The following is a 121896-nucleotide window of genomic DNA, read 5'->3' on the forward strand; positions in this document are numbered from 1 at the left end:
AGCAACCATCACAGACTGGAAGGGCTGCTTGATTCGCTCTCCGAGCAGCACAGCCATAAAGGAGCCTGTTTGGCTGCAGCTCGCTCTCAAACCTGTCACCAGTGCCAACACAACCATCTTGCCGTGGGACGCAGGCTGCTTTGGCGGCTGAACGGCAGATGTTCACGCTCACCAGCAGCATCCACCCAAGGAGCCGGCCGGGACCTCCTGAGCCTGGGCCGAGTTCCAGGCTGAGGTTGGAGCACTGCTACGAGTTGCTCACTGGAAACAGTAAGGGGTGAGGCCCATGGGGCATTTGCTGGGGGTGTAACTCAGGTCTGGTTGAAGGCGTCATCCCTGCGTGACAGTGACTCCATTTTACTTTGTTTACATGGCCTTTGATGGAGGAAGAGCAAGATCTGAATAAGGGTATAAAAATTTGAGCTTTAGGGGCAAGGTGCACAGTTCATGCTGCATTCTTAGGCACCCTAGTCTAGTTAGACCTGTCAGTGGTCTTGGCAGGTGGTCTAGAATTTTGTGTTATTGAGGGAATTAATGGCTAATTAAAAATTCTTTAGTCAGATTAGTACCAGATGTTTCATAAAGCACTGTTATAAACATCTGCCCAGCTGCCTTAGCAAAATCCAGTTTGATAATGCAGAGTCCTACTGGTCTCCAGTTTGAGAAAACATACTTGACAAAGTTTTCATTTTTGGATCAGGTTTTTGTAAATATTTAAAGATTTATTGGATTAATAGGTCTTTACAATAACTCCAGAAGCACTCTTCTACTTCTTGAATCCAAGTAGTGTCTTTTTATACACAGCAACAGCCTCTGAAGATGGATGGCAGCTCTTAGTTTGATTGTCAATTACGTGTTTATACTCTGTTTGATGGATAATTTTTTCATGGTGATTTACTCTTCCTCATAATTAGATGTAGCAACTAGAATATCTTATGTATTATGCTGGAATTTTCTTCTAATGATGCTGTAGCTGGATGGTCTCAGACACCTGTTCCACAGCAGAGCAAGCATGGGGAATTAACTTTCCACCACACCAGTCTCTTTCTTTCTTCTTCTTTTTTTCCTCTTTGAATCATTTTAGTCTCCTGGTATTGGGGAACTTCCAGTGGTTTCCCAGGATATTCCCTATGCCCAGTTGATGTTTGTTTCTCTTGTCTTTATCTAAGTTACTTCCTTGCAGATCTGATCAGCTGGCTTGCTGCCTTTTGCTGGGCAGCAGCATCCCTCCTCCTTTGTCTCAGAAAACCAGATGCTCTGCCACGTCCCTTTGGTACCCCAAGGAATGCTTTTTCATTTCACCGTCAATGCAAAAAAATGGCCAGAGATGGAAGAAACATACAGAGAACTGAACACCTGGCAACACTGGCAGCACTGCCCGCAGCCATGTATCCTCTTGTCCTTGGCCTCTTAAAAACAGCCTTCCCTGCTCTCTGTCGCAGAGCACGTACTGCAGGGAGGGTGAGAGCTCCCAGCCAGCGATTGCCGCTGGGACAGTGTTTGGTGTCAGGGTTGATATGCAGAAGAGAGGCATGGCTGTGCCTATTTTCCATGTACAGTTATTACACAAGTAAATTAACTGTAAGCACACATCTCCATAATGAACGCTTGTGTGTGAAAATGCCCGGTTTGCATGGGAAAGGTTGTAGTATTTGCACATACAAGTTAGGTGCACAATTTTGAGGTTTAAATGACTGAACGCACTGGTGTGCTTACAAATGCTTGCAGTCAGCATCTTCCAGCACAGGGGCAGAACCACAGGGAAGGAAGTCCAAACGCAGCCAGACTGGCGGTTCCCAAAGTCTCATCTCCTCCTTATCTCCAACACTATCAAAGTTGTGCTGCCTACATTTTGATGGGGTGCTCACAGGAAAGGGTTCTGTATCTGGTGGCGAGCTGGTAGTTTCTAACAGGCGGAGGGGTACGAGCTTCAGGTTACTTCCCACCATCTGGACTGCAGAAATGCTGAGCTGAGGCTGGGCAAGGACGCAGCGCGGCAAAGCCCCTCTGATGGGTAGCAGCTGGGCTGCACTGTCCTTTCTTCGCCTGGTGCAAAAGTGATACCCGTGTCCTCGCCGGGCCAGCTGGGGAGCAGGAGAGCCGTGCTGAGGAAGCAGCGACCTGCCCTGAAAGGCTGAAAGCCTGAGCAAGCAGCAGTGAATATAACATTTCATTGCTGCAGCTGCAAAACAAGGCAACTTCGGTAGATTTTTGTCACTGTGTGTAGAGCTGGTTGAAAGCTTTAGGAGGTGAGCCATGTTGTTCTTTGCCTGTGACATGACTTACTGGGTTCCTCTGGACGGGAAGATGTAGCATGTCCACATGTGTATGCATGTGCATTTTCTTCCCCTACCAGCTTCCCTTGGCTGAAGGAGAACCCAGATGCCCGTTTTGAAGAGCTGCAGTAATTTGGTTTTGTTAGTTTGTGTTCATTTTCAAGTTCTTTGTAAGAAAAAGAGCCCATAGGCTTCATTTCAAAGATGGAATCTGGAAGGCTTGCTCCTAGGTCTGGAGGCTGGCATTGGTAAAGGGGAGGTCCTGCCAGCTGCTGCGATGTCCTTCTGGCTCACCGATGGGCAGGGGAGTTCCCATGTCCCTGTGCTCACTGCCATTCCCCTCAGTTTTCTGTGATTATGCTGCAAATTCTGCATTCATATGCTTGAAATGTTTTATTACATGAAAAGGCTTGTTTGATTTGATTAGCACAGACTTACAAAAGCACCTGGAGAAAGTATCTTCCAACAGGGAAGCTGTTCTTGACAGGAGAACAGGATTAAACAGGCATTTAGAGAGTTAAACCCTGGTGTCTTTTGGAGGCATAGCTGGAACGGAGACCTTAGACCAACAGGATCTGCTGTACAAAGCCGCCTCAGCTGGGCCAAATGGTCTCCAATGGATTGGGAGTAAAACAAAGTACTTACAGTCTTCAGATTGAACGCGAGTAGGTCTCTTCAGGAGGTGACCAAAGAGGAATCAAAAACTTCTGGTTAGTCTTCGCCCGTGGCCCATGGGTCAGAGAGGGAGAGACAGAGAAAAATGAAAAAGGATTGTAGTCCCAATGCTGTGTTGAAAGGGGAACAGGGCGCTCTGGGCTGCCTGCCTAATCACGGGCTGTAACCTGCACGGCAAGTCTTTTCCCCTTCAGATCCTTCTGCCCGGCAGCCAGACATATTAGTTCTGGGACAGGTGACGTTGTGTAGGTTTGACATACCTCTTCTGTTGTCCTTGTAATGCTGCCAGCACCCTATGGTCATTCCCTGTCGATCGGGCTCATGTTCCTTTGGGGGACTGATAGCTCAAATATTCATTCTTTCTTTCTTGGGGGATGGGGTCGGGGAGAGGGAGGAAGAAGGGAGAGCTTAGAAAACAAAATTAGATCCTTAAGATAACAAAGGCTATACCAAAATGTCTAGGATTCACAGCAAAAAATTATGCTTCAGGTCAATTTTTATTTCTAGAAATCAACCTGTTGGTTCAATCCCAGATCAAAAGTACTCCTTTAAAGACTTGCTCTGTGCCTCGACCATCGCCATAAAAAAGTGATGTCGAAAGAGTGGTGGGTCTGGGTTTAAGCACAGCTCACTGTGTGCTTAGGTTTTAAGAAAAAAAGCTGTTCCATGAAGTCTAGTTTCCTGCAGGTGTGTTTTTCTGTTTCATCACCTCTGTAACCCCTATCTCCTCCATCTCTCTCTCAAAATCTCTTGCAGACAAGAAGGGGTCTGTGGGTGCTGCTTGATCAGCTGCCCCATGGCATCTCCACTGAGCTTTCTCACCTTCTCAGCCAGCTCCTTTGGGTCTTTCCCCACTGCGCAAACCAAGTGGGAACTAAATTATCTCAAAGATTTCAATCCTGCTTCTAAATCTGGATGAGAACGGCTGATGAATGAAGTGCTATTGGGGAGGAGCAGTGTTGCTGAGGACAGACAGACCGAGATGGAGGTCTGTTTCCCAAGGAAACTATGCTAAAAAAATAATGCAATTGTGCAAACGTGCCCACAAAGTTTAGTAACCATTTGCAGTCCCTGTGTACAGTGTGGTGTGGAGCGGAAAGTGCTGCTGCTCCTGTTTTGAGCTTGTGACTCTGACGAGGACTCTCTGTGTCCCACGGCATGTCACTGAATGGTGTGTCTCGGGTCCATCCCAGGTGAAAGCGAGAAAATGGGGCACGTTCCCTGATGGATGTCGGGCTCTTTGGGTTAACGCTGGCCTTGTGGAGGGGACTGCACAACGGGGCCTCAATCTTGGCTGAGGCTTTTGTGTTTCTGGAACACAAACAACAACTAACTTTCAGTTTATAATAATCTCAGTATGTATCTATTTACATAGCTGTTTAGTCCATAAATGTTTCTCATGAAGGCTCTTTCCAAAGCACGTAGAGTACATGAGGCTATTGCTGTGCTATTGCTGTCCATTTTTCCAGCTTCAAGGTTCCTTTCTGAAGCAGATATAAGCACCTGAATCCAAGCTGACTAGCAGTCCTGACAATATTTGGAGTTCTAAAAATGAGCACTAGGATTTTTGATATTGTTCCCATTTCTAACTGGCAACTAAGGGAAAGCTCTTGGTGTGGAGAGAATTAACAAAATGCATGGTTAAGTGATGGTCATGACTCGTGTTTTGCCAAGCAGAGACAGGTCAAATGATTTGGGTGGAAAACAAAACCCAGCTCCGATTGGCAACAGGCTCAGCACATCGATCCCCACCTCCTTGTCTCCTCTGTCACTCCGAGCATGTCCTTGGAGCACCTCGCAGCACAGCATGGAGTCGTGCCGGGTGGCCAGCCAGATCTTCGTGGAGAGGTGAGTGAATTACCAGCCTGCTTCCCTTGAGGGGGGTGAGAGGAGGTGGCCAAGGGGAGAGGAAAGTGAGCCCAGGGATGCTGAGGCCAGGGGTGCTGCTTTAAAGTATGCTCTCCGTGCCTCAGTTTCTCTTGCTATGAAAATAGAGTCTCTGAGGCCAATTAGTGAGGGTGTGCGGCTGGGAAAGGAGGGTGCTGGGGCTGGGTGCTTGGTGGGGAGGAGGGTGCCCGGGCCGAGCTGGCCGTGCCAGCCCTGCAGAGCAAGAACTGCCCTGGCAGTGGGGACAGTGGCCCTCGGCTGTGCCCAGCGCCGCGGGCGGGGCCGAGCACGGTGCGGGCAGGGCAGGGGCAGGGGCAGAGCCTGGTGCAGGGCAGCGCTCAGCCCGGTGCAGGCAAGGCAGGGGCAGAGCCCGGTGCGGGCAGGGCAGGGGCAGAGCTGAGCCCCGTGCGGGGCAGAGCCGATCCCGGTGCGGGCAGGGCAGGGGCAGAGCCGATCGCGGTGCGGGCAGGGCAGGGGCAGAGCCCGGTGCGGGGCAGAGCCGATCGCGGTGCGGGCAGGGCAGGGGCAGAGCCCGGTGCGGGGCAGAGCCGATCGCGGTGCGGGCAGGGCAGGGGCAGAGCCCGGTGCGGGGCAGAGCCGATCCCGGTGCGGGCAGGGCAGGGGCAGAGCCGATCGCGGTGCAGGCAGGGGCAGAGCCCGGTGCGGGGCAGAGCCGATCGCGGTGCGGGCAGGGCAGGGGCAGAGCCGATCGCGGTGCGGGGCAGAGCCGATCGCGGTGCGGGCAGGGCAGGGGCAGAGCCGATCGCGGTGCGGGGCAGAGCCGATCGCGGTGCGGGCAGGGCAGGGGCAGAGCCGAGCCCCGTGCGCGGGGCAGAGCCCGGTGCGGGCGCGGCGAGAGCGGAGCTGTCCGCGGCCGCCGGTGCTGAGCCGCGGTGGCTCCCGCCGCTCTCCCGCGGGCGCGGAACCTGCGCCCCCTCCGCCCCTCCCGCTGCCGCGGGAGCCCCGGCAAGTTTCTGGCGGCGCAGAGCGGAGCGGGCAGCGCCGGGGGCTCCTCCGGGAAAGGTAAGGGGGGGACCGACCGCGGGGGAGGCGGTGCCCCGGCATCCCCGGGAGGGACACGGTGCCCTCGGACATCCCCGGCCCTAGGTGTGGGGAGGACATGGTCCCCGTGGGTGTCACCAGGTGCAGGAGGGCAGGAAGCCGAGCTGTGTCCCCGGGGCTGTGAGACACGTTTCCCGGGGGTTGATGGAGGAGCAGGGCAGTGGTGTCCCGGGCTGGGCATGGGGACCGGCAGTGCCAGCCCTGGGTGACCTCTGCTCCCCGCCTGGGCAGCCTTGGGCACCGGTGTGAGTGTGTGAGGGACACATCTCACTGAGAGCTTTAGGGTGCGTGGGGTTGCACCCCCTCTCAAAGGGGCTTGCAAGAGTCCGGGGTGGCTAGCAGGGGGAGGCAGAAAGCTGACTTGTTCTGTCTGTAACCCATGGGGATGGGCAGCCCTGGCAGAGGAAAACTCTGTAATCTACAAAGTGGTTTTGGGTAGGGGACCGGGGACTCCCTTTCCGTATGCTGCAATCTGTCCTTCAGGTACTGATCAGTCACTCAGATATGCTCTTTTGCTCTCCTGTGACTTTTTAAGGCTTGCTTTATTTGCTAGGCAGGCAGCAGTGTCTAAGCTTCCCCTGTGCTAGGAATTGCAGAAATCGATTCTTGCTATTTACTATTGAAAGAGACTGGAGGTCAACTGAGTTTCCAGGCTCATCAGGTTTCCTCCTCCTCTCCAAGAAAGGCTCTGGCTTTCGTTGGCTGAAGAAAAGCAACTGTCCAAGTCTGGACAGGAAAAGGGCAAACCCAACAGTCACACAAAATAAAATGTATGTTTTTTCAGGTAGACAGTGCATGCAATCAGGCCAGTCCAGCCATGCTAGTGTTCTCTCAGGTGCCAGATACGGACATGGGATGTAGGCTTAGGTTTGATTCTTCCTGTGAACACAAGAATAGGGTCTGGGATGCAGAACACGAGGGTTTCCTGGTAATGTACCTGTGGTAGCAGCTGCTTGGAAAACTTCATCTCATTTCGAAGTCTGATTAAATTGAGGGGAAAGGAGCTTTCACAGTCTGTCTCTTCTCAGAACAGAGTCTGAGCAATGAAGCTTAAATCAAATTCGGCAGCAGCTTTGTATGCCCAAAGACTACGTGGCCAAGCAGTTTGATTTTAAGGGGCTGCGTTGTGCTGGCTGGGTAGCCCCAATGAGACATTCTTGTCTGAAGTCCCTCCCAGAGGAGTTACAGATTTAGCCTTGATTGAGCATAGTCACGTTTTTGAAATGTTTTTGAGCTGTAAGAAAACTCCAGCAGCTGTTTCTGTCAGAAATGAGTGTGGATGTGTTTAGCACCTGCACTGATGCTTCTGCAGCTTGTGGCCCCCCACTAAAGAGGGCAGCAGAGGGGGAGGCTTGTGCAAGCTTCCCTCTCTGTCGCAGGCTCACCTGAGGGAGCAGCGCAGAGAGAGGGAGGCCTTTGGGCAGGTTTCCAGCAGACAAGCAGAACCAGAACAGGTTTGTGAATTGGCAGGGAAGCAGGTTACTCGCTGTCTTGTTTCCACAAGGGTAAAGACCATGTAAGCACCTCCCGCAGCCAGGTGTGAAGAGGTCCCGGCATCCCCCTCACAGAGGAGCTCAGACAAGTGCACCCCCTTCTAATGCATCTGGGGGGAAAAGGCTTTACAAGCCCCCAGTGAAAGCAGCAGGGGAAAGTCAGAGATTTTTGCAACAGTTCTTGCACTGATCCTAGCTTCACTGGCCTGTACGCTGCACATAGCTACAGTAAGTTCACAGGATCTAGTTTATGATTTACTTTCAGACACAAAAATGATAGCTTTCCATATTTCTATAAAACTGATTTATTGTCCATGTGTCAGTGACATCAGCGTATCTATCAGTGCAGGAGATGCTTTTTTATCATCTTCTGTATTACGATGAGAGATGTGTGCTTTACAAATAGCTCAAGCACAACCATAAAAATAAGGCCTTATCCCAAGTAATATGTCAGGAATAGAAGTTCCTCTCCCCTGGATTATTGTTACTTTTTGCCAGCTTGATCTCACAGGACCCTTGTAGGTCCCCTGATGTATTGCAGGATGGAGACCTGCCAGGGATATGAAGGAAATAAAGTCCTGCAAGCTTTGCCAGTTCTCTCCTTCCTTTGCTGCGTGTGTGCACGCACGCTGAGGAGCAGGAACAATTCCTTCCAGACTGTTCATGCTGGGCCTTGCCCTGTCTCGTCACCAGTGCAGCTGTGTGACCACAGTCCCTCCTTTTTCCCAGGCTCCATGTTCTTAATACACGTATGCTTTGCTGAAGCATCTCGGAGAGGTGGTGTGCGTGCGCTGTGTTCAGCATGCCTGCTTCCAAGGGCTCTTGAGGAAGAATGAAATATGGCCTAGGGGAGAACTATGCATTATGAGAATTTCAAGAATGATTTGCTCAGCCCTAAATAAAGGTTGTTTCCAATTAGGTTAATGAAGGACGTCATTCTCATGGCCGGAGTCTGGTACAGGGAGGTATAAATCACCTGTCCCTGTACCATGGACACTCTTAACCCTCCAAAGAGCACAGCAGAGTAAAGGAGATTTTCACTGCTGTGAAGCAGTTAGTGTCCAGGGTGCTCTGTGGAGGAGATGAACCCAGCAGCCCCCTTTCACCACCAGCGCTGTGTCCTCCTGCCCACCCATAGTACATGGGGGGCTGCCAGTCTCCGGCACCTCGACATCCTCCTCTCCTGCTGGATTCTCCTCTGCACCAGCTTTTCTCCCGGGGTGAGTGACTCCCAGTCCCATTCCCGGGTGCCACCCTGCAGCCTGGGACATCACTCCAGCACTCTGACCCTTTGGCTTGTTCTCGCCCAGCTTGCACCGTTGCAGGGCTCTTGTCGCCAGAAACGGCAGCTCCCTTCCCTGTGGCCTGGTGTGTGCAGGGATGGTCAGAGCAACAGGCAACGCTGAAGGTACTTGTGTGGACAAGTGGTGTAAATCAGTGCCGCAGACAGAGCTAACCGGATAGTGTGTGCATTCATCCCAAAGGCATAGGCTCATAGCTTAGTGCCTGCATCCAAAATGTGCCTCGGGGAGCTCTGTCCATTTTTTAATCTGTTTGTGCTTAAGGGGAAAGAAAAGAGTCACTTTCTCAAGAAATTCTGAAGAGAAGGTTAGAAGCTGATGAATATGTAGCAAAACCTCCTCCTGCCTTCCCTTTCCACATCCACAGTGTCATACTGTGGGTCTAATAACTTGGTGGTTTTCTAATAAATTTAACCTTAGCATCCATTAAAATGCTTTGGCACACGAGGAAGGGGAGAGGTGGGCTCCTAAGGACATTCATCATAGAAAGCACATTGAGATTGGATTTTCGTTAGCTGTGAAATTAAATACTCTGAAGCAGCTTTTTCACCCCGACAATTACGAATATGCATCGGAGTGATGTTCTCACCCTGCCCCGTCTGCCCCTGCATGTGCTGGTGAGGAGGAAAGCCCCTTTCCTCACAAACCTTTTAGAGGGTGGGCTGAAAAAGGGAGAGGTTGGGCTCCAACCTTTTCTGCTTCCTTGTGATGGAGAAATCTCATCTGATAACTTTTCTGCACCATCCTGTCAGTACCGCCTGCTCCCTTCAGTTAAAGCCTTAGATCCCCTAGTTCTCTGTCTTGCAGCCGGCAGACTTTAGTCTTCCACTAAAGCCCAGATGTGCCATCACTGCTTTTTCTTCAGATAAAACGACTCACAAGGTTTTAAACAAAACCTGAACACAAGCCCCGTTTATTTTGCTATTCTTTATGAGTCACTGCGTAGTATGGCGAGGATTTGAGGCTAGGCGCAAGAGTTGCACAGAGCAGGTGAAGAAAGGTTGGGAAATGTTTCCCTTTTTCCTGCTAGGGATTTCCAGCACTTGTGTCCAACAAGTCGGGATTGTCAGTGAAAATCTCGTGGGAGAACCTAAGTGTCCACTGGACAGTCAATAAAGGGAGAGATTCAGCTTGAATCCTGGGTGCGAAAGCACTTGGAGCGCTTGCAAGGGGCTCACATCGCAGGGGCAGTACCAGGAATGTCCTTGTACTGAAATGATTGATCTTGTAAATGGAGAAAACAACCACCTCACACCCTCAGAGCCGCTGTGCTCACCTCCTCAATGATTTTGCAGCCTCTCTGCGGTCAAGCAGCGTGTACTCGATGCCCAGAGCTTGCGCTGGGGTGTAACTCACCGGAGGGCAGCGGCTGGGCTGGTTTCTGCGGGCTGCCCGTGCAGAGGGAGCACACCTCAGTCCCGGGGCCTGGGGCTGCCCAGCTCCCAGAACAGCTAACAACGGGTTTGCCGTTGGTTTAATAACTGCTGAAAGATGGGCTCAGCACAGAGCAGGGCGAGGAGGGACAGCTTAAAGCTGCCTTGCATCACCTCTGTGCTGGTGCCTCTGGGATTCATGCTCTCCGCTCAGGATTCCTGTTTATTCGATCCCCCAAGCTCCCAAGGAGCAAATGGGAAAGGCCACCCCAGCTGGACACCAGCACGTCCCAGTGCCTCGGCTGGGCAGGCAGGGAGGAGCTTCCCAGAGCTGCAGGGGCCATCATTCATCCCGAGGACACAGAGAGGGGACAGTCACCTTCAACATAAGCCTGTAAGTGAAAGCCTGCGAGCAGGTGGCGAGCCGAGCAAACTGAGTTACTCTGAGAAGCTTTTAGTGTGGTGCAAGTGCAAAAAGATCAGGCAGTGACTTGCTGTCTAGTGCAGGCTGAGGAATGGCGTGCAACTTCCCAAGTTCATATTTGCTGGGATAATTTCCTGCCTAAACCTTTTTCCCTCCAAGCAGAGCTCAAGGGGGATCTTGGCCTATTGCTGCTCAGACTCCAACCTTGCGTGCCCTGGTTATTATGTCGTGTAGACTTTTACAGCGGTGGCCAGGGAGTTTGCCCTCTGCCCAGAGCAGCTGGAGAGCCCAAGCGAGTGGGTGGAGGTTACAGTGACTCCTCCTCACCTTCTCATGAGCAGCGTCTGCTGCTGCGGGGCCGTGCTGACAGCGCTTGGTGCTCCGCGCTGCGACCAGGCGAGATGAGAGGGTAGGAGGGGTGTAAAGCAAGCACCTTGTGAATTATGTTTGCTAAGAAAAGCAAATTGATGCAGCTGAAGTATGTCATGCAAATGAGGACATTCAGATGTGTTGCAGTGGTTCAAGGCTACCCCAGTGCCAAAGTAGAACGGAGAGAGCAGCGTCCACCAGCCAGGAAAGCATAAGGAAAAGCAGATCAGGGGAGCGAGTACCTGCAAAGTGTGTGCTGGGCTGGCAAGGAGAAGTCCTCCAAGTCAAGTTTCTGCTCTGACACCAACATTATAGTATTTAAAGTAGGAAGCCTCTAAGATGCAAATGTTAATATTTTCCTCACATATTTTAGCAGGCAACTATTAAAAGGTAATGATTTTTTAAGGCTGAACATGAAAACCACTTGTATATAAATACAAGTAATGATGTATGAGAAGTTGCCGTACTGTATTTGAACGGTAACAAGACAGGGGACTTTTAATGTGTTCAAGGAGCAAACTAGCCGTGTGGCTGCCAGCCTGCTGGGCAATCACACTGCTTGGCATGTTTTCCCATAGGTGCTTGCGTATCAGACCCCCAGGGATGGCAGCCTCTTCCAAACCGGCAGATAACAGCTGGAGTTTAGCTCCTTGATAAAGCACGCGATGTTGTTAAATGAATGCTTTGCACAACAAAAGGCTGGAAAAATCCCAGGTGTGGTGGTCATTTCTCCCAAGTGAAAGATTGTGGCAGGAAGCTCTTTTGCACTGGGAAACCCAAACAGAAGAGGTTAGACCTCCTGGCTGTGCGTTTGCCTTCACGATGTCTACGCAGTGCCCCAGACCAGACGTCCCAGAGCCAGGCAGGAGGCTGGGGCATTTCAAACCAGTACAGTTTCTCTTTCTCATCACCAAAAGCCAATAAATGAGTTGGGGAAAGAGGCAAGCGTGCTGCACAGCTTCCTGAGCGCCTCTGTCAGTTTAGCAGGATGATGTAAGTTTAAAATCACATTTGTATCAAGCCCTCAAACCGGTAACCTGTGCAAAACATGTCTCAAGGATGTGGGAGTCTGCCAGCAGCACGAGGGCTTTGGCCATGTCTCCTAGAGTGAGTGAGCGAGCCAAAACCTGGCTCGCTGTTGCTCCTCCTGTCTTCAGGGCATGACACCTCTTTCTCTGCAGCACACACTTGCCAGGGCTGTTTTGCGCAGACCAATTCTCTTGCTTTCTGCCGTCTGTGTTCATAAGGGGAGCAGGAACCATCCAGGGAGGTCAACAGAGTGAATTGAGAACCATGGATGACCATTGCCGCTCCCATTAACTAAATTAACCAGCATCCCGCCTGGCCTGCAGAGGCAACTCCATCGTACTCATGGTATGTAGGCACCAACCATAAAAATATTTCATTGCTTAATAACAGATGCTTGAGATAGTCTCACTTGCTACTTTTCAGTGAGCCTATGTGAGCTGTAAACATCCCGTGGGTTGTGTGCCCACCTAACCCAAGAAAGCCACGAAGCAGGCCAGAGGAACCGTGGTCCGTTGGTATTGGGCTGTATGGGCCAGTAGCACAGAGAATGAAGAACTATTGGCAGGATCTCTTGGCAGTTTAACGCCAATTAGTGTCTTAAAATGCATTTACACTCAAAGCTAATTTACTCGTACTTCAGGTAATTAGCTCCATCTGTCTGAACGCAGCCTGGGATACGAGGGGGGCATTTTCACCTGGGTACAGATAGCAAGGGTAGTTGCTCTGTTTGTGAAGTCCATGTCAGCAAAACGCATGGAGAGAAAGACTCCGTCTCCCGCAGCGCTGGGCCCAAGCGAGGGCGGTTAGAGCTCGGACACGGATCTGTGCTGGGGATATTATTGTTATTCACCTCCTCCTTGTACGGCCAAATCCGTTCCCTGTTCCAGCTTGCAGCGTGGCCCCATGAAGACTAGGCTGTGGGGCAGGAATAAGCAGCCTGTCGCCACTTGTCAGCATTAACCTGTGCCGTGTCTGGCCCCAGCTGCCTCCCCCTCCCCAGTCCTGCTTTCCAGCAGGGCACTGGTTTCAGTTCTCCCGCAGCGTGCAGGTAGGGACCTTGGGGAAGGAGGCAGGAATATTGCATGCATTAAACATCTCAGCAAGCAAGCTAACAGCTATTGAAACTTATAATTAAACCATTATTTTCTCTCGCCCCCTCTCTTTTTTTTTTTTTTCCTTCACCTGAACAAAATATTTTTCCATTTATTTGTTATCAGCGAAGGGAGTGAATATACTGAAACACGTCTGCTGTTCTGCTCTACTACCCCCTATTAACTTCCTAAGCACTGGGGAACCTTTGGCTCAGCTGCATGAAATAACAGGGAAACTAATTAGGCCGATAAAACTCAATGATTGAGTCAGGCACCCCGAGAAAGGGAATGACTTTTTACTACTATTCTGGTTTTTTTTGTTAATACATGTGTTCACCCTCAAGTTCTCCACCGCCTGCACTGCTGGCAGCAGGGATCAGATTCGGTTACAGCTGGAGAAGGAAGGTCCCAGCCAGGAGCAGTGATGATCGGGGTGACAATTCCTTTCTGTCCCCAGCTTTGGGGTCTCCTGGGCCAGGGTTTGATGAACAGCTTGTTGCGGGTTCCCTTGTCTGCCTGGGCCCTTCTCAGCACACACTGTCCACGTCTCACAGCAGAGACAATTAATATGCTGCCGGGATGGCACCTGAACAGGTCTTGGCCGCATCGCAAAGAGAGTTTGGGCCAAGTCTCTCTGCTGGTGTGGACACGGGGACAGGCAGAGGGATGCGAAGGACGGGGCAAGCTGGGAGACTTTGCAGAACATGAAGCCTCCAGCTCCGAGCAGCCGGTCCCCGTGTCCAAACGCGCAGCGCCTGCTGCAGTCAGCACGTGGCCGAGACTGGCGAAGAAAATTTAGATCCAAAGGCTAATGCTAATCAGTAAAATCTGTGAGTTGAAGAAATGGTAATCAAGTGAGATTACCAGCCTGATCCTATTACGGGCCCCCTGCCCAGCCGGTTGGGTCAGTGCTGCCCGCAGCCTTAATGAAGCCACCTCCTGCAGCGGTGGGGCTGGGGGGGTGCACGCTGCTGGCTTGGTTGTAGCACCGTGCCAGGAGCGTGTTGCAGAGCTGTTTTCCCCGGGAACCGGGAAAGCTGAGCACTCCTTGATTAGCCAAAATTCGCTCTTGCTTGTGTTTGTATCTTGCTTTGCAGATGGGAAACGCGTCCAATGCCTCAGTGTTCATCTCCACCTTATCGGAGAGAGAAGACTTGATTTTTGGCACGCTCTATTTAGTCTTTGGTAAGGAAAGATGCCTGTTATATCTCTCCCCCTCCTGCGGGCAGCCCAGGTGCCGGCCTGCCAGAGATCTTCAGGCCTTTTGCAGTCACTGGTGCTTTCAGAAGTGTTCAGTCGTTGGCAGAATAATCAAACTGGTCCTTCTCACATTAGCCCTCCCCGCGTTACTCAAAAGGATGATTTGGCCAAAGCTTGATGACTGCATTCCCCTCTCAGGGGAACTCCAAGTACCAATTATGTTTTTAAATATTTGGAAGTGGAAGAACAACCTTTCAGGAATGTGCGTTAACTCCTACCGCAGCCACCCGATGTGGTGGGGACTCTCTGTTAGCATTGCCAGCTTCATGACTATCGAAGGTGATTTGGACCTCCAGCTGGCCCTTGCTTTCAGCAGACGTTGCTGGTGAATGTCCTGTGAGTTGGAGTTAGTGGCACCAGAAAGCCAACGGGCAAAACTGAGGGGCTGGGACGTGCTCTGAGCTGGCCTGGCCCTGCTCAGTATGGGCCAGAAGTGTTTGATGGGCAGAGAAAAACCTTCCAGTTTTCTGAGCCCTGAGCAAGTTGTCTGCTAAATGCTAGAAGGTTTCTCATTCCCAGGAGGATGGGGGACCCAAGGGATGCTCATGCCACTGGGACTGCCAGCAATCCTGTGGGTACCTACAGCTCCCAGGAGTTAGTAAAGATAATCAAACGTATTTAGTACAGATGTGAGACGAGCTCTGTGGGAGAAATACTTTCTGAGGCTGGGAATAAGGACAAGCATCTCAGTACTCTGCCCTCCAGCAACTCCAAAGCCCTGGATTTGACCAGGTCTTGCGTGGGAATCCTGTTACTGAGAGGAACTTCAGTGTTGGCCATTCAGTGGCTTTGGAAGCTGGTTCTTACCATGATATTTAATTTACAGCCTAATCCATTAGGGAGAAACTCTCATCCTACCCAACCTGCCCCAAGAGCAGCAAAGATTCCCCTTCTGAGGACACTGAAACCTCTTTCCAATGAAAACACAATTACATAATTAAAAAAAAAAAAAGAGAGAAAGCCCTTGTTATAAAATTTTAATCACCACTGTTGTTTTAAGTACACTAATAGCAAACAAAGAGCCTTCTTTTGTTTAGTCTGGATTTTTCTTGATCTTCATAATGCCTTTCTTCTTGTTTATTTTGTTACCATGATATTGGACAACACAGACTCACAGGAGTGACATTGCCAGAAAGAAATTAAAAAGGCGAAGGGGCCCAGCTCCTTGGCCTGACATCAGAAGAGCAATCGCACAAAGCTCCCGTTATTTATCTAGCTGGAAGGAAGTGCTCCCCTTGTTCCTTCCAGCTGGAAGAAGTGAGTCTGGCCAGATCCTGCACCCGGAGCCCATTGCAGTCTCATCCCATCACTGCCCTCCTACCAAGCGCCTCTGTAGGATCTCAGGAAGGGGAAGGGATCAAATTCAATGTAAAGCAGCTCCAGATGTGCTCACAGAGCTCTGCAGGTCCCGTGGGCTCCCCTGCTCAGCCTGCTCCAGAGAGGGAAGCCTGGAGCCCTTTCCACCCTCTGTAGACATCCCTGGTCGTTGCTTCCAAACATCTCAAGATGATCCTGGCTCCTTTCCCGTCTCTGTTAGACAGCACTGTTCCTCTGCCTTCTCCGCAGGCATCGTGTCCCTCTCTGGGAACTCGCTGCTCCTGCTGGTGGCCTATCAGAAGAGGTCCATGCTGAAGCCTGCCGAGTTCTTCATCGTCAACCTGGCCATCAGTGACCTGAGCATGACAGTGATACTCTTCCCCTTGGCCACCTCCTCCTTCTTTGCACACAGGTACCTTGTGTAAGTGGCTCTGTGCTGGCCAATGGCCCCGGATGCAGTTTGCAAACCTTGTCTTGAAATGGGGAGATTCCTGACAGGGGTCCCCGGAGACCCAAGGAATCAGTCTGGTGGCACTGGGGCACTGTGTAACCTCTGACATCCATCCCAGAGCAGGTTGCTTTGCTGTTCCCTGTCCCTCCAGTTTATCACATAGACTTGCTGTAAAAGGGGTTTGGTGGTGGGTTTCCGAGCCGGCACCCACATGGCACGGGCACTTCAGTGTGTGTCGGTGTGGATCAGGGCAGCTCCTGCACCCGTGGCTCCGTCTGTGCCTGTCACTGGGATGCTCAGGGAACAAACTAGGGGCAAGATGATGCCCATGCGTTCTTGGGCAATCAGGCACCGGTATCGGTGCAGCCCGTTGCAGCCACCCCACGCGTGGTTGGCTTTGCTTCTGGTGTGGGACCAGTGGCTGAGGCCCCACCACCCACTGCTGCTAGGAGAGCGGGCTGGGGAGCGCCCAGCCTTCCTGCAGAGCAGGGACCACGGAGAAAATTCCTGTCCAGCCGAGTGGCAGGGGCTGTCAGCCATCCGCCCCAGGCAGAGGGGAAGGGCTGGGTTTCCCTGCAGGCTTTCCCTTGCAGGTGGCTGTTCAACCAGGCGGTGTGCACCCTCTACGCCTTCTGCGGGGTCCTGTTCGGGCTGTGCAGCCTCACCAGCCTGACGGTGCTCAGCACGGTTTGCTGCCTGAAGGTCTGTTACCCAGCATATGGTAGGTGCTGGGATACGTTATCTGATCTGTACTTACACCCCTCCCTGTTAACATAACCCTTTTTTTTTTTTTTTTTTTTTTTAACGGGCCAGATCCACCTCTTCTGGGAAAGCTTTGCCCCAGGGTAACCTATTCCCAGTCAATACGCTGGTGCAGCAGACTCTGAAGGCTTTTATCCCCTGTGTATTCACTCCCCTCCACCATCGTGGGGCTCTGGAGCCCCAGCACCCCGTGCCCCTCTGCCCATGCCCTGTGCACGCATCTCAGCCATCCCCTGCTTCGCTCTGGGGCTCAGGAGCATCATCCAAAAAAGTGTCAAGGAGGTTGTCCCCCTTCTGTAGAAAAGTCCCAGCGGCTGTATCACAGCAGGCTGCAGGGTTTTGAACGTCCGTACGCAGGTTTGAGCTTAGACTAGAGCAGACTCTGCGTCTGGGAAGCCACAGGCTCTGGCAGCACAAGGAAGAGCTGTTTTCCCTTGTCCCTGGTGGGAGAGCCATAGGCCAAATGTATTTAATTCACTGAAATAATTAAAAGAGGAGGGCTGGGTTTGCAGTGTTATAGCTCAATTCTGTAGCCCTGTTTTCACCTGGACTTCCTCCACACAGCTAATGCGAATGTTTGCAGCTCTAAGCTTGGGCACCAGCTCTTTGTAGAGGGCATGGAGTGCAGGGAGCGCCTGAGGAAGTGAGGGGACCCAGGGATGTCCCCGACTCATCTACAGCTCCTCCTATTTGGCGTTGGATCTTAATTGCCTCAGCTCAGCTGCTCATTCTCCCATCTAGCATGTATCTTCAGAATAGATTTTGGGTTAAAGAACGCAAATGGAAATAAAATGGGAAATCAAAGATATTAGTTTGATTTGCAGACCAGCACCCCGGGGTGCATCCTCACTCCCTCTCCCGTGGCTCGCTGCCCGTCTGCCCCGAGCCCGCGGCTGCTGCCAGCCCCCAAGGTGCTTTGTCCCCAGCAGCTCACAGTGCGTCAAGGTCAATGCTGGAGCCGAGTCACCTTGGTTATGTGCCAGCAGAACACCTCAGGAGACCACTGAAAAGGTGGAAGGAAAGATAAAGATAAAAGTTGGCTCTTAAAAGGCAGCCCAGGTAGCGGTGGCTTTTCCCCGCGCAGGTTCTGCTTTCTAGATTAGCCGGCGCTTGGCAGCACGGCACCTTCAGCTTATCTCCCCGTGATGGCCCGGCCCATTTTCTGTGAGGAAATGGCTAATCTCAACGTACTTTTAATTGCTTAGTTTCAAAGGAAAATGTTACTCCTGTGTATGGCTGAAGATTTAGCACTTTATACTGAGGTCTTAGAAGATCAGAGAGTTTTAGATTTGATGGGGGATGGGACAAAAAGGGAAAAATCCATGTCCTCCAGTGTTTCAGTCTCCCAGAGAGGAAAAGGTCCTTCAAATGACAGTGTCTGGAATGGCTTTGAGCAGTCTTGGAGCCAACCCTCCCTGCCCCATGCTCGGGCAGCCTCCCTCATTCCCTCCCTCCCTCCCTCCCTCCTCCTCCCCTGGCTGCCCAGGGGTCTGTGGGTGCTGCTGTATCCCCGTGGGGCCGTGGGTGCGGTGTCCCCCATGCCACCAGCAGCCACACGACCTCCCACCAATTCCTCCTGTAGCTGAGAGAAGCCGATCCTCCTGCTTCCTGCGTGGGTTGGGGCAAACCCTTCCCTTTCTCGTGGCTCCTTGCCCTGGCCGCCCACCCAAGGGGACAGGAGGATGCCCGCGCATCCGGGGAGGCTGGGGAGAGTTGTCATGGCTCTGCCCACTCCGTGGCTGCAGCGCTGCCACGCTGTGCACAGCAGCTCCTGCCCTGCCCGGGCGGCCCCAGCCGTGTCCCAGCGCGGCTGGCCTTGTCCCCAGCGCTGGAGCTGCGGGCAGTTCGGGGTCACAGCCCCTCTCTCTGCTCCCCCTCGCCCACGGGAACCCATCCTCACCCCAATCCCTCCGCTGCAGGCAACAAGTTCTCGCCCTGCCACGCCGGAGTGCTGCTGCTGTGCGTCTGGGTGTATGCTCTGCTGTTCGCCACGGCCCCCCTGGCCGAGTGGGGCAGCTACGGCCCCGAGCCCTACGGGACAGCCTGCTGCATCACCTGGAAAGCCTCCAGCAGGGAGGCCACGCTCTACATCCTCGCCCTCTTCGTCTTCTGCTACCTTCTCCCCTGCCTCCTCATCCTCGTCTCCTACTCGCTGATCCTCTGGACGGTGCGGGTGTCCCGCAGAGCCGTCAGGCAGCACACGTCTCCCCAGCGCAGAGCCCACAGCGTGCACAGCCTGGTCATAAAGGTAGGGGAGGGCTCGGGAGGGTGCGGGGGCTCAGGGTGTCCCCAGCCCACCGCCCCAGGGCTGGCGAACATGGCAGACCCCTTCTGCCAGCCAGCGGTGTCTGCTGCTCCCGCTGAATTCTCCAGGTGTTTGTATCAGTGTGGGTAATAACACATTTCTCCTCATTTAAAGCCGTCAGGTGGGGGAGTTTTCATTTTAAATTACATTGGAAAAGATCATAAAAGGAGCTTGCATGAGTCATTGTTCCCCAGACTACAAGCTAATACTATAATTTACCAAGGATATGTCAAAAAAAAAAAAAAGTGGATACCCTTTAAAAAAAACAACAAACACAAAAGAAAACAGCTTGCAAGCCTGGCCTTGAAGGAAATGTTCGTGTCTGCTTGGAGGAGGGGGGGTCTGAGCATGGCCCGTTTCCAGAGGCTCTCGGTCGCTCTGCACCCCGGCTCACAGGTTGCCGGAGGGACCTGAGCACTGACAAAAGGCTGTTGGAGGCCGATGCCAGCCTGGTCCCAGCTGGGTCGCTGGGTGCTTCGTACCCGTCTGCCATGGCAATTCCCAGGTTTTCCAGGTGGGATGGGGTGTGAGTCACCGGCAGCGAGTGCAGGTTTACGCGCCCACGCTGGGACCTGATGTCTGACAGCCCGATGCTCCATGCGACGGGTCCAGAAGGCTGAGCAGCTTTCCCTGGGGATGTGACTGACTGTTCGGGGCCCCGTTGCACGTGGCAGTGGTTGTCAGCATCAGGCTGGGTTTTGGGGGGAGTCAGCAGCCCACGTGTGCCACAGGAGGCTCACGGCACCGCCATCTCCATCTCCTTCTCTTCCAGCTGAGCGTTGCAGTGTGCCTGGGGTTTCTGGCTGCCTGGACCCCTTACGCCATCGTTGCCCTGTGGGCAGTCCTCGGCGACGCCAGCCAGGTGCCAGCGCTGGCCTTCGTGCTGTCGGCCGTCTTTGCCAAGTCCTCCACTCTCTACAACCCCCTGGTGTACCTGCTCTTCAAGCCCAACTTCCAGAAGTTCCTCTCCAAAGACAAGGTGCTCCTCCAGGCCATCCGCACCCTCCTCTGCTGTGGCTGCCCGAGGGCCACACTCCAGCCCTTCCCGTCCCCAGGCTTCGGTGACCACCCTGGGGCTTGCAGAAACTGCAATGACACTTTTGAGTGTTTCAGTAACTACCCCAAGTGCTACAAACTCCCCCAGGCGCCCAGCAGCTCGCCCCGGCGCGCTCCCCTGGCTATCCTGGCCGATGGAGCTGCTTGCCAGCCGGGGCTGAAGAGGACGGTGCAGGTGATGGTGCTTGTCACACGGAAAAGGTCAGGCCTGGGCGCTGCCAATGTGGTGGGGGAAGCTCTGCCATCAGATATCATGAAGGACCTTCTCTGAGCCCATCCGTGCCCAGCTGTGTCCTACCAGCGCACTGAAAGACAAACCCAAGCACTGCTTTTCTCTCACCTACGTATCTGATGGGTTCCCAGCAAGTTCTGCAGATGAAGTGACATGAAAATTTAAGACCAACCTTGCCTCCCTCTCTACTTTGGCTCTTGTGGCTCTGCGCCTAGTATTTGCACTTGAACAAAAACAAAACAAAGAAAAAAACACCCAGTGCCTGAAATTCTGCCTAGGGTGCAAGTCCAGGGTGCGGTTTCTCCTGCAACTTGCTCTCTGGGCCCTTGGCCTTTGTTTTTCCATCCTGGTGCTCTGATGACCAAGTAGGAACTTGGTTGTTTTAAGAAACTGTGCCTGGCAGGGAGGGCTGGGGGCCAGGAGACCCTGAGAAGCATCCTACCTCCATCGCCAGCTCCTACAGCCCCCGCTGACCATGTCCTTTCCCATCGGGGAGCGGGACCGTGCCGCTCAGCTACCTCACTTGGGATTATGAAGCATCTTCGTATACCTCGAGAGAGACTACTCCTGCGCAGGCTGGGCTACCCCACTCCCGTGGTTTGAATGCAAACCCAGCCCCATCCTAGAGATCGAAATGGGAGCTTGTCTTTAGAGTACGGATTTGGGGTTAAAGTAATCCCAGTGTGAGCAACAGCAGTCCCAGGTCGTGCTTTCCAGGCAGGGAATGCAGCAGCGTCCCGCGGGCTTGTAGTCAGCATTTGGAGATCAGTGTGGTCAGTTCAGCCACGGGAGGAGTCTGGGAGGAAGAGGACCAAGAAGCTGTGAAAGGGCCCGGTGCAAAGCCGTCCATAGAAAAGTGCCCACGTTACCCGCTGTGGCAGGCGCAGGGCAGCCTTGCAGACGTCTCTCTCCAGTAACATGCAGTGAAGCTCACCTGGGGCGAGCTCGGGGGCTCCCCGTCCCACCCCCAGCGGCGAGCCGCTCGTGTGCCCAGCCTTGGGCACAGCGGGAGCTGGTTTTGCTTGGCAGGGGGTGGATAACATGGCCAGGGTGCTGAGAGAGCTTGGTTATGCCCCCCAAAATTAAGAGAGATGCATTCAAGGTGATGAGAAGAGTCAAGTAGCAGAGGTGGGAAACGTGCTGCCCTCCGGCACCCAGGTGGCCAGTTACTCCTGGGAGCGCCTGACGTTGTCACTGGTTAATGAACAAAACCACGCCACAACCCGTCGCCAGAGCTGCCGCATTCAGTCATGGACGTGCCGAATAGGAATAGTGAATGTTTTTCTGCCCCGAGTGCTGGGAAGCGGCCGCTGCCCCGATGCCGTGGCTGCTGGGCTCTGCCTGCCTGGGAGCCGGCCCCGAGCTCTGCCGCCTCCCTGCGCTCTCCAGATACAGAGACTGCTATTTTTAGCAGTCGCTCCCAGAACCGGGATGTATTGCTGCCTTTTCTTAGCGCAGTCTCTGCTGAGGACACAGAGCACTTGGCAGAAGAGGCGTTACCTGCAGGGGCGTGCAGGAATACGGGGGAGCTCTGGGGGGAGCAGGTGGCAGATGCTCTGGTCATTTCAGCTACAACCTTGGTACCGCTTGAACCCAGGCATGAAAAATACCGAGGCTTTTGGCCTTGGTGTTATGGCCCAATTCCAGCGCAGGTGTCGCGGGGGCTGGCGCGAGCTCCACGGTGGGGAAAGCGGCTGCTGCGTGCGGAGGCATCCGGCGAAGGGTCCTGCCCCTGCATTCCCTGCACGTGCCATCGTCACCGGCTGCTGCTGCGCCGCTCTGATCAGCGCACGACAGCATGGCAGTCATGGCACTCGCTTTTGTCCCTCGGTCATTTCCGCTTAGCCGCTTTACCCAGCGGATGGGAGAGGGTCACCGGTACCTCTGGGGTGCACTTGTGTCCTCCCCCGGATGGCTTTGCCCAGGTGTGATACCTGCAGGTGCAGACGGTTGGGGCAGGGCAGGGTTTGTGCACAACAGCCAAGTAATAACTGAAAGGCCACGCGGGGAGCGACATTCCTGCCTTCGCTCTCTCTTCCTGCTATGCAAAAAAACCCCCCCACCCAACCCAAAGATGTGCAATATTTGCAAGGTGCTGCAAAGGAGCAAAGAAAGATCAGGCCAGCCAGTGAAGAGCGAGGACAAAGCTTCCAATGTGGGTGCAGGTTTCTAGGAGGGTCGGTGACTGCCCGGCCTGGGGCACGGCTGCTCAGCCCCTTCCCACCCCGCAGCTCGTCCCGGGCACCCTGGCACACGAGGGAATCATGAGCACTCGGTGTCTCTGCAGACTAGTCATCGTGTTCTAGAAATTTTATGTTTTCCAAGTAAATTCACTCATGCAAAGCCGTCCTTCGCCTTTGGTTCGGTTGTGCGTTAGCGGCCGCGCCGCGGGGTAGATGGAGATACGGCCGCTGTGCGTGGGCAGGCGCGGCGCTGCGGGTGAGTGGTCGCAGAGGCACGGCCTGTTGGCTGGGAATGGGGGACAAGGAAACCTCTCCTTCCCCAGCAGCCGAGCCTTCCCCAGGCCGGGGGGAAACCAGTGACGGTGCCAGGACCGAGCTATGGCTCTACCTGCAGGAGAGGAGCCTCCAGAAGGGTGGCCAAGGGCTGATTTCCCACCGGAGGACACCAACACGAAGGGCTGCTGCCATCTCCTGGGGGCTTGCAGGGCATGGCCACCCTGGGATGCTCGGGGGCCAGGGACGTGACCCTGGCGGGACTGTGGTGGGCTCAGGGACATGGTGTGGTCCAGACACGGATGCAGCGTTGGGTCCCTGCTTTCCTTACCAGCCCCCCCGGCCTGCCGCTTTGTCCCCTGCTAGCTGAAAAATACCACGGTCCAGAAATCACCTAAAGGAGACAGGAAAAAAAAGAATCTGCAAATCCCGCAGGTCCTTTATTACTCCAGGAAAACCCCAGATCAGCATCTTCATCTTCAGTTCGGTGTGAGAATGCGTAACATCGAGAGCAGGTAATACTGAGTATGCTTTAATCCACATCCATAGGGACACTCCTGCAGCTGGGGGGTCCGGGCAGCGGCACAGCAGCCATTTAGCAAAATCTCAATCACTTTTAATTAACTGCGGCCAGGCCAAACAGCAGGTGCAGGGTCCCTCCCCAGGGCTGCCATAACCCCAGTACTCCTGCCTGCTGGGCTGGACCCCTCCCCTGGCGCAGGGCACAGCTGGTGCCGATTTAATCAGCGTCCCCAGCTGGGAATGGTGCCATCAGCTGCCACCAATTACTTGCAGATAAGAGCTGCCCCCCAGGGGTAGTTCCTGTGGTGGCTGCTGGTGGGTGAGCCTGGGGCTGCGAGGAGGATGGAGGATGCTTTGTCCCTTCAGGGCTGAGGTAGGGTCTGCACGGGCTGCCGCGGTTGGGCAGGGGTTGGGAGGTGGTTACTGGTTGCGAGAACCCATTTCTTTAGCTTTTTGGTGGTGCCACAGCCTGGCCCCCAGCTCCGGGCTGGGCGGGAGTGGGGGGCTGTGTTCTGTGTTGCTGCTTGGTGAGAGCCCGTCCTGGGGCAGGGGAGAAGCCAGGGCTGCCTTGGTGCGGGTTTGGTGCCTGGGCAGGGGCGCTGTGGTCGCTGCGATTCCCACTCGGTGCTGGCCGAGTGAGAGCACTCGCACCTTTTCCCAGTGGTGGCTTTATTTTCAAATAGTCATTGTATTCCAAGCTCAATCCCCCTTTTGAGGCTGGAGATGCTGAGGCAGGCGTGGACATGCATGCTCCATTGATCTATATGTAAATAACATACCAAAAGCCCAGCCTGAGCCAGAAAACCTGCAGCAAGAAATCCTCCTCCAGGAGAGAGGCTCCTTCCCGAAGGCGAGCTGGCAGAGGCCAGTTATGACCACCATAAGGCAGCTCCAAAAGGTAGTTGGCCCACTTTGGGATTATTTTCTGCCCAAAGCTCCCATGATTTCACATCCATCAGTGTCATAAAAGAAAAATGGGGAATAAGGCGACTGTTGAGGAAAGTCAGCGGAATTATAAATGTATGCGTAAGGTGGTCCTTGACACAGTGGTAGAAACTTCTTCCAGTGGCTCCAAACTATGGATGTTAATGTGTAGTTTGAGGAGAAATGAAGTCTTAACTCCAAGTTGTGACAAGTGTAGTGGGCACCTTCTGAAGTTTTAGTGCAGTTGCTGTTTTAAATAACCCCCCTCCCCCACCTCCAAGTGTTCCTCCAGCTTAATTGCTTCACCGTGAGTTCATTACTCCGGGCTGTGGTGGTTAATTGAATGTATCAAACCCTCCCAGCCCTGGCTCTGGGCGGTTGTGCTGCTGTTGGCCTCCCCACCAGCAGGCCTGGGAGCAGGACCAGCCTCCCCAGCAGCTCCACACTCTGGCAGGTCCCACACAAGCTCAGCCAGCTCCTGTTCAAATTTGAGGTGGGAATCACTAATGACAATCCCGTCAGCTCAAATGAGAGCTGCCCCCAGGCCGCACCACGGTTCCAAGCAATGGCCGGCCGCCCCTTTCATCCAGACCCTTCGTACCTCCAAAATCAGCGGTTGCACAAAGCTGATGGTGCACGTTCCCCTCTCGTGTCTGTGTTCTGGTTGTGTCACCTCCTGTGGCCTGGTTCTTCTCGAAGGCTGGGCAGCCCTCAGCTGCAGTCTGTGCCACTGGCCTTTAAGTGCAGCCCCTGCAGGCGGAAACCTCATCTCTGGTGGGTGACCTCCCCTACGGGCTGCACGCTCGCTGGGAAAAGGCGAGGGGCGTTCAACAAGCAAAGCTCAGAGCCCTGGCCTTTCCTTCCAAAGGTTAAGCTCCTGGAAAGGCAGATAATGACTATGGCTTTCTGTCCTTTTACGGCCGCTTTTAGATTAGGCTGGAGAAACAGCCCGTAGGTGCTTTAATGTTTAAAATAAATGAGTGTCTCTCAGTGTGGTTGAGTTAAAAATAGCGTCTTCATCATGATGAAACCAAGGCAGGGAAAGCTGGAGGTGTCTGCTGGTGTTCGGCTGGTGGGTCATGAGCAGGCTGGGGCTGGGGTCTGGCTCTCAGGTACCCAGGGCAACGATGGGGCTCGAAGGTAGCGCGGGTAGATGGGGGTGCTGGTGGACGAGAGGCTGAACATGAGCAGGCAACGTGCACTTGCAGCCCAGAAGGCCAACCACATCCTGGGCGGCATCAAAAGAAGCGTGGCCAGCAGGTCGAGGGAGGTGATTCTGCTCTGCTCTGGTGAGGTCCCACCTGGAGTACTGCGTCCAGCTCTGGAGTCCTCAGCACAAGAATGACACGGACCTGTTGGAATGGGTCCAGCGGAGGGCCATGAAGATGATCAGAGGGCTGGAGCACCTCTGCTATGAGGACAGGCTGAGAGAGTTGGGGTTGTTCATCCTGGAGAAGAGAAGGCTTCAAGGAGACCTTATAGTGGCCTTCCAGTACCTGAAGGGGGCCTACAGGAAGGATGGGGAGGGACTCTGGATCAGGGAGTGTAATGATAGGACAAGGGGCAACAGCCTCAAACTGAAGGAGGGTAGGTTTAGATTGGATATCAGGAAGAAATTCTGTACTGTGAGGGTGGTGAGACACTGGAACAGGTTTCCCAGGGAAGTTGTGGCTGCCCCATCCCTGGAGGTGTTCAAGGCCAGGCTGGATGAGGCTTTGAGCAGCCTGGTCTGGTGGGGAGTGTCCCTGCCCATGGCAGGGGTGTTGGAACTAGATGATCTTAAAGGTCCCTTCCAACCCGAACCATTCTGTGAGGTTGTACTTGACCAGGCTCTGGGCTACGGTCGCTTACCAGTGACTGCTGTGCAGCTGTCTCAGTGCCCAGAGACGTGTTGCAGTGGGGGACAGGAGTGGTGGTGGTATGTCCCCAGGAGGGATGTGCTGGAGTCCCATCATGTGCTCCACTGTGTGTTATGGGTGGGAGCTGGGGGCTCTCCTGGGTGACCGTCGGCTGGTCCCATGTGGCTGCCCTGCCCGGGCAGGGGTGGTTGGATGCCATCCCAAGCCCGGTGGCATGATGGCTGTGCTCGGTGCAGCCGTCCCGATGGCGGTGCGAGGGAGTGGGGCAGGCAGGGGCACCCCCTCCCTGCCTGGCACAGGGGTTGCTGTCAGGCTGGCCAGTCTGACTGTGGTTTTAGTAGCCACAAGAATCAGGCAGCTCAGAGGGGGCTTTGGACCAGTGGGGAGACTGAGGCACAGCGCAGGCCCTGAGCTGGCGGTGGTGAGGAGGCAGAGCGGGTTTGCTGCGCTCTTGGGCAGTGGGGTGAAACCTGGTAAAAGCCGCTGCCGTCCTGGGGAGGAGGCGGTGCAGGGTGTCCTGCCCGCTCTCCCACGGCATGGCCGTGCCAGCCTGCATCTGCTGGGTGATGTGGCTGGCCAGGGCACCTCCTGGCACAGCCTGCCGGGAGGGAAAGGGGGTCTGCTCCCTGCAGCCCCTGCCATGGGCTGGTCGTGTCACTTGGGGACCTTGCTCAGCCGTGCGCTGTCTGATGGGAGGGGAAATGCTGCTGGAAACACCTTTTTCTTGCTTTCTGTTGCATCCTGAATCGTGCAGGGCTGCTGAGCCTGGGGAAACGCCTGCTCTGTGCCAGCACCCCGGGGAGTTTCAGTGACTCCCCTCGCTCCTGGGCCAATGCCATCCCCGGGACAGAGATGGGGAACTGGGGCTGGGTTCAGCCCTGCCCGGCTGCGGGAGCTGCTGGGTGCCATTGCTGGCCCACACTGTGCGTGATGGGCTTTGCCTTCATCAGCCGAGGCGCCTTGTCACGGGCTAACGCAGGCTGCGGGACGGGCTGGAAGAGGGAAAAATAATGTCTGGGAGGCTCTGGGCTCCCCCTGCCTCTCCTTTGCTGTCAAGAGAAACAGCCACTGGGTTTGCAGCCCAGCAGGACTTTAGGGCCTCTGTAATCAGTAACATCTGCACTGTACTTCCTGGTGGCTCCATATGTAAGAGAGCAGAAAAAAAATAAGTTTACACTGGTACAAGTTTGCAGATGACACCAAGTTAGGATGGGGCTGTGAGTACTTGTGGAAGGAGGACTGGAGTCTCATATTGGCCTGATAAAATAGGAAATGATCTAAAGTATCTGCAAGGCAAGTCAATAAGGAGACAGATAATTTTTCTTTCCTAAGCATATTATTCTAAGTGAAGAAATCCGAACTGTGAAATGACTGTCATAGGAAAGTCAATGTATTGATAAATGAATATGAAAATTAGTCACTGAAATAATGGTAAAAACTTCTTCTATTTGCTCCAAAATAAGGAAGTTGGGGCATATTTTGAGGGAACAAAGCTGTCTTAACTCCAACTTTCGACAAATGTAATATTTTCTTAAGTTTTACAATGGTTGCTTTTAAATCAAACCATCCAAATTTTCTTCAATTTAATTGCTTTAAAGTGACTTCATTAGTTCTAGCTATATCAGTTAATTGCTTCATTTTAATGTGTAAAATTATTCCCAGCAAATGGCTCTCGTTAGATGTCGGAACGCTATCACTAATTGCCAGCAGAGGGCAGGAAACGACCAATTTGCCTTGATGGAAGTTACCAAAGGGCTGGTCTGCTTGTACCTCCCTCTATTTTCCAGATGACCTATTTCACCAGAATAACAATAGAAATTAGAGGCTATTTCATATTTCAGCACGACTATGGCATAACGCTATGGCCAGCGTAATAGCATCTGGATCAATGTTCACCTTCCAGTGACACGAGAAGGTCCCAGAGACCTTCCAGCCAGTTCCTGGCCCTAAAACGTTTGAGTCGAGCAACTGAGTAAAACAGATGGGTAAATAAAATGTAATTAGGTCTACGGTTCTCTAGAAGGGTGAAGGAAAAGCCTGATTTTTTTTTTACACAGATTGTCTCCTCAGGATAAAGCAAGCCCCGACTGCTTTCTGGTCAACACCAGAAGGCGCGTTCATGCCCTGCTGAGATTCCCACCAGCGCGTGGCTCAGCTCTGGGAGGCGCAGAGCAGCTCTTTGAGCTAAAAGGGAGGGGAACAGAGGGGAGAAAGGGGGTCCTGTATCAAGCTGTGTTATTTTGGAAAAACTGCTCAGACAACACAGGCTCAGGATTCTAAATACATTCTTGAACTTTTATTCCTCCCAGCAGGTAAGCAGTTGATTAAAAACCTTAGTAGCAAAACCAGACCAAAAATAGAAGTCTCACACTTTCAGAAACAAACATTTGCACTTGCATGTCAGATTTACGCGCAGAACTAAAATTCACATTTCAACAGTGAATATGCAAACGACTAATGAGGAATTTGGGCTGGCAGTGAGAGCAAACTGCTGCCTGGGTAACCATGGCAAATGTGCCACAAACACTGCCTGCCTGTTTAGGTGTATGCAGGTCTGAGCCACGGACCAGGCCATATAGAAAAAAAAAACAAAGTGAAATGATACTACTGATTTTGAAACAGTGTAAGCAGAAGAGAAAAATCATATTAACAAACAGGACAGCTTAATGAAAGCTGTTTGCCACCTCCCAACGGAGGCTGCTTCAGCAACGTGTACTATCAACCTTCTGTACCTGGATTAGATTTTGTAGACTCTTCTTCCTCATGTACACATTTGTTCGGCAAGTGAATGACATGCAAAATGCTGCTTTTGCTTCCACTAGAACTTAAAAATTCCCCTAGAGAATTCTGGAGTGTTAGGGACACTTCATGAATTAGGCAAAACAAAAGCTGCTGTTTTCTAAGATTTGAAGCCAAAGTGCCAGCAAGGAGCAACTGCCAGTTACAGAAACCCAACTGCAACTGGCTTTAGCCAAAGAAAAACACACATTAAAACTAGAATTTCAAATGCAGTTCTGATACAATTCCCCCCTCCCCAAACCATGCTATAATCAGTACTGTGGATTAGATACCTCAGTATAAAAAAAATAAAAATAAAAAAATCCCATAAAATAGAAATCAAGAACTTCTTAAATGACAAACCCACCAGTTCTCAGAGGTGCTTCCTTGTATGTGCAACATCTGCTTTTTGTCAAGGCGTGCATCTTCTCTGGATTCATAATGTGCAAATCCCATAAATTATAGATTTATTCCAGTCAAACTCCCTTACTAGTGCTGAAACAAATTCACAGTATAAACTGTCAAGACTCTCCATGCTGTGAATGAATATATATATTAAAAAAAAAAAAGTAAAGTGCAATTCATTCTGTTTTGCAGAGTCATACAATGGCTCTGTACTTCAGCATATGTTTACAGCAGATTTCGTAATAGGAAGAAGACCTCCCCCATTAAACAACGTCATCATTTCATGGCAGATGTTTCTGCTTTTCAATAGGCTGCATGGAATTTGCTATGCTGTAAAACCTGAACAAAAGGTTCTTCATTCAGCCCAGTGTCTGACGCTTACGGGTCTCCAGCGCTGACTAGTAGTATCAAGCACAGTAGATCTGCGGTTTTATACCTAAACACGTAGCACAAGACATGCCTGAAACATGAAAGTTCAACCTTAGCTTTCCAGCTTTTGTGCAGTCAGACTCCTGATACTTAAATCCTCTTTCTAATGATAAACTCGTTGCACTCCTGTCCCGGTCTGTTATAGCAGCTCTTGCTCATCATCTTCAGATCCTGAGGGTCCTTGTCGTACCTCTTCATACCACTTGTTTGTGAGGGTTTTCATCTGTATGCGCCCGTGATGCAAGTCCTAAGGCAAAAGCAAAGCAGAACAGTTTGTTAGTTAGCTACAACACTACTTGTGGGTTAGAGCAAAAGACAAAGACTATTTAACATATTCCTTAGGAAACAATCCGCTCCTGGTCTCTAAGCATGCAAAGCAATTCTGTTTCCTATGAGAAAATATTTGTGAAGTGTCCAATCAGTAATTATTTCCAGAGATGATATTTTTGATGACAGGTATTTTTACCTGTGTTTTCTAGACAGTCCTGCTCTGTGGGTTTCAACAACCCCAATGCTGTCTGGATGGGCTGGCTTTGAATCTCGCTCCTCCCTATGTGTTCCCAGGGACAGTGGGAAGCTTGTGGCCCGTTTTGGTGATTCACACACTTATTTTTCTAGCTTTTGGTTGCAATCTGGATGGCAGCCTGTGCTTTTGGCTACCAACTACAAGTCAGATGCTTACTCTGGTTTCTTGATTCCTTTTCGGTTTTGCAAAAAATGCCTTTAGCTTTTTGTGGGAAAGTGCTGAAAGCATTCTTTTGGGAAAAAAAACAAGAGGAAAAATAGTATGTTTGTGCAGGCTAGGAAGATGGAATGTGCACACTTGACACAAAATGGTCAACTCCACAGCAAAAATGCTTAATTCTATGGCAAACTGGAAAAACAGCCAAGGAGTCTTGGGTTTCTCGGGCATGGAGTGAAAATGGCATACTATTTGCACCTCTCGGAGCTGCTCAGTGTTAAGTTACACGTTCAGTCAGGTGTCGTTTTGCATTTACAGCTTCAAAGTATTGGTCTCCCACTGAAGAAGTCTTAAAAGTGAAGGCTGCAATTCTGGTGCATATTTCCAAGATAAAAACTGCACTCTGCAGAAGAACCGCAACTCCAGAATTCACAGGAGCGCGTGCAGTAAAAGGCAGTACTTTGTGTGATAGCACTTTAAAAACTTTGCGTGAGCAGCAGCAGCTTTTTCTAGCAACAGTAGTAACTAGTAACTCCTGATACTCTTCATGGTACTCTGCAAGATTAAAGGCAAGTCCAATAAATCCATACACCTTTTAAAGTTTAATTGTGGTAGCCCTGAGAGATGCTCATTTAATCCAACCTGCAATTTTACAGTGCAGCTTCTCATTACAGCTGCTCTACATATGCACAAGTAATATATTAGATGGCTCATGGTTCCTAATGTAGAAGCTGCATGGCTACGCTATGAGCCTTGAATGGTACAGAGTGAAGTGACAACCAACTCTACCACAGCTGCTTTTCTTCAAGAAAACAAGACTTACTTCTTGTGTGAGTCTTCTGGTGAAGAAAGGGTTCAAATACTTGGCATCAAACCACATAAAGCCTTTGAGGTCCTGGCGTTTTATGTACTGGGCTTCATATTCCTCCTCTGTGAGTTCTGATAAATGTTCCGATTCTATGGTATTTCCCTAGAAAGATCACAAATATTGGAATAACCTGAGAAATGTGGCAGTCATCCCCCCAGCTTGCTTCAGCCCCCTGCTCTGTGCTTTCCCTTCTCAGAACCAACTCCCATGCTGGAACAATATGGAAATTATCACCCCAGCCTACCAGGGCTTATGGCTGTATTAATCTGTCCAGCTGTTGATTCCTAGAGCCACTTAGCTTCCCTTTTCAGGCTGAAAGGTAGAAGACCTCAAATATTCCATATTTTGTATTGTTACTATTGCTAAGAACAGATTTCTAGTGCGCAGGTTTTCTCTTGTGAGCTGGCCAATGATTTTATCCAGCAAGCAACGCTAATGTTGTCTCACTGAAAACAAGCCCTGTATCAGAACACACCCTACCCCTGTGCTCTTCCGATACACACCTCTCTATGTAGACAGACTAAGATAATTCTGAAGATTGCCAGCTTTTTGAACCCTCGCACCAAGAGGAGCTGTTACTCAGATCCTACAGAACAACTACATGGATTGTTCGGTGGCTTGGGGAAAAACAGGCAAAAATTTAGGATACTTTGTCTTCCAGCCTTTTACATGTCAGGCTTCAGACTGGCTGTTAGTTTTCTTCAGTACTCTTGCTTAGGCAGAAATTGCTTTAAAATAAAACTCAGTCATAGGGGTGCTGTTGCTACCACCTGCTCATGGCCTTTGCTTTGACTTTTTCAAAATAATTCCCATCTGCCTTTTATGATTAATTCATGACTCACACTGTACTAGCTACTTTCCCTCTGTATATGACTCAATCCTCTATCATCTGCTTTATGCTTTTGCAGGGGTTACTTTAATTTGTATGGATTAATTTATAATTAATTGAGTTAAGAAGCTACTTCTCCTCCCTTTGTCCAAACACTTACTTTGTGTAAATACTAACCAAGCTCTGTCTTTGGGATGTTTTAAAATTAATGTTGCTTGGCTTTTTCCTACTACCTTAGCTTTTTCCATTACTTTCATTTTACTTTTTAGTAAAAAATAATATACTAGTCTTGGAAAATGTAAAAATGAAAAAAAAAAAAAAGGAAAAAGAAAATCAGTGATCCTCTGAATAAAAAAAAACCCAAACAAACCATCTTCTCTGTCTTGCTAAGATTAATGTCCTTCTTGTTCCTCTTGCGTGCTTTGGAGTCCTCAATGTCAATCAGTCTGATAAGGGGCATGGTTCCTCCTCCCAGCAGCAAAATTGTGAACAGTACTATGATGATTGTTGTTGTCCCAATGAGCTGCCGCTTCTCTATTGGTTCCAAGCCCAAATGGAGGCTGAGGGCATAGGGAATTGCACCTCGTAAACCTTGACATAGGGAACAGTAAATCAATGAGGAGTGAATCGACAGCAAGTCCTCAGCACCCTGATAACTCAACAGGAATTCTCCATCTTTAAAAGATTTTTACAGTCCTATACTATATCCATTTAGCTATCATTTGGTTACCACCCTAAAATGAATCTGAGCTCTTCAGCTACTGTTCTTCGAACTATGAAGTTGCTAACCCTAGAAAGCAAAGTAGACTCTTTGCAGAAAAGCTTTAGCGGGGATCACCACTGCATAGTCCTCTATCGCAAAGGGGAAAGAGAACAAATGTATTCCGCTTGGGTTTGAGAAGAGTGCAAGGGTTCAGTTGAGTTTTGTTCCACAGATGGAAAACCGGTTCTTTCCAGAGTAGCCCACGCTATGAAAAAGACAAAACATTTTTTCCAGTTCTCCATACTTTGAGCTTTAACTTACCGCTAAACCACATGATAAACATCATTTTGGGGGTGATTTTATGATCACGGAAAAAGTTGAGTAGGTAGGAAAGGGGGAAAATATTCACTGCTCTACCAAACAGAACAAGTACCTGAAAAACAGAAATAAAAGACCATTTGATGTGTTACATTCACACAGGCCCCAGCTGCATCTGGTTTGTACAGAACAAGTAATGTGAATATGCTCTTTTCACTCACAAGTCTCTGGAGTAGGTGTGCTGCTAAACGAACTTAAAAGAAATCTCTCAGCATAGGTCAGTGTGGAATTTAACTTTTTAAACATTTTGTCTGCTTAACTGAAACTAAACCAGACTTGTCACTGATGGAGACCAGACACTACTTTACTTATAATAAATAAATGAAACCCAAGAGGCATTCCAGAGAGACCAAGAATTACTTTGGGTAAAAGTTGTCCTCAGTTCAGTCAGTTCAGCTCCTTTAATCATTCCCTTGGCGCAGCAGCTAAGAGGCTAGAAGATATTTCTATTGTCTCCCCACGGACCAGTTCCTCAGAGTAAAGGGCCAGAAGCCAAACAAACAGCATGTAATCCCATTCCTCAACACTTCCCTGGGTACGGTTATAAAATGTAACACGCGTTGAAGCAACATTTTGAGAGGGGAAAAAAAAGTACTATTGATTTGGTGGCAAACAATTAACAAATACAGCAAAAACTTTAACTCAGAAAAGCCAAGCTTTTCACAATAGCGTTGCTTTCAAGCTCCACCACAAACAGACCTTGATAAGGTAAATATCCTAGAATTAGTCAGCAGGATCCTTGAAGGGCTGCGCTGTTTTCCTTTATGAATCACCCCAAAATTACACAATTTGCATTATGCCTTTGAGGGCAATGCTACATAGAAGGAAGTGTCACACCTTAGATATACATTAGATAAGGAAGTTGGGTATAATACAATGAGAGCAGCTCCCTGTGCTGATACCACTATCCATAAATTGTAGATAACAATTTTTCCCTTGAACCATGGACTAAAATGTGCTCGTATGCATTGATAGTATATATGAGAGAGACTCAAAAGCTGTGGAGAGATGAAATGGAGCAGAGTTTGATACTAGTTTGCACTGTAGTTTCTACGAGCTGCCCATTCACACGGATTCTTCTTATGAAGCTATGTAAGAATTCAATATTGTTTTTTGGTAAAATAATTTCTAGAATAAAGTGGCACATATAATAATCTCAGCATCTTTTGAGATTTATTTTAATAAATCTAGTAAGGTCAAAACAAGCAAGTTTCTTTTCCTTGTTTTTAACAATCTTTTATAGAAGGGTTTCAAAGTTAATAGCAAATTGGAATTCCTTAAAGAAGAGTGCTGAGAACAAGAAGAATAATTTCATGCTATTAGTGAGAGTTAGCTTTGCGCAATACATAAAAAATATAAAAGTATTTTCATAAAATCCTCTAAAACATAAGAACTATAAAATATTTTAACTGTAAGGTGTTTCCCCCCTCCCCAATACCAAACCCGCATCTAAACAAGTATGGAAGAAAGTAAATACCTACTATGCACCAGATGACAAAGGACATTTCAAACTTGTGAGGAAAACTAAAAATTGACAGGCCAAGAAATGCAAAAACACATGTTTCTGAAAAAAAAGAAAGCACACCTTAAAAAAACAATTCTATAAAACCTTTCCTACTCTTATAATAAGTTACTACATACGGCACATAAAATAATATTTCCTGACTTCTGAATGCACAAAATAGGCACAAATGCCATTATGCAAAAGGCCAGATTCTTCCACTCTCGCTGTCAGCAGACAGCACCCTAGTCTCAGTGCGCAGGCTTTTTCCAGCTGTAAATTACTGGTAAGTAAGAACAAAGCTAGCAAAACCTTGTTCTAAAGACTGAGCAATTTTTCACTTGAGGAATATAGGACAAGTTGCAGAACACAAGCTACAGGAGCGACTACTAATGACTTCTGTAGCTTTGAATCAGATTCTCTATAAAACTGACATGTCAGGCACAATCTCATATATTGCAAGTCGAATACTATTATAAAGTATTCAACTCATTCCATTCTTGTAAATGGCAGCAGTTCATTACTTTCTTCATAATAAAATGCTGCACTGTATGATCTAACAACCCTTGTATATTCTAATAACCTCTAGAAGTGATGTTTGCAAATCTGAAATGGTACCACCACTGCACAATGACTACAGTCATCCATTTTATTTCCACAGCACCTACACGTTACCGTCAGAGAATTGCACAGTCAAGATGTTTCAGCAGTTCGCTCCTGTCCTAGCAAGGTAGGTTGCTTATCATAAAGATGGTTGAAAACAGGATAGTTTTGGACAGACAGTAGCAATACCTGAGTTACTGCAGCAGAAGAAATTGTTTGGTCACGCTTTGGGTACTGGCTACTTACATTTGCATGTTCAAAACCTGCTGCAAACGTGTACGAAATTGCACAGCGTCTTAAATAACTCCTTTACAGTGGGTTGAATGAATATGTGTTTTTTTAGCATTTGTAATAGATTAAGGCCAAACCCTGGTGCTCAGGTAATGAGTGGTTAAGTTTAGTTTGCAGCAAGGCTACTCCCTGACCATGTTCCACATGCATCTTCCTGCAAATTCTACAGAACATATTCATGCCATCACCTAAAAAGCAGAAGCATGTCATTTCTTCAAAAGCTTGGCTTGTAAAAGGAAATGGAAAGGCTATGGGACTCTGAGCTGCTTGTATCACTACTGCCAAAAACTTTTCAATTTCTGAAGCTATTGTTTTTGCAAGTAGCTTTTTATATCCAAAAGCATTTTTAAAAGTACCACTAAAAATCCATCTCCTAAAACTAAAAATAGACCAGAGGAATGTAGGAGTCGGAGATCTGTATTCAGTTATCAATCTTGTGGCAAATCTTAGCAGGAGCCTGCAGGATGGGAGCGAGATTTACTGTATGTTTTATGCAGTATGGCAGGAAAGGTGACTTTTGACTGCCTTCCAGCCTCCACTATTAGGAACTCTTCTCTTAAAGACATGTACCACTGACATACAAACGGCTAGAAGAAAATCCACACTTCTGCCCCCATCAGAATCAGTAGTTCAGACAAATAAAATTTTACACTATTAATATTAGATATTAAAATAGTAAGTGGTACCTACCACACATGAAAGCAACTGTTCTCAGTGTCTGCTGCATTAAAATCTGTGTAACTGGGGACAAGTTATGGTGTGTATAGTGAGACATCACGATGCCAGAGAAGAGGATTGCCATGATACCTGTAGAGAAAAATGTGGCAGTCAACAGAAGAATAGCTTGCACTCTGCAAATATTTGTGTTTATAGCCCTTACTAACACAAAAGCTTATGAAGCAATAAGTGGGGTTTCTATTACCATTGTTACTCATACCAGTTTCATGCCACCGGTCATATTAAATACTAAGAGGTCCGGTATAGGTCACTGGCAAGCTAGAATAAATCCCTGTTATGTCACATTTTCCCATAAAAGTGAGGGAAATAAAAAGCCAAATCTTGCTTTTCACTCTCCTAACAGGTAGAGAGATGAGATCAAAAGAAGAATAAAAACAATCTGAGAATAGCAGGGCTAGGGAACTGTATGATTCCGTTCTCCCAGAAAGTGTGTCATTCTTTCCTATCTGCTGATCAGCCAGGCTCAACCACTCCACCAGAAGCAGAATGAGACCAACAGGGCATGGGTGTGAATCCACTCCAGTATGGCGCACTACGTCTAATACCATAAAAAAGTAAGAACGAATAGCACACACAGGTGTACCCCCAATTTTTTATCAACCTGAGAATCAGAAAAGCTATTGAGACTTGAGAATTCAGGGCAACAATTACTGTTGTAGGAATCATAGAACCATTTAGGTTGGAAAAGACCTTTAAGATCATGGAGTCCAACTGTAAGGAAGGTACAGCCTGATACATAGGGCCTGCAAGGAATGCTGCTGTGCAGAATGTCCCTTGCCTCCAGCAGAAAGGGTCACTAAACCATCTGCTGTAAGTTACTACAGAGATTAATCTCAGCTATCAACTATGGGAAAAGCCACCAACTTCTCCATTACAGAGTTCAGTTGCCCTAATGACATGCACGGCTTGGACAGAGGTACAGCAACTGATATCACAGGCCAGAACAGCTACCTCAGATTTCACTATATTTCACAAATCTTTGATTTGTGTTAGGGATTTTTTACATCTACCTTGCTTCCCAGCTCTTGGTTATTTATGGGAAGAATCTGAATTTCAACCTATTGCGCTAACTGCTCAAGACACATCACAGACGCTGTCAGTTGTTCAGTGTTCACAGGGAGCTGGGTATCTTAAAGGAAGTTTTAAGCATTTCCACGGCTGCTGCAAAGGATGTCATTTGAGATGATGGTTAGGATTGGGGAAGGATTTAGCAGTCCACTTGAAGAACAACTGAGTTATTTCCTTGTAAGTTATTTCCTTGTAAGTAACTGACCAAAACTGACAACATAACCCAGAAGGAATCAATTGCAATGCAGATCTTGAGAGGACAGGATGACATGTGGGAGTATGCCTGCTTTGCCCAAAACAAGGAAAGTTTAAAAGACTAGAAGTATTTGGCTGGAGCTACGAGCCCAGGAATGGCCCAGATGAACGTAACTGGAAGGATTAGAGTAGCAGAGCTACAGTCAAAAGAATCCTTTGTTTGAAACACGGAGGTGACCTGGCTAAGGTCATTCAAAGTTTGTATTTCTTGAGAAGTCATTCTTGAAGGCACTTGAACAAATTAGAGAGGTTGTCTTTACAAAAACAATGACAAAGAACCTCTACCATCCTGAGAGTAATTAACTAGGAATCTTACTATAAATTCTTTTTCATTGTATACCAACATAGAGATGTGTTGGTTACATCATGCAATGGCACTATAATTCTATAATATTTTATTATAATTTCATATTAATAAAGCAATATAATTAGAACTAGAACAGGCCACATGCTGAGACCCTCCAGAGTAATCTTCTCACAAGGCAAAACTTGTTTTTATGGCAATACAAGTATTTTAACATATCAAATTGCTTGCTCGGGTTTCATTCCCCTACATATGTGTTGGCCTGTACACACATAGAGTGTGTATCCACTTCTGGATGCAAGTGGGTAGACTGGAATGTTTGCATTAGGAGTATACATCTTGATTGTGTAACTACCATGATTATAGGCCACATAAAAAAAAATACAACTCCACTGACATCAGTGAAGGTATTCTGATAGACACTGCTACAGATCCATCCCAAAATATTCACATTAGCTTATACATACATTTTCAGAAAGTCTTATTTCATACCTGCAGCTCATTTACAAGAAATCTAGTCCTGCTACTACTCCTCACAAACATAACATAAACATACAAACATAAAGTTGTAGAGCAAATACATCTTTTAATGCACTTAAAAAAAAAAAGAAAAAAAAAAACCCCAAGGAGATTCCCTAGCTATTTGAATTATAGAGAGTGTTGCATCCCTTCCCACTTTTCTTTGAGAAATGAGACAGGAAGCCAATTGTCTTAAAAGACCAGTTCATAAACCACCTGACTATGCTGATAAAAAAATCACCAAAGGCCAGAGACATTGGGCATCCAGCAGAACTGGACCCTGTCTTTGTACTCGGTTCCACAGAATGATGGAAGAAGTTCACGTGTAAGCCTCTTCTTGTGGCCTTCAGCAAAAACTACCAGCTTCTCAGCTGATTTTCCCCAATGGCACTGAAGGACGGGCAGAAAAAATGGGTTCAGGGTAGCAGGGTGGATGTTACCTAAGTTAGCTGATGTGGCTGAGATCTACGGTGTGCAGCTGAATTGTTAGTTCTGTTAATTCTCCCCAGTCTAATTAACTGGGGAGAATACTAGCATTTATGTTAGCTACCAAATGCTTATGAAAACTGAAATTACCTTTTCTATACTTTTAGAACATGAAGTAGAGAATAAGCGTATCTTTAAAGTAAGTCAAGGTTAAAAGTAAGAGCACAGGTTAAACAAGAAAACCTGTAAAAAACCCAGGGGCCCTCTTAGACACAAAAAATACCTACTCCCTAAATTTATCAAAGAAACTTGCACATACTCATTTTGCTACTCACCTGAGAGCGAGATACCCTCTGCAAGTCCATAAGGAAGGTAAGCAAAGATAATCATCATCCCAAACTCTAGGGAGGGTGTCTTCCTTAAATCAATGTGTTTTAGCACGTATACAAGAAAACGTTATGGAAAAAGTAAATTAAAAAAAAATTAAATCTGTGTCATTCCATTATAAAACAATGATTATGCTTAATGCACTTATCTACTGAACAGCTAATAAAGTCTACACATTGGCCTTTGACTCAAGTATGGAAAGATTAATAATTTCTTATGAGTAGCTTCTCATAACAGCTTCTTATAGAAGCTACTGCTGATAGAAGTGTATCAGAATGGACAGACCTCGAGACAGAAAAGACCTGCTACTGATGTTCCTATACAGTACCGATAACAACATGCCAAATTGTTTGTTTGGATCTAGAAGGGCCATTTTCCTACATGTTCAGTCTTTGGAAACTGCTCCAAAACTGCAGAAAATTTCTGTAGAAAATCCACAGAGAATCATTAAATAGTAAAGGCTTTTCTAAAAATAGGGGAGAGCTATGAAACAGCAAATTAAAAGTAAGGTAGCTCTCATTTATGTTTTAACAAAAATAATGTCCTTTTGATACTCAAGATATTTAAAACTTACTTTACATTTTGTAGTCACGAACATGGACATTTGCCAAAGGCCACAAGTTCTGCTTTGCATCTCATGCACAGTTCTGCAGCACAGCTGCCCAGTACAAGTAGATTTTGCCTCGGACGTCGTTATTTGCCACACTAAGCATGCAAGCAATCTCTGTTCCATCACTAGAGTTCTAGTTACTTTCAAAGGGATATGACAGATTTGCAGTAATATTCACAGTGAGAAATATTCCTTCAATCGCATCCTTGCCTTAATGCTTAAAACACTCCACCTACCATCTTTGTTAAGATTCAGAGGATTAGCTGCCTGTGATGTGGAAGTTCAGATTCCTCCTGGCTCATGAACCAGCAGCAACTTTCAACTATATTTATCTGCTGGCAACTAATAAGAAATGCCCTTTGCTGCATTGAAATTTTGCATACTTAGGGTAAATCAAATACTTTGAGGCACAAATAATTTAGCAGGGGGAAAAGGTGCTTTTCTCTTTGTCTTAATATCACTTAGATACCAGTGAAAGCAGTGTTAAACATCTGTCTCCTTCTTTTGTTGTGACGTATGGAATAATTTAAAAGTTCATGGAATCAGGCTAATGAACCAAGAAAGGATATATGTCTATATTTAACCAAACACCCTGTTCTTGTTATTTACAAACAAAGTGCTTAACAGTACATCCCAGATGACATGAATAACTGTTGAACAAGACTAGTACAAAAGATTGCCTACAGTGAAGTCAGTATTAACATTAAACAAGCTCCAAAAAGTAACAAAGGTGTCCGACTTACAACAAACATCCTTCCTTATCTCAGCAGAGAAGCTTCTGGGTTGTTTAGCAACCAATTCACGGAAGTGGAGGAGGCAAAACATACCTCATTGTAAATCCAAATAGAACAGTATCTGTATTCAGCTGCCTGCACATGATACATAGGGACAAACGAGCTGGTCTGACTCAAAAGCCCTCAGGAAAAGCAGCTTTCTTTTTCTTTTTAATTAATAGTTTTATGCATGTAAAAAAAAGAGCCATATGCTTGTAAAAATGGATCAGTATTGAAATGAAATTAATATATTTTGAAATTACAAAACTATTACCATATTTTATAACACTCCAATGCACATAATATAAGCCACTATATGGCATTTCAGACCTTAATTATGTTCATAAAAATCTGATGCAACTTTTTAATACGCACACTAACATGAAAACAGAATGAGCATGAGAAAATCCTCAGCCAACAAAATAATATCTAATAAGAAATATCCCCTAAGAAATGCTGGATGGGAAAGAAAAATACTATTAGAATGTTGAAGTTAACCAATTTATACATGTGTTCACCACAATTAAAAAAGGATATTAATGCAGAAATAAGACCAGTAAGTGTGCCAAGTGCTGCAGAGCCAAAGAACATCTTAAGAAAGTATCCCAGTGCCTGTAGAAAGGTTTGCCATCCGCTTACATCTGACATATTTTCTCTTGTCAAACCTTCTGCTGTGCTAGATATAATTAAAAAAAGAAAAAAAAAGAAACAGTTATAAATTCTAAGCCTGGATCCAAAAATACCAAACATCTTTCGAGAACAACAACAAAAGAGACTTCCATTTCTTTGTTGCTGTCACTCTTAAAAGGCTTTCACTGTGATATATATAACAAGAGGAATGTCAAAAGATGTTAAATCAAGTCTTAGTGTAATCCCCAAAGGGAAACCTAATTCTGCTACAAATCTGGAAATCCAGCATTGCTCTTCTGAAGAACCCCCAGAATGGCGTAAATAGGCTATGATAATGCCCAGCATTACAAAACAATTTTCAAACTTTGAAAAGGAAAACACATTTTGCAGTGGTAAAAGCTCAAAGCATGAAAAAAAAGAGACAGATCATGTGATCCTCAGAGGAGAACAAATGAACAGGAAGACCTCTCATCAAATATTTAGGTGTGGATGAGAGACAAGATCACTGAAGAAAAACAAAGAAGCTCTTGGGAGGAAAGGGGAGAAATCTCTTTGAATTTCAGGAATGTGTTTCATAGTTCCATGCAAAGAAGACATGGATTTTAACTAGTGTTCCCGTTGACTGCCGTTAGCCTTCATGGTCTTCTATAAAAGAATCAAGACTGCATTAAAAGCAATTAGTTAATTGAAAACTGACTCTAACTTCACTACCTTCTTAGTGTATCTACTCCTATACATTCATAGTCACATTGTTTGACTTCAGAAATAACATGAAGATATATCTATATTTTTTTAAACTATTTCAGCCCCAAAGAATCATCATGGGCAAAGGATAAGGATATTGGATGTTCTTCTTTCCTGTGATAGCCCCAACATAAATATAACACTATTGCATGGATGTTGATGTATCCCCCTCGAATTGAAGTGCAACTCTGGGTATAAGCCAAAGATACAGGAGACACAACTGTGTATTTGGCAAGGTAAATATTTTTGTGGAAGCCTGAAAGGCCACATGTTGGTCTTCTGTTGTCAGGACCCTCATGTGGAAAGAGAGCTGGTAAAAGTATGGGCTTAGAAAGCAGTCAGTCATCTGGGATCAATGAGATGAGGCACTGGTAATAAGACATCCATTTATTGTCTTCTTCCCATGCAGTTTATGTTATGGATTGCTTTTAACAAAGAAGGATCATACAACATTCAGCTTTACACCAGAAATATATGACTTGTTCCAAATGGAGATGGAAGAATTACTGTATATCTGAGTAACTAATTAACAGAAAATAATGTGGTTGCTGTTGCCATAAACATGTATAGTTCAAATGCACTTACTTGGTCAAGACAATAGAGACTGCATCATTGAGAATGCTTTCTCCAAAAACCAACATATTAAGTACAGGATCCACGTTGAGGGCATTGAAAATGGCAATGGTAGCCACAGGGTCAACTGCAGATATCAAAGAGCCGAACGCAAAACTGGGAGAACACAAAACAAAAAAGAAAACTAGATGAAAGAAAAATATGTGCCTAGTAAACTTATATGAACTAGTAACAAAGACATTATGTATTATAGTTTCTAAACAGTGAAAAGTTATGCTCTCTTCTCATTCATAAGAACCTGAAGTGACAAAAAGGAAGTTTCTCTTTCATTTACTGATATACCAAAGAGAAAAGCTGTCGTCCAGCTGGAAGTGATGTTGGAGAAATACCTGCCTCCCAGCACTCAATAACAGTATCAATGTTTACTCCCAACTAAATAAGAAAAAAACAGAGGAACGGGAAACCAACTTTACAGAGACAGCCCAAACCATTCATGCATAGTGTTACCTGTTCAGGAGTACTTAGAGAGGAACATTTAAAGGGAACTGCTAAAACTTCATTACTTTGGAATCCAAAGATAGACAACAGAGAAGCAATGGGACTGCTCAGCTGTGTAAAATCAAACACTGGAACCAAGTAAGGAAGATTTCTGCCGTTCATGTGTGTTCTACTTTGTATGTTTCTTGCTTGCCACCCAACTTATTTAAGGATTTTAACAAAAAACTCCTGTATTTGCTGTACAATAAACAAACAAAAATCCCAAATAAACCAGGAACGAACTTTATTTAACGTTAGGATGGTGTACTCCTAAAAATAACTGACTAGATCCTGTGTCAAGTTCTGGAAAAATCTACATTATTGATACTGAAAAACTCATTCTGTCTTTTAAGAGAAGATTTGGACAAGGAAGTTATGCCCTTATTATATATATGAATACTACCAACTAATCAAAGTTTACATATTTTAACTTTAGGGTTGGTTAAAAAACCACCGTATCTTTCCTGTCTAGAACAATCACTGAGCATAGAATACTATTTGGAAATAAGGGTATAATAAACAGGGTTTAGAAGTGTTTGATCTATTTATTAGTTTCACATACCATGTGGCATCTAAGCAATCTAAACAATAACCAGAAGAGCTGGCCAATTACAGTGCATTTCCCATATACAGTTATCTTGAAGAATGCTTCATTTCATATACTACACCATTTCCCCAAGAGCTTACCTGTCTGTCATGTTGAGTTTATAAATTACATCAGCCTGAAAGAATAGGTAAAACATAAAAGAATCACAATCAACTGTGTTTTTCTGCTGTTTTTAAAAATGACACTATTCATCAAATCCTAAATTTACAGTAGCACCCGGTCTAACACTGCCCTCCAACAGTGATCTACTGATAAAATTCTAGTCACCCAAAATCAGCAAAGACCAGATGAAACTGGAACAGATACAGGTGAGTAGAGTAACTAAGGAATTCAAAGGAATGGAAATCTGAAAGGCAAAGAGGAAAGCATGGATTGTTTGGCCTACCAGAATAAAATCTGAGAGAAAATATAATTATCTATGTTTATATCTAATCAATGGGGAAACAACAAAGCAGGGAAGCGAAAAAAAATATTGACAGAAGAATAAGGAAGTTTAATACTGGAAATTAGAAGATGGCTCTAGAGAATACAGGTTTTGGACCAGCCTTCTGACAGGAAGACTGGTAAAGTAAAGAAGGAAGACTGGAAGTAAAAAAAAATATTAATACTCAAGTCTTAATTACTTTTAACAGGGAGCATGCTATATCTATGGAAGTGGTTCTCTAACATTGTCTCTGTGATAGCAAAGAACTGGACTCTGTGACTCAGAAATTCACTTTTGCTGTGTTTGTCTGCTCTTGAAAAATGGACTTTCAAAGAGCAAGTCAGATAAACTTAAGTGTTTCAAAGCAGTTACTCTTACCTGGCCCAGGAAATAAATTCCTCCACCTACAATGAAAGCTGATATTGCAGTGCCAAATACAGAAAACAGAGTGATGGAACCAATGTTCTGAAAAAAATTACCCTGGAATACAATAATAAAGAAGTAAATCAGTGAAAATGATCTGAGGGAAAACTCATGTTTAGGTTTGCATCTAAATTAGATTTTGATTCACAACTGGGTTTCCGATAATAAAGCTTCATTAGCTTGGTTACAGGTACCCCAGGACATACATCCACACCATCTGCCTAAAGAGCCTGCTCTCTTGAGGATGACAGCAAATCCCTCTGATACCCAGGACGTCAGTCTGGTACCCTAACAACAAGCCAATCCTCGGACCCACAGCTGTGTATTCACCAGCACTTTGACACATTCCCCACCGGGCAGAACTGTAAATGAATCCATCTCTTGTAGACAGGGCATGTGAAAAAAGGCTTGTAAACTTCCCAGTTGCTAGTCCATTTCTTAGGTTGTGGTTTTGTATGAAAAAATCTTCAGTGCTGATACCAATTCGTGATATTACTGTTGCCCAACTGCTCACCCCCTCTCCTGCAGCGCAGCTCAAGTAGAAAGGCAGCACACAGGGAGCACCAAAACCACTTCAGCCAGGACCGGCACTATGAGAAACGTCCACAGAAACACACGCTCCCAGGCAAGGGGTGAAAACCCTTGTAAACATTTTCCTCTTCTTTAGCTATGGAGTGACCCCACCTTTCCCACTCCTGATCCTACTCCTTCCCATTTTGCCTCCTTCACATCAGCCCTTGTACAGCTCTGATGAGGTAAGAAACCTCTCCAACCAAGGAGAACAACCCCCGCGCAGTACCTAAAGCCTTGCCAACACGCCGTTAACAGTGACAAGCTACATTCCCTGCATTCTGGGTTGAAGAGGCTTGAATTTTTCATTCTCAATTCCTTGATGATTAATATGATGGAATTTAATGCAATTATTCTAAACTTCATGAAGATAACTAAAAGCAGAATGTGTTCCAAACAAAACCTCACACATGTAAAATGGGTGTCTGGCAGGGGCTAACCTTGTGCAATGAATATCCAGATTCAAATATAATAGGTGGAAGCAAAAGCAGAAAAAACATATTCGGACGAAACATTTCTTCTTCCTGCAAAACAAAAATGAAGTATAATTTCAAGGATATCATCATATCATATTGAAATAACATCAAATCTTCCAAAAGGGAAATTATTTAAAAAAAAAAAAAACAAACAAAAACGTTGGAAAATGAAAATGGCATTAATCTTTTTCCCTTCTTATCACAAAATAAAAGGATGAAGAATAGTAAAATATTCCAGGGCTGCTACTTCTATTGTGGATTTTTTAATCCAGTGAAATAAAACTAGACATTACTTGTTTTAAGTTACCATCTCCAAATAAGCTGCACAGAACGCAGGTTACTTATGGCAAAGGAAAAGTCTTTCTGTTTCCAGAAAAAGTATTCCCATTTTATCTCACAGTCTCAAAACAAGGACTCTCAAGGAACGGTGATCTCTTGGCCACTGGTTTGAATATAATCTAGGTTAACTGTGGTGAACTACAGTTTCACTAAAAAACTCATCATTTGACAAGAAGAAATCAGGTTATCATCTTAGTACACCTGCAAGTGAACAGGCTCAAGATATGTATCACTGTTAAAGTCTGAGGCTTGATTCTTCTTACCAAATGTATTTTATGCCTGTAATTTAATGGTACTATTTTGATGGTTCCTTTTTACCACCAGAGTGATATAAATGAAACCTACTGTGAAGATGTTATTTTTTTGGTGACCTTACTCTTTGTCGCCTATCTCATCGCTTGGCTAACACTGCTTTATCGAGTTGTACCCCTAAACTGGCACCCTGTTTTTTTTCTGCTGGCAGACACTAAGCTCAGAAGGCAAATTAATGATGGCTGAATGTGCCCCTCTCTCTTTATCCATCAGGCTCCCTCCTGGTCCCCACAGTTCTGAATACAGCAGAACTTGTCACCTTTGGAAGCAGCGATTATTTGTTTAAATCCAGGTTAAACAGGTGATTGACTGTTCTCTTAAAACACCAGCTTTCAAAAAAGAAGTACTCATCTCTTTAAAGTCTCATTCCTGTCTGTACCAGCGATAATCATCTTAAAGGATTTGGGGGACTTAGAAAATAAAACTCATCCTTTATACGGAAATGCTCTAGTCCATTATTCTGCACGCACAATTCCGTGCATCGATGGCTAACACTATCTAGTTTCTGTCAATACAGTAACTGCACTAGAACAAAAACCCCACATACTTGATTAACTACACTGTTTAAAAGCCTCTGAAAGCAGAGCTGGACAGGGAGGTGAGAAATAATGAAAAGGAAGGACTGCATTTGTGTTGCAGTGAAGCAGAGACCAGGAGAGTAAAACATCAGGACTGTAATTATCAGCCATGCAAGCCAGCAAGAATCACCAGCAAGTACAAGGTCCACTGAAGACTTAGGAAGGCATGATTGCAAGAAATAACATTACAAAGTTCTTTGGGCAGGCATACGATTCAAGATTTGCTATATACACAGACATAGCCTGCAGTTGTATATTCTGGGGTTTTTTTTTTTCCATATCAGAGAAGCAAAAATTCCCTAAATTTAAAACCATTTAAAACCATTTTATAGAGCACATAATAATTATTGATTTGAACATTTCACATCTGAAATTATGACAGCCTATGTTAAAACCTAAGCTTTAATACAGTGAAAGTAACTTAAATAAGCAAATAATAATGTGATATCTGTGACCCTTTACCTTAGCTGATAACGTGACCAACCGGACACAGCATCCCCTGTGCCTCCCAAGATGTGACCAATGCTTACCAGAAATAAACTACATAATTCACTAGCTATGATCAATATTTCCTTTGTTTATAGAATCAGTGCTCAAATCAGAGCATACTTTAAGCTTGGGGTTTTTTTCCCCTACATATTTAATCTTCTTCAGATTATTTAACCAATAAGAAGCTACTTTAAAATGCTGATTTTGTGGCTGTTTAACTGACTTTCAATTTTAAGTCAAATCCAGTTGACACAAATTAGGAATGAAAAAACACTAAGCAGTGCACCACCCACTGTTTCTAATAAGCAAATATGTAAAAATGAAATATCACAGCATGACTCTTGAACTACGTAATTGCTTAAATGAATGCACACAGAATTAGTGTAGCTAGTTGACAAAAAAAAGAAGTACAATATGTAATTAAAAAGCTACATCTGATTGAAAATCTGTGCATTTTAATGTATTTCAACTAAGGGAGAAGAAAATAATATCTTCCTTTAGGGAAATAACTGCCAAGAAATATTAAGCTGCAAGCTAGGATTAAAATTCACTACTCAGAGCAAGATTTTCAGCTTGCTAATATAAATCCTGTTTAAAAGTGGCAATTCAAATCACCATGATTTCAATCAACTCACTGATTTAATCCTAATAAACTGTTTGATCCTATGAAACAAAAATCACAATATAAGTACTGCCAGATTTTAAATTAAAGCAGGAAGAGTGAAGAGTTCATTGCTTTGATGATGTGGATAAAGTGTAGGAGGCAAAATCCTTGTTTTGTTGTAGCCTTCACCTCTTGGAGACGCTTCTGCCAGGATTCTACCTCCCTAGGGAAGCCTCTGTAACTCCACACATGCACAGATAAGACCTCATAGCATCACACACTAATTCAGATTGGAGGGGACCTCTGGAGGTGTCTGATCCAAGCCCCTGCTTAAAGCAGGGCCAACTCAGAGCAACTTCAGCTGCTCAAGGCTTTATCCAGCCAAGTTTTAATATCTTTGTGGATGGAGATTCCCACAATCTCTCTGGTCACATGGTTTGGTGGCCACCACTGGTAACATTTTCTTCCTAATATGTAAGTCCATAAAGCACCAGGCAGCAGGACAAAGACAAGCTTCTGCACAGAAGCTTTGCCTGTATTTTCTGCTGTAAATAAAGCTTAAATCATGTTTCCATTGTCTCAGCCAGCGTGAAAAATGCTGCTGCTTGAGGCACACTGGCTTCAGCAGTTTTTCTACAAGCAGCAATGGAGTACCCAAGGAACATGCCATGCTGAATGGACTGCTTTGTGAACTGTCTGTTCTTAGCACCACAATTTGTTACAGTTTTAAGCATAAGTAAATAAAATAAGAGAGTCACATGACTTTTAGCACAGCTATTCTGGAGAAGTGCTGCTTTTTACCTCTGTGAAGTCAATGTTAACATCTTCAGGTAGAACCAGTGACTTTACAACCTATCAGAACACATATTTTTTTCTATGAAAACCTACAAAACTAACTCCAAAAGGAGGAAGAGGACTAAATACAGTCAAAAAGTATGCAAGACAAATAACTGAATATTTTTTACTGTAACTGATCCCAAAGATGCCCAGCAGCACTTCCTACCATGTATCTAACAGGAACAGGTTTGATACCATAGAAAGGATTACTCAGGGGAAAAAAAAAATCATGTAGAAAATGTCCAGCAGGATCAGGACCTCAAATTGGCTGTATTATCCTTAAAAGAACCCCAAACTTTGGCATCAGTATATAAGTTTTTCAAAATTACATCTAAAGAAACAAAAATTACAAACAGTCTTATTTTAAACATTTAAGGATTGCTCTACGATTAAAAAGTAATTGCTTCAAAAATACCTTCCAGTTGGCCAGCTTTTGAGCCTCTATGATTTTTATAAAAGCTCCCATAAGGATACCTAGGAGAGAATGAGATAACATTCTGAAATATTGACAAAACACACCACTGTTTCTGTTACCTGTTTATTGACTCTTCATCAACAAAGATTTAAAAGTGAAAACAAGGCAAAACATAAAGCAAAAAGTCTTTCATTCCTAAATCACAAAAACAGAAAGTGGTTTGGGGTCTGATATATGACAGTGTCCAATAAATTACACAATTACACAGCTTCCCTATGCAAAAGATTGTCACTTGGGATATCCAAATACTGAACACGCATAAATGATTCATAAAGGTAACAGGTTTAACTACTCAAAAACACTTCTCATCTAAGCTGCATTCAAATAAAATTCCACCTTTCTTGCTAAAGCATCAGGAAGTTATGAGTTAGATATCTGTGTGACAAAACAAAACTTTCATGTCACCTCAATGCTATTTGCAGTGTTAACACAGCTTAAGGGAAATCAATCTTCTCCACAGAAGTGAATTTTGTCCCAATGAAATCATAGCACTTACTGGCAATGAAGTAGGCAACAAATTCCAATCAGGGTGGAGACGCTGTCAGAACTACTTCCCAAATGAATAACACATCTTTTAAGTCATGTAGAAATACTAATTTGACTATAAAAGAATTTTATTAAGGGTCCTGCAAACTCAATGCTTAAAGGTTATCGTGCTTAAAGGTTATCCTCCTATACATCTTCAAATAGATAAGACACAAAACTCCAAACCAACAAGATTTCTTCTGTAAGTCATGAAGATAATTCATGAACTGTCATTAATTGCTTTCAAGGAGTTATGAGGAATTTGTCTTCACTCAGATTCCAGATCTGTGTTTCTGCATAGTTGTATTTTATTATTTACAGAATGGAGACTTCATAGTCAAACACTGGGATTTAGAAGTAACATACATTGAATGAAAGGAAAAAAGTGGCTAAGAAGCTTAAAGCATGCTTTTCTGTAACTCATGTGTTTTTATTCTCTCATGCTGTAGCTATCAAAAGAGTCTTACAAATAGCATCACATGGATTACTGCTGATGGATGTGTCATACACACAAAGCCAGGAGGCTTAAGCCTTAGCCTTCTTTCATACAAAAATATGTGAAGGCATTGGTCCCAGAGGACAGAAATAATTGTTCCATGAAATGGTTTACAGGGAAAGGAAGAGCAAAACGTTAATGAAGGAACATCAAAGGTCTGCTGTTCTTTGAAGGAGGATAGAATGCAGATACAGCCACTCACGTGCCATATAAACACAGGTCTCGGTACTAACAGTCAGGCTTTCCATTCTGGAATGGGCGCTGTGTCAGAAGCCAAGGACCAGAACATTTCTAATTTTTGCAGAGCAGCAACATTGTCTTCAGCTGGTACAGGCAGTACTTGTATCACTTAACAAGAAACTCACGTGAGGAAAAAACAAACCACAGCAACCAGAGCCTATACATCTGAAGGCACAGAATTCAGGAAGTGTACTTCCTGAACAAACTTTCATTATTTTATGAATGAGTATTGAGAGCCCTCACGTGAAACTGTGTTTAGAGGGAATGTAAAAGAAAAGAGAATCTCTTAACTCATTTCTGCTGAAGTGGAAGGGCTCCAGCACAACTTTGTGAAATTGGACCCCTGTGAGTAGGCCAACCATGGCCTGTGGGCTACAAGCTGGGCATCGCTATCCTACAAGCTCCAGAGGCTTAAGTAAAAGGCTGGTCTCAGTCTCTTTCAGAGGAAGAGCTAATCACAAGCTGACCCTAGCAACAGCATCATGGACAGACAAGGTCCTTTTATGATATAAAAAGTTAAATGAACAATACAAATGTAAGGCCACAGCAGAGGTTAAGGGAAAAGGATGAACCTGAATCATACAACTTACACCTTTACATAGCACGAGTTACTTCTAGCTGCATATTACACACAACAGTACTACTAATATAAGATTATGCTAAGCAAAGTCACGAAAGAGGGCTGCACAAAATAATGCATCACCAAGAGGGTTTAATAGCAGCAGAATCAAACTTTGATGCTGTTTTTTAAAACCTGTCCCACACATCCTTACAAACTACTCTTCTTATATGACTTGATTAACGAACGCAGTTTTTGTTCAACTGGTTCCATCTATTAAATCAGGTAGAACAGTTTTGTCAAAGGGCTAATTGGAAAGCTAAGGTTAATCTAAACCTCATTCTTTTGAAAATGCTATTGAATTTTCTTATTACAACCAACTTTTGTTTTTCCTGAGAATGTGTTAAAAGTCAGTAACAAATCAAAGAAGAATTTTTCTGGCAACCACTTTTACCACCAAAATTCCAGTAAATTTTAGGGACAAAGATCAAAATCCAGCCTTAGAGAATGCACTCCCATCCTGTCCACCAGCAGAGTAACATGCCCTAGAAATTGTAAACCAGAAGCTGCTGAGCAGCTTAGACAATGGGAGGAAAAACAGTCATGAAAATCATACTTATCTTCTCTGCTGCCATTTTTATTAGCCCTCAATAACTGCCTGAGAACATTTGCTTAATTTACAAGTCAAAATAGCACAAACTTCACTTCTGGCACTGAGAGCAAAACTGGATACCTGAAACTCAAGCTGCGCTCTTGCAGCTGTGTAGATCGTTACCAGTAAGAGGTTCACTGACCAGCAATTAGCTGGCAATTCCAATGATCATACAGATGCCACGTCCTGTCAACAGAACTGACAGTAGTTTAAATATGACTGAGTCAATAAACTAAATAAATAAGGCTTAAGTGACACAGGACATCTGTTAGCTGGGCTGCTACTACGTATAACACTCTCTTGACTTAGTGGAATTGCATTTGCTGGTATCATCCCATCTGGTTTGGGAGACAGACTACAGCTATATGTGGTTCACACCGAAAACCAAACTGTGCAAGTTTCCTATATGCCCTCTATGTGAAAATACAAGAGACGCAATGCTGCTCCTTCTTGCCCATCTTGAGTAGCAGTGACAGGCCCAGCACATGAACAAGCCTTTGTTGGGACTGACAGGAGCACTGAACATACCAGCACCACTAAGAGCCTTGTCCGGCTGCTGAGATGCCAAGAACAAGAAACAGAAAGAGAAGAATGTCTGTGCCTCTGCTGCTCTCTGCAAAGGCCGGCAGGAGCAGTGATGCAAGCTTGCCTAGCACAGCTCAGCACTGCCCAGTAGCTGGCTTGGGGCAGAATATAAGGAATGACAGTAAAGAAAATCCAAAACTATGCCAGCAAGAGCAATCAACATACTGCTGCATTTTAAATTGGGAATTATGCTTAAATTTAGCTACTTAAAAACAATGGTAACTAAACTGATTAGAAGCCAAATTAACACCTTTCACACAGATTTCTGTGTGCAAAGAAGACTGATACTGAAAGGATAGTAATGTCCTTTTGGAACCTTTCAAGACACTGGAAGATATACTACACAAGACATCTCACCTGTCCATGGCAATAATGTAAGGGAAGGAAAGAGAAGTGTGTCAATAGTGAATCAAACACTCCATGGTTTCTATGGGGATGACAGAGTAAGTCAGGATGATGTGCAGCAGTTCTGATCTTTCTATGTCCTACTACGGTAGGCAGAAGCATAAACGCACTGAGGTCTGATGGATGCTGCTCCTATAAAGATGAGGTGTGCATGCAATACCCAGGAAATCCATACCAGCACCATGACAGATTTCTTACAGGTCTATTTGTTTTTCAGCTGCATAGCAGTATCAGAACTCAAACAGGGCCTTGCAAGTGAACGTCTCTTTCAGCTTCAATACCTTCTACTATGCTAGCAATGTGATGTGGTCTGCATGAGAGTTATCTAAAAATTCAGGGAGTCATGCCTGCAGGAAAATATGTTTTTCTTTCTGCTAAGTAACGGCTCTAAGATTTTCTCAATCTAGCATCAAAGATGCAAGAAGATCCTTGTTTTCCAGAAAGCATAAGGTACTGACAAGCACCAGAAAGCTTACTTCCTCCCATTGAGAAACTGTGTGAAAATACAGTTAAGAAATATGAGAGAAGGTGGTACCAGCAAAGTCCAGGAGAAAGTAAAAAAATCTACCTGCTCAACAAGTATTACACTCCTGCATGCTACGTTAGGATTATAGCTAAGCATCTTTCTCTTTTTGTTGTATTTTTACAATGGCTGTCACTGAAAGTCTCACTAGTAATAGAAGCAAAAATGTGACAGATTCTTGTAAACAAGTAACAGAGACAGCTGAAAAACTGTTGCTGGCATTAGTTATACCGGGTTCTTTAAACATTATGTTAGACAGCATGTAGAGAAAAAAATAAATGTATTTGGCCTGATCTCCTCCCCATTTACAGCATACAAATAAATTAAATTATCCTAACATAAAACTACCAGCTTAGGAATACTCCAAATTTAATTCAAACTAAGTAAGCACTTGATCTTCATTAAAGGTGGCATTCTTACAGCTCAAGTCATAGGAAGAGCTCTTGTCATGGTACTACAGGGATAGTTAAGCATCTGGCCAACCGGGCAAGTTTTCAGGATACAATTACAGTCCCCAGCTAGATTAAAATCACATATACAGACATAATTCTACCAAAACTAATACAAACACATGTACCACTTCAAAGGGAAGGCCAGAGTCTCGCTGGCAGGGAGTGATACAGTATCTTGTCCTACAGTGCAGATGCAAAAAATAGAGGAAGCTGCCAAAGTACTTCATAGTCACATCCCTATCATTTTACTGGGCCAGTCTCTACATATACACTCATTTCTTGACTTCTTCCATTAATTTCATTCTATGAATTGGTTGTTTTCTTCACTGCACCCAATTTTCTGCATTTCTGGTGATGGTTAACACACATCAGAGCATTATTTCAAGTACAGACTACTGAGAGATTCTGAATTAATACAAATTCAATATAAAAATGTCATGGTTACTCACCCAAAGAAACAACAGCTACACTTTCTGGTAAAAAATGAAGACGGTATTTTATCAGTAAATGCACCAATATGATGCAGATAGCTGTGAAGGAAAAAATATAAATTGTAGATTTAGAACTGTTAGAAGAGAATAAAATAGGCTTTTAAGTACTATTTCTAAAACACACGCAGCAAAACTACTCCTAATGATTTAGTAGAAATACACTGTACTTTAATGCAGACTCAAACTGGTGTTTACTTTAAAATGCTGTAATAGAAACTGCAGCATTTCAGAAGCTGACTAACAAGCAACTCACACATTTGGCTGCCAACTGCCAGACTACAGGAGCAATAGCTTCATCGTGTATCCCAAGCAAAGTTTTTATTCACCTGTCAATCAGTATTACTGAGTTTCGTATCAATTTCCTGCCTGTTAAACATGAAAAATATGCATCCAGTAAAGACATCTGTGTTAAAAGCTATGGATCTGTCTTTGGGATACATCCATAAAGACATCCGGACAATACAGATTTCCAGCAAACTCCCATGCAAGCACAAACATGCTTTCTATTTAGCAGATCTAATCATCAGCTCCTTTCTACCAGCTTTTGACTACTTTCCTTTGGCAATAAACCAAAAAGCAACCATAGCCTAAGAAGTAACTCCCACCACTATAAATATTATGGCAGCCTGGTATATTCTTTAGCTGTTGGTCACCCATTCCTTGAGTGACACTGCTCAGTTTGTATCTGGCAGCATACCATCTGCTCCAGGCACTTCCACATATCAGGAGTATAACAATCAGGCAAGTGTTCTGGACAGGCTAAAAGAACATTTGAGTGTTCCCTTAAGGAAGAGCACAGTAAAAGCATATAACATAACAGAAGGGAATTCATGGATCACATGAACATGGCAGAATAGAGGCATGACTTTGAAAGTGAAGTGGTGTTTGAACAGATAAACAAGCCATAGAAATCTGAGGTCGGAGACCTACTCGTGCTACTTCAGGCACTTTAAATGTGGGGCTTGGCTTTGACACAACACAGTTCAGAATGGATCTGCTTCTGGGACTATTCCAGTTTAGAAAATGTTAAAGGCCATTTTACAGCTCGTGACATTCAGATTTAAGAGTATGGTATACACATGCATTTTCATTCTTCCTACACTCTTAAACCAGAGATTATGAATGGGAATAACTATGAACAATAAGCTTTTATACTGGCTTTACTTTGTTCAGGGAACTCCCCTGACCTGAGGGTGATGCTTTTAAGATCCATTAAGTTATCAGACTAGCATAAATAGGCTGGAACACAGCCAAAAAAAATCATAGCTCTGTTCTAGAGAATACAATTTTACCATGAATGGCACTTTTAAAATCCACGAGACACACATATTCAGAAATTGTATTTTAATCTTAGAAGTCTTTCAGTCTACTGCATTTTACTTTGGTCTCTTTTTTGTTTGTGTTCAAATCTTAATATGCCATTTAACTCTGGGAAAACATTAACCCTTTTTGAAGACAGACAGATACTTCAGAAATAAGCAGAAGCCTTCTACTTTTTGCTGCACTTAATAGTAGTTATTTATAGGAGACAAAATTTTATTTTTTTTTACACCCAAATGATTTGCTGAAGTTTCTGCATTGCTGTCAACTCTGTACCTATTATTTTCTCCATTTGCTACTGGAAAGAATAACTACTTAGAAGACTAGGTGGCCTGTCTTTCATAGAAAAGTCTCTCAGTGTAGCTTGCTTTGGAGGAACCAAGCACACAAAGGAGAACAGAAAAACCCTTAACCCTCCATGAAAGTTATGTTATTGTTACAGTTTTGACTACAGCATTGCTCTAAGCAATGAGAGATAACTACACTCTATTAAAGAAAGGTAACAGCCCAGACTTATAGAAAAGTTGAGCGTGCATCTGCCATTCAAAACACCTCTATGTGGCAATCCATATGTTATTATTGTACTCTTGTAGGAATGTTAGACAGTAAGAACAGACAGGAAGATACTGAACTCTAGTTCTTGTGCATGTAAATCTGACTGCCTTCTATTGGCTTATATAACGAAATATCTGACGGCTGTCCATAAGCACTAGAATTAGTTAAATTGATGTCTAGTACGCTCTCCTCAAAGACAGCTGCAAGCACTGTGGAGTATTCTGACAGTGTCTTTTTCATACATGAACACATGCCATGTGCTTGACAAAGAAGGCAAAGGCAATTAAACGTCGTGTTTGCACTTTGAGACCACAGTGCAAAAGTTTGTAATGGTCCTCAGCTTGGGAGGATCAGGCAGTTATATACTCAACTTTCTAAATCCCTGTGCCTGTACAATATTCAACTTCACAGAGAGAAAACCACAGGAGAAATAAAATGCTATGATTTTGAAAGCTGGCCTATGTCCTCAGATATGGCGTATGATTAACAGAGATTAAAAAACTTTCATCATTCACCTAATACAAGAAGACTAAAAAAAATTGTCATGCCACTAGATTGCTCCTCTTGCTGTGCTTGGACTCCAGTCTGAACTGGAAGGATAGGTTTAGCAGGTGTAGGTACCACCAGTTTGGTAGTAGCAGCCAGCGTAGTGTGGAGGGTGACATTGATGACTTCATAGGTGGCATTTGCAGACCTGTCAGGATAATATAATACGTGATTATACTGGATGGGAGCAGCGTGATAAAGACTTAGCCTTCTAAAGACATGCACACATGAAACCACCACCAGATCATGCTGAATTTGTACTAGTGACCAACATGTTACAGTTGCTTTTTAAACGTGTTCTCTGATTACAGAAAAATATGAAAGTTCAGATTCGTGGCGCTGATTATTGCTGAGTTCCTTCACACGCTGCAGACAACAAATACTCTGCACTGCAGCCTGGGATGCAGGTGAAAGCCTGACACAGAGAGGATGCACTAGCTCATTTAGCCTGTCGAGTGTAACAAACCCGCTGTGTCAGGCCAGCGGCACCCGCAGGGACTGCGCTTGCCAGCTCCCGCAGCCCTCCCTGCCGCGCAGGGTCGCTCCAGGGCCGGCCTCCCCCTCCCGTGGGCGGGATGTTCCCGGACCCGCTCCAGAAACAAATCAAAGAGAAGAGAACGCCGCTCCAGCCCAGGGGTAGGCACAGCCCCTCGGGCTGCCCCCGCTACACGGCGGGCCGGGCGGCCCCGCAGCTCTCAGCCGCCCCTCAGGCCCCCGGCGCCGCGCTGAGCGGAGAGGCCGGCAGCGAAGGGCTGGGGACGCTGCTCCCCGCCGCAGGCCCTCGCTGAGGTGAAAGGCGACCCCGCCGGGCACACGGCAGCGAGGCCCTGTCCCGGCAGCGAGGCCCTGTCCCGGCAGCGACGCCATCCCGCCAGCAGGGCCCGGGGGAGTGGGCCACCCGCTCCCGCCACCCGCGGCCCGCCCACCGCCACCGCCGCCGCACTCACTCCGCCATCGCGCCGACCGCCGACTCAAACCTCCCACCGCGGGGCCGCCCCGCACAGCCACTTCCGGGGCTCCTGGGCGACGCTCTAGCGAGCGCGTCCGCAGTCTCGATGGTCGGCCTGCGGGGAGGGTGGCGGAGGGGCGCGAGCGCGCATGCGCGCGGGGCCGTCGCCCTGCCAGCGGGCGCGTGATCGGGGGGGGACACTCGGGGGGGACACTGCGGGGGGAGGGGCTGTCACGTGAGCGCGGGGGCGGCTGCGCGCGCGCTGGGCCGCGAGCTGTCCTGGCGTTGCGTGGCGACGCCGCGCCGTCATGCGCGGGGGCTGCGGTGTGATGTCACCGTGCCCGCGCGGCGGCCGCCGTCGCCCCCTGTCCCCTGCCTGGCGTCGTGTCCCTCAGCCGCCATTGCCCCATGGTTCCGTGTTCCTCAGCCAGCACTGCCTGCCGCCGTGTCCCCCAGAGCCACCATCACCCAGGGGCTCCTTCTCCCTCAGCCATCATTGTCTGGCACCGTGTCCCTCAGCCGTCATCACCCCGCAGCTCCATGTCACTCAGCCGCCATCACCCCTTATCGCTCAGCACTGCCTGGTGCCATGTCCCTTGGCCGCCATTGTTCCATGGCTCCTTGTCCCTCAGTTGCTATGGCCTTATACCTTCTTCAGTTGCCGTTCTCTGGTGGCTCTCTCTGCTTCAGTTGCCATTGTCCGGCAGCTCCTTGTCCCTCAGCAGCAGTCACCCAGTGGCTCCTTGTCCCTTGGTCGTTGTTACCTGGCAGCTCCTTCTCTGACACTATTGCCTGTCTCCTTTCCCCTCAGCCACCATCACCCAGCAGCTCCTTGTCCCTCAGCTGCCATTGCCTGGTGGCTCTTTGTCCCTCAGCTGCCGTTGCCTGGTGGCTCTTTGTCCCTCAACTGCCATTGCCTGGTGGCTCTTTGTCCCTCAACTGCCATCACCCAAGCTCACAAGAAATCCCTTGTGCTTAAGCGGAGACGGAGGTCATGGTAGCACAGGGTTATTGTTTCAGAGGGTACGCTGGAAATCTGGGTATAATGACTGCAAAAGTGTGCTGGAGCATCATGTCAAAATATTCTGCGGTGCCTAAAATCACAAAATGGATCCTGACTTTTAAAATAAGACGTGTTCAACCTGCGGCTCCCCTAAGCCTTTCCGCTGTCTGAGCAGGCTCGGGAAAGCGCACAGCTGAGCCATGGTCAGCTTTTACTGCTCAGCCACAGAATGAGGATGTAGCCTTACAGCAAAAAGAGGCAAATGAGCAGTTAGCCAGTTAACACCAAGCTGAATCAGAAAGCCACTGCCTCAAAATCAGTGTCAAAATGCTCTTGAATTAAAATATCATCCAGTTGTCAGCCTTACCTGGTGCAAGTTGCAAATGCCCTCCTCTGGCACAGGCTGCTGCTGTGACTTGGGTCTCTTAAGCTCTCCCACAATCAGGTCTCACCTGGAAAATGGGGCTAATTAGCGCCTCCCAACTTACAGGGACAGTCATGGACATACATACACCCAGTCTCCCAAAGTCTGAGATGCAGGGTTGATGGCCACTATGGAAACAAATAGCATGACAGCGTCACATGCATTTCTGCTCAGTTCTGGTTTGACTTCCTTAGGAAAAAAAAAGGGATTTGTACAACTAGACGTATTAGTTTGTGTACCTCAGGTCATTTTAAAGGCCCTTTAGAATATCATCCATGCACTTTAATCAAAATGAAATTGTAGATTCATGGCACAGACACACTGATTCTCATGTTTACAGGAAAATGAAAGCCACGAACTCTAAAAAAACAGTGAGACTTAGGCAGCAGCTGTTCTTCTCTTTATGTCACAGGCGGGGCAGAGCTGGAGAACGAATGTCTGGTTTCACATAGTAAAACTGAACCCACACCTCCTTCTTTGTGCTCATCTTCTGATGTGGTTTTGTGGTGACCTACTTAGATAGTCTTACTATAGCTATAACTAAATATTTTTTTTTTTCCACACTGGCTAATTTCCGACAATCTGCAGTTTGCTAATCCCCATCTGCTTTAACTCACTCTCTCCATCCCAGTAGTGTTTGGGAGAGTTTAGAGCTCATTCATGGCTTCATTTTAGGCACATGTGAAGTGTCACACTTAAAGCTCACTGGTGCCAATGAAAACTGAGGATGGCTCTTCGCAAGGTGGTGCAAGCTGATTTCCAGACGTGATGGGCACATCTTACTCCATTTGGAATCAGGGGCGACTGTGGGCCTGCAGCGCATCAGAAGCTCAGGCTCTTCTGCACTTTGATCTCAGTTTTCACGATGCTCTGGAGTGGAAGTTACGAACAACACTTCATCCATAAATAATGAAGCTTGATCCAGAATGTGTTACACTTAAGCTGATGAAATACAGGAAGTTTCCTTGTGAATGCCGTCTTCGTTTTTTGTGCAAAAATTAAAATTCAAATTTTGCCAAGCCTTGGCCAATTTGAGTATTTCTGAAGTGCTCCAAATGTGCTGTGTCAAAGCACCAGAGGGGTGTGGAGGGTTGCATTGGTACGAACAGAGACTGGTGCAGGTCAGTCTAGGTGATTAGAAGCAGATGGTTGTTAAAAGGTGAGTTCTCAGTATTTCCCTTGACAACGTTTCTAAAAAGAAATTGGTCTTCTGCAAATTTGCATGTTTTTAGCTCATAATAACTTTGGGCATTTTTCTTTTACTTTTCTGGGAAGCCCAGTGAAAATACAAGAAGTTAAATTGAAAGGGGCTGAGGGAGAATGGGTGGGAATGTGGCAGAGAAGGACAGTGGGGCCACATGCATCTCGCCTCCGTGCAGTACGGCTTGTGCTGTGGGGCACACGACAAGAAGCAGCTCCCTGGCTGTGTAGCCCAGTCCTCCTTGCCCTGTCCGGCTAGAAATCAGAGAAAAAAATTGTTGAAAGGCACCTCTGGAGAGCTCCAGTCCAACCTCCTGCTCAAAGCAGGGCCAACTTCAAAGTTAGAGGAAGTTGCTCAGGGCCTTGTCCGGAGAAAATCTTAAAATCTCTAAGGCTGGAGAGTCCCCAGCTGCTCTGGGAGACCTGTCCCCGTGCTGCACCACTCTCAGGGTGAAGAACTTTCTCCCTCTTGTGCAGCTGGAAACCCCCTTGTTGCACTTCATAACTGGTGCCTCTTTTGTTGAGCAGCTCTGACAAGTCCACTCCTCCCTGTAGCCTCCTTACTCCCTACCTTGTAGCTGTGCTGATGCTGCTTTGGGTTAAGAGGAGCTGCATCTGTCTGCAAGGGCAAAGTTTCTTAAAAGCAAATCATCAAATGGTGGAAGATGTAGAGCCACTGGGGCAGTGTCGGTCAGGGAAAAGGGCATGGCTAGAGTCCCGTCTAATCTTCGCCTGTTGCAATGGGCTCTTGCAGTTGTCACCAGAGCGATGTTCAATGCTGTACCAGGCTGGTGCAGAATAAAGAAAATCTTAAAACAATCTTTCCTAGTCACTCGAGTTCTGCTTGGCGTGAAGAGTAGGTCATCTGGCCTAAGAACGAAAGCCAGAAATGTTAGCTGTTTTGCTTTCTCTTTGTTTTTTCCTTGCTCGTTTTGTTTTGGGGTTTTTTGGTTTTGGCCTTTGCCCGATTTTTTGGCTGTTTTTGTTCCTTAAATCTTTCAACTGGCATGATCAGGGAACTCCAGGCTTGTTTTGTTTTACTGGTCTTGTAGCTGTCATGTGCTTTTAATCATGAGAGATTGATGTAGAAAAGGGATGATGTAACTCTTCAGGATGTGAGCTGACCTTCTCCTCACTGTGCCTGCTGGCCCTGGCCAAAGGGGAACAACAGATGGGTGTTGGGGGCCATGGGAAGGGTTCCGGAAGGGTTGTGGAAAGAAGGAGGATTGAGCCAGGAAAGTAGAGGCCTGGGAACCTAGAGAAAAACAAACCCAGGACTGAACAAAAGTCAGGATCTGAAGGGGGGGGGGGGGGGGGGGGAGAAAAAAGGGAAAAGGTAGAAGGAGGACAAGGACTGCAGGGACCCCTATATGAGCAGGAAGCATCAGAGCGGCTGGAGGGATCAAGGGCTGCTGGGTGAGAGCAGGGAGCCCCAGAAGATGCAGTTGGTCAGCTACTGTGAACGGGCACTTTTCCACCGAAATGAAGTGTCATCCCTCAGAGTAGCGCACTACGGATGAAGTAACCACAGGTGATATCGAATTATAACGTCTAAAACGTTCTGCATGAAGAGATGGTGATTTTCATGTCTCATCTCTGACTCATCAGCAGGAAATTCCACTGCTTGCTTGACCTGTTGTTGCCACTGAGAAGGGGTAAGTCGGACTTACTGCCACTGAGATGACTACTGAACCAAACACCCGTCTAGCATCGCTGTACAGATGGTTTTTCAAGGACTTAGTTGCAATAGAAAGTAATCATTTTGGCAGGAGGCCTTTCAGCCTGCTTCTCACTTGCGGTTTTCTGATGCACAGCTACTGAGCATCTGCTGATTAATGTGTGCGCTGAATGTTGCTTTTAATAGATCCCAGGAATTTCACAGTTGTTTAAGCTCATCTAAGATGATGTGGCTGTAGGTAACATAGCATTTAGTTTTAATTCTTAAATTATACAGAGCAGCCTAAATAGATAGCTATGTTGAACACTGAGGGCAGGCACAGATGAGTAAGTGACCAGATGTAACCTTGTGCTGGAAACATAGGGGAGGGTGCTAATTTACAGGCACAGGACTTTGTTCTCTCGTGCAAGTGGAGGCTGTGGGCTCTGAAGAGCAAAGCCATGCCAAATTTACTGTAGGGAGTGGGTTTAGCAGTTCTGGCAGTCTTTGGTTTTGGACAGATCTGGGTTAGCTTTTTAGATTATCTATAAACACTGTGATCTCAGGCAGGTCAAACAGTCACCCTTGATTCAAGTCCTTCTGAAATAGCGAGTGCTGAACGTCCTCCTGCAGGTTGGGTAGTTAGGCAGCAGGAGGAGGCTGCCAGATGTGGTAGGGAAGGTGGAAGCACTTCACCTAGATTTACTGCAGAACTATCTTACAAGTATTTAAATATTCCAACCACCTTCATAGCTTGGCTTTATAGTACAAATCAAATATTTCCCAGGGCGTGGAGAGGGGTTCAGCTCTAAGCTCACTTGAAGCCAGATTCTGATTCTGGCGTGGAATATGGTATGGACCAAACAAGATGAGCCTGGGATTTCAAAGGCAGAATCAGCAATATGAACAATACCAAAATCAGCAGTGGCCTTAAAATGTCAGTATCTGTAGGCTGTGTGTGAGGGAATGCCTACGGCTATGGCACTGAAATGACAACAGGACACTCACTGCTTACAAAAGGCCTGCCTTTTGGGGGTTTCATCATCCCCCAAGATCGGCTCCATCATAGCTCCTGAAGATGTTGGCAGGCTGGGATGTGAATGCCGGGAAGCTGCACTGGCCTGAAAACAACCTCTGTGCAAAAAGATCATCTCCTCCCACTCCCTTCTCTCGATTTTCCTGTATTCCAGTATGAGGCTGAGAAAGAGAGAACTGGTTGTACTTTAAAAGCAAGGATGAACGATCTTTGTTATCAAACTCAGGACATTTATTTATTATACGGGAGAAGATTAAGCATGCCGCTAAGAAGGTTGGGAAAGAGTCATCCACGTAATTTGCTTGCTTTATTGCTTTTGGGCAGATCGTAAGGATTCTCATAGGCTGACTGATGAAATGCCTGAAAATTGTTTTAAACCCTTCAGTATATAGATTTGTTTTTATACCTTCCTAACGTGTCTTAGCATATATAATGTCTTATTCTTTTGTTCTCTAGATATATGCAGTAGACATATGCTTATGTGCATACATATACACGCACTTATACGTATAAATATAAACAAATATAGAGAGACAAATTCCAGGCACGAGTTCTCAGCAGATAAAGTCTCTCCTGTTGCTTTGGTATTTGTTGTTTGGAACTATAGGATGCTTGGTTTGTTTGCTTTTCATTTCATGTTTTGTCTGGTTTTGACATGCTAAATCCGGAGTTTATCCAGGAGGAAGCAGTGACAGAGGGAAACACATCATGTGGCTGTAGTCGGTGCCCAGCAAGATAAGCTGCTATAGCCAGGTGCCAAAGGTTGTGATCCACCTGCAATGCAAACAAATGGGATCAGCCCTTGCGAACAGGGACCCAAAGGGCAGCAGGAGGGAATATTCCCAAGGACACTGTTGTGTCACCTGCAGCCACAGTCAAGTGGCTGAATACATAGGCTGAGAAGACTGAACTCCTCCCTTGCCTTGGACATGGGGACCCCATGAGGAGTACCTTGTTGAGAAACGATGGCTGGCTTCTCCAGCCCTGTTTGCCCTTCAGGGAAACACAGCCCTCCTGACCCCAACCTCATTTCCTTATTTTTGGCACTAGATGCTTGTTCGTGCTGGCTTGTGCCCTGCCACGCACCAACAACCACTCTGCCGGGTAGACAGACACAGAGGACAGTCCTCATCCCCAGAGCTCACCAGCTTCCCGACAGACAGGCTCTGCTGGGTCAGTGATTCAAACATGATCAAGTGGGGACAGGAGGTGCTGTCCCAGAGACAGGACACACAGGAGTTGTCCTCCCTCGGTTTTGCTTTCGAACAGTGATTTTTTTTGCTCTGAGAACTCAGGCATTTTATGTGTTTCAGAGCTGGTGCTGTGCTTGTGTGCCATGACTCATCCGAGTCCGCTCTCACAGCAGTGTGTGATGGGCCTTCTGTCTCAAGACGTGACTCTCCCAGCGTAAATGGGTTATGCTTAGTGACAGGCTTCGTCAGGAGGCAGTTGCCATTTTACAAATGCCTAAATTGAAGCACAGAGAGGGTGGAGAAACGGCTCTGAAACAGACAGCAAGTCAACGGGTGAGCTGGGAAGCACATCTTGCAGGGTCCCCTGCCCTCTGAGCAGCACTTTATCTTGAGACCTGAAAAGGCTGGGGATATCTGCTCCCACTTTTTCACCCTAATCTCCCAGTAAACAGGTTTCTGTTTGTTTACTGGCACAGACAGCTCTCACTAACACCACTTACTTATCTGACCTTTCTGGCCACCACAGGCCACCAGACACATGGGCTGACTGCACCACGAGCTGGAGCCCAGCATGATGCAGCTCCGTGGTTGTGTCCTCTGCCAGGCCCAGGGATGCAGCCGCACTGTGTCATGCCAGCAGGTCCTGCAGGCCCTGGGTCTTCTTTCCGGCAGTGGCCTTTGAGTGCTTCTGCACAATCAGAAAATGAGGCGAGAGAAGGCAGTGATGACAAAGTACTGCCCTTTTCCATTTCTTCCTGAATGTCTTCCCCAAGTCAATCTAGTTTCTTCTTTAAATGGCTGTTTGATGCTTAATTTCAAACAAGCATTGCAAGTTCAAGCCTCCCGCACCCTGCCACAGGTGTGATTTCTGGAGTGTGTCTGTATATTTGGTGCACGTGTATCCATCCCAGAATTTGACAGCACTTTGTATGTGTGCACATGTAGAGGGGATGACAGGGAAAGAAGATGCTAGCAGTAGAAACCATCATTTGTAAATTAAGAAAAACAAACAAAATAACCAAGAATGGAAAAATCAATTATGGTCAGGCTAGAATTAGGATTTAAAAAAACAAAACACCCCCCCTTCGTCTACAAAAAGCCAGCAGAGGCCATAAGCAGACATCTCGAGAGACAAAGAACAGGGCAAGCAGATGCTGTCCTGCTCCCGCTAGCCTCTCCAGCTATTCTTCGGCATATTGAAATTGTGAAAACTTATAGTATCTGCAGCTTCCTCTGGCAGCCAGTCCCCTGTTTGCATTGGGCTGTGAGCAGAGCCGCCTCCTTTTCTGTTCTGGACTTGGCTGCCACCAGCTTCCTTGGATGCGGGTCCATGTGCTGGGGGGGACCATGAGTGTTGTGTCCGCCTTCGCCCTTGGTGGCCAGACAGCAGCTGCTTCCCGGACAGAAGCCATTCATCATATGGGAGGTGAAACCCGAATAACAGCTGCAGGAAGCTTGGCCTTGCCTGTCCCCTGCTTTCCTCCTTCCCACAGCAGTCCTTCACTGCCTGCCCCTCCGCCGGTGGTTGTTTTTAATGCTGAATACCATTTTGTTGAGGGCAGCGTTTAGGTATTCTCTGGGTTACATTCTTGTTGACATATAAATGAAAAGTTTTTCCTCCTTCCTTATTACAGAATACCCTGAAAGCCCTTCTGTCAGTGGGAATTAACAAATCCTTGTGACAACTCTGATAAACAGAGTTTTTTGTTAGTGGGATTTCAGTTACTGATACCAGCCCCCAATGAGTCCAAGTATCTGTTGTACTGTTGAGAAGCATTTGCTGTGACATGTCTACAAACAAGTGGCAATGGGAAGAGAGAACAACTGTACAAACAACTGCATTTCTCGCTCATGGCAGTAGCCTGGAGCTGCTGGGCACTCCCAGGACTTGTCGCCTCATGCTCGCACGAGCAGCCTGCTCTCGAGCTGCCTCCGAAACCTGCCAGCCCTTGCGGGAGGCAACGCAGGGCCCTTCCAAGAAGGATGCCGGTCTTCTCTGCCCTTTGCCAGTAATGGGATGGCACAGGCAACTGGGACACAGGGAGGTACCTCGGGTGGGCACTCCACAGTGTGATTTAATGACAATGTGCACACAGATGGCCCACCAGCTGGGTCTTCCCAGCCTCCAGCCTGCTCCTGCTCAGTAGCCCTGATGCTGCCAGAAGGATGGAGATCTCTGCCCAGTGCTGTTTAGCAGACCACTGGGAATCCAAGCGGTAGGACCTAGATTTTTTGGTGGGCTCTGTTACCCTGCCCACGGTGCCTCTGCTGGGAGAGAGAAGTTTCACAGGTGAAATGATGCAGGTGTCCAGCTCAGTATCCAGCAAAGTGGTAGCAGAGAGAAAAATAATAATCTGAATGTGCTGACTCCTGCTGACTCGTAGGCTGCACTTTCTCTCAGGTCCCTTTTCCATCAGAGGCAGCTGGTGGTGGTTTTTACGGGCATTCCTCTGAAGTGTCTTCCTAGAAGAATGTTCTGCTTCTTCTGTTATCTCTGTAATCCCTCATCAGGACAGCAATTGCTTTGTTGATAAAACACAGCTCCTGTTCACACCTACTCCACAAATCACTGCTGACGCAAAACAGGCAGCCCCATATCATAGAGGGGGGCATCCCTTCCCATGGCCCTCAGTCTGTCTTGGCCGGGATAGAGCAACATTGCTCCCGCAGCCTGTGGCAGAGATAAGGGGAGAAGTACAGATTTAAGAGAGGTAAAGTGAAAAAGCAACATAACAAAGATTTAACACTGGTAAAAGCAGTAACTATCTCATAAGAAAGATGGGATATATAACAAAAGAAACAGAAAGGATGAATGGAAGGAAACCTGCCTAGCCGTGGTGGGTTGGTAAGCACCCACCCAGTTGCTCGCTACCCTCCAGTGGGATGGGGGAGAAAATCAGAAAGACAAAAGTGAGGAAAAAAATAGTAGGTTGAGATAAAGACAGTTTAATAAGTGAAGCAAAGCTGCATGAGGAAGCAAAGCAAAATAAGGAATGCATTCACATTCCTAGGGAAGTGCATAGGGGTTACTTGGGAAGACAAACGTTATAACCTTGAACATCTCCCTTTCCTCCTCCTCCCCTGACCTTTTATTACTGAACACGATGTCCTATGGCACGGAATATCCCTTTGCTCACTGGGGATCAGCTGTCCCAGCTGTGTGTCCCCCCCCGAGCTTCTCACCCCCCCAGCCTCCTCGCTGCGGGGGCAGAGTGGGAAAAAGAAAAGGCCTTGACGCTGTGCTGATCCTGCTCAGCAAAAGGTAAAACACTGGGGTGTTATCAACAGTGGTTTAGTCATAAATCCAAAACACAGTACCCGAGCAGCGCTTCTGAAGAAACCCCGTTCCGCCCCAGCCAGACCCAGTCTGGCAGCGCTGGAGGAGGAGAGAGCCTGGTGAAAAAAGACCAAGAGCTGAGGGCGATGGAATTATTTATTTCCTTGGCAAGGTCATTCTCCTTGGATCCTCCCTTCTTTCCAAGAAGAGATCAGCTCTGGCAGCCTCCTTTCACCCCTGAAATGACTCTTCTGAGAGATCCATCCACTCCTCCTCTCTGCCGCATCCATCCGGCTATGGCACAGGGATTGAAGTGGGTGCCTTGCCCGTTGCTGTAATGCTGCTGCCCATGTTGCTCCCCGGCCATGGGGTGAGACGAAGCTTCCCCTGCTCTGAAAGCCAAGGGAAAGCCTGAGAGTCAGGCCTTCGGCTGATACTTACTCCAATTAATTTCAGGGACACTGCCAGAAAAATGGTTACGTGGTCTCAGAGTTTCAACTGGGATGTGTAAATCCCTCCCCTCCGTCCCAGCAAAGCGGTGCTGCCTCAAAGTGATCGATGCTGTTCTAAACCTAGAAATCTGCAGCGCTAGTGAAAACGTTAACAAAAAGCTGTTTGTTTAGTTTAAAATACCTTTACAAACGAAACAGCTTAAATCCAGGTCGTGTACAATGAATTGCACACTGTAAATTTTTTTTTTGCTGCTTTATCTGAGAAAAATATGCCCATGGCAAAGGCTTGTTGTTGTAACTAGGCACCGTTCTTAGCAATCTCGCCTGCTAGCTGCAGTCAGCTGTTGTGAATAACCAATGGAGGTTGCATAAGATGAGAAACTCTTCGAACCTGGCTGAAACCAGCTGTCACGCTGGTAATGCAGGGAGTACCTCTCTCCCCTGTGAATCATGGGATGGTGATTGTTTGGGGACACAAAGCAGTTGGGGCCAGCAGAACCATTAGGTCATCTAGGCTGGCCACCTCTGTGTCGCAGGCCACATAGTATCATCTGTCAAACCCTGTGGTGAACCTCATAGCTTGTGTTTCAGGAAGGTAGGATGTGTGGCTGACATAAAATTTCCAGAGAATTATGCTGCTTTAACTAGGTGACAGCAAGAAACAAAGAAACTATCACTTCCACTTTTGCTCTTACAAAATTCAGCCTGACTTTTAATGGGAATATTTCTGGCTGCAGTTATGTCATGTTGCCACTCAAGTTGTTCCTAACAAGCAAATATGAGCCCAGGTGTCTTGATTAAATTCCAGTTTAGGTGACTGTATTCTGCTTAGCTACAGTTTCCACCGTTTCTGTGCTAGCTGGTGGTGCTCTGCCATTCCTGCCCTGCCCTGCGTTTCGGGGACATTCTGCTCTCTTGGCTGCAGACCCTGGCGTGGGCTTGGGCTGAGATCTTGAGCTCCCTGAAAGAAACACCAGAGCAGGCTCAGCCTGATTGTGGATCACAGCCCTTGTTCAGAGGGATACACAGCACATGCAGAGCCACATATGCAAAACCAAACCAACCCCAAATTTGTCTGGCAGCACAAATGGTGCCCTGTTGCAGTATCCAGGTCGACACAAACAAGCCTGTCACACCACAAACGTGGTGTCCATCAGGACATGTTCTGCCTCTTTCATGGTCCACCCTGCCATCTTTCCCTGTGGGCGAACAGGACCGCTGCTGTCCTGTGTGGTGGACCAGGGCCTGTCTTTATGACTTTTCTGGGCAGATGGTTTATATACACTCCGCAAATCCATCGCGCTTGAAAGGTGCTGATCCATCACACACATCCAGCTGCCCAGCACCTCCACAACAAATCTGATACTTCCAGAAGGTGTTGGTCTTGCAGCACATTCGCTGTGTGACAGACAGAAAAACGCTGTGCTCTTTCTTCCTGATTTTTGCTGTGTGGCAGCACAACTAGGGCTGCCGTACAGCGCTGCCAACCAGCCTGCAAATCCCGGACTGCTTAAATAACTCCTCTCTTCTCCCCAGGTAAAACATCTAGGCTGAAAAAGAGCAAGTATCTGGGGAAATGCAGGCAGGCAGCAAGCTTGCCTAGAGGGATGGCTGCGGTTCCGAAATAAGTTGCTTCCAGGTGCCTTAGGATCCCTTGTGCTAAGGACATTAAATCAATACCTATTTCACTCCTATAGGCAGGGTCCTGCTTATGTCAACAGCTGATGCTTCAAAGCATTAAGTAATTACAAAAATGAACTGCCCTGTAGAGCGAGATATGTGGTGGATTGTCGTGACTGATGCTATGTAAACCTCCGAGGCCACTGGAGAGATACTTTGCCCTTGAATTCTGTGAAGAAAGAAGGACAAGGGATTTGTGCGTGGCACCTCCTGGCCTTGCGTGAAGGTCATCAAAGGGGTGGCTCTGGTGAGCGTTTTCCAGAATCTGAGCAGGCAGTATGTGAGCAGTCGTGCGGGTGCTGTGACATGCAGGTGTGTGCCCTGCCCTTGGTGGCAGCTCGGCTCTTTGACACTGGCCCGGACTGTTGAAATCACTCATTTACTTTCTTCTGCTCAGCAAGCCAAGCCAATGCCCCGGGAACAGGCAGTGCCGAGCCCTTGCCCTTGCTTCGCCCTGGACTTTGCTGCAGAGCGGGGAGTGCTGGGGGCCTGGAGCGGTTTGTGTTTATAGTTTGAAACCCCATATTTAAAGTCTTGCTCTTTTATCTGTTGCAAATAATCCTATATTCAAACCAACTGGCCCCGAGTTTCGCTTTCTGCTCCATTCTGGGGAATTTCTGGTTGTTAATTTTTCAGAGGCACCCAGTGAAGCTGAGTAATGCAGGGAAGCAGCCTCAGACTGCCTGAGCATGGAGGAAATTACACATTTGGTGTTCGAGAAAATGTATGCAAATAGCTTTTCCAAGGCGTTCTTATCACCATCCACATTGAAAGCAATTAAACCTCCCTCAGAGTGACACTTCCATGCAAAAAACATTATACAGCACGTCGCCAAACTCCAGCGCAGCCAAATAAATCATTGGAGGCAACGATTCTGGGCTCTGAACTGTTGTTCTCCAGATGAGGTATAAATCAGTTGCAGCAGCAAGAGCAGCAGCTGTTTTTAGAGCTGGTAAAGGTCTCTTCAGCTTGACTTCACCTTTTCTGCTCCGTCGTGCTCGCTTCTGCAAAGACTTCAGAGTCAGATATTTATAGAGCGAAAGCAGGAGTCCCACTGCAAGTGGAACAAAATCAAGCATGAGAGGAAATCATTAGGATTTCCTCAGAATAAAATAAATATAGTAAAGATGCAAATGCCCCTCCGGGGAAAAATAAAAGCATATGACACAAACGGTGCCAGTGCCAAAAGCAGGCGGTAATTAAGCTTAGAGGAGAGGGAACCCAAAAGGGTGGTGTGGATGGTTCTAGCGGATCGCTCTCATGGGCTGAGCTGCTTCCTAAGCCTTGATTCAGCAGAAGCCTAAGGCCTGCTGAAGCTGGTGACTTTGAAGCGGGTATTCGAGTGCTCTGTCTAATTGCAGGTTACGGGGAGGGGTAAGGGAGCATGGCCAAAGAGGGTGCCGCTCTCACCCGTTGCCATCACTGATGTGCAGCCCCACACGCAGTGTGTCGATGTTACCTGGCTTATGTCAGCACCGCATGGGTGCTCTGCACAGGAGGAGAAGACACAGAGTATGGTCCTGCCGCGTACCCACCATGCCGCAGCTGGAGCTCCCATGGAGCTGTGTGGTGACCATGACCAGGAGCTCTTCCCGCAGCTCTGTTACACCTTGTCTCAGCAAACATTTAGCCAGGAAGCAGGGATTGCTGTGGAGCAGGCAGCATGCAGGCAAGTGTGGGATAGCAGGGCCAGCTTTCCAGCCGTGTGGTTTTTCATGGGAACTTGGGTGACATGGGGACCTGAAAAACAAATGCCCAGGTTCCTGTTGGCTGTGGAGGGCAAAGCAAGCCTCCCCCCACTCAAGATAGCAGGAATCACATTGTGCAATATTCACTGAGCTGCTTCTGAGCGACAAACCCCAAAACAGAGCCTGACCTTGCTACGATTTTAAGAGAAATGAAAGGCTGCACATGTTTTAAGAAAGTCCTACAAGCCCTTTCCTTGTACATCAAAGGGCAATGACTACAGAGGCAACGCCTGGGTGGTCAAGAGGTTCAGCTCTTTGCCTTTCTAATTAAATATTTATTCCAGTTAATCAAAATCCAAGCTGGGAAGAAGGTTAAGATGGCTGGAAGCCTTTATACTTTACTCCAGCGAAATATCCACATATATTCACAGAATTAATTAGGATTCAGCTGTGTGGCTGGAAGTCCAAGGAGACATCCAGAATAGAGCCTTTTCCTTGGGTCACCTGGGTAGTTTGGCACTGGCAAGCGATTGAGTGAAATGGTTAAAACCCCCCCATAGTTATTGAAGGTAATGGGCATTTTTTGCTGCACCGCAGAAGAATTTATATTCTGTATTTGAAACACCGTATTTAATGTAGCTGTGGAAGATTCTTATTCACCACGCAACCATCTTCGCCGCTTGGGAATCCAATTAAGCTGTTGGCCTTTGTGAGTTAATTTTGCATTATGTAATTATGAGTTAATAGAAAGCAAATTCCTCTGAAATGTTCTTTTGTTCCTGGTTGTCCTTGTCCCCAGATTTCTGGAAGGCAGTCACATTTCTACATGGTGTGAAGCCCTGAAGTCTTTTTTACAGGTGGCTTCAATAGAGGCAGAATTTCATCCCACTTTCTTCCCTCCACTGTTGGTTTTGAAATCCAGCTGTGTGTCTGAATAGTCCAGATGTTTCTTTTCCATGCCTGTTACCTGGCAGGAGTTAGGCGGGGTTTCACCTCTGCCTGCACTGCCCTTTCATCTGGTTTTGCCCGATGTCCTTGCAGCCCTCGCAGACCAGGGAAGAGCAGCGCTCTTCCACACCATCCAAAAACAAGGCTGGCCCCAATGGAGAATTCCCTGGCATCCCCACCTTGACCTCCTGGTGTGCTGAAAATGGCCTGTTTATTTTCTGACTCTCAGGCAGTTTGGACTGTTTGGCAGTATTTTAGCCCAGCCACCATCATAACTTTTTGAGAGGAACTTTGTTAAGTGATATTTTAAAATCCGGATAAATTACTTACACTAAATTACACAACAGTTTTATTTCTTGTCTGCTGAAGTTCCATCCTTGGGAAATTTTGGGAAGTACAGCCTGATGTATTCCCTCGACAAAATATTTAGATCTCAAAGGCATTTTATGAGTCTTTGCGCAAGTCCACTTTGACTGGGATAGATCATCAGCCTTCAGAGGTGCGCTGACGCAAACAGAGGCAACAAAATCAGTTGAGTCTCTGCAAAGTGTCGTGACAAGCTTAATATTTTAGCCTGTTTTTCTATGACAGCCACCTTCCAAGTGAACATGGAGCTCTGCAAAATCATTTCTGACGATATTCCCTCCTTTTGGGAGCTATGACACATCTGTTGACTGTGGTAGAATGAGCCATCCCTATGGTTAGGCACGTGTACGGGTGCTATTAAGATCAGAGCCCTAATAGCCTTGTTAGAAAGTGTAGTGGGTGGCATAATCTGAGAACTGGTCTACAGCAATCCTGTTTGCAAGGAGCACCTTGCAGCGTTCGGTGGAGTTTTCCCATCTTAATAAACAAGTATCTCCCTTTGGTTTCCTTTCTGTTACTGCTGACACATCGATGTGAGATAAAATAGCAGCGCCCGTGGGTGGCAGTGGTCTAATACCTAGCCAAAAATGCCAGGGCCACTTAGGTGTGCTCTTATTGCCAAATTAAGTACACACCCTGTTGTGTCTTTCTGAAAACCTGCTGCATCAATAATTATGTCTATGATCTGGCACACAGCAAACGATATGCTGAGTGAGTATTTATTGCATACGCTGGGTCTGTGGGTGTACATGTAGAAAACATTTACATTCCTACTGTGCATGCATCCTTTGTGTCCTGTTCAAAGCTGGTGGTGACACTGTGTTGACTTTAAATGGAGCTGGAGCAAGCCCCATGTTGCAAAGAGACTTTTAGTAAAAAATAGAGGGAGCACATTGCTTTCACAAAGCCTAGAGCCGGTCAGCATCCAATCCACCCCAAGTCTTGGTCTCTCTCTGAGTGACACAGCTCAGGTTCCCACTTCACTCACAAACCGTCTGGCAGCAGAAACTCCAGGGGAGATCCAAAGCAGACAGCATTGCCGAGCAGCTGGAGGGCTGACACCGTGCGATGCTGACTGTCCTCACCTTTATACATGGAAGCATTTTCCTAATCACAGGATGGAATCTATTCTGGAAAGTCTCTACTGTTGGGGCTGAAGGTGCCAGAAGCTCCAGAGACCGTGACAAAGACTGCAAAATGCTAGCGAGGGATGTGACATCCTTGCTACAATCTGTCCTTCGCCGAAGTGGCAGATTATCCTCCCAGATTAGATAGTCTGCATTGAGTCTCTGAGTAAATTGACAACAAGAGATGTGCACTCAGAGTGGAGCAGCCCTTTAGTGATCTTTTCAAATCCCCAAACTGAGCCCAACCTGGCTGCCTGCTTCTGAGGTCAGCTCCTGTGTAAGGCTCTGCTGCAAACCCAGCCCTGCCTGCTCCCCGCTGGCCCGTCCAAGGTCTGAGACCTTGGGGCACTTCTTGGGCAGGTGGGTTTGCTCCTTGCAGGGTGTGAGGCAGCCCCTGGCTGCCCTCTCCCATGGCTGCTCCAGCGCCTTCGTGTCTGTGTGCAGGATCTGGCCTGGCAGACGTCTGCCCAGCCTGGCCGTGCCAGTGTTCATCAGGAGTGAGCAATGGTGGCTGACAGGTTGGTCTCCCACACACAGCACTTGAGCAACTATGTCGGTGCCACTGTGAATATGCAGCTCCGACCTCTCCAGACTGCGCATGGTGCAATAGTGTCCGTACCCTTCCTCTGAGCAGCGCAGTCGCGCCGGGGCACCCCCGAGCCATCAAAACAGAGCTCTCCCTGCAGTGATGCAGAATGCCTTTTATGTGGAGACATGCTCTAAGGGTGCAGCTACATCTTCTTGTCGGTGTAGGTGCACTGGCAGGACCTGTCCCTCCATTCCTGCTCATGGCCATGCACCAACAGACCTTACCTTCCCCTTCAGGCTGCTGGCAGAGCTGCTCAGACAAGCCCTCCTTAAAGTGTCTCAGGCACCATCAGTAGGTTAAGTTCTGCAGAAAGTGGGACTTCTTTTCCGCCCCAGGTTGGGAGGGCTGGAGTAGCTGGTGCAGGCTGGAACACAGCCAGTGGAGGACAGTGATGGGGCAGAGCCAGGCATGAGCCACCCGTGTGCTCCCTGCACCAGCCCTGCTTGGAAGTGCTCCCACCCCAAAGTCCTAACTGGGCACTGTGGAATGAGCCGAGACTTTTAAACCCCTCTTCCTCTCTCGTTTTATTTTATTGGAAGAGGGCGAAGTGAGGGAGAACATCTTTGGCTGATGTTTCATAGAATCATAGGATGACTTGGGTTGGAAGGGACCTTAAAGATCATCTTGTTCCAACCCCAATTATTGGGGTTTTTTAATCCCTTAGCTGGGATGCAACGGAGCGGCAGGGCAGGGAGAAGAGGGAAAGCGAGAGTGAGCAAAAAAAAAGGGGGGGGAAAGTGAAATGGGTTTAGTGGGGCTGAGCTGAGCCCTGGGAGCGAGGGAGAGGGGAGGTGAGTCAGAGCCAGGGCAGCGGGGCAGGCATGCCCTGGTGTGGCTCCAGGGCTTCCCTGACTTCACTGCTCTGTGACAGTCCCCATTGCGGCAGCCTGGGCCTGGGAGCGAGTTTCTGGGTGGCTCCTCCAGCTATGTCATTGCTAATTAAATATGTTCAAAAGGTTAGATTATTGGTTGCGACGATGTCTCACCTTTGACCATGTCTGCATCAAACAAATCATAAACCAACCGAGAAATCTTCTTGGGTTTCCTTGCCCAGGGCATTCTTTTAGGAGTTGGATGAAAGCTATTTTGTGAACAGCAAATCTCGCCGCCACTTGGCCATGCAGTTCTGCTGGAGTATTGTGGGCTCTCAGAAATTAATAGGGCTCAGGATTTAATTTATTTCAATTAAGGTGATGGTGGAGTGGCAATCCTGGAAAACAAGAACGAGTACCAGTTTCCTCATTCCTTAAGTTAACACAGCTCATGCAGCCTCTCTGGGGAAATCCCTGCTTTCCTCAGCCTCCTGGCTCTTGAGGATCCCCTGTCCTCGAGATCCTTCTGCACCTTGGCACATTAAGAAAGTGAATGCCTTACCTTTTAAAGAGAGATTTCCACTTTTCTACTAATCCCTGCTTTTTTTTACTTTACCTTCATTTTTATCTCCTCCCTACTCTGGGAATATATGTATCTAGCAGGACCGTATTTCTCTCCCATTTGTCGAGCGTGGGAACTGTTTTCTTTATTTGTCCTTACTGCATCCAGGCTGGAAGAGGGGCTAATCCTTCCCCAGATTAATGTGATACACAGTTGTACTGGGAGAACCCTTTATCCTAGTGTCTAGCCCCAGGCTGACGTGGGGCTGACGCTGGCCACCCCGCAGCCAGGCAGTTGCCATCGGGCTGGGCAGTCGGAAGTTTGGGTTGAGCAATGCCTCGTTCCCTGCCGGGGAGAGGCTCACCCCTGGGGTGCGGAGGCAGTCGGGGACACACCAGGCATGTCCTGGCAGATGGTCTGTCCCCGTTTCCCACTCCACGATTCCTGGAGGTGCCGCTGCCTGCTCTGCCCACCCTGGGTGGAGGCAGCCGGCCCCTGCCTACGCGCCTGGTCCACAGCCCGCCTTCCCTCCCTGGGCCTGGAGCCCAGGCTTGGTTTTCTGCTCTGTCTGTTGGTGGAGTAAGGAATTACCTCTCCCTCTGTCCTTGCCTGAACAAAGTCTGATTTCCACAGATCCTGCAATAATAAATGAGGCAAAAAACACAGCTCTATGGGTTGGACTGGGCCCCATCTGCTCTGCAGTTACTTCTCCTGGCTCCCTTGATGGGGATGGCATTTCTTCTCTCCCATTTTTTCATTTTCAGGCATCTCCATATCTCCTTCCAACTCCTCCTACACACAACGGAGGAACTGCCCACAAACATGTGCAAAACTACTTAATTACTCTTTAACCGACCAGGCTGCTGATTGCTGCCAGTGTTGATTATTGCATTGACCATGATGACTTCGCCCTCTCTCCACTTCCACCCATCTGTGCCCATCACCTCCTCTCAGGCTGCGCCTCCTCCCACGCAGTGTCTGGGGGCACCCAGCGCTTGTCCAAACAGACCCCTGCTGCCTGGTGGGCTAGGGGGGTCAGCCCTTGATCTCCTGGTGCCGGGTGTCCCAGGTCCATTACCAAGTGTTCCAGGAACGTGTCTGGGTGCCCTGGACCATTGAGTGTCTCTAGACCATTGCTGGGTGCCCTGAGCCCTTGCTGAGTGTCCTGGACTATTGCTGTGTGTCCCAGGACCACCAGTGGTGTCCCAGGACCATGGCTGTGTGCCCTAATGTCATTGACGGGTGTTTCAGGACCATCAGTGGGTGACCCAGGACCACGACCAGATGTCCTGAGGCCATTGCCCAGTGTCTGAAGGCCACCAGTGGTGCCCTAGATCCATGGCCAGGTGTCCCGAGGCCACTGCTGGGTGTACTGAAGCCATGGCTGGGTGTCCAGGGGCCATTGCCCTGTATCCCAGGCCCACCAGTGGCACCCCTGGTCCATGGCCAGGTGTCCTGGGGCCACTGCCCGGTGTCCCAGGCCCACCGGTGGTGCCCAGGCCCCCCAGCGGTGCCGCAGTGCCGCAACCGGCGGCCCCGGGAGCGTTGCGGGCGGTGCGGGGCGGTCCCTGCCGAGGACCCCCGGCTGCCGCAGCGGCAGGACCGGCGGCGGCGGCGGGAGTTTGCAGCCGGTCCCCTCGGCGCCCCGCCCCGCGCCTCCCGCCCCGCCCCGCCCCGCCCCGGCTCATTCATGCGGCGGCGCTGGGCGCGGGCGGCGGCTCGGAGCGGCCCCGGCGCGGCGCCTCCCGCCGGGCCTCGGCGCATGTGAGCGGCGGCGGCGGCGGTGCGGCGGCAGCGGCAGGGCGGCGGCGGCGGATCGGCCATGCGGTGGCCCCGCGGCCCCCGCGGCGCCTGGCGGCTGCTGCCCCGGCGCTCGCTGCTGGCCGCGCTCTTCCTCTTCTCCCTCTCCTCCTCCTTCCTCTACTTCGTCTATGTGGCGCCGGGCATCGGTAAGCGGCGGGGCCGAGGCCCGGGGTGCGGGAGAAGGGGGTGGGGGTACACCGTCTGCCGCTGGAAACGCTGAGTAATTCGCGCCCGGCCGGCCCGGGGGCCGCGGCATCCCCGAGCGGAGAGGATCGGCCCGGGCCCGGCGGCGCTCCGGCGGTCGGCGCCGGGCAGCGCGTCTCCGCCTCCCGCCGGCGCTGGAGAGAGCCCGCAGCCGGGGGATGGGGGCGCTTTCCCAGTGTGTGTGGGGGTACCCGGTGCACACCCGCGCCCCTCCGGGCCGGCATAGGCGGGGGCGCCGGTCCCGGCGGCGGGAGGTGCCGGCCGCGCTCCCCGCGGGGCTTCCCCGGGCTGGCGGGCCCGAGCGGTGCCGCTGCCAGCGGCGGGCAGGGGGACAGCGAGCCGCCCGCCTGCCTGCCGGAGAGTTTGTTTTGAAGAAGTGTTGTCCAAGTGTTTGTGGTCTGAACTCGCTCTCTGGCGGAAATCTTACTCTTTTTGTCAAGTGGGAAGATAAGTGTGTATTTTAGAAGGAGAGCATACTCGTCCCTGTCGTCTTCTTCATAGCGTGCTTCATAGGGGACTGGAGTAGCTGTGTGCCAAAATGGCTAGCACCTAGTGCCGGTGGGGCTGTGCGCCCATCTCCTGTGAGATACGGGGGAGCTTGTGTTGCGGAAAGCAGCTGTTGTCTTTGTGCAGTGTATCTATCTCATTTCTGCGAGGAGCCAAGGCTCTTGGTTTGGCCTTCAACCGAACTTTGACATCAATTAATTTTTATTTTTAAAAAATCCTCTCAAAAGAAATCTTGAGAATGGGAGTTTCTCCTTGAAATGTCATTGGTACTGCTCATGCCATCCGTAGCTTGGACATCCCAAGGAGACCTGTGTGTGCTTTTCAAGGTGACTTCTGCCGGTTTTTATTTACAGATGATGTCCCATGGCTGCTGCTGGGTTCTAGGAGCCTTTCATGGGACTAAGTAGGGGTTGGCTGGTATGTGAAGCCTGGCTCTTGGGGACTCGTGTCCTGGGCACAGCCCAAGTGAGGACATGCGTCCTGGGCCTCCCCACCATGCTCTTCCATGGCTTGATGGCCCAGGGCTTTGCTGTCCTGATGGGCTGGCTGGTGTCCTGCAGGCTGGCCTCGGAGCTCCTGAGCTGTTCTCTTGCATCCGTTGGAGGACAATTTCCTACTGGTGCTAACGGGTGGCACAGCCACTGCCTGCTCTCTCTATAAACACAGCCTGACTTGGTCCTGTTCACGTGCTGCCATGGGGACAGCAGTTGTTTTATCAGTTGCATCCAACAATCCTCTGCAGGGCAGGCGCATGGGACATCATCTCCAAGAGCCACGGCATGGCTGTAGATGGGCTTCCCTGGGCCTGAAGGCTGTACAGTTTCAGAAGGAAACTTGTCTTAAAAGGATGGGTTTGTTCCTTTTTTAGAGCTGTCTAGCTCATTTTGTGCCGCTTCTGCATGGTCACCAGTTCTAGAGGTGCTGGAGATGCTGTAGGGTATAATATGCTGTTTAAAACCAGCTCTCTGCCCAGGGGTCTTTCCCTATGTGGACTTTGTATAACATGGTCACATCCTGCCCTATGTTCTTGCTATCTGTGATGCTGGAAGAAGAGGCAGAGAGGTGAAGGTGGTCCCTGTCCCCACCCGCCCATGGATGTCAGTGATGTTCTGAGTCATCTCCCCATCAGGTGACAGAAGATCTGCTTCCTTTTTTTTTTTTTTTCCCCCTCCGTCTTTCAGCCAAAAATGTTCTGTCATGAAAACCCAGCCCAGTATTCCCGGGGCAGCTAGGCCCATCCTCCCAGCACTTGGATGCAGTTTGTTTTCAGGCCAGAGTGGTAAGGAGAAGCTTGGAAGAAAAGGGAGTGAGATAGGACACGAGCAGAGCTGGGGATGTTAATAAGTCGACCGCATGGTGTGTGATGGAGAGATACTGTCAGCGGGGTGTTCACGGGGCCTTTGGCCTGCCCACTGCCACCATTTGTGGTGGGGTAGGGCTGGGTTGTTTTTTTCTGGCTGCTGAAGGGCCTGAAGAAGCTTCTGCCCTAAAAGTGTCCCTTGCAGGATGTGTTGGGAAAGCAGCTGAAGAAGGACTTGCAGCACATGGGCTAAACCATGGGCAGGGAGGAGTGATTAATCCATTCCTTGATCATACCTTAATTAAAAAAATCCAAATAAACGGGACCTGAAGCTGTGAGTGAGCTTGAACAAGCTGGAGACTGGGTTTCATCTGCTGGGTGCTGCAGGATGCTCCTACACCAAACCTCTGCTCGTGGGGGTCAGCAGCTGGCAGCACTAGGGCTGGAGCCAGCCTACCTTGCCTGGGCAGCGTCAGCCCCTCTGGGTTGGGGATGGCCTCGTGATGGGATGGCAGCCAGGATCTGGGCAGGGTGTGCCGTCACCGCAGCGGCGGGCAGAGCTGGGCTGAGCCTGTCCCTCATCCCCTGGTTTGAGGGGGCAAAAAATTCATTGGTGTTGTCGAGGCTTGTTGTGTTTGAGCAGTTGTGCGCAGTGCCAGGAGAAAAGTGGGACAGTTGCACTTCTGGGTGCTGTCTCAGCGCATTGGCGTGGAGCTGGCACGCTTGCTGGCTCGCTTGCTGGCTAGAAAAGCTGGAAAACTGTTCCTGGTGCCCTTTGGGGACAGGGAAGGGGAGCCTAGCTTGGGCTTTGCGTTGCCTACCCCAGTGCTGGCCTGTGGCCCAGCCGGCTATTGTGTTTGGCTCCTTGCAAACCAGGTAACGCCAGCGTGCCCTCGGTCTGCTCAAGACGGAAATGCAGGAAGAAATTCATGTTTACTGTCAGCAAATCGCCACACTTGGTACCCACAGGGAGCCCAGAGCTTTAGGGGCTCGTGTTTGCATTGTGCCCTGGTTTATGCAATGCCTGGGGTAGCTCCTCGTTTCTGTCCTTCACGAAGGTTTCCTCCTACGGAACTGAAATTTTCTTGTGGCCTCAAGTTTGTGCAGAGCGATCCAATGTAAACAGCCAGCGCCGCCTCCTTCCCAGAGCTCGCATCCAATACCCATGTGTCCTCCCCACACACCACCCTAACAATTTACATCCCTGGGCTCCCAAAGCCACCTTGGAAGGTAAATTGCCGGAGACCCAGCTGATGGCACAAATAACAGCAGGCTCCCCTTTTATTCTACGCTGTTCCCCCAGCGCCTGCTCGCTTTTGTCCCTGCCGTGGCTGGGGTGATTATGTGGGTCTGTCTCATCGTGGCCATTGTGCGCTGGATGAGGCGGCTGATTGTTCTGCTCCGCGGTGAGCTGGGGCCGAGGCATGGCCGGGCTGGTGGAGATGCGGCAGCTGGAGGCTCCAGGAGATGCTCTTCTATCTGCCCACGTCCCCGCTGCCTGCCAGGGAAGCCCTGCGAGGCAGCAGGTACGAGACGATGCTTGTAGGGGTGGGGAGGTCACTTCTGCTGCTGCTGTTCCAAGCAAGGCAGTGAGCAGGGTAAAGGGCTGCGAGTCAGACTGTGCTTTAATTATGTGTGATTGCACTGGCCTCGTCTTTAGAATAAACAGAGCTTGGCATGGGGCGAACAGTTTTGTCCTGCTCTGGAATCCAGTGTGCCCCTTGGCAGGTTTCTTTTTTTTTTACAAGGCTCGTTCCCGGCACTGAGTTTCTCGCCTTTCCGGGACAACCATCCTGCGTGCCCCTCAGTTCTCCAGAAATGGGCTTGCCAGAGTTGTCCTGTCCATGCCCGGACCCTGATGTTGGAACAAGGGTCCTCTGTGGAGCTACAGTCCCTGAAAATGTCTTGTCTTGCTGGTTTTGTGCTCTTTTAACGGGGCCTGGGAAACCAAGGGAATTCCTTTCTGCAGATGAGAACAGTAATGCTTTTACAAGCTGCTTGCACTGCAAGTTGCCGTTTCATCTTGATAACTCTCGCTGCAACAGTAGGAATGTCTCAGACCTTGGACTTGGCTCTCGTGGAGAGGGTGGTTGCTGCGTGGCTGGGAGGAGGGAGGTGAGGGGCCTTCCCTGGTGCTCGGGAAGCTGCTCTTGGCTTTTCCCTAGTCGTCTCTCCAGATGTTGGAGCCTTTTTATTTTATTTTTTAAAACTTAGGTTTGCACAGGAGTCTTACTTGGTTGGATCTGATGTAGGAAAATAATGCGGAGAACTTAAATTATTGGGTGAAAGAGTGTTACCTTTGTGAGAGAGCGGTAATTCACTCTGGCTTTACTTCCTCAAAACTTATCAGGAATTGCTCCCAACTGGTCGTACAGGGCACGAAGCAGCAGCCTTGGCTGTGAATTACATTTATGGCGCGAGAACTTGATTTTGATAGGCAAGAGCACTTTGAAACGCTATTGCTTCATGCTGTGTTTTGGTGGTCAGCAGAGCAGTGCTGTGGAGACCAACAGTTCTGTACAGCTCCTTTGCTGCCCTGGTCCCTTGCAAGGATGTTACATGGCTGAATGTGGCTCATCCTGCTTGGTTATTTAATGCATCAGCCTGGAAAACCTTAGCACAGAGAAGTGCCAGGGGTGAAAATGGCAAAAGATTTGCTACCACCGGCTTGCCCCAGGTTGAGGGGACCATGGTGGGAGGTGGTTGAGTTCCCCTTGGTGGTGAGGAACAGAGGAAAAGTGGTGGCCGTGGTCCCGTGAAGGGGGATGGCGCTGTGGGGACACAGAGCCAGGGTGGGAGAGGGGAGGTCGCGTCGGGGAGTGGGAAGCTGCTGGTTTTGCCCCCTGTGTGCTTCTGCTGGGGATGTCAGCAGGAGGAGCCGGGATGGACTCCGCGGCTGGTGGAGAGACAGGCAGAAGGGGGGTGGCAGTGCAGAGTCCCGACCGAGGGCGCAGGGGATGCCGGCAGGGTGCAGGTGCCCAGTTTGTTCGAGAAACACACTGTTGGGCCATGGTGGCCTTGGCTCAGCCGGGCAGAGGCTGGGCACAGGTGCCCTTTTGGGTTTGCCGGTGGCTTGCTGTGTGGCTGGGCACTACCTGAGCAGGGACAGAAGGTGAAGGTGCAGCTCGGAATAACGAAACGAGGTTTGTGCTGCTGTAGCCCCGGCTTTCATCTTCTAGGCCTTCCCTCTGCAGGATAAGGCGGTTACTATGAAATACCGGCAGTGCTGCCCTCCTTCACCCTCCTCTCCCCAAAAGATTTGCCAAGCAGCATTTCACAACCGAAGGAACAGCCTAGTTCCTCAGCGTATCCCATGGAGGTTTTTGCCGCCATGGGATCTGACTGGGGGTAGTAAGAAATCCTCGAGCTCTCCTTGATACAAGAACTTGAGCTCAGGATCTCCTGTGCTAAGTGTGGAAGGAGACCGGTGGCAGCTGTGGGAAATAGCTCCTTGGGCGGCACCGCTTTCACCCAGCGCTGGGTCTCCTACAAGCCACATGTGGGCAGGGTAGCGGCTGCAGCCCTGCTTGCACAGAGCTGCTCCTGTGCCGATGCATCCAAGGCGCTGGTGGTGCAGAGCATCAGTTGGAGACCACCTTTTGGTCAAGGCTAACAAATTACAAGGTTTCTTTGAGGGCAGGTGAATTACTAGGTTTTCTTTGCATGTAAGCACCCATGTTGTCTGTCAGGCATGTCTGGTTTGGGTTACTTTGCTGGTGGCTCTCTGGGTGTTGCAACTGCAGAGAGTGTGTGAAGAGTTCACGTTTCATCCGTCTGTCTCTGGAAGGCCTGGCTGGTGGAAGCTGATCAGCAGTCATGAAAGCTTCTGTGTATCAGTTCATTCCTGCAAATTAAATGCTTCAAAATGTCAATGATCTGCAAAGGACCAAATGTTAAATCAAAACCATTAGTGCTGTCAGCCCAGACTTCCAGGAGAACTTCGTGGGATTGGGAAGCCGTGGAAGGCCAGGGCTTCAGCAGGCACTCGGTCACTTCAGGTGGCTGCCGGCTCTGATGGAGATAAGGGCTCTGATACTGCTGCTTTGTTTCCTGAGCTGATCCTCTGCCTCTTTTCCAGGTGGACTCATTAATTGCATTAACTCAGGCAGCATCTGCTCTGCAGGGTACGATGGACACCCTGGGGACCACTGCAGGGAATGGAGATGAGCAATGTGTGGAGCTGTATGTTTGCACTTGTTCCTGTTTGAATGCTGTTGGTGGGTTTTAATATCCAGGCAGTGCAAGGAATCTTTAAATGCTTAATTTTATTGAAACTTCTGGGGGCCCTCACAAGGGTGGCAGTGGTGACCCTCTGGTGGTGGTGCTGGCTGGGACGGATGTGCTGTCGGCTGGGTAAGGCTCTGCAGAGCCCTCTGCTCTCCCCGTGGCAGCACCAAGGGATGAATACTCTGGAAGAGAAGCTGATACGCAGCTATAGAGAGCAAGAAAGTCTTTCCCTGAACAGCTTTGTTTTTGAAGCGTCATTGTTAACAATAAAATCTGTGTTTACTCTGACAAAACCTTTGCTGGGTTATTTTAGTAACGTTTATTTTCATGTTGGCTTTTCCTTCTCCTTGGCATTTGGACTGTTGTTCTGACCGGGGTTTTGCCTGACGCTGGTGTGGTAGGGTGGCTGATGTGTGTTTGAAGGTTTTCTAGCGCCTGCTCTAAATACTGGGTATTAGTCCTCTTTGGGGAGATGGAGCAGAAAACGAACGGTGGACTGTGCGGCTGAAATGCAAAAAAAAAAAAAAAAAAAAAAAAAAAAAACAAACAACAAAAAAACAAAAACAAAACCCCCACCAACTAAACAAACAAAAAAAACAACAACAAAAAAACAAAAGCAAAAAAAAACCAAATCAGAAATTTTTGAGAGATGTTTTACGGGTGTGTTTTTTGGAGAACGTGAGAGCATTAAAAACACCAGAGCTTTTAGCATTATGCCGGAGCTGCTATTATTTTGAAAGGAAAGGTGGAGCAAAACACCGAGGGGCGATGAGGGGGGATGTTGGTGCCCAGCAGGAAAACTGCTCCGGGCCATTCTCATCTGCTGCTTGCAAGGGTCCCGGGGGTGGCAGAGGGACAGCACGGGTAACCCCCATCCCGCTGGGACGCGTCCTCGGGGGCACAGCTGTGGTGTGGAGCGTGATGGGTAGGGTGGTGGGGCCCTTTTTCCATTGCAAAAGGAATTTTTGGGGTTTCTTGCTCAATCCCGAAGTGAAGGAGCGGGCTGTTGTGCCCAGGGGTGGGCAGGTCTGGGGGATCTCTGTGGGACTGCGGCTGTTTTGTATAAAGCCATAAGCTTTAGCGCACCTTATTTGACACTTTGTTTTTTCAGGGGGGCAAGAAGCTCAGTTTGAGCTCCCACCTCACTCCTGGCTCCCTGGAGGAAGCGAGGGGGGTTAGCGCTTGCTTGGGCTGGGCTGTAGCTGAAAGCGTGCGGCCAGGTTTGTGTGTGTGACTTCCTAAAGCTCATTTTTCTAGGTTTTTGGTTTTGAGGTGCAAAACCAACGGGCTCTTCCCTTTGCAAGCCTGTGATTGCGTGTGGTATCCCCAGGCTGGCATGAACCCCTCCAGAAGCCTTGCCCCATGCGCAGGTCTTGTCCCGGGGCCCCTCTGAAGATGCTGTTGGGGTGCTGGCCATCTGCCCCTGTGCAGTGGGGGGGTCACCTGTCCCCATGCCTTGCTGCAAGGGAGAGGATGCTTCCAGGGGATGTGGATTTAAATAGCGCTGTGAGGTGTTTTTTCTCCGGGTTGTGCCTCAGTTTCCCTGCTCTGGGAGAGCTTGCTGCCTTAGAAAACTGCTGTTTTCCCACCCCGATGAGGGGGTGCGTGGCTGTGCAGGGCTCCCAGCCTGCTGAGGGTGAGACAGGACCCATAAAGCAGCTTGTTCCCTCCCTGTGCCTTTCTAATCTGAAAGGTAAATGTTGGGAAATATTTCTTATGGAGGATGCCACTGCATGTGTAATGAAAGAAAGCAAATAAAGGCAAAACACCCTGTTGCATAGCTGCAGGTTGGACTATGGTGTAAGCAAGCTTCAGCCAGTGTTTGTTTGTGTATCTGGGGAATTTTATGGCAAAATAATTGATTGGTTTTGCTTGAATGCTAGTGCCATGCAAACGATCAAAGGAACTTCTTGAACCCTGGCACTGCATTAGCCACCTCCTTTGCTTCGGAGAGGCTGGGGACCAAGCTGCGCTGAAACTTTTAATATGTTGATATGCTGCCAAAAGGCTCCTGCGCAGGGATCGGAGGGTTGCCCTGCAACGGGAAGGGCGAGCTGGCGGAGGTCTGTGTGATGCCTTAATGTGTGGTGTCTCCCCGTGGCAGCAGGTTGGGAGAGGCTGTGTCTTGAGCAAGGATTTTGGATAGAAAGTGGTGAAGATGGCTATGTGAACGCTAATGTTTATAAAGTGCCTCTAAAAAAAAAAAACTAAAAAAAAATATGTACAAAGCATACAGAATAAAAGAGGAAAGCAAACACTGCAGTGCACCAGGTAGTCAAGTGCTAACTGATATATTAATATTATTTTTATTTTTTTTTCCCCTTACCTATCTGGCAGGAAAAGTGAAGCGTTTCATCCCTGTTCCTCCCTCGCGTGGCCTCTGCATCAGTGGGCGCGCTGGCAGGAGGCTGCGGGCTGTGGCGCGGGAGCCCTGGGCACGTTGTGCAATGGCTGCTCTTCCTAAAATACCTGGGAGCGCGGCCAGGGCTCTGCTGAGGCAGGGCTGGGGGCTGCGTGGGGCGGGAAGCACAAGGGAGAAGCTGCTGGGAATCGGCAAGTGATGCAGAGACCACGTGTGAATAAACAGGCTAAAATGGCTGTATTCCACGGCAGGAAAGCCCGGAGCTGTCGCAGCTTGAAACTAGTCTGGGCCATGCCTAAGGCGTGTGGTGTTTTCTGCAACTAGGGCTGCAGCAACCTGCTTCGAGGGAGAAGATAGTGGATATTAAGTTCCTATCGGCAAACGCGGGGTTCCCTTGGAGCCGGGGACCCCGCGGAGGGGCGCAGGGTGGCCCCCGGCCGCAGCAGCCCTGCGAGCGCAGCCAGCTCCCGCAGGAGTGTGAAATGCTTCCACACATGCAGCTCGCTCTCATTCTGCAGTCATATTTTTTTTCTCCCTCGGTGTTTTTCCAACTCATGTCTTGCTGCCAGAGTCCATATTAATAATGCATGACTTTTTTTTTTTTTAAATGGTGCTTCCTTCCCAGCGTCCCTTTCAGCTGCTGAGTCAGAGAAGATTGTTATAGCAGCAACCTCTGAAGCGGTGAAATGCCCCTGCAATGCTCAACTGCTGTCATTTATCATCCCCGCTCCTCTGCGAGCAGCCCTTTCCCTTGCCCGGTTCTGGGTGAGGATGCCAATGCCAAAAGGCTGATTCCTGCTACACCAGCTGGTGACTGGTGAGATCTGCTCTGCTGAGCCTTCCTGGCTAGTATTTGATTAAAGCAGATATTGCCTCTGTTGGCTGCATTTTTTCAGTTTTGAAATCCTGTGAAGCTTTTTTTCCTGATCTGCCTGAGACTGTGCTTTGCTTTGGGATTGTGCCCAAGACTTTTTTTTTTTTCCTCCCTACTAATTCTTAGATCAATTTTTTTTTTTCCTCCTCCCTGCGTTCCCGCCGAGATCTGTGCCTGTGCTTTTTAAGGTAATTGACATGACAGAAGCCACATAACATGTTAACGTGGTTAAATTAACTCAAAATCCTGCCAGTGGCTGTTGAAACGTGCCTGGCTGCTGTGGGAAGCTTCAGAGCTGCTAATGCAGCATGGAGCAGGGATTTGCAGGGCTCCTGCCTGCGGGTTGGGATCAGTTGGGTCACCTCCCCGCGGAGCTGGTCCCCACCTGCTAGGTCTGAAACGTGGAGAGAAATAGGGAGCAAGAGCGCTTTTCAGGGAATTTGTCTTCTAATGACTCAAATAAGAAATATGCAGTAACCTTGGGAGCAGATCTCTCCTGTCCCGCATCCTAGCCTGATTTTTCTGTTTGGGTGGAAGCGGCTGCAGCGGGAATTGCCGGCGGGGAGCAGGGTCACGCAGCCCCAGGCAGGGAAAGAGCATCCTTGTTTCTGGGAAACACCATCCTCATAGTTTTCCCCTACTTGGTGTTCCGCCTCTGTGCGCTTTGAAAGACTCACCTGCAAATTTATAGTTACCCCAGAGCCAAGCGGGAGAGGAGCAGGGCTCGTCTAGGGAAGGAGGGTTTCTTTTGCTTGGCTTCCCAAACTGCCTCCATCCCCAGTGTCCTGCCATTGGGAATGGCACTAGCATGCGTGTATCTGCGCTGGGCAGCGCGGAGGCAACCTGGGAGCCGGGAGGGACGTGGTGCTGCTTTTCCTTGTCACAGCTGGGGAGAGCTGACCCCAGCAGCCAGACGGCGATGCTGCCCTTGGGAGCAGGGTTGTGTGAGGCTGACCCTGGCTGCGCCCTCCGTCTCGCCCAGTGCCAGGCAGTGGGGATAGTCGCCCTTGTCGTGGCGTGCTTCCCACTCGGCACCCGGGCCTTTCTGCTCAGGCTGTACAAATGCCGTGCCACTGATTCATTCCTCCCGAGGAAGGGAAAGCATGACCGATACGGTGTGAAATTTCCCCAAAGCTGCAGCACATCCTCCTTCTGCGCTGCAGCCTGGCTCCCTCGCTCAGACTCAGGGAGTTCTCCTGCCGTGAATTTTTTTAGCTCTCTGCTGGCTGTCAGGTGCCCACTGCCCTGGCTGCAGGGCAAGCCCGGAGGCACCCTCCCTGTGCCCTCCAACGGGGAGTGGGCAAGCTCTTTCCATGTGTTGCTTTTGCCGGTTACAGGGAGAAGCTTTGCAGAAGGATCCAATGAACTTCTGCACCTTGAGTCCGTGTGGGCTCGCTGGAGCGGTGGTGGCAAGCGGCGTGCGCCACCTTGCTGCGGTCACCAGCTGCCCCAGTGGTTCTGCCGGCCTGGGATGTGTCCCCGGGGGGCACCTTCACGCTGCGGGCAGCCCCGCTTGCCTGGCAGCGAAATGCAACGCCACCCACAACTAGTGAGACGAGCGACTTGCTTCTCAGCTAACAAGATTTAGGTGGATTATGCTATGTATTTAATCAAGGGCTAAGCTTATTGCCTTATTTGAAATGGATCAAAGCCCTCGAAAATGCCGGCCTGGAGACCAGCTATTGAGCGAGAGTGTTATTCAGCCACGTTTCTGCGCGGTGGGGCTTGCTTTCGAAGAAGCCGGGTAGATCAGCAGGCAGGTTTCAGACCGCAGCAGTGACCAAATGCAAAACCAGATGGGAAAAGTCTGAAGTGATGAGGAGGTAGGAGCGTGCGAGTGTTGTTAGTCATTCAGCATCCCAGAGGATTTGGGGGGGAAAAAGGCTTCCTTTTCTAGCTTTCGGTTTGCAGCCACGTTTTCAGATCTAAAAGCGCCATGCTGGCAGGTAAGGGAGATGCTCTGGCATTTGAAAGTCAGGCTTTCACCTTCTAGAAAAGCAGCTGTGACCTTTTGCATGAGCTCGTGTGGCTCTGCAGCAGGGACCAGATTCTCCAGCACTTTCACAGGTAGCCCTGCACCCCTCTGCGGTGGCCATCAGCAGCGTTGGAGCCCACAGGGATCTCATCTCTTGTCCCCATCCCCACAGCAGTGTTGCCCTGGGACCCTGTGGGACTTGGGCTGTGGAGGTGCTGGTTTGCAGAGAAATAAAGCAGGCGATGCTGCTTGCTGCTCTCTTAGCCCAGAGGCATTCACTCCTTGCTCTGGCCTTTGCTGTGGGAGCTCAGCAGAGCAGCTCTCCCCCTTTCCCAGGGTCCAGCTGCTGGCTGTGAGGCTCGGCTGGGCACGGGCAGCTTGTCCTGGGGTGAGGAGGTGCCTGGCAGTGGTAGACATGGCCGCAGCCCCGCTGTATTTCTGCCTGCGTGCCGAGGCGGGTGGAAGGAAGTGTCGCTATCAGCAGATATTGAGGCAGGTTTAAAATTACTTTCCAGTGAAGAGCTGTTGCGCGTGCTGGGTTCTGTCCGGAGTGGTTAGGACAAGGGCATCCGAGGTGCGTGGCTATCTCTTTCTTGTGAGACTGGGGTTTTTTGCTGTGAGGTGCGTTGGTGCCCATGGTTGCATGCTGCCAGGGCGCCCTGCACCGCTTCACCTGCGTGCGGCGAGCTGTCCCAACCTAGCTGAGCAAGTTCTTGAAAATACGCCAGCTATTCAAATCACCTTTCCTGTTTCTTAAAAAGAGAAGTTTATTCCAGTAACCACCTTCTGTCTCGCTGACGTTCAACATGAGGAGGGCAGCCACAGCTCACGGCTCTCCCGCTCCGCGAACGTGACTGTCGGCACTGCCTGCAGAAAACACCCCCGTCAAATTGTCTGGAGGAATCTGTGCTGGAGGACAGATACTGGTGACTTCTGCTCTGAGGTGAACCAACCTGTGCAGTTCTCACACGGCAGCAGGTCCCAGTGCTCCCTGCAGCGTCACTGCTCCTTCCCATTTGCAAAGCCCCAGCACTGCTTTGAGCAAACTTCTCTACCCTCTGATTCTCAGACTTCTCCGTGTTTGTTCCTCACTGTGTGCTGCAGTGGAAATAACCCCAGGGTGAATACAGGGAGAGAAATTCAGCCGCCTCACCCCTGTGCCCCATCTGTGGGTGTCCCTCGCCCCGGCTGCCCCGTCTCTCCTGGACCTGGCCTGAGCCCTTGTGCAGCGCTGGCCCAGCTTTTTTTTTTTTGACAGCTGGGTGCAAAGTGTTCCCGTGCTTAATTTATTGCTAATCAAACCTGCAAATGAGGCTTTGCCTCAGTTCTCCTCCAGCCTGAGCCCATTGCGTGTCCTCTTGCTCTAACTTGCGGTTGCATTTACAGGAAAGGATTGGTCAAGCATCCGTTAGTGTTTCAGAGGCCTCGGCAGGCTTGCTAGCTTGCGATCATCCCGTCAGTGCCGGCTTTCTGGTCTCTTGGCTTGTATGGAATGGTCGTACAGTTTCTAGGCTGCGGCAGCGGGGTGTCTGCCGGTACCAGTCCTGTTCAGCAGCTCCAGGGTCGCTGCTCTGTGCATTGGGTTGGGAAGGGCCGTAGGGCAAGAGCAGATGGAGGGAGCTGGGCCGGGGGGGGGGGGGGGGGGGGGGGAGCCCGGCTTCAGGGCGCTCTAGGTTAACCCTGCTTTCACCTAATTAAAAAAGAAAAAACGCCAGTCAACATAGTAATTGTCTCATTTGCTGCTGCGCTGCAGAAAGCTGATAGCAAAGCGGGGCTCGCAGCGGGTGCTGACACCAAACCTTTCCCCCCACCCCGCCCTCCCCCAGCCACCGTCCCCTGCCTTGGGCTGAGCTATGTCCCTGGGTATGCTGAGGGCGCAGGAGGTTCCCAGTTGTGGCCGGGGCTCCCACTGTCACTTGCATTCGATGGGTACCAAAACCCAGCAGGTGGCAGTTCCCATGCAGGGCTTCCATGCCGGGGTGGCAGCGGGCTCCCGGAGTTGGGATGGGGGGAGATTTTCACTGCCAGCTTTGCTCCTGAGTCTCCAAAAGGGGCAAAATCCAGCACTGATGGAAGAGGACTCTGCCACAGTCCCCTGCGGCACAGTGACTGCTCCAATCAGGGAAGGGCTGCACTTGCAGAAGAGCAACCTGTGTGTACCTGCACTGAACTTCTCTGCTGTTCCCGACCTTCGCATGTGGGGCATGCATCCACAGCTGGCTCGGGAGCAGGTCAAAACCCCCCCAAATTGCAGGATGCTGAAGAGCATCGTGGCATTTGTAGGGCTGTGTCTGCCAAGTGTTGCCAAGGGCTTGGCCACATGGGGGACAGGGAAGCGGAGGAGGAGGATGATGATGGTGTTTAGCTCTAATACCTTGGAGAAGCAAACACAACCTGGACAAATCGAGTAACTTGAGTGGATAAATCAGTGTAATCTCGTTATCCAGTATGGAGGGAAGGGCTGGTGCCTCAGCTGGGAGGAGGAGGATGGGCGGCTGTATTGCTGCAGGCTGGTGCTGTGCTCGGTGGGTTGGAGGGGGTGGTGTGGGCAGGGTCTGTGGGATGCCAGCCCCGATCACCTCCTTCCCCATGGCACAGTTAAGCCCCTGATGAAGCTGCCGTTGTTTCCAGCTGTCCTGCATGGGGCTCTCCCAGCGGCTGGCAAGGGAATGCTGTGCTGCCCAGTGCCCGCCCTGGCCCTGAGACCTCTGGGGAGCTGCTCTGGTGCATCTTCATGAGATGCACATAGAGATATGCGGTATTTTGGTGCAGGTTTTTAGGGTGCAAAGGAAACGTGCCATCCCCAAGACCTCATAGCATGCTTGATGTACTTGTGAGTTTTAATTTCCCACTAGCAATGTGGGCATCGGAGGCTGAGGATACTCTTAAATGGGACTTGGATGTGAGAGGGGACAGAAATTGGAGGCTGGCACCACCTCTGGGCTCTGTATCTTCACGGGGAGTTGCTTGGGAAGCCCATGCCAGAATCACCACAGCTTCAGGTGAGCACAAGGGCTTCCTCCTCTGCATCTGAGACTAAAAGCCTAGACCAGGGAGATGCCACAGGGACTTGCACCGCCTTGGTGCAGGCTCTGGCCAAGGTTTGCTTTTAGAGGTTGTGTTTCTGAGCAGTTTGCACGCTGAGCACCCCCCTGGGCTTTGGCATCTTGCCGTGCCTCTGCTCAGGGATCTGTTCATCCAGGAGGGTGTCAGCGTACTCCTGGCTTTTCCAGAGCCCAGCCTTGTGCTGTGATGGCAAAGCACCGAGCTGCTTCCCTCTGCCTGGCTCGTGCCCACCCGGGTCCTGATCACACACTGTGATGGGGGCTGGAGCAGCCTCTGGGCGCTGTGCACCCCTGCCAGCCTCCTGTGGATGGGCTCCCCGAGCTGCCATATCTGAACCCAAACTGTGCCCGCGTGTTAAAATTAATTTCCTTCCTTGTTTGCTACGTGCCGCCTCCTTATCCCAAGGGGCTTGTGCGATGGTGGTGTGGTTTCAGTTGGGACAGAGTTAACTTTTTTACTGGCCGTTGGTATGGTGCTATGTTTTGGGTTTGGGATGAGAAATGACTTTGGATAGCACACGGGTGTTTTCAGGCAGTCAAGGCCTTTTCTGCTTCTCGTACCACCCCTCCAGCGAGTAGGCTGGGGGTGCATGGGAATTTGGGAGGACATGCAGCCAGGATGGCTGGCCCCAACTGACCAAAGGGCTGTTCCGTACCATGTGGTATCACGCATTACGCGTGTGTGTGCGGCTTTTGCTCTGCCTATTAAACTGTCTTTACCTCAACCCACGAGTTTTTCCTCACTTTTACTCTTCCGATTCTCTCCCTCATCCGAAATGGGGGGGGAGTGAGTGAGTGGCTGCGTGGTTCTAGCTGCTGGCTGGGGTTAAACCACGACAAGTGGGCAGGCTGGGGCAGCACGGCCGAGCTGGGCACAGGGACACACATGCACATCCCATGCGGGGCTGGGGAACGCTGCCCTCCTGTTCCCAGCATGTTTATCTTTTTTTCCAGGGTAGCGGAATGTCTGACTCTTGTTTGCAGAGCTTGAATCCTGGGCGCAGGCAGGCTGGAATTGATCAGTTTATTTATTTTTACTTTTTTTCTGCCCTATCCTGTCGCTCATATCAATGAGCGAGCGGTCAGATCCCTCGGTAAACGCACAACTCCAAGAAACTTCAACTGCTGCTGTGTTTGAGGAGCTAAAGGAGTGGGATGTGGGGAGGGGGTGTTTGCTGTTCCCCGGTGTGCCCCTACGTGTGCCCATCCCTCTCCAGAGCTGTGAGGGAGGGGGTGATATGGAAGAACTCTGGCTTGGAAGTCCGCAAGCAATTGCAGAGCCACCATGCAGATGGGACAGGCAGTGCACCCCGTGCCCCGCGCTGCTGGGAGGCTGTGGGCAGCGCGGCTCGGTGCCCGGCAGCCTGTCCCCACAGCCTGCTCACAGGGAAAACAATATTGCTGAACTTGCTCTGGGTTTTTCCCCTGTTTGTATAAACCCAACAAAACCTGGTGGGGTGGGAGTCTGAGGGACACAAGCTTCCCATCCCTCGCGGTCGGCAACGTCCCCATTGCCCTGTGGTGGATCCTGAACCCTGGTTACAGCTTGGGGCTGCGGATGCTCTTATCCCTTGCTGAGCTCACTCACTTAATAGCCTTGTTTCTGCTTATCTAGGATTAATGTGTAACTTAATGGTAGCACGTCAGGCACAGTTCTGCGAGCGTGGTGCTTGTGGTAAAGGGTGGTATGAATCTGGTTTCTGATACCAGGGCACTTTATTCCTCCTCCCCTTCCCATGATAAGGTTTAGGGCTTTCTTATGACTGGCGCCAGGGTGGCAGCGCTGCTGGTAAATGTTTGCCATGGGGGGCGGGAGGGACGAGTCAGCAGAGGGAGGGAGAGGAGGGTAATGCTGGGGGGAAGTCACAGGGCACAGTGCCTCCCTGCATGGCTGTCCCTGCAGAGGGGTCTGGTCCCGGAGCGTGCAGCAGAGGTCTGCGGCATGGGGAGATGGAGGGTAGGGTTTTTCCTTTTTTCCCCGATTCAAGGCATCCCAAACAAGCTCTCATGCCATCGCTTTTCTGCTGACACCCAGGAAGGCATCATACAGGCTGTGATGTGACGTGTAATCTCTTAGTTAAGTGCTAAATAAGTTCATAGATAGAGGGATGAATTATTTCCAATGAAGTCATTCCCTACTCTGATAGTGAAATTGGTTGATTTATTTACAGCAGCTGTATCAGCAGTTTGCTTGTCAGGTGGAAGAAAACCATATAAAAAACGTTAGGTGTTCCAAGGCTACACAGCTCCCAACAAAGCTAATAAATGTTTTAGGACATCAGAGTTCTTACAAAATCCCATAGGTAATGGTCTGTATGCTGGAACTTCAAAGTTGCATCCTCTTTCTGATAGCTTTTTTTCATCGTGTAAAAACACAGCAGCTGTACTCCCTGTTTGCAGTGCAGTCTTTAATTATTGCAGACAAGAACAACTCTGTAATCGTACTGCGGAGGCCAAGCTGCTGTGGGTCTTAATGGCACTGTATGGTGAAAGTACCCTTGGCAGGGAGCTCCAAGCTGCTGCCTTTTAAAATCTGGGACAACAATAATCCCACGTGATTGAAGAATTTCAGCTCGGAGAATTTTTTAGGAGTTGAAAGGGCTGACAGGCTCTTCAGCAGCCGAGCCAGGCTGATGCGTAGTGTGGAGGTGGGGCCGTGGCAGTGCTCCTTCCCCGGCTGCTGAAATGGCTGGTTTCGCAGTAACTGGCAATGGCTAGAAAAGAAATTACAACAGGGACAGTCTTGGAGTATTGCTACGGAGGCATCTCTCCTTAGGTGCAGCCTCCACAGTGCAAATTGTGCTTGCTGCAAAGCAGCCTTTACACTTTCAGGGCTGAAGCATTTGCAGGATGCTTTATTTTCCGTAGCAGGTACCGACGGCAGCGCTGCAGCCTGGGCTTCTGCTGGGTCTGGGCTCTTTGGCTCCAGCGAGAAGCCTAAACGCCCGACGTTGGGTCTGGCGAGAGCCTACGGCTTCTGGTAGTGGATGTTGCCCTGCTGATAGGAGGAATTGTCCTCTGGTGTGATGCTTGGGTGCTACCAGGGTAAACACCTTAGTACGGGCAGAGGGTTGCACTCTGCAACCTGCTTTGCACCTCCCGTGGGGTGGTTTGTGGCGAGTGTCCCCACCGGTGCGCCCTGCCCAAGTTGGGGACGCGAAGCAGCCGGCAGCTTGGCACAGGCAAGGCCACCGCAGGGGTGGAAACCTCTGCCTTGGTTTTTGCCATTCCGATGGCAAGAAGCAGGTCCCCTGGGGTGTGTTGCATCATGGGCAAACTAGGCAGGGAGCAGGACTTTCCCCGTGCTCACGTTTTTCGGAAACAAAGATGATGTAAATAAGAGTTGGACCATGCTTTTAGCCATAAATGGCAGTGGAAGATGTTCTGCCGTTCTTGCTGAATTGAGCGAAGAACGAATGCAGTCCTGGATGCTGTAACCACAAGTTCTGCACCTGCATTTAAGCATGACAACTGGGAGGGGGTATTGTTTCATGTGTGTTAACTGGGATGGTCCAGCCTGGTGTACGAGGCAAACCAATGACCAGAAACAACGTCCCGGACCCCCGTTTGGAACAGCTCGGTTGCAGCAAACATGAGGTTGTACATGTGACAGCCCTTTTTGTTCAGCCACGCTGAACTTGTAAAACATGCTTGAAAAATCAGGTCTTTGTCTGTTTTTTTTGGGAATATCCTGAACAACGGTCCCATTCTCTTTTCCTCCATCAAAGTCAGGGTGTTTAAGCTTCAAACAGTGCAGTTTGTACCATGTGAACTGAGTCACTAAATCTATGACTCTTAAGTTGTTTTTATCTTGACAATTTTGTGTTTTCCAATGGATATAATCTCCTAATTTGGAAGACTAACAAGTCGGTGATTTCAAAATCTATTTAAATGGTGTGTGATGTATATAGAAATTTTAAATCCAAATCCAGCCTGTCTTCTATTCTCTGCTGTGATCTGGCTGTTTTCTAGATTGCTTCAACTGGTGAAGGACAGCCCGGATGAAAACTCCCTATTGAATGCATTTCCTGGGCAGTACCACCCCACGTGTCCCCTTTTTCCCTGCACATCCAAAGGCTGCTTGTTTGATGAGTAGGATGCTCAGGTTGGTGGGGGGGGGTTGCCTGCAGCAGAGGATTTCCTTTTTCTCTTGCAGCCCTGCTGATTCCCATGACCCGGGAGAAGTGGGGTTGTCCTGAGCAGCCCACGTTCTTCCCTGCCCTCCTGCTTTAGGGGCAGCGCTGGGGAGCATCTGAGAAGCCTGTTCTTCCTCTCCTTTGCTTGCTGAAGCAGTCACTTAATTCTTTTTTTTTTTTTTTTTTTTTTTAACCGAAGCTCTCCCTCTGTTTCCTCATCCTTATCCTATGTCAGCGTCGGGCTCAGGCGTCAGGATTCCTGACGCTTCGAGATGGTGTCCGGGATGCAGGAATTTCCAACACTTTGTCTCCCAATGAACCTAAGGAACAAACACTGAACTGTAAATGTTTGCTTTCGGTGGCCAGCAGCAGCCGCCTGCGGGTGCTGCCAGCCGGAGAGGTTAGCAACCATTTCCCTCTGCCTGCTGAAGAGCCTTTTATTGCGCATTTAACTGTGCGGAGCCCACAAGTGCCCAGCCAGTGCTGTGCTTTTATGCTCTGCGTGCGGAGAAATCTGCTGGCAGCTGATGCTCTTTTTCTCCTTGGAAGCATTTGCGCTGACCCTGGCGAAGGGAGGCGAGATGGGGAGGGCAAGCTGGCTGTAGATGGGGCAGAGCTGCCCGTTGCCGCAAAGGGGGAGGGATGGAAAATAAACAGGAGATGCAGTCATGTGCAATTGCATCTCCTGAGCTGCAATTAAAGTAGGAGAGTCTGAATCTTGCTAGGAAAGGTAATATTTAACTTGGGCAAATGCTTGTTATGCTCTATGCTCCAGCCTGCACATGTCGCTACGCCCTTCCTCGCAGAGAGGAATTGCAGCGGAGCCCGGGAGTTGAGCTGCTCTTGGGATTTGCAAAGCCCTGTGTGACTTTTTTACATCCATCCTCAGTGTTCCTGCCCCGGTTCAGGGGTAAACTGTGTCCTCTGGTTTCCCCCACCCGCAGCATCCCCTGCGCGGAGCCGGGTACCGTGTGTGCCAGCGCTGGGCTGCTCGGTGCCCCGCTGACCGGGGGCTCGATCCCACCACCAGCCCTGGCTGCTGCCGGGCCGCAGGGCTCCTTCCACGGGTGCTTTGGTGCTGCAAATGCTCCGTGAGTTCCCTTGGCCTTCCGAGTTTTCCCATGTGTGCAGAGCACGTCGTGCTCCTCTTGATGGGTATCCTAAAATCAGTGCACTGTTCCTCAAAGTGAGCGGCACAAACACCTTAGCTCAGCCAGCTGTGGGATTGCAACTGAAAGTTGCCGTCTTAAAGTGTATGTTAAAAATTTAGGGACTATTAGAATAACCTGACTTTTCTTCCCCCTTGCTGAAGGCTCCCCAGGGTCATTTCTCACTAAGACAGTTCAGATGCAAATTCCCCATATTCAGGTTTTGGTCGAGCATCGCTGCAGCCTCCCATCTTCCCTGCTTGCTTCGTGCACGTGCAGGCTGTGAACTTGCCAATTTTGGGGACGGGTGATTTGTAATTACCAGCTCAGTGCTGCTGCTGCACTGTTAATTCTTAGACCACTTAACGTATCAAATTATTCCTTCCTGTGCTATTTATAGGCGAAGAGCTAAGTAACAGTGACGGCATTAATATTAAATTCTCTAAAACTAATAGGAACCTCTTATTTAATTGTTCTGGCACTCTGTATGCCTGGGAAACACGCTAATAGCGACAGAGGTCTCATGGTGTATTAGAGATGGGATGCTGCTATATTTCCTAGTTAGGTTGTTTACGAGTTAAGACTATCATAACTATTTATCTGTTCCTTGGAGGCTTAGTTTGATTAAACCCCTTTGTATTTGCTAATGCTAATGGAGCTGAGTTGATGCTGGGGATCTGCTGGGAGAGCTTAACAAAAGGCTTAACGTAGACATGACTCTGCTGGTTTTGCTGTCTCCTGGCCCTGTGGGAGGTGTTTGCAGCGGGCAGGGTCTCCCAGCCCTGGCAGGGTGCTGGGGGTGCCCTCAGTACCCATTCCTGCTGCCTGCGGGACCTTCCCTGCTTCCAGAGTCACATCTCTGGATCTCCTGTTGTGTCTCCCACACACAGGCGTCCTGCAAGCTCTGCCAGGCGCTTCGGATGTACGGCAAAGCGGTTTGTTGAGCGGCAGCTTCCCTGGTTGTACATTGATTTATGACTGTGTTGGTTGGGATGTGTGCTCCCAGGGCAGGGCAGGGGCTCGCGGTCACTGCCCTTGTCGGGATGGGGTCCAGCTGCTCCAGAGCCCCGGGTGCCGGCCGGAGAACGCTGCACGTTGTAGTGAGACCGTGATAAACTGACAAACAGCCTCTCTGTGCTTCTGCAGTGCTGATGGAGTAATGAACCGGGAAAAATGCTGAATGTGACAGAAAGCCCTAAATCTCAAAAGCAGAGGAAGACCCGTTCCTTCCTCAGGAAAGCCTGGCTGCCGTGCTGGGCACTGATACCGCTGTAGGCGTGCGGGGCTGCCGTGAACCGCCTGGCCCCTCTTCCTGACCCAGCGGCTGTCTCTCCGGCACGGGGCTTGGGGTACCGCACCATCCCTGTGCTGGGGGATGCTGTAGGAAGGTCCTTTCCGCAGGTGGCGGAAGCGTGTTGGGGTCAGGAGCAAGTTGTGTCCGGTCTGTCCCCTTCCTGTGTCGGTAGCTGGTGTGGATCGCGCTCAGACCTCTTCCGAATCAACTCCCGAGCTGCAAATTATCCTGCTGCCTCTTCTAGTACATATCATCACAGTAAAATTAATTTTCCATGAGAGAGTCAGCTGTTTCTTGATTAGAAGTGCTCCGAAAATACCAACAGAGAAATGATTACAGGAAGCCTTCAACGCTCATTTATATAATTGGACTTTACCTCCCTGGTCGAAGCTGTTGCATCCACCCCTGCCTTGGATGAGCACTTGACCTCCCTGTTGCTTGTGGGCAGGGAGGTTGGGGTGCAGCATCCCGAGGGGTACAGCATCCATCGTGCCTCTGCTCCAGCTGGTGGCAAGCCGTAGGTCTGATATCATGGTTTGCACGTGTTTAAATCCCAGAGGGGTTGACTTGTCCTTCAATGAACTGACAAGAATAATGTTAAGGCAGTAATTTGGGCAAATGGATTCTTAAATTTTGCTCATTTTCTGTGTGGGTAGTGGGGGTCTGCTGGAAATTTGTACGAAAAGGGGCACCTCGACCCTCCTCTGACAGCAGCTAAAATCCCTCTCCTGTCCTTGTCCCGCTGCTCAGCAGCCGTAGCCGGGCTGTTATCATTGCGTGTATGTGGTCTGAAGTGCTGTGTGCTCAATTGGAATAAAGGCAGGAGGCCAATGTAATTTTCGAGATCATCCTATGTGATTAGATTAGCAATATCTCGCAACATGGAGAATTGTTCTCTGGCTGAACCCTGGTTCAGGCTGAGCCTGCATGTGCTGGTTCCTCCCTGGGCAGAAGGCAGCAGTGGGGATGCTCGGCATCTCCTTCCTCCGCTGGTTGTGGCTCCGGCACTGTGGCTCTGGGAAATGCCATCTTTTGGGTACAGGGGCCCTGGGCTCTGTAGGGTCAGCTGGGTCAGGCTTAATAAATTTAAAACATGGCCAATTTGCTCATCTGAAGTGAAGGAAACCAAGGAGTGAGGTTTGAGATAGGTACAGTGATTACCAAGTGTTGGTCCAGACCCAGCCCTGGCAGCTCCATGCCGCTAATTTCAGCACTGCGTGGGTATGGGCAGTGAAATGTCTTCAATAATGTGTTTTAAATCCAGTTTTCTGACCCAAGTGAACTGTGTATTCTGGATAAGTGTGGGGTTTGTGAAGCTTATGTTGTGGTTGCGGGTTGTTTTGGGAGCAGGAGAAGGAGCTGTGGGCTGGGGTCAGTATGATCATGGGGGGTTCTTGGCATTGGGTGTGTGGCATGTTGACATAGCTCGACTGTGGCCAGGTATCTCCTTAATTGTCTGAATAAAGGGGTTAATATGTGAAAAGGCAACTGCTGCCTTAAACAAAGCTGGTGTTGTTTGTGCTCGCGCTCCCCTGGGATGGTGGCTGCTGTGACAGTCTGTTCAGGATTCCCACTGCTGCTCCGAGCGAGTCCGACCCAGCAAGCCCTGTCATGTGGCTGTGCCGAGCCCCGGCTCCGTCTGCCCGCCAAGGGAACGGGGAACAAACGGCGCTTTCACTGCGCCCGACAATCCTCCCTCTTCCTTAAATGAAGCGGGGATTGGATGCTGATTTGCGTCTCTCGTGTTCTTTCATGCTTCACCAAACCTGGTTCCGCTTTATCCAGCGAGTAGAAGGCATAACGAAATAGAAAGCTAAACTACTTGTTCGGCATCAGCGAGTTATGCCTTGCTGCCGAGTCAGACTCCACGCAGTGTGGAAGGTGCAAGCTTGCTGCCTCCCCCTTCCCTTATCAACATCCTGCTCCTGATAAACATCTCGACTCGAGTGGCTCCCGCTACCCTTTGCTGTGTGCAGAGAGGAGGGATGCAGTGCCCTGGCCCTTGATTACCCTTTTGGGTTTTTGGAAAGGGAGCTGGGCAGTCTCTAACCCTCACTGTTTGCTGATGGCCGAGGTGAGGCTGTGCGGTGCTCCCCTCCCTTAGGAGTTGCATTCTGCTGTGCTTGTTGGGATGGAAGGATGATGTTTCTGTCGCTGGATGTGTTAGTTTGTGTTGCCCCCTGGTAGAGTCCTGCAGTGCTTCTGGCCACAGCTTGGAGTGATGTTATAAACATGTCCTTAGGAGCTGTATCCCCCAAGCATCAACCCCTTACTATGTCGCCTTTGCAACTGAGGCAGAGCTGTGACGTGGGCTGGTGAGCTGAAGGAGCAGTTGCCCAACTTCCCCATCTTCTTGTGGTCATCTGAGACGTGCCCTGTGCCTGGCCTACGTGGGCAGGTCGGGCTGGAGCTGCCCTGTGCATCCTGCCCTAGACCCCAAGGCCATGCCAGCCTCACTGCATCGCTCCCTTAGTCACCACTAACCCCTCAATAGCTCATTTCTGTAAACTTTTGGGTTTTTTTTTCCCCCAGGAACTCCCATTTCCATAAGTTCTGGTTGGCAGCTGCCTGGCAAAGCTGGGGCTTCAAGCAGGAGATGAGTCCGAGTGCGAGCTTCTAAGGCTGAGTGTGAGGCTTTGCATGGGGTATTTCAGCTACATTTGTTTCTGGCCTCCAGTGCCACATCAAAATGCCAGCTTTTCCTTGAGCCTTATCCCCTGGGGATCTGTTCGAGCGAACCCCTCGTCTTTCTGAGCAGGAGCAGCCCTTGCTGCCTCTCGCTGTCGTTGCAACAGGAGTATATCGCCAAGAAACTGCACCAGAGCACACGTTTATTTTGTAGCTGTCACTAACCCCCCCGGCGCTTACTCTGGGTTGCTGAGCTGGCCCCACGAGAGGCGGGTGAGGAAAGAGGGTTTGGATGCAACTTTGGCTGAGGCAGCCCCTGCTTGTTGCTGGTGTAACTGATGGCATGCCATCACCGGCTCCACCACGAAGGGTACGTGTATGGGAAGGGCAGGGCTGGAAGTAGCCATTTAAAACTGTATTTCAAGCTATTTAGTTGCCAAGCACTTAATGCAGCCGACCCCCCCTTCCTGCTGAAAACCTGGTGGTGAAAATCTCCAGTGGCTTGGAGACAGGCTGGGCATGGGCAGCGCCTGGGCATGGCGTGGGGGGGGCTCCAGGCACGGCGTGGGGCTCTGTTGCCCTTTCAAATATTTACTTAGCTGTGTGAAAACCAAATACTGTTGGGTTTGGAAAATCCTTTCTGGAGGCTGCCTTGGTCTGTGAGTGTGGAAAGGGAGAGCAGGGCAGGGGCTGGGGACAGTGCGTCAGTGTGGGTACCAGCTGGCGGGTGGTGTTTGGGAGGACCTTGCCCTCTGATAGCTGTGCCGTCTCCAGGGTGCCCTATCTAATCTGCACTCCCGGTGACTCCAGCAATGACTGTACCTTCCTGGCACTGGCAGCCACCGGTTTCAGGCTATTACAGTTTGTGATACGCCTGCTGTAGAAACGACCTGTCATGGATGTTTCCTGGTGACATTTCATCAGTTACTGCTCTCCTCTCTGCAGGGTCTCTGTTGTTTCCTTGGCCTGGTGCCCTCTTCATCCCTCCTGGAGTGTCTTTTGACCTGTTTTGTTTGTGGTTTTTTTTTTTTTAATTAGTAGTGCAGAATTGTCCTTTCAGATCTCCCCTCCTCCCTATTTTCAAATCAAGATTTATTCCCCCCCCGCCCCTTCATTCTTCAGCCAAAAACGTCGCTGCAGGGGGCTGGCACTGCGATGCTGGCGAGGGGTGCTGTGGCGTGCGCGGTGGCCGTCCTGCCGTTCCTGCGGGCGCTGCTGGTGACGCAGGGCTGTGCTGGCTGCTGTTTGCTTTGGGGCCCGTCCCTGCTGGCGCCGGGTGTCAGCTGAAACTGAAACCCAAGCTCTGCCCGAGCAGTGCCAGGGCACGGGGGCAGTGGGAAAGGAGCTGGGGGCGGGGGGGAAGAAACCTGGCTGGGGGGTGGCTGGCCCCAGGCAGCCAGGGGGCTTGTGTTGTGAAATGCTGCCTGCTCTGGGTTGCCGGTGGGCTCAGAGACTGGTGGTGGGATGTTTTTGTGGTGCCAGTTGAGGTACCTCTGCCAAGTAAGTGTCCGCCCTTGGTGCTGCAGTCTAGGAATGAGTGCCTTTCTCCAGGCGTGCAGCTTAGAATCATAGAATGGTTTGGGTTGGAAAGGACCTTAAAGATCATCTAGTTCCAACTCCCCTGCCGTGTGCAGGGACACCTTCCACTAGACCAGGTTACTTTCCTGTTATAATGCTATTTCCTAATTAAACCTCCCTAGTTAGGCAGCAAAAGGTAGAGTTGTTTAAGCTGCGGTGCTGCATTACAGTCTGCATTGTCAGGTCTAGCTGGGTGCACGTTCCCCTTATTAACCAGCTGGGTTTCCAAACGTGCCTTACGCCTCCGCTTCCCGACTCGCTGCCCTTCCCAGCTCCCGTCGGGCAACCGAGGCACGTGCGACCCGGCGATCCTCCTGGCAGGAGGGAGCTGAAACCAAGCAGAAGGCTGGGAACGGTTCCAAAAGCCTCCTGTTTCTCATTCCTACAAAAGCTGATGCTCATGAAAATATTCCTTTTTTTTTTTTTTTTTTCCTTTGCAGTGAACACCTACCTCTTCATGATGCAAGCCCAAGGCATCATGATTCGTGAAAACATGCGAACAATAGGAGCTCAGGTGTACGAGCAGGTGGTCCGCAGTGCCTATGCCAAGAGGAACAGCAGCGTGAATGACTCAGGTATTTCTCGAATAGTTGTCATTTTGATCAAAGGTTCCTTTTCCATTGGAAATCGAGTTGACCTGAAGCACTCTTGCTTGAAAGAATTGATTTATGCTGGTAAATGCAGGGTGGGAACTTTGATTAATTGGCTTAGGTTTTTATTTTTTATATATAAAAATGTATATTGTATATAACATAAAAATACATACTATATATAGAATTGCTGTATATATATATACACTATATATATGAATTATATTAGGGTTTTTTATATATATATTAAAAATTCAAATGCTTCTAACTTGTACATGGGGTGAAATTCTGGAACGGTCTCAAATGATGGGATGCTGAGCCGAAAACCTCTTTGCTTTCCAGGAATTCAAACTTGTTAGCTTCAACCAGTCTGAGGGTAAACACTTTCAAATTCAGTGCAAGGATCGGGTTTCATATTTAAAAAATAACTTCCCAGGCGCACGCGTGCGCAGAGCTCTGCCTCCGTGCATGTGGAGGAGCCTGTGCTCATAAGCTTCACTCTTCCCATGCAAGGATGAACTGAGATGACTTGGCTGGAGATCTGCCACAAATAATATATTGAACTTTGGGCAGAACAGAGGGAGTGGAGTTGCAGGCTCCCGCTCCCAGGCTGTTCATTGTCCATGATATCAAGCTGATAACAGGGTTACAAGTTTTGGTGTAAATATGGTAAAACAAAGCATAAATTCACAAGGCTATGTGTAAGCCAGGGTGAGGTGTTGCCTTTGGGCTGGTGTGACACCGAGCGTGTCCCTTCCCCACTGACATGTCACGCTGGTGCGGTTGGCATCGGGCAGCGGCGGCACCGTGGAGCTCAGCTCCTCTGCTGTGAGGGTTCATCAGCAGGGGCTGATAGTTTTACAAGGCAAGATTATTTCCCTATTAATAAAAAATACAAGCCGTGTCCTTGCTGCCTGGCCTGTGGAGGGGCAGGTGGTGTGGCCGCCAGGTCAGCTGTACTCTGACTGGGGATGGGCACGGGAGGGGAATTATCAACTTGCGCAAGAGATCGACACCCCAGGTCATCTCCTCTCCCTGCCAAAGCCGGCCGGGGCTGCCAGCCCGGGCTATTTTTAAGGCTGGAAACATCAAGTAACGCAAACGCAGGGTGAGGAAGTAGCTGATCCCCCGAGGGGAGGAGGGTTAGACGCTCCACCGCTGCTGCTTGTGGAGATGGGAGCCTCTGTCCTGCTGTGGTCCTGGCCCTTGGGGCTCCGAGCCCTCCAAAAAATCTGCTGTGTGCTCCTGCTGCCTGCAGCAGACAAGGAAACGGTTATCACATTAGCGTCAGTGATACTGGTACTCCTGCTACCGAAATGACTGGCTTCACCCAGGCCTCATATCCATCCCAGCTCCACAGGCACGGGCTGATGTCCCTCCTGCCTCGAGAGCTCCAGCCACGAGGATGGTTTTAACATAGACAAGTGCTATGCACCATCCTTGGGTGTCCTTCCCTGGCAGGCAGGTCAAAGCAGATGCGTGACGGATGGTGGTGACATCTGGAAGGCGTGTGGCGCTGTGGCCACAACGATTATATTAACACCAGGATCCATATCTTCCCTTCCCGACTCTGTTTTCGGGCACCTTGATGGGATCTGGGTGGGTGGCACTGCCTGGTTAGTGCATCCTCCCCATGCCGCTGCGGGCAGTGTGACGGCTGAGAGAGCAAACCTCCCTGGTACGGCTGCAGGGAGGGACCCAGCAAAGTCCTTGGCTGTCCCTGTCATGACTCAGAGCTGCTGGAAGCGGCTCCCAGGCTCTCCTGCCCATGTCCTATCCCACAGGCAGCAGCAGGTGTCACATCCCTGCACATCTCTGCATCCCTTCCCCTCTTCCCAGGAGAGGCATGCGGAGCAGGGACAGGGATGCTGCTGCCAGGGGTGAGCTGGCACAGATGACAAACCAATCTGGGCGGTAGAAGACCTTGTGGCCCTTCTCTGGTTGCCCCCGCTTCAGCTGCACGGGAGCACTGGAAAGCAGGAGGCTGCTGATGCTTTCTGAGCCGCGGCCTCTCCTGCACATCACACGTGTCCCAGCAAGGGGCTTGAGTGCTTGGGGCAGCAAGAGTGCTGCCTTGTGTGTGTGTCTTGCTGGGACCTGGGGCTTTAATTTCTAGGCAGATTCCCTAAACATGCACTATCCCACCCTGAATGGCAAAGTGACCAAGCACAGGGTGGTCTGATGCAAGCGCAGCGTGCTTATCCCCATCCATCTGCATTTATTCTTTCCCCTTAGCTCTTTTTCCTCTTGTATTAAAATGAGGAAGTAACTTATAACTTTTTCATCATTTGCTAATAGATGCAATAATAGGTTTCCTGTTCAGTGAGCCAAGAGGGGTCCCTTCTGTGCTTCCACAAGCAGAAAAAGCAGCCCTTTATGCAAAAAAGGGGAGTTGAGCTTCACCATGTGTTGTCAGCTGGACTAAGTACTGAGAGCGTGCTCTGGTGATAGGAATTTAATGGGAATTCAGTCACTGAAATTTAGAGAATTATCAAACATCCAAAATGGTATCTATCATACTTGAAAAGCCCTTAGGCTCTGTTTACAAGTCCATCTTGAGTCTGAGATAGTTTGGGTACCACTTATTTGAGTGGTTATTAATGATGTGACATTAATAATAACGTTATTAATGATGTGATGGTAGATACTAGCACAATAAAGTTAGCTGAAATATCAGGCTGGCAATGACTTGTCCCAGTAGATTTAAATGAAAGGTTTTGACCTTGCAGGTAAAAGCAACCCTCCTTGCTTTGCTTTAAAAGATTAAATTGTCACTAGATTATTTTTTCTTGCTATATCAATGATGTGGTTATTAGATGCAGCCTTTCTGCTATGGAGAATGTACTGTGCTTATGCAATTACTTAAATGTCCCTATCCTTAAATGTGACTTCAGTTCTTAACTCTTAATCTCAGCCGATTCGTTCACTTCACTACACTGTAATTCTGGGTTTATTAAGTTGCTCTCAGGATTAAAACTTTTTTGCTATCAATATGGTCTTGAAATTAAATGTTTGCTTAATTTGAAAGGTTATAGCTGCTGCTTTAAAAAAAAATATCTGAATTTCACACTGTGTTCAGTAAAATAGCTTAAAAATCTGGCTACCTACTGTAAATCAACTGTTTGCTGATGGATCACTTGCAGCCTTTGTGTCCAAGGCTTTGCAGAGCTGCTTGGACAGCTTTCAGGGGGTGGCAGGGGAACACTAGACTTTTTTTTTTTTCTTTTTTTTGGTCTTGTCTCTGGGTGCCTGAATACCAGCTCGTTTGTACTGTGCTCATGAGAAACCAGGGCTGTTCTTGCTTGGAATCAGCATGGTGAATGTCAGCCCTGTTTCATGCTTCTGCAGCCAGCTGCTGCAGGAGTGCCTGGGCATGGTAAGGTAGTTGGAAAGGATGAGACCTCATCCTGGTAGGTCCGGGGGCTGCCTGTGATGGGACTGGGTGGCTCAGCCCTAAACAGCCACTTTCCAGGACCTCTGTGGGGTGTAAAGTTGGGGCTGGTGCCCTCTGGGTGCTGGGGAACAAAAGGCCAACCCTCTACTAAGCATCTGATGCTTGGAGAAAGCAGAGAGGCAGCATCCTCCTGTAGCAGCTGGTGCTTTACTACAGGCAGGGAACTTTTTCTAGTGCCTAAAATAAAGGTCATGCTTGGCTAAGGGTGTCTTGTGCAAAGCTGTTGACTTTGTTGTAGAAAGCAGAAGTTCATGGTTGCGTAAAACCCTCCTTAAAACATCTACAGGTGTAGGAGGCTGGAGGGGTTTTGCGCAGGAGGTAAAGGGATGCAGAGGAATGGTGGGGCTGGAGAAATGCGCCGTGCTGGGCACTGCCCTGACTGCTGGAGCACGGGGGCTCCTGTGCTCTTGCATGATGCAAACCAGAGGAAAGGCTACATGTAATGTGATAGTTTTTATTGATCCTTTGAGGAGGACTCGAGGCAGGATTTCCCTGCACAGGCTGCTTCACTGACAGTCCTTGCTGGCATTTGGAGCTGCCTGGGGACTTCCCTCTCTGAGCCTGTTAGGAAAGAACCTGCTGGAGGAGCACGTCCCCTCTCCCTGTGCCACCATCCTTCAGGGACAGGGTGCTAAGTAGCTTTTCCTTCCAAGCACCACGTGCTCCTTCGCTTTGAGCTGTTTGCGATACCTAAAAGTGACGCTCAAAATTCTTCCCTTGGCCAGAAAACATGAAGATTTTTTTTGTGTGGCATTGTCTAAGGCAGCCAGGGCTTCTGCAGCCACCTGCCCCGGGGTGGGGATGAGCACCTAGCTGGGTTGTTAAGTCTAGAGCTCATGCTGCATGGGGACATCCTCAGCCATGGGTGGCTTTGGAGTCTGCTCACAGTGGCAAGGGGAGGTGGCTGGAAATAACAAAAGACCAGCAGCTCAAGTGTAAACTTTTTTTTCCTCTCTCTTTTTTTTTTTTTTCCCCCTATTCCCCAGATTATCCTCTTGATCTGAACCACAATGACACCTTTCTGCAAGCCACAACGTTTCTTCCTGAAGACTTTACCTATTTCCCCAACCACACCTGTCCCGAGAGGCTCCCTTCTATGAGTGAGTAGCATCCTGGCGGCCCCGTGCCCCTCTCCTGCTCCCCATGGCTTTGGAGGGCACATCGTGGCATTCCCTGGCTCGCTGGCGTTGCACCTTTCCGTGCCAGGCACCTGGGGATGAATGGGAGCCCTGTTCGGAGGCCGGTCCCCTCCTGGGAAATCATTGTTTATGCGCTTACACAAATTAATCCCTGCTACGTCGGAGGCATGTCTCCCTGCCGAAGCAGGAGCCCATCGCTTGGCAAACGCAAACAAAAGAGGGATTGTGTGCTGGGAGCTGGTGAAAAGGCTTGGCCAGCCCTTTTCCAGGGGCAGCGCCGGTGGGGTGGCTGCCTTAAGCACTGGTCCCAGCCCCGAGGTGTACCGTGTACAGCTGGGCAGGCAGTGGTGCAGGCAGCAGGCTGGACGCCCCCCAAGGAAGAAGTGCTTCCACCAAAGTGTTACTGCAGTGGAAAATTGGGCTTTTGCAGGTCAATGTTTCCTAAAAGAGGGAAACCACTCTCTACTGAGGTGTGGGGTTTGTAGTCTACTGGAAACCTGTATGGAGGAGTAGAGGGTTCCTCTGGCCAGTGAGGGTCTGATGGAGAGCTGCATCCAACAGCGGCCAGCCACAAAGGCTGAACAGGGATGGAGGTGTTACAAGTCGCGCCAGCAGCATTTCCTAATTGGTTTTGTTGGTGCTTGGGGGGGAAGGAAGAGGCTGCCTGCATTCAGTGCTGGGGTTAGAGGGCCGGGATGCAGCAGAGCGCTGCTCTGAGCAGGCATCAGGACCGCAGGGGTTCCTGACCTCCTCCTCTGCCTCTCCGCAGAGGGCCCCATTGATGTAAATATGAGCGAGATCACCATGGAGGATATCCACCAGTTCTTTTCAAAAGACCCTTCCATCAAGCTGGGAGGCCACTGGAAGCCGAGCGACTGCCTGCCTCGCTGGAAGGTAAAGGGGGAGCCATGTGTCCCTGCTGAGCATGGCGGGACGGAGGGTCCTGGGCGTGTGGTGGGGCGACATCAACGGGAACATCTCTGATGTGCTGCAGCTCCATAGTAATGAATATAAGGATCTCTGAAGTGTGGGGCTGCAGTGCCTGGGGGAGAAATGCTGAGCTCAGGGGCTGCTCTAGTGATGCACGAGTCAGCTCTGAGCTTCTGTTTGGGCTGCTAAGGCAGGGAGCTTGCCTGCCTGCTCCCCCCGATGCCCTGTCTGGGGTGGGATGTGACCAGAGAGGCAAGGTGACACTGCTGAGCACTCCTGTCCCCAGAGGGAGGTGGCTTAGGGCAGCATGGTAGCAGGGCCTGGCCCAAATCCTGCTGTCCGTGGGGGCGGCGGGTCTCCTTCCCACTCAAGGTTACACTGAATTTCCCCAAAGCAACAATTTTGCAAAAAGTGAATAGGAAATCTGTGTTCTGGAGGTTGGAAGGGTTTCAGGCTGCTCAGCCCTACATGGCACAGCTGGGACACCACGTTTAGTGCTGCTCCCCCTCCCGTAACACCAGCCAGCCCCGCTCCCCAGCCCGAAGGTCTGTCTGCAGCAGGAGCCGCTGGTGCGGTGCAGTAAGAGCCGTGTCTTTTCCTCATCAGGTGGCGATCCTGATCCCGTTCCGCAATCGATACGAGCATCTTCCCGTCCTCTTCAGACACCTTATTCCCATGCTGCAGCGGCAACGTTTACAGTTCGCCTTCTACGTTGTGGAACAAGTGAGTGAGCCCAGGGGCGGTCGGGGCAGCAGCCGCTGGGGCACGGACGTGCTGCACTCAAAATGCAGCTCTGCGCTGTGTCCCGGGGCATTTACCTATCGGATGGCATCATTTAAACGTTGGGGATTCACATTGCAATGTTTAAGTTGTCCCATTCTGCATAAAAGTGGCACAGCTGAGACGCGTGCCCCAAAATTACTGCTTTTAACTAAAAAATAAAGTAGAGATTCAATTAAAAAAAAAAAAAGTACTCTATTGAAGGAGATATATAAAAAATAACAACTTTGAACCAGGTATTTGCAGTTTAGACAATGCTGCGTTATTTCTGTATATCTCTGTAGTAGTTCTGGGGAGCATCAGGCAGGCAGAGGAGGTCTGAGGCACAGGAATGGCCTGACCAGAGTTACACGTTTCTTGTCTGGGCAGTATCTAGAAGACTTTGAAGGCTGCAAAACATAAGACTGACATTTGGTGTTTATGTGAACCTGTCACTTAAGCTACCTGGCTTCATCCATCCGGTAAATGTACCTTCATATTTAGCTCTATCTTAAAAAGATTGATCAAAATCGTGGGGTTTTTTCAAGTGTCTGAGTAATAAGACTTCAGCATCTTTATTTTTGCTCCTGCACAGTAAATCGAATACTTAAGTCTTGGTTGATGTCACTAGTCTGTCTGTTCCAATACATCATTTCCTTTTGTGGCACTGATGTGGGAGCTGGTTGCCGTCTGCAGTTTTCTAGATAAGAGTGCGAATGCACATGTGGAGCACGAGCTGCACCGGGCTCCCCTTGAGAAGGAACTCTCTCTTCCCTAGGCTGGAAACCAACCCTTTAACCGTGCCATGCTCTTCAATGTTGGCTTTCGGGAAGCAATGAAGGACTTGGACTGGGACTGTCTCATCTTTCACGATGTGGACCACATACCAGAAAATGACCGTAACTATTATGGGTGTGGACAGATGCCGAGGCACTTTGCAGCCAAGCTGGATAAGTACATGTATCTGTAAGCACTGTTCTTCCTCTGCACTACCCTAATAGCTAAGGAGCCAGCGTTAGATTATTAATTTTTTTAAAAAAGCAGAAGATGAATGTTGGTTTGCTTCCCATGCTTGTGCAAAGTAAACATGAGAGTGGAATAGAAGAAATCGCATCCTCACGGCTCAGGCGTTCCCTGTCGCAAAAGGGAGCGTGCGGTGCTGTGGGGCTCTGCCCTAACCCCTTCTCTCCCGCTTAGGCTCCCTTACAGCGAGTTCTTTGGCGGGGTGAGTGGCCTGACTGTTGAGCAGTTTCAGAAGATCAACGGTTTCCCTAACGCCTTCTGGGGCTGGGGCGGCGAAGACGATGACCTCTGGAACAGGTATGGGCTCTGCTCAGCCGACATCCCTGAGCTCCGCTTCTGCTGGTTGGTTCTGCGAGCCAAGTTGCCCGCGTGCTGCGGGGGCAAGCGTGGTCCCCTCTGCCACCGGCGCTGGGCTGGCTGCTCCTGCTTCACCCGGCCGCGGTGGCTTGCTGGGGAGGGGAGCCCCTCCAGCCTGCGCAGGCGGTAGATGGAAAGCAAACAGAGAAGTTTGGTTGGGAAATGGTTGTTTCTGTGTGCAATATCCCACGCTGCTGAGCTCAAACTGATCTCAGCTGAGCTCAAGCCTTGAGGGGCTGAGTGCTGTGGGACTTGCCCGGAGCCCAGGCTGGAGTGGGGAGGTTTGCATAGCTTATCTGCTGGGTGGAAAGGCAAAGCTGCAGTAAGAGCCCCAGGCGTACTAACACTGCTGTCCTGGCAAGCGCTGACCGCAGAGCAAATGCAACAGTTGGTTTTTATTTTTATTTAATTTATTTTATTTCTTCCCTTTCTAATGCAGAGTGCAGTACGCAGGCTACTCGGTGACTCGACCGGAAGGAGACACAGGGAAATACAAATCAATTCCCCACCATCATCGGGGAGAAGTGCAGTTTCTAGGAAGGCAAGTGAATTCTTTTTATATATATTTTTTTTTTTAAGGATCCTAAAGCCCTTCATCAATTATACTGTGTACAAGGCTCCCTGCAGCTGTTTGAGGGCAGCAACAGCCTTAACTCAGGAAGGATGCTAACTGTGGGAAATAAAGGAGGCAGAACACTGTCTGGCTCCCTCCATCCCTACGTTTTATACCCTCTATCCCTACGATGGTGGGTCCTTGCTTTGTGGCTGTAGCTGCTTGGATGCCATCCAAAAGAGGGGGTTGTCAGCACAACAGCCTGGTGGCAGGCTGGGGGCCTGTCCTGTGTCTCAAGGGGGATGTTCCTAAAGGGGGTGGCTGATGCCAGATCTCAGAGAAGCTTCTACGTTTCTAGAAGAGCCTGATGTGAGTGTTGAAGGAGGCATTGCTCAACCTGCAGAAGGCAGAGAGCGGGGGGCTTTCATGCTGTGTGGCTGCTAAAGCATCAGGTGTCGCTGGGAACACCAGCAGAATCAGTAGCAACAACCTGGGATTGTACCATGAAGGCAGTCACTATTGCAGAAGCAGTGTTGTTACTTGGTAGTGGATGTTTTGTCTTTTTTTTTTTTTTTCCCCTCAAAAAGTTAAATTATCCCTGGAGCTTTCCAGGAGGGCTCCATCCCCTTCCTCCAGGAGCCAGGGTTGTTTTGGGGAGTACAAGGGTTGGTCAAACGGCTGCTTTTGCCAGGGGACCTTGGTGGAATTTGAGTCTTCTGAAAACTATGCAACAGAAAAGCAGAGAAACACCTTTTTCACAAACAACTGCAGGAATTAACACTTGTAGGTGATGAGCTGCTGGGCAGTGCAAGCTCCGCTCTGCAGAGCGGCTTCTGGCTGCTGCTGGCAGAAGAAGCAGCAGGGAGGGTTTGTGTTGCAGGTACCATTTGAGCTAGCTGCTGGTTTCTTCTTAGAGAAGACTCATTTTTGGGGGAGTTCCCATTTGAGGTTATGTCACCTTTAGCCCTAGTTTTCATTTCTCTGTCAGACAGAATGCAGCCAGTAAGAGATGCTTCTCTCATTTCACTCTTAAAAAAAAAAAAAAAAGAGTAGTTGTTTTTTGCTTAAACAGCCATATTTAGTCAAACCCTTGAAGCGTGGAAGGCTGGGAGTGCAGAGGGGTTGAGCTCTTGTTCCTAAGGCTTAGCTGGTCCCCTCCCGGCCCCAGCCAGGAGCGCTGGTTCGACGTCAGCAGGAGCTGTGGGTCAGTGCTGTGGGAGGGGGGGGGTCTGGGGTGAAGGTGGACAAGGCAACGGTTGGCCCCGGTGGGGCTGGTACCCATGCTGCTGAGCACTCCTGTGCGCGCTGCTGCGTCAGGAGCCCGATGCCCAGCCTAGGCGAGGTTTAGCAATAGATACCTTCTGTGTCCCACCTCTGAAATCTCTGCTTCCCTCTGCTCTGCGCGTGCTCACTGCGGCCGTCTGAAAGCCCTGCTCCTTCTCCCACCCAAGCAGGGGGGCCTGACACCTCTCACTGTGGAGAAGGAAAGTGTTCATCAAGACACGAAGTGTCCTGCCCGTGTCCTGATGCTGTGACCTCTTTGAAGCCAGTTTTGGCACTTCCCTCTTTGCTTTGATCCAATCTTCCTCTTTCTCCCAGCACATCCCTTCCCTGGTGTTTTTTCTGCCCCCAGGTCCCAGCCCAGCTCCCACTTGCCCTGGTGTTGCCAGGCCCCCGGAAAGTCAGTATCCTGTCCTGACAAAATGTTTCTGCTTATTGTATTTTTTTCCCCTCCCATCTTTATCTCATTGTGCTGCCCCTAAATTTGGTTGAGGCTGTTTTTGTGCACCAGCTGCAGTTTCCTTCCCCAAACCATCATTCTTCTAGTTTTACTTCCTTGTCCCCCATCCCTTGGACCAAAACCTTTTAGTTCTGCTCTTGTTTGTGGTCCAGTTTCTTAAAAATGGAAAGGACTGCATCAGCCATCAGCTGCTTTTCTCCAGGATGTGCTGGCTGGTGAGGGCTTGGCAGGACCCCCGAGCTCAGCCCCCTCCTGGGCATGGGACCCGCAGGCTGTTTGATGGCTGAGTGCTTGCTGGTGGCACAGAGAGCATTTTGCTCTTCATCAAGTGATGGATGGTAATTTTCTAAAGGTTGGGGTATTTACCAGTATGGAAAATGCGACGGTTATCTTTATTAAGGGCTCAAAATGCATTGTTTTGTAGCTGCTGTTGGGGCTGGCTGTTTTAAGGAGTTTTAGTAGCATTGGGAGGACTTCGCAGGGCTCTGTGGGACATGGGGAAGTGACTCTGGGCTCTGGTTCTCGTTGCACAGGTACGCCTTGCTGAGGAAGTCAAAAGAAAGGCAAGCCCTGGACGGCCTCAATAACTTGAACTACTTTCCAAACGTCACGTATGACGCCTTGTATAAGAACATCACTGTTAACCTGACACCAGAGCTGGCTCTGGTGACCGAATATTAAGAGGAGAAAATAACTTTGCTCTGCCCTTCACCAAGAAAGCACCACACTAGACTTTCTTTTCCAAGGATTATCGAGGACAAGCAACACTTTGTCTAATGAAGGATCACAGTATTTTGGAGAATTAAGGCTGAAAGCGCACGCACAAATTGCCCTAGCTGTACCAATCCAGCCCGATACTCGTGCAGCGAGCTCAGCAGTCTCTTTCTTTTTTCCGCCACTTGCTTTCTGGGTTTCAGGACAACGGTTCGACCTGCTGCTCTAGTCTCCACATTCCTCCTTCAGCAATCTCTGGCACCGCAACTCGCCTGGGACACACTTTCTCCTCCGGGAAGCGGCTGAGCTGAGGGACTCTGGCTTCTCGACGGTGAACGTCAGGAGCAATTCAGTTGGCAACTGCCCTGGTGGGAGATCAAACAACTTCTGATACCATTTTATGTCTGTGCGGTTTTTTAAATGACCTGCTTGAAGTATATACAACAGAATCGCTTCTTAAAGAAGTGCAAGTGTAAATATGCTGTGTAAATTGCCCCTTTTTATTTTTCTCCTATGGCTCAAATCCAAGCTAGAGGTTTACATACGGTCACTCATTTTAGTCCTGAATTCTGTAAACACTTGTGTGTGCAGCACTTTACTTGTGCAAGGTGTTCCCTTTTAAGCCAGTGAGACTGCTTGCATGACTTAAGCTGTGCATATGCAGAAATGTCTGTGGGACAGGGCCCTAAACTTTCCAATGTAGTGGATGAGAAATACAGCTGTGTCATCGCTCATTCCAGAAACCACGGGGGTGGCTTTTTCCAGTGAGAGTGAGGAAATGGGAATATTTATTAAAAAAAAAAAAAACAACCCACACACAAAAAAACCAAACAACAAAAAACACCAAACCCTTTCTGTCGCTTTTGCAACATGTGCAAATGAATCCAAAAGCCATACGGAATAAAATCCCTTGCCTGTTGCTGTACATGCCGCTGATGGCAAGTCCGAGCTTGGCTGTTTGCTCGAGAGCTCGCATCCACGCTGCTGCAGCCCCAGGTCGGCGTCTCCTGCCCACGTGCTGTCCTCGGGATGGGGCAGCTGGCCACGCCGCTCTGAACGCATAGCACCCTGCCGTCACGCCTGTAATGTGACGGTGTGGTTTGGGAGGTTGTTTTATTTTGTATTTATTGTGTAAATCTAGCAGCGCACTGAAGTGCTGCCGGAGCCAGGTAGGGCACTTGGTTGTCACCATCAGCTCCTGGCAGCACTCGCACAAGCCCAGCTGGTGGGGCAGGTTGTCGCAGGTTAGTGAGAGAAATGAAGGACACATGAATCATGGGGGGGGGGAAATGAGGACCGGGAACCAGAGAGCTTGGTCTGACACCCCATCCAAACTGACGTGCCCCCTCCCTTCTGCCCCCCCACCCCCCCCGCCATCCCCTCCTTCCCCAGGGCCACGGTGGGCAGGCTGGGCTCCAGGCTCTCCTCCCTGCGGACACTCAATCCAGCCCTTACACAGCGCCCACACTGTCACTTTTACCGGACCTCTCTGACTTAGAAGTAAATACGTTGGGGGTTGCGTTTTAATTTGTATTTATACATAACAACGGTGGGTACTTAACCTCCGAAGTACTTCAACTTTCTTTTTTATTGTGTTGTTTGCCTTCGGTTTCCTTAACTTCTCATGGTTTACATTGTTTTCTCGGTTCTGTGGACGTATGATCCCCATACGCATCTGTTGTGGGTGTGACTGCCCAGGGCATTCCTAACCTGTATCCAGAAAATGTTAGTTTAGAAAACACAAGTTCTTGTTGTGTAGATCTTATCGGCCGGTATGAGAGGACAGCGAGCCTGCCCTTGAAAAGCGCTGATAAGTTTGTAACTTGGGTTTAAAGTCTTTGAACTTAGGTGTGCTTTAAACTCGCTTCCCGAGGGGGTTCAACCTGGTTATTTATAGGCGGAGGTGAGGATTTGCTTTTTATGGCGCATATAGCAATAAAGACTTTTGCTTCTGAATCTCTCTCTCTAATTCACGTGGACCCTTTTCAGATGCTGAACCCGCGTTGCCCTGCCCCTCTCTTCTTTCATCTTGAGACCTTGCTAGAAATCTGTCTTTGTTTAATGGTGCTTCAAACAAGGAATGTATTTCAACTAGTCCGAGTTCACTACCCCAGGAATCATGCATGTGTGTGTGAGTAGGTGTTAAACTACCTTAGTTGGGATCCTTCGATGTGTACCTGACACCCATCGCACCTTGTGTTGAACAAAAAGCTGTTACCTCTGCTCAGAAATGCACTCTGTGGTTGGCACAAAAGGGTCCATCTTCCCCCCCTCCTCCCCAAGCAGCATCCCTCTTCATAGTTCCTTTGTTCTAATCATGTTTAAATTTTATTTTTTTTTTCCTTTTTAAAATGTGGAATATCTGAAAATGTGCACTGTTAATCTTATCAGCTATGTCAAATACTGTATAGTAAATGTAACTGTTAAAAACATACTGTCAAGCGCATGTGCTGTTATGGTGTAAAAATTCTCGTATTAAGGAGAACTTGTACATATTCTGGCAGCTGAAATTCAACAAGGCCACTCGTTCGCCCCTTCCATGTCAACACCGTCGGTCAGCCCCACTGGAGGGCAGGTCCTGTTCGATGCTGATTTTTATTTCTTTTTTTTTTTTTTAAATGAGCCATGTGGGTTTTATTTGCAAAACTATTTATTGACAGTTAATTTACCTGTAAAGCTCTGCTTCTCTACGGGAGGTACCGTCTGAGCAACAGCCACGTGCTTCAGGTCGTTCAGCATCAGAAGTGGCTTTAAACTCTTAAAGTAGCTTTCCATCGCCATGGCTTTTGAGCTTACTGTTATGTTTTTAAGAGGTGCCAGGGGGACATTTTTGCACTGAAGACTAGTGTTTTAAAACACACACACACTTCTGAGCAAAGCAATCCTTTGTGTCATTACGTTTATTTACCCATGTGTTTGTACATTTTTGTATTTGTTAATTTATGAATGATTTTTTCAGTAAAAAATACATATTCAAGAACAAAGATTGCAGTGGTTGCTTTTTTTTCTAGGAGGTCAGGGTGTGCTTTTTTTTTTTTTTTTTTACAGGAAATGAGATCTGTAAGCCCAGAGAGATAAGTGCTTATGAGAGTTTGAGTGGAGAAGGGTGAGCCCTGCATGCTAAAAGCTGTTTAGAAATTTCTCATTAGGGCTGGAGGGAAGTAAAATGAGTGCAGGGTGGGGATGCTCCCCAAGCTCTCACTACTCTGTATACGCTAAAGCCTTTTTTCTGAGCATCTGCGTCAGCGTAGCACTGATGGAGGGGCTGGCTGCCTCAGGGAGGTGGGTTTAGGAAGACACTTGGCTGAAGGTGGTGTTGGGCTCAGAGATGTCAGTGGGGAGTGTTGGTAATTAGATTTTTTTGATCAACAAACCCAGGCAGACAGACAAGCTTCCTTGCAGCAGCTTTAAAATATCTTTCTCCTGCGCTGCAGCGTACAGGCATGCTAGAATAAATAGCTGGCAGCCCCGGGTTGTTCCAGGCCTTGCCTTTATTTAGCTCTCCGTCTTCTGGGAAGCTTCCTCCCACCCACGGCGCTCGGCTGGAGCCTGTTGGGGGGGCAGGCTCCTTCCAGCCGCTGCCACCTGCCCGGGGACGACAGTCTTGCCTCCCCCTGTGCCCGCAGGAGTGAGGGTGGGAGCCCATCTCGCTCCTGGCTGTGTGCGGGTGGGAGTCCCCGACCTCGGCTGGGGCATGCACACAGATGTGTTCCTCCACGGGTACCGCGACTGCGGGGTTTCACTGCCTGCATCACCCCTATGGGGGCTGGGCTGGGGAGGGGCTGGAGGAGATGGGTGCGCAGGTAGAAATTTGGGGTTGTGCCTGTGCAGGAAAAACAAGAAGGGCAGGGAAGCCTCTAGCCCGGGTCCTGGGTGTGTGGGTGGGACCCTCTCACTGGGGCCAGCTGCAAAAAGAAGAGCTGGGAGCAAACTCCCTTTTGCGTGGCTGTGGTGAGAGGGCACCGAAGAGAGGAGCCCTGCAAGGGACTGGTGTGGCAGCACAGCTCCATCACCGCCAGCCAGCAGCCGCAGAGCCGAGGCTTTCCTCTAGAGCAGCCCACGCCTGCGGGGGAGAGCGCTCCCTGCTCAGGCTGGAAAATAGCTCAGCCTTCTGGGCTGCAAAATCCTCGAGCTTTCCTGCAGAGTGCATTAAAAAAAGCCCAACAGCCAGAGCAGGGTGTTTCTCCCACTTCTCTCTCCCCTTCATCTCCATGTAGTACAATAAACCTGCCCGGGATGGCCTGGGCTGGCAGCCGGAGTCCCATCCCGGGGCACAGGGGGCTGCGGGGCATCCCTGCCCTCCCAGTGCAGCCCCAGGGTGCTGCCCAGGGGGATGCCCTGCTCGGGAGCTGGTGGAAAGGCTGGGGAGGAGCTTGGGGCAGGGGTTTCTCTCCTGTTCACATGGATTTTTATGACACTCCACAGCCCTAGCATCTGGGGGGTGTGAGCACAGGCACCGACATGGGCTGGGGGTGGGCAGAGGCACCGGTCCCTGTGCTGCAATGACCACAAGATGCAAGTGCGAGGCTAATGATGCTTTGCATCTACTCCTTCCCCTTTGGAGCACCTGCTCTAGAAATCAGGCTTTTTCTGATCATCTGCAAAATACCACAAAAACCATAATGTCTTTTCCCCTCCGCCAAAGATTTGTGCAGCATAACCTTTCCCTGCCAGAAAAGGCTCTTTATAGCCACCAGACCTGGCTGGCTGTGTCCACGTAACTAAAGACAGGGCTAGGAAAACCATGTGCCCCCCCTTGCCAGGCAGAAGGAGGTGAGTTACTCTGTACGTGAAAGGGGCTGTTGAGTGCCGACAGTGTCCGCCCTGGGCTGTCTGCTCAGTGGCTGATGGCACGTCCCCACTGCTGGCATGTGGCATTGGCATATCCCCTGGTTTTAGCCAGGTTCCTGCACAAGGCGATACCCCTGGTGAAATCTCAGTACATCTTCAGAGGCTCCTCCAGCACCAAGTAGCCTTTTTTAGGTTAAAAGTTTCCAGTTGCAGCAGTTTTCTGCGTCTTTAGGGTTACTAATTTCCTCCTGGGAGCGGGCGGGTTGGGAGGCAGTGCCGTGAGTCACCAGCCACGCCAGAGCTTCGTGCTGATGTGCTGTGGCTTTTGCGTTGGCCTCTCTCCCCGCACAGAGGGAAAGGTGCTGCCCCCGCACCGGGCACAGCCGGGGGGTCCCACTGACCCCCTGAGCCCCTGGGTTTGCTGGTCAAGGTGCGCTCCCCACGGGAAGGGCAGGCTGTCCCCGGATATTTATTCTTCCCTTGGGCGAACAGTGTGACAATATTGACTGTTATTTAAGAAGGGCTCTTGGTAGTCAAGAGGTAGTCAAGAGGAGAAGTGAACAGGAGCGGCGGGGCCATGGAGGATTAACTGTGGCTCTCAGGCAGCTGCCCTTAGCAAATCCTGCTGGGGAGGACTTCCCAAAAAAACCCTTTCTTCTGAAAGACTCTTCCCGGTACACAGCCAAGGACCACTGGCAGCCCCTGCTCCTCTGCCACGATCGGTACCTACAGCTCAGCCCCACGGCCATGTCTGCTGCGCTGCTGCCTGCCCTGAGCATCTCCTCTCCCACCACCCAGGCTGCTCCCTCTGCCCACCTTGCCCGAGCCCACCCGGCACCCTGCTGTGCCCCCAGCAGCGCCCACAGGAGCAAGGAGCCTTGGTGACATCCCTCCAGGGATTTTGGGCACCCCCCCAGGCTGTGCCAGCCCTCTCCTGTGCTCCCCCAGCAGAGAGGCAGCTTGGCTGCCGGAGAGAGCCAGGCCAGGGCTCCATGGCATCGGCCGGGGCTTGCCGGCTGCGCTGTCTGGGGAGCGATAAGCAGGGCCACGGGCACTGGTCCACATCACAGCCCTCACTGTGTGCCTGCCAAATTGCTTTTGGTTAAGAAAACAGCAAAAAGGGGAAATAACAACAACTCATCTGGAATCACCTGGGTGAAGCAAGAGCAAACATTCCCCTGTAAGCAGCGGGGACTCAGGCTGGTCCTTTACCCCCGTTGACACGGCGGATGCCACCCCCTCCGGTGCTGGCGGTGATGCAGAACGAGTGGGTGGGTGGCTGTGCTGCAGTGTCTGGGCCAAACAGGCAGAGCTGGTCAGCCAGGGGTAACTGCGGGATGCCTGGGCGGTCAGTTGAGAAATTGGCTCCTTCAGCACCATCTCAAGCCACAGGAACAGCAGTTTCCAACGGCCACAAATGTGGTGGCACGTTTGAGACTCTCTTGCACAATCGCCTGCATCACCAGGACCTCCTGCTCACTGGTGCGGCAGGTTCCCAGTGAACAGGAATGCTCTCCTCTGCCATAAAACTGCGAGTCACCTTGAGATAAGTACCTTGCTCCGGGGCCAACGTGAACAGTGGCAGTGCCCCACAACCTGCCAGAGGGACCAGGCAGATCCCTCCCCTGCTCTGCCCCGGGAGGTGTCAGGGATGGGCAGTGCCTCCCCAGGAGCATCAGAGTAAAACCAATGGCCTCAGCACAGTCTGTGCAGTCACATCTAGGCCCTGCTGCAGTTTGCATTCACCTGCGGGACAACCTGGGGACCCAGGATGGGGGGGTGATGCAGCCATCCTTGTGCTGCCCAGGAATGACTCACAGGCACCCAGGCTGCCGCCTCCCCACTCTCATCCCAGCACTCCTGCCCCTCTGATTGTATTAAAGCAGCTAATCACGTTATCAGGGGGATGGCCCAGGATCATCACTGGGTATTTGCCTGCTGGGGGCTTTGTTATCAATAACAGTGTCTCCAGCCCATGGCTGAGAACTAATCCCTCAGCCTGAGCTGAGCCCTTCCTTTGACAAAGCAAATTCATTCATAATTCAGGGCTGCTTCTGTAGCTAGAAACTTTTCATAGGTGACCGAACAGCCTGGAGATGCCCTGGCCCCTGGCAGCCAGCGCCAGGGAAGGGGGGAGGCAGAAGAGCACAGTTTATTTCTGTTGTGTTTTGGAGCCCATGTAGAGGGGAGTCAAGTGAGCCAGGGCTGGGGTTTACAGCAGCTCGATGGTCAGTGACTCTGTTGGCACCAAGCACAGGTGGAGCTCAGAGCTCTCTGCCTGGGGGAGTTATGTGAACGCAGATCAGCTTTTTGCCTGGGTGAGTCCCTGCCAAGCTGCTTGCTCTGCTTTGGTGCCAGAGATGTTTAATAACAAAGAAAGCAATGGCAAACTCTGCAGAAGGGGGCTGCACCCCCAGGTACGGGGTATGCCCAGGGTGGCTGGATCTGCTGCCCTCCTGGCCAAACCTCTGTTAGTGAGACAATCTGGTACCCTGGGATGAGGTGAAAAGGAAAAGCTGCAGAGATGCAGCTCAGCCCCAAACCAACCTGCAGGGAAGGAGAGGAGACCAGACCAGCCCCAGCAACAGCCCTTATTTCAACAGGCTGCAAGTAAGGCAGGTGCTTCAGTGCAACCCAAACTAGGTGCTGAGGAGAGTAATTAGTGCTTCCACCTCGATGAGGAGCTGTGGCCACAGGTCCCATCCTGCCCAGAGGGGAGATGGATGATGGGGGAGAGCCTGATCTTGTACCCCTGCCCCAGGTAAGCTGCTCCGGGGCAGGGTGCTGATGGGGCTGGGTGGGTGCAGACGGGAGGTCGGGCCCCCGGGTGCTCAGAGGAGGGCTCAGGAGGTGCCCTACAAACGGCTGAGCCCGCCTGCCCTCTCCGGGGGCACCAGCAGCCCGCAGCTGAGCCGCCGGCAGCGGGACGAGCCCCGGCCGGAGGGGAGCGCCCCGGCCCCGCCGCCTCCGAGCTGGGAGCACGGAGCGGGTCCGTGCCGCGGTGAGGGACGGGGGGACGCTCCGGCGGTGCGGGTCCCGGCGGTGCGGTGTGGGCAGCGACGCATCGCAGTCCCAAAGCCCCATCTGGCGGCGGGCGGTGGCAGGGAACGACCCGGGGCTTGGGGACACCCCAAACCCACGTC

General features: G+C 49.3%; 3 protein-coding genes across 4 annotated transcripts; 2 read left to right on the forward strand and 1 right to left on the reverse strand.

The window, feature by feature from the left end:
• The first annotated feature begins 4361 nt into the window (after nt 1-4361).
• Nucleotides 4362-24782, forward strand: LOC134522330 (opsin-5-like). 2 transcript variants are annotated; one of them, XM_063349899.1, is made up of 6 exons: nt 4362-4799; nt 14078-14165; nt 15807-15969; nt 16602-16729; nt 18690-19018; nt 19848-24782. In XM_063349899.1, exons 1-6 carry the CDS (start codon nt 4731-4733, stop codon nt 20400-20402), a joined length of 1332 nt encoding a protein of 443 aa, XP_063205969.1. In that variant the 5' UTR covers nt 4362-4730; the 3' UTR covers nt 20403-24782. The 2 variants fall into 2 exon arrangements, with proteins under 2 accessions (XP_063205969.1, XP_063205970.1); XM_063349900.1 differs by lacking the exon at nt 4362-4799 and adding an exon at nt 5851-5861.
• A 3610-nt stretch (nt 24783-28392) lies between these two features.
• SLC9A8 (solute carrier family 9 member A8) lies at nt 28393-57707 on the reverse strand. Its single transcript, XM_063349898.1, has 16 exons — nt 57586-57707; nt 56608-56786; nt 54176-54256; nt 49230-49288; nt 45620-45703; nt 44565-44666; nt 43843-43877; nt 42631-42774; nt 41209-41347; nt 39237-39342; nt 36282-36398; nt 34678-34760; nt 33140-33251; nt 32486-32706; nt 31242-31388; nt 28393-29983 (listed from the first exon to the last, which is right to left on the reverse strand). Exons 1-16 carry the CDS (start codon nt 57591-57593, stop codon nt 29876-29878), a joined length of 1725 nt encoding a protein of 574 aa, XP_063205968.1. The 5' UTR covers nt 57594-57707; the 3' UTR covers nt 28393-29875.
• Nucleotides 57708-77317: 19610 nt separating this feature from the next.
• On the forward strand, nt 77318-116940 carry B4GALT5 (beta-1,4-galactosyltransferase 5). The gene is made up of 9 exons (XM_063350234.1): nt 77318-77550; nt 103143-103277; nt 107733-107846; nt 108655-108779; nt 109422-109538; nt 110353-110540; nt 110772-110894; nt 111394-111495; nt 113782-116940. The coding sequence occupies exons 1-9, from the start codon at nt 77424-77426 to the stop codon at nt 113927-113929; spliced, it is 1179 nt and encodes a 392-aa protein (XP_063206304.1). The 5' UTR covers nt 77318-77423; the 3' UTR covers nt 113930-116940.
• The last annotated feature ends 4956 nt before the right edge of the window (nt 116941-121896 follow it).

This window comes from Chroicocephalus ridibundus, chromosome 12 (assembly GCF_963924245.1).
Source record: "Chroicocephalus ridibundus chromosome 12, bChrRid1.1, whole genome shotgun sequence".
NCBI lineage: Eukaryota > Metazoa > Chordata > Aves > Charadriiformes > Laridae > Chroicocephalus > Chroicocephalus ridibundus.

Bases quoted from the DNA above. Each gene is read 5' to 3' on its own strand.
- LOC134522330 (XM_063349899.1), top strand. From the start codon at position 4,731: ATGTCCTTGGAGCACCTCGCAGCACAGCATGGAGTCGTGCCGGGTGGC. The intron at 14,166-15,806 runs GTAAGGAAAGAT...CCTTCTCCGCAG, and splicing joins CACGCTCTATTTAGTCTTTG to GCATCGTGTCCCTCTCTGGG. The intron at 16,730-18,689 runs GTAGGTGCTGGG...CCTCCGCTGCAG, and splicing joins GGTCTGTTACCCAGCATATG to GCAACAAGTTCTCGCCCTGC.
- SLC9A8 (XM_063349898.1), bottom strand. The intron at 54,257-56,607 runs GTGAATGATGAA...TTTCCTTCACAG, and splicing joins TTTTAGTCTTCTTGTATTAG to CTATCTGCATCATATTGGTG. The intron at 29,984-31,241 runs GTAAGTCTTGTT...CTTTTGCCTTAG, and splicing joins CCAGAAGACTCACACAAGAA to GACTTGCATCACGGGCGCAT.
- B4GALT5 (XM_063350234.1), top strand. From the start codon at position 77,424: ATGCGGTGGCCCCGCGGCCCCCGCGGCGCCTGGCGGCTGCTGCCCCGG. The intron at 107,847-108,654 runs GTGAGTAGCATC...GCCTCTCCGCAG, and splicing joins CGAGAGGCTCCCTTCTATGA to AGGGCCCCATTGATGTAAAT. The intron at 110,895-111,393 runs GTATGGGCTCTG...TTTCTAATGCAG, and splicing joins GACGATGACCTCTGGAACAG to AGTGCAGTACGCAGGCTACT.